This window comes from Toxoplasma gondii, chromosome XII, assembly GCF_000006565.2.
Source record: "Toxoplasma gondii ME49 chromosome XII, whole genome shotgun sequence".
NCBI lineage: Eukaryota > Apicomplexa > Conoidasida > Eucoccidiorida > Sarcocystidae > Toxoplasma > Toxoplasma gondii.
The window spans coordinates 378,156-512,802 of record NC_031480.1 but is presented as its reverse complement, the minus strand read 5'-3'; the positions used below and the strand labels follow the sequence as shown (position 1 = coordinate 512,802).

The window sequence follows — 134,647 nt, the reverse complement described above, 5'->3', positions numbered from 1 at the left end:
GAACGGGGGGCTACACCTCGCGCTCCGCACGGAACGCAGGCGCGTCTGCAGCCGTGTCTGCGGAAGGTGCAGGCGATTTCTGCGTTGCATTTTAGAGGCAATGCAAAGGATCTGACGTATTTTACCGAGTGTGTTTCGTCCTACCCCACTTCTCAGTATAACTGCGTGACATACGTATCAGTGCGTGGATCAACTAGAAAGGATCAAAGTGGAAAGGAGTGCTGCTGCGGCGGTGCCTGGCACAGGAAGAGGCAGACAGGTGGGCGCGTTTGGTGCTCGGAACGAGTGTGAGGATTTGGCGAAATATAAAACGGGCTCAAGGAAAAAGCCGAAGTTTTATAAAGGAAATAACCCAAAGAAAACTGTGTTAACGGATTGAAGCTCGTTCAAGAAGGTCCTCCTGGAGCTGCGCGGAACCTCGCCAGTTTGCCGGCCTTCTCATCATCAACTGGATCGCCTCCAGCTGTTTCGCACACGGTATCCTTTTGAAGGGGTCTTCCTATTCGGAGACGCTAGACTAAGATGTGCTCGCCTGGCCCAGATCCACTACCCTCCGTTGTGCATTTTTAGTCAGGAGTTACTCACACTAAGCCGTTTGTCGCATGCCAGCGCGGGTATAGGGCCTCTTTCGATTTCCGAGTATTTGGTGCTCTCCACCTGGGAGATGGTTTCATTTCAGCGACGAACCAAGCTGGCGCGGAATTCAGGCTGTTTAACGTTTTCCTTGCAGCCATTCTTCATTTAAACCATACAGTGTTTAGTTCGTGTCGAGTCTGTGCGGCAAGATCCGGGAGAAAAGCCACAAAAACCTTACAAGGGTGACAAGCGGCACTTGCTGAGCGTCTTTCGATACGCGTCGCACTCCCGGACCCAGGCCCCCCCCCCTCGTGCTTGGGTGGACCAGGAGTTCCTGGCGACACAGCGCACCACTTAGGATTTATCTGAGAAAAGCTTACTTTTTCAGTAACGCTTCGTGTGAAGATTCAGGTTTCCACGGAACTTGGCCATTTGACTTGTTTCTGTTCGAGACTTCACGAGGGAGCTTGCTTTTTTGACGAGATGCAGCTGTGGCGGCGCAGAGCAGCAGGTCCCGCGAGCCTGGGGAGGCAGTCTTTGCCGCTCGGGTGTTTTTTCGCGGCTTTTGGTTTGTGTGTGTTGTCTGCGATCTTGGGAACCGGAGAGCGCGGACTGTTCGTCGCCGCAGGGAACTCGAGAAGAAAGATAACCTATTTTGGCACGCTCACTCAGAAGGCTCCGAACTGGTACCGCTGCTCCTCAACGAGGGCGAAAGAAGAGGTCGTAGGACATGTGACGCTGAACAAAGAGCACCCTGATATGACAATTGAATGCGTCGACGACGGCTTGGGCGGAGAGTTTTTGCCGCTCGAAGGCGCGAGGTCGTCGTACCCACGAGTATGTCACATTGATGCCAAGGACCAGGACGACTGCGAGCGCAACAGGGGCTTTCTGACCGACTACATACCGGGCGCGAAGCAGTACTGGTACAAGATAGAAAAGGTGGAGCAGAACGGCGAGCAATCCGTTCTGTACAAATTCACTGTTCCTTGGATCCTCCTTCCGCCCGCCAAGCAGCGATACAAGGTTGGATGCCGATACCCGAACCACGAGTACTGCTTTGTTGAGGTCACCGTCGAACCCACGCCGCCAATGGTCGAAGGCAAGAGAGTGACCTGCGGGTACTCCGAGTCCGGCCCCGTGAATCTCGAGGTGGACTTGTCAAAGAACGCGAACTTTATCGAGATTCGGTGCGGCGAACAGCACCACCCGCAGCCGTCGACCTACACGCTGCAGTACTGCTCAGGTGACTCGGTGGACCCGCAGAAGTGTTCCCCGCAGTCCCTGACGAACATTTTTTATGACTACAGCTCTTCGTGGTGGAAGGGGAAACTGAACGGGCCTGACGGGGCAACTCTCACCATTCCACCCGGCGGGTTCCCCGAAGAAGACAAATCTTTTCTTGTCGGGTGTTCACTCACTGTGGACGGGCCGCCCTTCTGCAACGTCAAAGTGAGAGTTGCTGGGAACCCCAGAAAGTGGGAGAGGGGCGGAGGCGGCCATCCAGGAAGCGGAGGATTGCAGCCAGGAACTGACGGGGAAACTCAAGCTGGAACAGGAAGTTCAGCCGGCGCGAGTTCGCGAATGGCTTCCGTTGCCCTGGCGTTCCTTCTCGGTCTCCTTGTGCATGTGGCTGCCTAAATGTCTTGTCTAACAACGCGCGTCGCTCGTAGCGCTGCTAGAGGTGTATCTTCGGATTCCGCGCTGCGGAACGCCACAGCGCCTGTCATTCGAAACGCGAGATCGTGCCGAACTGTGTTTTCCGGAGAAAAGTTTCGTTCGTCGCAGCCACGCGGTGGCGTCCCTTTTAGAGCGGAGCGAGTGGCTCCGAGGAGCTTAGGAATGTTTGCGCGAGTTTCATTTGTGTGAGGAACTGTGTGAACTGTGACGGTAGTTGGTTCCGCGGCAAGTCGATGCGGTGTGGAACCGCGTCGCAGCAAAGAAGTGGCCGCGACAGCTTGAGGGATCCACCTGTGGACGGCTTGAGTGTGTGAAGTGTTTTCGAAGTTATTGTCAAACGCTGGATGTTCGACGACGGGCGACCGAAGTGAAGTCCGGGTGCGCCGTCGCACTTGCGGCAGGAAGCCTGAACGCGTGGAATGCTCGTTCGTTAGAGTGGCAAAGAACAGAAGAAATCTTGGCACACCGGAGTGGTGCTCACGCTGTGTGTCAGCATTCTTCAGGAATCAACGCCTGGTCAAAGGCAACTATGGCACACACTGTCTCCGTCATTCACTCTTCACGAATCCAGTGCAGTTTCCGCTGCCCATTCAGTCTGGGTGGGACCTGGGCGCGTGGCGGAACAAAACAGCCTCCGATACACACATATCGACACATACATTTATGAATCACAATTCCAGTTCAGCGCTTTGCTGCCTCGCTGTATGGGACACACGGGACACTCGGAAACTGTATCCACGCTGCTGCCTGCGAGTTGCGCCATGACACGAGCGAACAGTGCAACCTTCTCGTGACTCCAGTCACATTTCGGGGGGTGCAGCACACCAAACAGGAGCATTATTTCATGTTGGGAAGTCTCACGTGGAAAATCTTGGGGAACTTGGTTGTCTGTCCTTGTGCCTTGATGCATAGTGTTTGTCCAGGTATCATAATGTCTTTGTTGACTCGCTCTAAGTTATTCCTTCACTCGCGGCGCCTGTCTAAATGCGAATCTCGCCGTTCCAGTGGCCACGAAGATTCATATTCCTCAAAAAAGCTGGTGTTGCCCTGAACATCCCAGGGTGTCCAAATACCTTCGGGACGCGGCAAGCGTCCGTAGCGAGCATTCCATCAGAACAGTGTCGGTGTCAGAATCGGTCGGCTGCACCGTCTGCGCACTTTTTTTGTGGCTGGAAACCAGATATTTTCACACTGCTCTGTCCATCTGTGCCGTATGAGGGGCATACTATTCTTTCAAGGCTGCGGAACCCCATTTCCCCGTCTGTTTCCTGTGCCCGCCCATCCCCGCGGTGACTGTCGAACGGCTCTACCCGCCACACATCGGTCAATATTTCTTTGCGCGTGGCCACACCGTTTCTTTCGCTGTTTGCCTTGGTTTTTCTTCGCCAAGCAAAACGTGATCGTTGGCTTTCGTATCACAGGAAAACATGATCTTCAGGCAGTGGACGTTTCGTTCGTAGAACCAGGCTCGCGAGCATCTGCGCCCTCGAAGACGCGCGAGTCGTGCGAGGCTGGCAAGTCAGTCGAGCCCCCTAAACTGCCTACCCCGAGTGCTTCGCCTGAGAAAGCCGTCAGTTCATTGCCATTCTTTGCGCGCCGCAAGATGCAGGCTTTTCCGTTTTCCGCTTGAATCCATTTCCTCGGTTCTTCACTCACGGCAAACCGAAGTTCCGAGCGCGGCGAGGAGACATCCCAAAGAAGGACCCAGCACTTGTTGACGTGGACGACGACGTCAAAGTTCCGCTAGCCGCTGGGGGCGCGCTCGCCACGGGGGGGAGAGGAGCTGGCCAAACCCAAGACAGACTCAAGAGAGGCGAGGCGGGGAAGCCAGGGAACCCAGCGGCTTTCTCTCCCCGTTACTACAGCATCCATTTTTCTCACACCTTCGGCTGTTCCCGGGAGACAGCTAAAAAACGCATTCCCCCATACAACACTCTTCCCCTCTCAACTTTCCAACTTTGGACTTACGCACCGTTTGTTTCCGCCGCCCCTCAGTGCGCCGCTTTCGCGCTTCGGCGCCTGTCTTGGCGACTGAAGCAACACCAAGCACGCGCCTCAAAGGTTCTCTTTTTAATGCGAGCGGCAAACATTCGTGACCGCATCCACGAAAAAGTTTCTCGTCTGTACCACGGAGGTGCGTACCTTTTGCGAAAGAGTGAAAAATACCCTTCCAGCTTCTTAACCCCGATCTGCAGAACCTCCCGCGCTTTCACCTTCGCTTCACCGGCGCAGCAGCGGCTTCTCGTCTTTCTCTTCCTCTCTACTTTTGTCCTTCTGTACGCTTCAATCGCTTCCCCACAGTCTCGTCCGCGCCCCCTCCAGAGCCCCCGTGAGAGACTGTCCACTCGCCACCGTTGAGATGACGGCTACACTGCCGCTGCCGAAGAACTGGGCGGCGCGGGGGGGCTTAGGCGCGGCGGAGCGCGGATTTCCGCCGTCGCTGCCATCGTCGCAACTGTGCGCCGTTTCGTCCAATCTTCCCTCTCGCCTTTCGTCGCCTGCCGGTTCTCCGCCGCCTTCCTCTTGCCCCTCGCCTGCAGCTTGGTCCTCAGTCCAACGCCATGTCTCGCCCTCTCTCGCTCGCCGCACGGTCTCCCTCGCTTCCTCTCAGCTTCCCTCGTCTTCCCCTCGGCCTTCTGCACCTTCCATCTCTTTGCGGCCTGCGCGGTCCTCCTCCTTTTCTCTGCCGCCGCTCCCAGGCGCCGGCCTTCCGAGGCAGCAGCTGGAGGCTGCAGCCCCACACGAAGGCCATCCCGAGCGCGAAAAGAGGCGAGACTCGAAGGGGACTAGGTCTGAGAACTCGAAGGGGACGCCTCGAGACAGTGGCGCCCTGCAACACCTTCAGAGAGAAGACAGGCGAGAGCGAGGCGCCTGCCTCGTCTCCGCGAGTGCCTTTCGCGAAGCCGAGAGGCAACTTGAAACCGGAGAAGTTCACCAGAAGGCGAAGGCGGCGAAGGTTGTGCTTGAAGTAGAGACCCGCGAGAGAAGCCAACTGCAAAGGTCTTCCGAGGTACTTCAGGAGAAGAGGGCGAGACGAAGGGGAGACGGACAAGTCTCCGCCTTCTCGTCGAGCGACGGCCTTCCACTCAACGAAGAAGTGAAGCTGCAGTTTCTCAAACTCACAGAAGGCTACGCGAGTTCACACACGCGTTTGGTGCCGAAGACATCCGAGGTTAACGCACTCGCTCCCGGCAAGGCAACGAAGGCCCTCGAGCCTTCGCCGTTTGCGTCTCCATTCTCCGCGCGCCTCGAGGACGATGACAAGTCCACAGGCGTCCCCTCGCCGACATTGAGTGAGCGACTGTTTTCCGTGTCTTCGGAGAAGGACGACGCGAGACACTCGCTCTCCAGTCTCCTCTCCCAAGACGGGCAAGACCCAAATCACGGGTCGCCGTCATCTGCCGGTCTCTCTTCTTTTTCGCACCCGTCTTCTTCCTCGTCTTCTTCTCTGGCGTCTTCTCCGCACCGCTGGAACGCGTCGGTCCCTCACGCTTCGTGGCGTCTTTTTGAGGCGCCTTCTTTGTGTGATCCGCCGTTCCCCGTCGACCCAGCAGCGCGGGAGGAGGCGTCGTCGCCTTCGATGGAGCGCGTCGTTTCTTCACCTCGTTCCCTGTCTCCCTCGGAGCTCTCTCGTCACGAGTCTGCGGCGTGGAGGCGCGGAGAGAGGGTCTCACACGGTGCCTCTTCGCTGGCATGCGCGTCCGCGACTGCTTCCGGCGCCTCGGCGAGTCACTTGGCGGCACCGGCGAACTTTGTGGGGCTTGCGCGGACAGGGCAGACTCTGCAGGCGCGGCTGCTGCTGAATTTGCAGAAGAAGCGCGAAGACGAAGAAGAAGAGATGTTTCAGTTGACGGAGCGTCACGCGCGGGAAGCCGCTGCTCTCCGGCAGCAGGTCGCTGCGCTGAAGAAGGCGCTGAAAGAGCAGCAGAGCCAAGAGGAGTCGCGCCTGTCCTTCCTCCAAGAGAGGGAGAGACAGCTGGCGAGTGCCCTCCAGGAGAAGGAACGCGCACTCGAGCGCGAGAGACAGCGGAGGGAGGAGAAGGAGACACTCGAGGCACAACTCCGTGAGACGGAGCAGCGGCTCGGCGAGAAGGACTGGGCCGCCAAGCTCGAGAAACGAAATCTGGAGGCCACCTGGAGAAAGAAGCTCATGGAGGAGCGCCAAGCGTTCAAGAGCGAGGTCGAAAAGCTGTTACAGGCGAAGCGCGAACTCGAGACCTCAAGGAGACGCCTCTCCAGTCACGTCAAGTCTCTCACACACTTCGGATGGGCTCCGTCGGTGTCGGAAAAGATGAAAGACAAAGAAGAGAAACGAAAGAAGAAGGAGACGGGGAATGTGGAGAAGCAGACAGCGGAGCAGCCGCCTTCGAGTGCGAGAGCTGAGGACTCCTCGCAGACCCTTGGATCTGGAGAGCTGAAGCAGACGTCCACCTTCGAGGAATTCGAAAAACGGAGCGTCAGCTCTTCTTCGCTGCGGCGAGAGCCTGGAGAGGAGAACGCGGAGCAAGAGTCGCAGAAGCAAGAGGAGGAGACAGGCTTGAAAGACGGCGAAGAAAACGCGAAACGGCCTTTTTCTTCCGAGGCCACTGCGATGTGGGCGAAGCCTCCCTCGCACAAGGAAGGCGGAGAGAGGGAAGATCAGCGAGGCGCGGCGAACGCGAGAGAAGGTGAAAGCGAACTGACACACTTCAGTTTCGCGTCCGTCGAAGGCAAGAATCCGTTTCGTCTTGGCGCGCAGTTGGGAGAGTCGATCGTGTCGCCTGCATGCGCAAGCGGGCGTGTATCGCTCGCGAAAGCAACTGAAGACTGCCTTGCGCATTCGTCTGAAAGCTGGCAGGGACAACTCCCGAGTCCCGAGCAGGGAGGTCCTGCAGAGTCCAAACACCGCAGCCGAGAGAATATCGCAGAGACAGAGGGGGGGAAGGCGGAGAGGAAGCAGCTTGCAGAAGAGGGAGCCGCTCTCGAGGGGAGAGGTCGAGCCATGAACTGCAACTTCGTTGAGTCGGTGGCTTGCGACAGAACCTTGAGCGAGGGAGATGCCCGCGGCGTCGCAGGCCAGGTCAAGCTGAGACCAGCGATGTCTCTCGCAGATGAAGTCTTTCTCGCGGAGTTGGCGGCGCAGAAGGGTGTGGCTGAGGAAGCCGAGAAGAACTCCGAAGAGGAACTTGCAGGGCAAGGAGGAGAGAGCGCCAAAGAGAAATGGGGAGAGAACTCCTGTGGGAAGACCTCCTCTGGAGAGGACAGCCAAGAGAAGAGCGAAGAGGTCTCAGGGTCCAGAGCGAGCGCCCTCGAAGCGGAAAGCGAATCGTTTTCGCCGTTTGTGTCTGCGTCTGTCTGCAAGTGCTCAGACGAAGGGTGTGTGGCGACTGAGACGGACCTCCCTGAGAGGAAAGACAAGCGAGCCTCGCCGGGCGGCGGACTCCTCGAGGAGGTTCTGACGGAAGGCACGACGTGTGTGCCGACGGGCAACGAGGAAAAAGAAGGCCTTCTGGAGTCCGCGTTTCCTCTGACAGTGGCTGTCTCTGTTTTTCAAGAGGGGAGAGATCCTTTCGTCGACCTCGAGGCGCGAGACAGCGAGAGAGAGAACTCGGAGACGGTTGAAGAGGCGCCGAGCGACGTCGAGAAAGTGGAAGCAGGTGCTGGTGCAGACCCAGCCGCGTCGTCGCTTTCTTGTCCCCATCGCATTCGATCCCTCATGGCTTTCGCGAGGCTACCGTTCGCCTGGCTCTGCCCGCGAAGAAGGCGAGCGAAGGAAGACGCAGACGTCGGCGGGGCGCGCTCCAGCGGACATGCTCCCCAGGTGACCTTGCAGCCAGACGCGGACGCACTTGGTCTCCGAGAAGAAGAAGAAATCGACGAAACCACGTGTCTCGTTCCCTGTCGGACGGAAACGGTTGCTCTCAAGCATCTTGCAGACTGGGTGTAGACAGATCAAAAGGGAGAGGAAGCGAAGGGGAGAGAGAAGGGCCGATCTGACGAGAAAGAGGCGGAGGCGAGACACTCCAACAGAGAAGGGGAAACAGGGTGGAGAAAGCGGTGGCGAGCGAGGAAGAGAGACTGAACTGTGTTTTGAATGGACCTGTGCAAGCGCCTCGAGAGTCCAGAGTGCGTCCCCTGTTGATGCGTGGAGAGGCTGTGTGTCTCCTGTACAAGCAGAGACGCGAGGGAAAGAAGGCACAGAGAGAGGAAGGCTTTCCTGTGGAGTGACGCGTAAGACTGGGGGAAACTCCTCAAAACGCGCGCATGACTCTTGCGCATGCTAACGCCTGTGAATATCGCATTCCCCTCGTCTCAAGGAAGGCCGCCTTCAGACAGACGCAAGCAAAACCAGGTGTGCCGCCTGGCAGTCTTCAGCAGGATTCGAGAAAAAAAAACAGTGCGCCGTCCCTCCGACAGCCGCAGTCGCAAACACACACCAAGATGGACACTTGCAAAAATACATACACATGAATGCATTTAGATGTGTGAAAATACCCCTGAATATTAAATATATATATATATATATATATATATATATATATATATGTATATATTTGTATATGTATATACTTGAAAAGTGTGGCTGCTAGGGTGCCAGGAGTAAAACGCTTTTATCTGTCGACATGCAGATATTATACACGTTTCATGGAGAGCAACTTGGCATTCCAGTTTGGTGTGGCTTGCATCCACGGAGTGATAGGTTGGACTTTAACGGGAGAAACGGGCAAAGATGGAGTTTCCCCACTAAACGCGAGTGCGTGAGAAAAGAAATGCTGGGGCGACGTTGAAACCGACAAGGAAGCGCGTCCTGTCTTGTGACATTACATGAACTTCGGAGATGGCTCCGTGTTCTCGATACGAGTTCGTCTCTCATCTGTGAAGTAGACGGCGCCCAAGGGGAAAGTACATCCACGCATATATGCACATATGCTACGAATACATTCACACTTAGACATGCCTCCACATATATACGTATATATATATATATATGTTTTCCTGTCTTGGAACTCTGTTTTTCGTTCCTGTCGCACGCCGAATTTAAATTTCTAATGTAACTTTCTAAACGGACGGTCTCAGCCTATGCGCCGGTCTCCAGTCTTTTTTCAAGCCACTGACGGTCGAAAAGCAGACCTTTTCAGACTGGACACGCACCCGCCCCCGTTTGTAGAAGTTGTTCGTCTTTGATGAAAGAGAGACAGACCGGGAACACTGTCGCCTTTTCACTTGCGCCAGCGAGAAGCACAGATCCTGAACTCGAGCACCAAAGGCCTCTGCCTCACTCGACAGGAAAAAGTCAAAAACCATTTTGGGATGTTGTGCATCAATTTCTGTACATTCGCATCCTTCTATGAATGAAAAAAATATATGTACACATTTACGAAGGCGTACAGAAATTTGCATGTGGATGCATGCCAAAGCACTCTATATATATATATATATATACACGTATGTATATGTATATGTACATATGTTCTGTTTTTTAAGGTCTGTTTTTTCTTCGACATCATTGCTGTTTCCTAGGGAAAGACCTTGATCGTAAGGGATGAGTTTTCCCCTCAGTGCATGCGTCGTGCGACAGCAGAGAAGAGAGATTTCATTCTCCAAAGAACGAGTTGAAAAAATTACAAAAACGTGGATTTCTGTGTTCCAAAACGACGTCTTCTATTTCGTCGGTCTCGTTTCTGTCTGTTTCTGCCTCAGAACATCGAACTATTCTTGATCTACCACTTGTCGCCGTATCAAGCAGCTTTTTCTCTGGGATCGAGTCCGGAATCACAGAGCTCTTGGGGGTACCACGCAAATCGATTCGTCTTGAGAGTCTTCGGAGAACTTTGTGAAGCAATTGTCGAGCGTGAACGTCGGGTCACGTTCGAATTGATTTTTAACTTTCTTTTTCAAGAAAAGCGAGCCAACTCCCCAAAGTGTGTGCCGTGTCGCCTGCGCACCGCCATTCCCTCCAGAGGTCTGCATTAGGGTGTACATACACCTGGATCCCACAGACATGAAAATATGTGTAAAAGCGTCGACTGCATGCGGAGGCAAGCGCGCCGCCGCGATTCCGTCGTTCTTGCTCCTGATTTCGGCTACGCGCCGTTGCTTCCTCGTCGCAGTTCGAAGTAGAGACGACCAACTGCTCACCTCCGACCCGTCAAAGCAGACGAGGCGCGTGACAGAGATGAGACTGCATGCAGAAAGTCTCGGTCAACCGACTAAAAGCGAAAGCAGAACGAGCCGACTCTCCCCTCCTGTCTTTTTCTTCACCACTCCATCGTGGTGATCCGAAAGACAGAGCCGTAAAACAACGTCAGGACAGTTCCCGACAGCGCTATGACGTTAAATGGCATACCTGCAAAAAAAGAGAGAAAATACAAGGAAAATTAGAAAAGAAGCACAAGCAGCTTTGGACGAGACAGGTCCACTCTCTGTCGAAAGAGGGAGTCGGGGGTGCGGTCCATCTTCGCCTCTTCACTATATCTTTCTTTTCTGGCGGGGCTCCAGTGGCACATTCGGCTCTAGGAGATCCTTTTTTTCTGAGCAACAGAGACGACGAATCGACACACTCAGCTTTCTTCGCCTGCCCGACTTTCAGCAAACACACAGCACCTATCCTTCTAAATATCAAAGGAAAAGCAAAAAACATCAAGCCCAGAGATGCATGAAATCTACAGAACCAGTCTACACAGTCTCTCTCTGTTTGCAGTCTCGCATATTCCGCTAGAGGCCTGAAATTCGCATGTGTGGTTGATAGTGGCGAGTTTTTATTTCGAGAAAGCTCCGAAAATACGCACAGCAACAGCCGAACTCTCCCGACCTCAGCACCTGCATGCACCGCTGCCGCGACTGCATGGGGACCGCCGTCGGAAATTGTTGACTTACTGAAATCCGGAAGAGGCAGGTGAACGATCATGCCTTCGGTGATTTGCCAGTTCCAAGAGTCCCTCTGACCGCGCGCATAGAGACCCTCGGCAGCGAGGTCCAGGGAGAGCGGCTCTTCATTTCGCGCCGTTTCCTGTTTTTCGCTCTCTCTCGCGTTCTCTCTTGGACTCGCCACCAGAGGCAACGCCGCGCATGCAGAATCCACGCTGCAGGACAGCGGCGCCTCCAACACCGCGCGCGGAGGCGGCCAGAAGAAACTGGACGCTGGCTGCGCAGGGGAAAGGAAGGGAGTGAGGAATGTATCGCGAATTGAAGCAAACGGAGAAACGCCGAGAAGGACGGACAGAAAAGAGCAAAAGGGAAGGACGCCAGCAAGCGCAGGGAGAGAAGACTACAGGAAAGGCGCATGAAATGTAACGAGGTGCAAACACGGACGCAGGGCGACAATACGCGCGAGGTTGGGGCGACATGGGAGGGACTGCCGCAGAGATGTCGCGTTTGGGAGACGAAAAAACATCGCCTGGAACTGAAGAGAATTCGGGGGAAACGCGCCACGATAAGAAACATATGCACCCTGGAGGAGTCGAAGGAAAACTGTGGGAAGAAAAGGCGACAGAGCCTCTAGAGAAAACCGAAGAGAGCTGCGAGACGTTTTTTTGAGCGCATGCACGTGTGCCAAGTATCTCTGAGTCTAACGTCCACATGAGAAACGATTTTGACAACGGCTCTTGAGCCATGCATCGTTTCCTGCCAACTAGACACACCTACTTTCGTTCTCTTCTCCTGTCCATATACATCTATATATATGTGCTGGTATACATGCATGCACTTACAAATTCAAATAGATAAATACAGGTATGCAGATGCACCTACTTATGCGTAAAGTACGGACATAAATCTCTATGAAGAGACAAGCGCTCACGTCTCCGTACGTACTAATGGGTATGCATAGATCTCTGTACAAAAACAGAAATTCATCCTGCCTCTGTAGGTAGGCAGAAGTGTGATTGCATGGATACAGGCCGGAGGCTACATAGGAGAGCGCATGGACAGGTCTGAGTACAAAATGTGGAAATGCAGTCGTCACGCGCGAGAGTAGAAAGCGAAGTGAGTGTTTCTGTTTACCATGTCGAGGACAATTGCACCGGGAACGTCGGAGCCTTTGTCCGGGGAGAAGGAGAAGCGACCTGCCGCCCAGTGGCGTTTCTCGACGCCAACGCTGAACTCGATTTGACACCGCGGCGGCAGCGAGAAGGCGAGAGAAACGAAGGTGGGGGCGAAGGAAGAAGAAGACGCGAGCAGCCGCAAATTCAACGCACGCGCCGCCTCTGCACCAGTCAACTGCAGCTGCTTCGAAACAGGAGAAAAGGCCTGGGGAAATTGAGAGAAATAGGAGAAAATACAAAAAAATGGGGGGAAATATGAAAAAAAACGAGAAAACTATGGAAAATTTAGAGGGAAACGGACCCACAGGAGAAGGGTCGAAAGAAGCGTGTGAGGGAGATGGACAGAAGATTCGAGTCCTTTTTCCAGGATGCAACAAAATATTCCTGGGACTTGGGGATAACGGATGGAGCACCACATTGAAGAGCCCTCAACACAGTGTCAGTTTAACGTGTCTGTTTCAGTTGAATTCTCCGTTGAAATTCCTGAAGAACGGGGGCGGTTCGTGGAGGAGAAAGGCACAGGCTTTGAGAAGAAGGAGCTGCGTTTTCTCGGCCTCCCCTCAGCGGATGCAAAGACGAGAAGACGTCTGTGGCCAGGAAAAGAAAATAAACAGTTGGAAGCAGATCGAGAGACGCTCGGAAGTTCTTCTTCGACCGAGTGCGACTCCATGAAAGAAAGCGAGTGCAGCATAGGACGCGCCTTTCTTTGTGGGCGAACGATGTCGACGAGGACGCAACTCGAGGACGGAGGTCAGAAGAGGATGAACCAGAGCAGGAGAAAACGCGACGAGAAGAAGCACAACAGACTAAACCGCTTCAGGTGGCAGACAGTGTCTCTTATTCTTCGTCTTCTTCTCGCCTTCTCTTTTGAAGTGGGCGATCACACGAAGTCTTGGTGAAACGACTTGGGAACGCCCCCCAAAGCAGCTAGATTTACACGGCATGCGCGCTTCTTCAACTGCTTCGCCTCCTTTCTTCTTTCGCTTCGCCTTCTGTGAGAGCCTACCCGATGGCAGAGGGTCGCCCCGCCAGCCTCGGCGCCTCCGGCTTCCTGCGAAAGCGGAGAAAGCGGCTTCCGTGGAAGAGGTTTCCAGGAAACGCGCGCGGTGTGGAAGAGAGGAAACAGAAAGGGGGGAAAGTTGTCAAAGTAGCGCACCGAACGGTGGCCGAACGCACCGCGATTTCGGAACACCATAAGCCACGAACCTGACAAGACAAACGAACGGCCGAAGAGAGAAAAGAGAGTGTGAGCGACTGACAGGGAGATAAGAGACACTGAAAAGGGGAGACACGAGAGACAAACGCGAAGAGACAGAGGCGAGAAAAGCGAAAGAAGAGAGACTCAAGATGAAAAGGCGAAAGGAAACGTTGAAGGGAAAAGATGAGGAAAAGGCTATGAGAACTAAACGAGAGGGAAGAGAGAAGTGACAGGTACGAGAGAGAAGAAAAAGAAGAAGAAGAGCGAGACAAGAGTATGAGGGCGGAAGCATCAGACGCTGGACACTTGCGAAAGAGAGAAGAGACGAAGACGGCACACAAGGAGAAAGACGAGAGAGCGCGCAACAGAAGACAACCGGAGGCGAAAGGCCGAATAAAGCAAAACGAAGAAAAATCCTTTCTTTCAAAAGAGAAACGTACCTTCCATTCGCTCGAGCTTGGAACTCGCAGTGCCACGACCTGTTTGCTGGCGCTCGACGTCCAGGCGCCCCGAGAGGCCTTCGGCGTCGGGGAGAGGAAGCAAGACTTCTTTCGCTGGAAGAATGTTTTCTCTCGTTTTATTTCTTTCCTCTCTCACGGGGAAAGCGTCGAAAACAACCAAGTCGGAGGAAGCATCCACGCTGAAAGAAAAGGAAAAATCGTGAAAAGCAACAGGAAACGAGTGGAGCAGAAAAAGTGGAAACCCAACAGACCCAGACGGAGCCTCTACAACTCACATGTCTGTCGTCTCTCCGCCATTCGCCTCTCTCTGTTTCCCTCTCCTTTTACCTCTCGGTTTCTTTCTCTCTCTTCTCTGTTGTCGGCTCTCTCTCCTCTCGCTCTGTCTGTTCTTCTCGTTTTTTTGCTGCTTCTGTCTGTCTCTTCCTCTCTTTCATCGCCTCTTTGATCTGTCGCTCTTCCCTCAGTTCTCGTTTTTCTCAGTGTTTTTTCTTACCTGTAAAAGGTGAACTTCGATGCACCGGTTGAGGCCACTGCTTTGCTTGCGGCGGCAAGTCTCGCGCGCTCTGTACCGCCTCGACTCTCGATTTCTTCTTTTCCTGCTTCGCCTTTCCTCTGACTCCTCTTCGCGTCTCGGTCCGGACGTTTGTCTTGTTCGCTTTCTCCTCCCTCTGCTGGAAGCTCGCCTCCGGGAGGGAGAAGCTTCCGGAGCCGCAGCAGTATGCGAGAAGACGAAGCGACGCAGGGGCGGCCCAGCGGTGAAGCGACACCAGGCTGCCCGCTGTGGTGGAACAAGTCTGGAAGCGTGAAAGGCGCTGGAAAAAGAAAGAAACCAGCAAAAGGGATGAAAGAAACGACAGAAGAGAAGAAGCGAAAAGAGAGAAGACAGAGGAAGACGGCAGGGAGAGGAAAGAAACAATGCAAAAACGAATAATGAAATGGAGTCGAGAAGGACGACACGAATGAGAAGCAGCTCTTGTTTGAAGGTAAAGGCGGGGACGGAAAGGCGTCGGGGGCAGGAAGCACCAAAGAATGACAGAAAAGGCAATGGAGAAGGGCATCCCTCTGAAAAATAGAAAAAACGAAAGTGCCAACGAGAGTCATAAATCAATCGCACTGAACCCCAGCTTTTCGTTTCGCTTTGATCCTTTCTCTTCTTCCACTGGCCTTCACTCTGTGGAGCTTGACGTCGCTTCCTGTTCTCTTCTGCTCGTCGCAGCTGCTAAGTGGCGACTGCACGGACTCGAAAAACCTTTCGTACAAGCTGCTCTCGACTCGACGGCACTTCTCAGTTCGTCAAGCAAAGAGCGCGAAAAGAAGGACATGCTCGACGGCCTGGAATTCCGAGGTTGCTCAGCGAGAGCTCGCCGACTCCATCCTAACCTCAGTGTCTTGACCTCCTGGGTGCAGGCGTCTCGATGGGAGCTCGTGCAGCAGGACATCCTACGTTTTGTATGCGCGGTTTTCTCAGCTGGTGTTTACCTACCTTCTCCATCTTGGGGAACTGGGAGAACGACGGTGAGTTGTGCCCGAAGTTCGGCGCGGAGGAGAGGGTACGAGTTCGCAGACTCCGTTTCAGTCTCGGAGAAGGCGAGAAACCTCAGACTCTTGAAGGGGGAAGACGCAAATGCCAGCGGATGCAGCAGAGATAGCAGGCCTGCCTGCGCGACAAAGCAGGTGGAGAAGTCCGAGAAAAAAATGAGAAGAAATCGCGAAAAACACAGGACCGAGAGGGCAGAAGAGAGCGGACGAGTGCAGGCAAAAGACAAGACACACCAGTGGCCACGACGGAAAACGAAAAAACGCGGGAAGTATGAAACAAGTGGAAGACATGCGGTTTTGAAATGCCCTCATGCAAACGAGTCAAATCCAAATGTAATTGATATACACATATGTAAAGGTGTATATCTTCAGTTACACAAACGTTCACACACATACATGCACGTACGCGAGAAAACATTCACAAAAAGCAATTATCTGATGAACGAAACGCGGATATGCATATATATATATATATATGAAAGTACAGACAAGTATTCAGCCAGGCAGATATTCGTGTACGTATAAAAGCATATATATGTATATATATGTATATATATATATATGTTTGTATGTAAAAGTATACATACATATCATATATATGTATATATGTATATATGTATCTATATGTTTGTTCACTGACGGCGAGTGTGGAATCGTGCTTGGTGCAGTCAACGGTGGGCGCCGCTTCGTGTCAATGCCAGAAGGATATTTTTTCAAGTCGTTAGAACCTGACCTCGCCGCGGCACGGCAGAAGTTTCTGCAGCGAATTTAGGTTTTCGGTGCATGCGACCTCTACGGGCGAAGTGGCGACGCGCAGCGTCCATGGTTGCTCTGCGTCTTGCCTGCCTTCGAGATCATGCGAAAACGAGGCCGGAGAAAAGGTGTACGCCATCTCCTCGTTCTTCAACATGGAAAATCCCGAGCAGATGATCCCCCCCAACGCATGCGTCAACAGCGACCAGGTTCTGAAAAGAACAAAAAACCGCAGATGTACCTATGCGTGGTTGACGGGAGCCATGCTAGCACAACGCGAATTCACGAACAGGCGGTCGACACAGAGAGAGACAGATACACAGAGTTAAATGAATACAGGCAGAGAGACGAACAGAGATAGATACAGAGAGAAATCGAGAGACAACTATAGTAAACAGGCATAGACAGATACAGATAAATGCAGAGACAGATAGACAGATACTAAGAGATGGATATAGATAGATATACATAGATACAGATATAGACAGATAGATAGGGATAGACCGTACAGAGAAATCGACGACAGTGCAACTCCTAGAAACATATATATATATATATATGTAAATATATAGAGAGAAAAAAGGAGATGCATTGCTGTACAGAGATAGAAACAGTGAGAACTAGATCTCTACGGCGCGAGGAGTGTAAGTGTTGAATGCATCTCGGTCGACACTCAGAGAAAAGATCGAGGTAAAAATACTTCTCCGACTGCTTTACCCGACAAGTTGATGGACGTTTCAAGAACGCCTGGACATCTGTACACCTCAATAAATCAAACGCTGCATAGGCTGAAACAGTTTTTTCAATGGCCTCTATTTCAGGTTTCGAAGCACGCGCAAACGCGAGTAAAAAGTCGAAAAACTCTAACGTTTCAATGTTTCTGACCTCTGAGAGTCGTAGACAGGACTAGAGGAAAGCGCAGCTCTCAACACCGCCCCGGGAGGCCTGACGGAGACAGGCGCGGCGCCCCAGATAGCTTCTGGCCACCGGCCTTGCGTAAGAGAAGCATCGAAGAAGAGAAGAGGCGGAGAAGATGGAGAAGAAGGAGAAGAGGGAGAAGAAGGAGAAGAGGGAGAAGAGGTTTGCTGTAGATGCAGCGTTAGCAACTTCCCAATCTCTTTTGGAAAGATGTCATAGTGCTGGTGACTTGTAGACCCCCGCTCCTCCGCAGAGAGAGCTAAAACACAGTCAAAAGAAAAAAACTAACTCTCGAGTGTAGTAACGAGTTCGCAACAGCTGCTGTCACACCGGGGAGACGTAGAGGTCTCTCTTTGTTCCTCAATAAAATTCAGATAGGAGACAGAGCAGTGACTGCGGCCAGTGCGGTGAAAAAAGAAAGACAGAGACACTCCAGGCAGCGAAAACAAGGAAGCACCGCCTCGCCTTCCTGCGAAATAAATTGGGGCGCAGCTGTACAGACACTGGATAACGCACGCACCGGTACGTGTAAGCCTCAAGACAGGAAGATAAAAGAAACATGCTTGACGAACTCTATCACTGGACGTATTTGCATATACTGTTACTCGGCCGTGTATCTACATACGAATGCACTTATGCATGTATGTATCTATCATCTATACACATATATATTCCTGTATTTGTGTAAACCAGCTTGATGAAAACACCCACACTAGTACACGTATACATGTACATATTTATATATACAAACATATATATATATATATATACATATAAATATATATATATATATATACATACATATAAATATAGATATATATCTATATGAAGAGGAGTTTTTTCGTTGTAAGTGCACAGTACAGTTTTTTCTGCATCCGTTGAAGACATCTGCGGAGGCGTGGACCACAGGAGTTTGTGGAGATCCACGTTTGCTCGCGTCTTACGAATTAGAGTTTTCAGGCGGAAGTCAAAGTGGGCGACGAAGAGGCCCGGCCTCTTCAGCGCCTGGAGGTAGACACTCTCGGTGAAGCTGTCGAAGGCGTCCTCCTCCGATCGAGGGTCTGTCGGCGCGCCCAGAGCGGGGAGCAGCGCGACGAAGACAAAGAGAGCGACGAACGAGAGATAAGTGGACTTCGCGGAAAAGAGACGCATGCAGCGGCCAGCGGAAAACGAAACAGAGACCTGTGGGGACCCCACCTCGGGGGCCGCGGGCGCAGCAGCCATGGTGACGGAAGGCGAGAGAGGAAAAGAGAGAAGAGAGGGATAAGAGAGACAAGACAGCAGAGAGAAGAGAGAGAAGAGAGGGATAAGAGAGACAACACAGCAGAGAGAAGAGAGAGAAGAGAGAGAAGACAGCAGAGAGAAGAGGGAGAGAAGAGAACAGAGAGGAGAGAGAGAGAAGACAGCAGAGAGAAGAGGGAGAGAAGAGAACAGAGAGTCGGTTTTCCAAGACAAAGGGAAGGACTGCCAGTTCCAGCAGTCTCTCAGGGACCCTGGGAGTAGGACCTCTCTCCACGGGTATCGCTTCCAGTGTATGTACACCGCATCGTACGCAGGCAAGTATTCACATACTCCGCAACTACGCTGTCACATGGTCACACCGTTGCATGCATTCCGGTGAAAAGGATGGACGAACTGGTGGAGAGAATCTCAAGGCAGAGGGAAGTCCAGCCGCTGCAGGCGCGTGTACAGAGGAGACGGCGGGAGGACGAATGTGAAAGCGACCCGAGTGTTCATTGGCAGTCTTCAAAGTTATTTGGCAACCGCAAAAATGCCCATGGCGGCGACCCTCCTCAAGCTGGAGCCGAAAGTCCGCGGCGCGTGTACATACACCGCGAGACACACAGGCGCGCGTGTCTGTCTCGCTTGGGTTTCCCGGAGGGCTCAAGACCGGGAGTGTGAAAAGACGAGATGCACAGTCCTGAGAAACGACGCCTTTTAGCGTCGAGAAGCCTCTTTCTCGGGGTTGACCTTGTCTGATTTCGAGGGAAATTTCGAGGGAAGAAAACGACGCGAAAAGGCGTCCTTGGCCACCAGATGCAGGGCAGAAGCGGCGGAAGTCGACCGCAGGGTCTCTGTGGTGGAGATCGAAAGCCTCTGGGCATTTCCGGCCGCGCGAGATCCCCCAGTCTTTGCAGGATTCCTCTCCCTGAAGAAAAGAAACTCGCCTCGAAAGCCGTCGGTGTCTTGCAGCGAGAACCCCCCGTTGCTTTTTCCGGAATCGCGCGTCGCCCCGGTCGCGCCACCACGGACCTCTGCCGCCGATGTGTTCGTACACCCGACGCCCGCGGAGGCCGGAGGAAACGGAGAGTTCGAGCTGCGAAATGGTCAGTTCTCTGCGCGCGGCGTCGCCTCGAGAACGCAGCAGAAATCCGGAAGCGAACGCCGTCCTCACGCTCCTGCGCGGCCAGCGTGCTCTCGGGCGTCCATATATACACACGAGAGACATGCATGCGTCGAAGCGCTGCGTCTTTCCGCGCCATTTCACTGGACTGAAAAAGAAAGCAGAGAGACAGGAACTTGGGAGAGCGTTCCTCGTCGCTTGTATCTCTTTTGAGTTGAACGCAACAGGCTTTCTTTGGGCAGGTGGACAGCCGAAGTCGACATATCCGGCGCGCCGGCCGCGTCCGCCGAGAGAGAACGCGCAACGAAAAGCTGTCAAGGGAACAACCACTGCGTCGATGAATTTGTCGGCTGCACCTGGACCATCATCTTGCATTTCTTCTTTTTTGGTGTCGCTCTCGGTGTCTCTTGGTCCAAGCGGGGAGAGACAGACAGAGCGCCGACTCCACACATTGTTTCCTGCCGCGAATTCTCCAACTTTGAAAAAGTGAGACCTCTGGAAGACCCCTGGCTTCCCCTCCGTCCGCCTCCTCCTGCCTTTCTCGTCCGCCGTTGTTCAGGGCGTTGTTCGCCTTTCTCTCCTTTCTCCCGGTCTCTGCGCTTGCCTCTCTTCGTTGCGTCTACCTCTGAGCGCCTCGCCCTTTCTCTCTGCTCTGTGTCTGTCTCCCTGCGTCTTCCAGGGACCTCAGTTCCTCTGCTTCGCTGTGCGTAGTTCCTCCGGAGTGGCGAGGAGCTTCTGCGCGGTCTCCGGCATCTCCACTCCAAGACCTCTGCGCGCAGGGAGGAGGAAGCGAAGACGCATGTTCGCGCCTGGACGTCCAGCAGAGAAAGACAACACCGAGGACGGTCCACAGCCAGGAGACGCGAAGTTGCCGACAGAGGATAGCAGAAGCAACGCTCGGCGAGGCAACAGAAGGAGGAAGTAGTGGAAGAGAAGAAGAGAAAGTCGAAGAAAAGAGAAGGACGAAGAGGAAGAAGGGAAGACGAGGGAGAAGAGAAGAAGAGAAAGACGAAGAATGGAAATGTTCGTCAGAAACCAGGCACCATGGGAGCTGGCTGGTCTGATTCAAACAACCTCTACATTTGGGTCAACAAGCCCGCTTACGCTCCAGGTAAGTGAGCACGGTTTAGCCGTTTCTGAACTCAATTTGCATGGCGAAACCGCATGAGACTTCCAGAGCTCGTCGCCAGGACATTGATATCCTCGGGTGCACAGCTGTCGGCCCCTGTGTCTCGTTAGTTTTTTCTCTCGAATTCTGTTCATCTCCATCCTTCGCCTTCGCGTTATGTGCTTCCAGATCTACGGCCACCACACAGACTGGCATACGACTAGCTAGTTTATAAACTTCTTTCATTCCTCTCAGACTCCTCTCCTTCTTCCTCTTCTTCTCCCTCTTCTCTTCTTTCTTTTCTTTCACCTTATCTCTCCCTTCTTCTCCTCTTCTTCTCGTTCTCTTCATCTCGTTCTTCTGTCTCTTTCTCTTTCTCCTTCTTTTTCTTTTCTTTCACCTTATCTCTCTGTTCGTCTTGTTTCTGATTTGCCTCTTCTTCTTTTTCACTGTGTCGGTGGACGCGTGAGGTGTTCGTGTCTCCTGGACCTCCGTTCTTCTTCGTTTTTTTCTGTTTCTCTTTTTCACTTTTTCACGGAACGTCCTCGAACTTTCCTTGCAGGCGAGCAGGTGAATGGAGAAGTCTTCTTGAACGTCGTGGAGGAAATCCACGCGACGCGCCTCGCCTTGTATCTCGACGGCGAGGAAGACGTGAGCTACGTCGATTCCGAGTACGTCTTCCTCTTCCAAAGCGTTTCCACAGCTCGCCAGCAGCTCCGCAAATTAGATCCCCCTACTCACCCAAGTCCCGATGGAGGCCTATGTCGTGTACCTGTTCGCGGACTCCTCACTGTCTTCCTGTGTGTGTCGACCGACTAAGATGTCTGCGCGCCTGTCGCTGCGTCGATGTGAACGTATTTCCTGCGAAGTTCAGATCCCTTCCCCTTTCGTTTCGCGCGCTCTTCTCATCCCTCGCTAGCCGTAGGTAGATCTGCATGCTTTCAAGCGTCGCTTGCCTGGCCGGTGTACACCGCAGTCGCAGCTGTCTCTCTCTCTCTCTCCGCAGTCCTCCATGTCTGCATGTGAGGAACTCTGTCCGCGTTTTCTGAACTGCTGGAGCAGCGAGTCGAGGTCGACTTTCGTCGCCGAGAAGATGATGTACTTCTCGGAATCACATGCGCTCCTGGTCATGAACGGAACGCTCGCGACAGGCAGGTATCGCTTTCCTTTCTGCTTCACTCTTCCGGCGTCCGTCGCACCGGACTGCAGCGTTACTGGCGAAGCTGCTTCCGGAGCTACGCAGGCACCGTAAGTCGGTTTGTCTGTTGCCTCGCCTTTTCCAGCGCTCTTCCTGGCCGCTGCCTTTCCCTCTGTGGAGTTGGAAAACAGTGGCTGCTGCTCTCTGTCTTCTCCGCCGCTCTTTGGGGTGGGGGGCGACATTGTCTTTCGAGTTCATTCCACCTTGAACGATGTCTCGCGACCTCCCAGCCTGGAGACGACAGCCGAGGTGCTCTCCAGGCCGCATCCCAAGAGGCACAGGCGTCTTCGCGCATGTGCATGTGATGCGTCTGTCCGCCTCCATGGGGGTTTGTTTTTTCCGCCGAAATGCATGTCTCGTGTGTCGCTTTCACGCAGAGAGAGTGCATTTGTCGCGTTTTTTGGCCAGGTTCGCAGGACGCGTGAGGTACAAAGTCCGAGCGCAAATTGAGGAGGAAGAGAAGGGGGAGCCGAGCTTGAAGAAGGCTTCTCTGTCGCGCGCGGCGAGTGTGGCGGCGCTTGCCGAAGACAGAGGGAAAGAGACTTGCGCTGCTTCGCATGCGACGGACAACTTCGAAGTCGTTGAGGTATCTGCGGAGACGCCGGAGCAGCTCGCAGACCTGATGAAAGCCATGCCGCCCCACGGATTTCTGAGGAGGAAACTGTCGAAAGCTGCAGAAGCGAAACCTCTGGGAGACCTCTTTCAAGAAATCGAACTGGTGCGGCGGCAAGGAGAAGAAACAGAAGGACGAACCGAAGAGGGAAGCGGGGGAAGACAGAGGAAGGACGAACCGAAGAAGAAACAGACGAAAAGAGAAGAAACGAGGAAGTAGCGGGGAAGAAGGAGGGAGCAACGCGAGAAGAAGAGAGACGATGAGAGAACAGAGAGACGGACTGATTCTCGGCTCTCTTTCTATTTTAAAAAGGACTTAACGTTCTGAGAGAGCGAGAAAGCAGCAAACGCTTCTGCATGCAGATTTCCTATAGAATCCCCAGGTCCTAAACCCACAATCGGTTTCGCTACAGTATCACGGGTGACTCGAAACCGACTCTTCTCGGGGAATCTCGTCCTTACATCCACATACTCGATTCATCGAACAACACATATGTTCTTTCACATATTCTTCCACGATATGCGCAATCACCTACACGCAACTGGACAAACGCATGCATGCAAATATATCCATTCATATATATATATATATATATATATATATATGCATATCAATTTGTATGTATGCATATGTATTTGCATGTATGCATATGTATTTGCATGTATGCATATGTATTTGCATGTATGCATATCTCTTTGTATATGGGTCTATCTGGAGAGACGCGAGTGTACACGCATGTGTGGCTAGGGGCACCCGAGTACGGCAGATAGCGAGCGAAACAGTTTACCTGGAGAGGTAGGGAGAGAAGCAGAGAGAGAGAGAAATATAGACAAGCGTGCATGTAGGCAGGTGGATGTACAGAGGTGGAGAAATGGAGGTGGGTCGGTGAAGATGGAGAGCGCGACGTACATCTACGTGAGCCTTTTCGCGGCCAAAGGCTGCACAAAAAGCAGAGTCGAGTATATGGGGATTTTCTGCGTCAGGCGATTGTCGTACCTGCGGAGGAACCGGAAGTGACGCTGTGTGAGTTCATCGAGCATTTCAAGTTGCTGCGGTGCGTCCCTCTCGGCACCCTGCGGGCGAAAGTCACCGCTGACAGGCTGTCCTGCTTCCCTGGAGATTGTAAGAAAAAAAGTGAAGACACATTTGAGAGTCGGCCGCAAAAACAAACGCCTCTCGCGCCATCACCTGGACATGCAGATATATATATTATATATATATATATATACATATATATATATATATATATAATTATTTATACGCTGCTGTGTGGTCGGTCCAGATAGATTCTGGTATAGGAGGTACTCATCAATCCAAATATAGATTCAGGTGTGGCGAGGGAATCGTGTCTAAGTATTTATGTCTGTACGTATCTAAAGATTCCGATGTGAAGTAATGTCCCCCTGTATATGCAACCAGTCATCTGAAGACGTAGGACCAAATATTGGTTAGCGCAGCTTCGTATCTCTACATTCATTTACAGATATATATATATATATATATATATACCCATACATATATATGTATATATATAGGTTACGGCTCTACGCGTCGACATACGCACATGTGCACATAAATATGATTGCATAAATGCGCACCGAAATTGGTGCATGTAAATGCGATTTGTTCGGAAATGTGCATGCATGTGTCTGTGCTTGTTTTTCGTTTTAGGTGTGACGGTGACTGTGGAGGTCGAAAATACGACGAACAAGCATATTCAGCGGGTTGTGGTGTCGCTCGTTCGAGAAGTGGTGAGTCGAGTCTTTTTTCTCGATTTTTTTTTGTGTTTTTCTGAATTTTAGAGGGCGCTCGCCTGTCAGATTGCATGCAGCTCTCACACGCGTTCTCTCCACATATTCGCCAGACGCTGGCGCAAGTCACGAATGACATCTGACGTTACCCAAATATATGGGTCGCAGCTGGTCTGTGTTTTTCAAAAGTGGATTTCTGCAGACGAACTTCTCAACGCTTGAGTGTACGTTGCTCTTCTCTCGCATCTCTGTCTCTCTCTCTCTCTCTGCGCTTCCTTTTTCGTTCTTTCGAGAGCCTCTCATCTCGTTCGGTGCATGCCGGATGTTTGGAGAGAGTCGTCGTGAAACGGTGTTCGTGTCGGTTCTTCTTGGAGTTTTGGCGCGTCGTTTCGTTTGCCTTTCGCTGTTTCGCAGATATTCTCGGTGGACGGCCGAGAGAAATTCTCGGTGCGCGAAGTCGTTGCTTCGGAAACAATCCCAGGACCACCGAGAGAAAAAGATTTCAGAGCCTTCGGCCCTCAAAAAGTCAAAGTCAACGTCCCCACTGAATCGCAGGTAAACGAACGACATTCTGTCTCCCCGTGTGTATTTCAGTACGTGGACATTTGGCTGTACAGATGTGAGCGCATGTTGTACAGGCGCGTCTGTCGCTCTCTACATGCATCTGCATGCATACACAAATATGTGAATGTATGTATTGTGGTCCACGAACGAAGAGATATATTGATGTCTGCAGGTCTCTGCAGCACACAGATGTCTACGCTTATGTACACTTTGTGTATGCATTTCTGGATCGCACTGTAAAAGCATTACATCTTGCTAACAAGGACATACATTCGGGTTATTTACATCTATGTTTTTTTAAAACGATCTGTCTTTTATTTTAGTTCTAATAAAGTTTCAAGTTCCCTGCATGTTTCGAGGGAGAGCGAAAACGTCTCGGAATGCGCTATGTGTGGCGAGACGGCTGAAGTTCACCTGACCAGACCGTCCGGTGCTGCGCGACCGTCGCCTCCTCCTGCAGCAGGCGCGCATGCATTTCTTTGTTTTGTATAGCCGTCGATGACAAGCTCTTTGATGCGGCTGCGGTACAAGCTGGAGACCTTCTTTCTGCTGGGCCAGAAGCCGTACAGGTTCTTTCTGGATTGTTCAGTGTTGAAGAAGACGCCGACCGTGAAAGAGCACCTGACGAAGCTACACGCTCCCAAGGACTGGCACAAAGTTCCTCTTTTGCCCGAAACGGATCTTGCCGTGATTCAGGTCAGGTCTTACAAAACGAAACGTCTGCACTGCCCGAGAACTTAAGAGAGAGAGCAGAAGGAATCGTTTTTGATGGAAGAAGAGGTCAAGCGAGACAGAACAAGGAAACGTTTTTCGGAAGAAAGAGAGATCAAGGAAGAGCGAAGAAGGAAGCGTTTTTGATGGAAGGAGGGATCAACAGAGATCCGGATGAACATCTAGATGGAGAGGAAGAGGAGAGGGACGAGAGGGAAATCTGGAGATTTCGATGCGGCAGCGGACGCCGCATGGACAAACGATTTTGCATGAGTGGCTTTGGTTTTTCTTGTGGTGTTGCGTCTCAGCTCCGAGGCGCTCGCCCTCCAGTTCGCGGCGACTACATCGACATTGGGAGTATTATTTGTTGAAAAATGCAGTTTTATGTATAAAGTGTAGAAGTAGAAGTGCACAGAAGTGCGACTCTCTAGATGTGTAAATATAAACATACATGAGCATCTAAATGCAGATTTAAAACCCCATGCACATGCATTGACACAGTGCAACGCATCTGGACTGGGAGTGGGCGGTGAATTGGAGCGGCGAATTAATTTTGGGGCTTGTTGGTTTTCTCGGTCCAGAAGTTGACAACTGTGAAAGCTCTTTCCGGAATTTTCCAGGTTTCTTTGGTTGCGCGCATTGATGGATGTTATCACGTTTTTTTTGTAAGTACGAGAAGGCGCAGCAGGTGGGCAATGACTTCAGGTGTCTAGGCAGTTCGAAAGACAGAAATGTACTTTCAGGACGTCTCTGGATTCACAGTCGTGGACGCATATGTGTGTGTGGCGATACAAAAGGATGTACATCGGTGTGTCTACGGACATAAAGGTGCAATGACCTGTGTCAACTTATCCGTGAGAATACATAGGAAAGGATCTGCATGTCGCTGCGTAGTGGAACCGTTACATGTATGCATTGGTATCTAAATGGAGGCGCAGCTGGCCTTCACCGTGCATATCTTTCAATGAGAAGGTGTATATGGATACAAAGATACATGTAAGATGGTGATTTTTTCGATGAGTCTGCAAGGAAAAATGCTTCGATTAGGTAAGGGTGTTCAGTTCCACCGGAAATACGTCTCAGGGAAGGCGCGATGCTAAACGCTAAACAGAGACCACCGGAAGGTTGAGTGCCGACTTCATCTTCCGCGCGTCCCCGCATGCGCCGGTGAACATTCACCGCAAGAGGCGCCGGGGCTCCGCGCTGTCGGCTGCCTGCAAGCAGAAACTCTTTTCTCAGCGTTCTGCACAAACCGCCGAAGAAGAGGGGGAAGGGTGAAAAACAACGCGTTCCTTCAGAAAGGCCCATCAGAACTTTTCAATTCAGACACAGACACAAAAGACGAAGTCATTACACCGCTTCTCTCCACTCATATATGTCTCCAGTGCCATATACACCTATATAAATGCATATGTGTGCATACATACATACATACATATATATATATATATATATATATATATATATATATATATATGAATGCTTGTGTCTATCTATATATGTATGTATGTATGCTTACACATTTGTATATATATGGATAATTCTGTAAATGTATATGAGTACACGAGTGCTCTTTCAAAGGAGTATTTCAGGAGCACGGAAGCCTCTCGACGGTCCAAAAGCGGCCCGGTCTGTGTATCACGAAGGTCGAGGAAAAGTAGAGTGCATTTTCTTCCAGATGAGGTTTCCTCTGCGTTCGGAAGACCGGACAGTTCGAGAGAGCGAGACAGACAGCGACTAGTTAGTTTCTTCGAAAGATGAAATTCTCAGTTTCTGCAGAAATGTTTGTCCAGACGCCTGCCCCCCTCTCAGGAGAGCACTTCTGATTTCCTGAGATCTGCAAGGGGAGAAACCTCTTCTTACAGCAAGTGTATTGGCAGGTAGTTGAATCAATTCTTGTCAGCATGTGACAAGCTAAATCGATTCCAGGACGAACTTCGTCTGGTGGAGAGACAGGCGCAGACAACAGAACCCCCTTGCTGAGCGCATGTTTAACCGCAACTCGCACAGGCTTTTTCTACTACTTTTCCTGCATCCATACCTGCAGTCGAAGCAGCTTCTTTCTTCACGATTACCGTCTTAGCACCCTCCGAGAAAACGCAATAAAGGTGCAAATCGCGCTAAAAAGATGCATGCAGCGGCGGAGACAAAATGGGTCTAGCTCATAGGTGAGAACGGGGGGGGGGGGGGGACCGGTGGCATGTACGCGGCATTGTTCGGAGAATGTTTACAATATTAGTTAAGCGATCCGGTCGGTGTCTTCTGCACAGACTGGCCTGAGGAAGGAGACTTCCAAAGGCAGGAGTGTGTGCGCAGCTTGTATACAAAAATACTCTGTGGCTCCTGCCACTTTGAGATTTCACTGACGGCGAGAAAAAATTCTCAAAAAAAGATGTTTGACCGCGAGCCAGTAAATAGTCGGCTTTCTGTAAACTCCCGTTTCCTGGGGAGTACATACGACGAGCTGGACGACAGGTTTGAATCGTGAAGATCTGTGCTTATTGAAGCGACCTTTGTTTTTCCATTCTGATTTGTTGTGGCGCCGAGGGATCGCTGCTCAAGGTTGAAACCGACTTCCAGTTTTCTTGATTTCTCATTTTTCACATCCGAAGAAAAACGCTGTGATCTCGATACGCAAAGTCCCGCCGATAAAGCCTTATCAAGAAGACAATTTATGTTTGTTCCTTCTTGCATACGAGCACTATATGTATTTATATTGAACGACGAAACGCAGATACAGATACAGACATATGTCTACATACAGATGAGAATATATATATATATATATATTCATGAAGGTGCACCGTAGGATCTGGGAGAGAGAAAAACCTTATGCCTGTTTGTGTATCCCCCAAGAAAAAGCGAAGAAATGTCTCATTTTAGGCACGTGACGGTTGCGTCTTGTTTTGTCAGAGGCACCTCGAGAATTTACTCTGTGTGACCGCGTGGAAGACGCTGAAATTCCCGAAAAACTTGAAGGAACCCCAGCAAATGAGGAACAAAGTTGAGCGAGAAAATGGGCAGTGAAAAGGCGCGCCTCAGCGAGAAAGGAAAAACGTTGAAAGAATGTTGCTGTCTGAAGGTGAAACTGGACGTTTCCGGAAAAACAGCAATTGGCATGATCACCGGAGCCTGTGCACACTCTTCACAGGAGTGTACAGCCACCAAATCGTAAAAAAATCGAGAGAGACCCAAGGGGACGCTTCATATACAGCGCTAGGTAGAGAGAGAGACGTACACTGATCGACTGCGAGGCAACGCTAAAACCAAAGATGAAAATGAAGCGATGCGTACACAGGCGCATTCGCACACTTGCCGCCAAAGGCGACAAAAATGTTCAGAGAGAAATCTCTACAGAGATGTGCATCCACTCTCTAAACATGTTCACATTCTTTTGCGTATGCGTAAACCTAAAAGGCTTACAGAGATATACAAAATTGTTTTGATAGGCAAATATACTGAACGAGGCAGACAGGGGGTGTTTAGTTTACATGAGTAAAGGCATAGAGGTATGGAGAGAGTTGGACGTGACGATAAGCAGTGACAGATACAGCGAGGGAGATAAAGACAGATGGACAGATATACAAACAACCACAGTAACGCACATGCAAGTATAAACGCAGAAATAAACATACGCAAATATGATATATATATATATATATATTTATAGGCAGCCCCTGCACAGATAGTCGTGGAGAAAGCGTAGACACAAACAGGCACAGATCTAGAGATAGAGGCACTGCTGCATAGTGAAAGGCGGCTGGATACAGCAGGCATTGACAAAAGTAAACAGAAAGAAAAACGCATATAGATATATATGAACGCAGGTAATGTACAGAGGTATTACAGATATCCCTATAGACGAAGCATCCGGTGCAGACTGAAAAGTGATTTCTTCAAGAGAGGCTAGAGTTTGAGGAGTTGGAGGAATGCTTCTGCAGGGACTCGGACGTTCGAAATACTTCTGAGTTTTTTCTTCCTCTCCTTTTCTTTCTCCAAAAGCTTCATTTTCCGGGTCATATCTCCTCCGTAGCACTTGGCCAAAACGTCTTTCTTCGCCGCTCTCACCGTCTCTCGCGCAATCACTTTGCCGTTCAACACGCACTGAATCGCAACATCAAACTGATGCGGCGGAATGAGTTTCGCGAGACGCTGGGTGTAAGCAATTCCCTGCAGAAAAACAATCATAACGGCCAGACGAAGTGACCCGCAGACAACACTCGAAAAAAAGCAGAAAACGCGCAACAGTCGGAGTAGGCAATGAAGATGACCGTGCGCCAAGCCCTCATCGCATGCACAGACGGCGCCGTCGCCGCCTCGAGGTGTCTCGACAGCAGACTGTCTCAGTGCGCATGGCTTCAAGCTTCGTAAAGAAAGACACGCAGAAAGACCAGCGACGAAAATCCCTCAGAGGTGAAAATCGGAAAAAAAGCAGAGCATCCCCTCGCGCTCAGATCCACAGAGAAGCAGACGCAAAAAATGGGTGTACGCCCCTCACCTCCCCTGACCAGTTCTATCTGCAGTTGAGCTGCCTTCACACACAGAAAGACTCACAAGCGTGCATTCAAATACATATGTATATACATATAAATATATATATATATGTCAATATATATATATATACGCGTGTGCCTATATATATATATATATATATATATATATGTGTAGGCCGATGCATGACTCGGTTGTGAGTTTCTGTGTCTCTTGTACTGGCAGTAGTCTCTCCTTCCTGTTTGTTTTGATTTCTTTTTCCGTTCCGCCTCTCTTCGTTTCCGACCTTTCCGGGGTCGCGCGTTCAACTCTGAAGTGGACTCACTTGCTCTCTCGCTCTGCTCCTCTGCGCCAGGAAGCTGAGGGCATCGACGCGCTCGCCGTTGAATAGAAATCCAACTTTAACGATGTCTGCAGGGGCCAGTCCTGAAAGGGAAAGGTGGAAGAGGAGACACTTTGAATCTGCATGCCGCGCTCCGGGTGTACATACCGACGCATGCACACAGACACTGGAGAAGCTTTTGAGACTCTTTCAGACAGCTTCTGAGGCAGACCGTCGAGCTGTATGTCGATGGGTCCGTTCATGTTAGTGATCAACGGTAAAAAACGAGCACTGCACATCCAGAGTCACGTCGCAGCAAAGACGTAGACGTTTTGTGAGCAGTCCTCCACAGAGGACAGAGAGGAGGCAGCGAAGCATGCAGCTGAAGGGAGAGAGCAACGCGTACGCATCAGCTTGGTCCGGATGACTTGTGAAGAAGTCGTACAGAAAGGGAGCCAGATGCATGTAGACGTGTGAATGCTTGTTTTTAAGAGAGCTCCAGAAAGACGAAAAACACACAGATGCAGACAAAAGACAGACACCAAGCTCTGTGAAGGGACATGGGGGGAAAGAAGGATACAGAGATGTACGAAGAGATAGATCAGACGAACAACTGCTTTCAACATGGCACTGCAGAACACACATAACCAGAGCATGAATATATTTGTAGCTCGACGAATATGTGGAAGAAGCCCTCCTAGAAACATAGACTGTTAGAGACAGAAAAACACTCTGCCTTGTACGTCGTTTTACCGGCATCTATGTAATCGAAAGAGACAAGACCGCTTGTGACAGCCTGTAGACGATCGAAGAAGTCAAGAATGACTTCCGCAAGAGGAATGCGGTAGACAAGGAGGACGCTGTCTTGTTGAGGATTTGAATCGTTTGAGCTTGTGTGCATCGGCATGCACTCGTATCTCAGTTCTTCACCTCGACGCTCCATGCAGAGTTGCTGGATTGCCGGAACAGATTTCAGCGGGACGACAAGTGTCGCCTCGACCTAAAAATGTGGAAGAAAAGTAAACGCCGCTACACAAGATAAGCCTTGCAAATGCATGCACACAAAACCAACGTAGCATTTGTCTATACGAACACAAAAATACACCTCCATAAATATTTAGAAACACAGAGACAGGTGCAGATAGACGCGGGTGCAGCTAGAGCCACCAATAGATAGAAACAGACGTACGTAGAGATAGACAGTAAAAGAGTGGTGGATACGCAAGGATCGACCTGATGAAATGCATATACAGACCCATACATACAGATATACAGAGAGAGACTGATTCAGACAGATACACAGATACAGATAGACATGTCGAGAGAGATAGATGTGCAGATGTAGATACTTTCGAGGAAATGAAGCGGTGGCATCGTCGAGGTCCCGAGAGAGACGGACCAACTGTAGCGCCTGCATCAGGGATCTGTCGACGTTCTGTTTTCAAAGTTTGAGTCTCAGACGAGGTGCGAGGTAAGTGATCAAGAGCTGAGACACCTTCTGACAACTGGTTCAGGTTGGATCCACCGAATGCGATCCACGCAGGAGTTGACAGGAAAGAACGACGTTCAGCAAAGATAAAAGAAGAAAGGCATTTGTCTTCCGTCCTATCGCAGGCAGAAAGATGCACCTGAAGGAAAGGAAGTGAACAGGTGGTTTTTCTGCTTTGACAGAACTAGAGCGTTTTAGAGGCTACACGACAGCATGGAGGTCACTTCGTCTCTGGTGCACGAAAACAAAACCTCGAGAGGCTCGAGGATAAAAAACAGGGAAGCAAGTGCAGACTAAGGGTGGCTTGCTAACCATCGGTTCCTCGACTTGTTCGAAGAAGTCTGGAAAGTCCGACGCAGAGCAGACAACGCGTTTCGGCTGTCCCTTCTTCTTCGGAGTCACGTGGTAAGGCACAGTTGGCGACGTGACCAAGACACTCACGCCGTGTTCGGTTTTTAATCTGAAAAAGAAAACCAAAGCAGAGTCAAAAATGCAAAGAGTCTGCCTCGCGGTCCCACAAACACACCAGCGAACAAGCATTCAGGAAACCGAGCAAAAATAACGTCGACATCTGCAACAGGCACTCGGCAGAAGGCGGCAGACGGCCCAGAGCGAGTGCCTGCACCGTCGCTCCCACGCGCAACCTTGAGGTTGGGGAACCGTAACAATCGATGACTTTTTTTCAAGGAAACGGACTGAGAGAATCGATGTCGAGTACGCTTCACGTCGTAGGATGCTGAAGCCCGGCAGCACACGTTCAGCTGTCTCCTACTTGTTTATTATCTAGATGGGCGTATGTTTGAATCATACTTTTCCAGATTGCAAGTCCAGAACCGAAGAACTGATATAGACACTCAATGAATTCAAGGACTTTTTCTATGTCCACTTGTGCAGCTCAGTCGAGGCTCGGCTATCGAAGCAGTCCAGTGGAGCGGTGCACTGTCCAGTGCGCCTGAACAGCTTGGCTGGTGTCTGTGCGGTCCCCATAACTGAATGGGGAACCCCGAACATCCTAGGTCCTCTAGCGTCAGAAGTCATAGGGGATCTTGGCGCTTTGGCCTCGGGAACTGGAGGCGTATTCAGCAAATCCCGCGGCGCCCTCGCATGAACGACCTTAAACGTCGAATCTGCATGCAATTCTTCGTCCAGAGGCGTCTGCGTCTTCCGCTGGTCCGAACCTACCTTTCCTTGAAGACATCCAGGTGAAGAATTCCGAGAAATCCACACCGAAATCCCTGACCGAGAGCTGCACTCACTTCGGCCTTCGCCTCCACTGCAGGGTCGGTGAGGAGCAGCCTTCCTACCGCCACCTGCAACTTCTCGTAGTCCGCCGCCTGCTCGGGATAGACGCCTGACGCGTGGAAGAAACGAGATGCGGGGCGTTCGAGAGTTTCTCACTTTCGCCGTAGCCATTACGAGCACAAACACACAGCCCGCGAGCTTCTGACGAGCCACTCCACTCAGTGAGAGAACGGGGACATCCACGTGGAAGAGGCACAACGGTGTGAAGCGAGAACGGAAGAAAGAGAACAAGCTGGGACATACGCTGGAAGCGGCTCCATACATGTCGACTCGCGCAGACATGTCTGTGCTGGCCTACGTGTATCTCGATTTGTAGGGGCAGTGTGGAATGTTTGTGCGAAAGCTGGACCGACGCGCGTTGTCTGAGTCTTTGCAACCCTTGAACGCTTGGACGCGTTCGCGCCGAGGCTCCGCGAACGGAACCTCCTCAGGTTTATGTAACAAGTCCTTTGTTACAGCTTGCAACCTCAGACACAGGAGCATACGGCTACATTCCAATAGCTTCGCTGCTCGTACTGGTGTACAAACTCAAATCAAGTAGAGGCAAACATCACAGTACCTAGGATGCTGCATACTCTCCACATTCCCAAGAGCGACAAAGACGAACGGCCTACTGCGGCCTGCGCCCTTTGCACTACAGACGGAAAAACAAACGCTGCTTTGGCGCATGGCGGTCTTTCTGCCGACCTGCGTATACAGTGCACTTTGGGGGTCCGAAGCACGGCAGAGGCTCTCCGATCTGGTTCTGCGGGAAAACCGTGTCGCCAACGCATGCGTCCTGCGTTCGCTTTATATTCGAGCAAATGTAGCCAACCTGGTGAACAAAAGAAATACATCCTCCTTGTCTGGACGGGAGAAGATGCACCATGCTCGAGAGTCGGCCTTCGGCCGCCACAAATCCAGAAAAACGAATGAAATGCCGGTCTACAATTCAACCTTGATGGTGTGTGTTATTCTTCTTCCGTCTCTCCGAGATATCCGTTACTTTCTTCTTCTCCACTATTCTCTCATTCTTCCACGTCTTCTTGTTCTCCTCAAGCTTCTTGTTCTCTCCACTTCTCAGGTAATTCCCTATTCTCGAGTTCTCCCGTGCCTCTTGTTCTCCCATGTCTTCTTGGTCTCCGCCTTACCTGGCCAGCCTTCAGCGCTTTCGTTGGAGTCATGAACGGGTGGAGGATGCCGACTTCCTTAACTTGAATGGCTTTGCGTGCATGGGCCGCGACCAGCGTCATGCGAGGCTTCAAGACGCCCTCCTGAAAACGACAAGGATCGAACGAAACTCAGGAAGAATGCAGAAAGGAAAGTCAAGGCAGCCAGTCTGAGGAACAATGCAGAACGAGGCGAACGAAACGCGCAAATCCTCTCCAAGAACGTTTCCCTCTCTCTGCCTCTGTGGAGTCACGACTTGCCGCAGCCCCTCAGCGTAGGCGAAGAACGCAACTGCACAAGGTGCGTCTGAAGCAGAGGGAAGCGGTGAAAGATGCCCGTAGTTATTCGGAGGAGAAGCGGCACTGCAACTCCAAAACTAAAGGCTTCCCAGGGAAAGTGAACTTGAACCTTCACTTTGAAGTGCACTTCATGAAACAGACACGAAGTCGAAGAAGCCTGGGATCAACAACAGCCTAGATTGCATGAGATCGAGGCAACAGATCGCGCGAAGGCCTGTCCAAGAGCATTTGACGCGTTCCCCATGTGCCTCGGGACGGAGGAGACGAACAGGGCCGCGATTCGCAACTCGCGTTTGTGCTCTGCCTTTCTGAAAACTGCTTTTTCTGCCTGCTGACGAACAATGAGGACGAGCCTCCCACCTTGAGAGCGACGAGTTGGACAATGCCCTTCTTGGCATCGAACCAGCTGTCGAAAATGAGGCCCTTCACAGGCGCATTTTCTTTTCCTTCGGGAGGAGGGATTCGCTCCACAATCGCCTGCAACAGGTCGTCGATTCCTGATACGAAACACAAGGTGTTTCACGCTCAAACACGATGGGTTTGAAAAAGCGACAGAGAGTCGGCGACTGCTGAAAAACTCACAAATATGCCTTTCCTGAAATCACCAAAGGTAGGCTGAGAAATGCAGGACAGGATCGCCTTGCAGACATGTGACGTCTTCCACGCAGTTCGCGCGCGACATGTTTACTGAATCGATACCCGGTGTTCAACAGGTTCTACCTCTGCCCTAACACAACGTTACTCTGTCTGATCAGTTACGCTTGGACAATGCTGTTGAAGTTCAACGAAAAACGAAAACCGATGAAAGGAATACGTCCAAACGCAGCGGCGCGCTCGAGCTCGCGGTCTTGGACGAAAAGGACGCTGACGGTCACACTGGAAAGTGGGTCTCGCTTTGGCGGAAACGATGTGAAGTCAAACGCTTTTCAACTTGTGCCGCATCAACACCGACACGAGAGGACTGCACAAACTGCGTTCATCCTCGAGACGAAAGAGGAGAAATAAACGCGCAAACAGTGGCAAACAGAGGGAAACATCGATGCTTAGGGGGACACAGAGAGAGAAAACACACGGCAGAAAATATCAGGAAAAAGGGAGAAGAAAGAACGTTCACGTCAGTTCTTCGAGGCAACCACGGCAAAAATACATCACTACATATAAGCATTTATGTACATATATGTGTATATGTTTGTGCATTCATGTATATGTATACAGATGTACAGGCGCATATGCATGGGTACCTTGGCCAGTCTTAGCAGAGACAGCAAGAACATCTTCTTCTTTCTCGCCTGTCAACGCCGCAATCGATGCCTTCACACTTGGAATCTGCTCTGGGACAGCAGGGAGATCCACCTGTATACCATACAAATAAATATATATATATATATATGCATATTTTCAAGATGTATATAAATATATATGTATATATATATATATATATAATTATATGCAGTTATACGTGCACTTGAATATGTACATATATATATACATATAGGTAGTTTTGTGAATATCGATATATATAGTTACAACTAAGTACAGATATATAGAGCACCGCCCGGGGGTCGAATCCGTTGCACCTTCTCCCGCCTTCATCATGCCGCCGGTTTTGAGGAGATATTCTCAGGACTTCGCGTACCTTGTTTATCGCCACAAGAAGACGCTCCAGATTCTGCCGGCGGGTCCTACCAAAGTGAGAGATGGTCTGAGCCTGAATTCCTTGTAGCCCGTCGACCAGCAGAACCGCTCCTTGGCACACGGTGAGGCCTCGCGTGACTTCATGAGAAAAATCGCTGTGGCCTGAGCAAAGACAATAACGAAAAAAAGAGACGTCCGTCTTGCGTAACGCCAGAAGAGAAGCGCTGTAGTCGAAACTGGAAGAAACGATCCAGCCAAAGAAACAGAGAAACCGAGAACAAAGAGACACGACGAGCTCCGGGAACACGAGCGCAGAAGTAGGCCTCATGACACCACGCAGCGGAACCTGGCGGAACAAGACACCTACCGTCGACCCAAAAATACACCGAAGGGAAGCAAGCGGTTCCTGCATCGCTGCGGCGCCTTTTACTAATCTAACAGTGGAGAGAGAAATCTCCAACCTAGATACGCATGCACGCATATATCTATATATATCTATATCCATATATCCATATATATATATATATATATATATATATGGTCCCCCACCCATTGACCGACTCATGGACTGTTGATGGATTGGCATTTAATGCTCAAAGCTCGAGTTAAGTCTGTTTTTCGTGGGTCAGCGTTCTTCTACTCTCTGACGAAAGAGGCCGCTCTATCGCGCACAACATGCCGCGAAGCAAAGGCGTTCTCAAGAGGACTCGCAGCGTTCAGGCTTAACATGTGATTCCGAAATCGGCCGGAAGAGAGGAGCTTGTTGACCTGCGCCACCCACACGCTTCCTTCTATGCACCGAGAGGGGTGTGAACGAAGACGCGCAAGCGCGGAGCGAAATAAATGGTCCCTTGAAGGCGCTCATGGTGGCGTCACGTAAAGGAAATACAGACCGCGAAATTCGCTCTTCGTACCAGGTGTGTCAATCAGATTCAGAAGGTAGTCGACGCCCGTCTTCGGGTGTCTGTACAGCAGAGAGCACGTCTGCGCCTTGACGGTGATTCCGCGCGTTGTCTCGACTTCTGCACCAGAAATAAAGCAATCGTGCGGGAGTTGCCCGAGCTTTTCCTCTCGTCTTCACTAGGGTCACGCATCACAGAAGCGTCTGTCGATTCACAAAGAACGGACGCAAAGCTCCGCCACAGACCCGCAGAAAATTCGCTTCGAAGTCGATCTCCGAGCGTCTTTGTGGACATCGCCGACAGTTGCCAAGGTTCTTTCATCGCTCCAAAGGGTGAATAAAACAAGCAGGAAAGCCGGAAAGAATGGTCGCGCGTGGTGCCCACCTGCTTCGCCTTCCTGGAAAGAGAAAACGCTTGCTCTTTGAGGTCGTATTTTCGCATTTTCATACACAGTGTCTACTTCGGCGCCTTGACACCTCCCGGTGGCCGTGCATCTTTTGTGTGAACGACACTGCAAGGAACCGCCTGTTTTCCTGAAACGATTTGCAACACCGCACTCGTGCCGAGATCCTTTTTTCGATCACGAAGGAAGTAGTTCGGTGTGTATGCCCACCTAGAGAGTCGAGGAACTGCGCCTTCGCGCCTTGGCTGATTGTTCCAGTGAGCTCGAGAAGCCGGTCACTTAAAGTGCTTTTTCCGTGGTCGATGTGTGCAATAATTGAGAAGTTTCTCACACAGCTCGCACCTCCGTCGAGCACAGCTTGCAGGCGAAGACGGCGTTCTTCACTGTTTCCTTTTTCTGTGCCGACGACCTGCGCCTTGGTTGAGAAGAGACGAAACAGCCGACACGGCCATTCGCGAAGCCCCGTGAAGAGAGACAGATTTCGAGAGTCTACTGATGAGTGCCTAGGATTTTTTGGATGAAACCCGGGAAGAATGGGGAAGGCACAGACCTGGGGCTTAACTGGAGAGTCGATGGCCACTCCAGAACACAAAAAGTCCCGACTTCCATCCGGGGAAGAAAGCTGCAAAAGGCGGAAGGAACTCTGAAGAGGTCCGTTCAGGGAGACCTGCCTTCGTAGAGGCCTCGGCGTGTGTCTTTTTACGGATGAGATCGGTTGTTTCTGTGCATTCTTCAGCGGCTTTAGAGAACGGGAGACTTCTCTCCAGCGTGCTGCGTCAACAAGAAGTCCCGGCGACCTCCTGGGCAGCTCTGGGGCTTGAGAGCCCCTCAGAGAAACGCAGGCAGGCCGGAAAGGAACTTTAATAGGAAGTTGTGTGCTTCTCAGGTCCGAAAAAGGCGGTGACCGCAGGCGAAGGAAAAACTCTCGACACATGCTCGCGCTCAGGGCGAGAAAATGGAGAACGGCGATCTGCCAGCATATATGCCTGCATGCGCGGGAAATCCAAAGAAACAGGAGTCGGCACTCAACAGACAGAGCTTCGGATACCTGAAAAAAAGAGATTTGCTGATGTCGCGAAGGATTCAGCGAGTTCTTCGGGCACAGACTATTCAGGGACAAAGCAACAGAATACTCTATCGACGGAACTCACGCCAAGAAAAACAAACTGCATGCGCAGAAGGCGTGGCGCTCGCGCTAGTCAATAAGCATGTTGTTCTAACGAAGCAACGCCCGTGGTCGACGCGGCCGGATTTGTATTCGAGGCAAGTGGTTAGGATATAAATGTTTCTCTTCTTTGACTCGCCCACGCTTTCCAGTACGCGGTGAGCTTCAGAGATCCCAGGAAGTTGGCAAATGTTAATAGATTTGTGTAGACGACCCGAGAGCATAGCCGCAGCTCCCAAGCTGGTATGAAAACTGGTACGATACTGAGATCTAACACTTTCGCTGGTCTTACACGGTCCACTTGGGAGGTGGTGTGGCGCGTGGAATTCCAGTCTTAATTAAGTTGCGTGTACGCGCCTTTCCATTAAAGAATGAACAAAAACTCGACCTCGATGATGGTTCGAGATCCTGAGGCTCATCGTCGCTTCATTCGAGGACCTCTTCTTCCTAGTATATCAGCGCTTTTCTCACACCAATCTCTTCCATTGTGCGTGGCTCTTCGCTGCCACCTATTCGGCGCCGGTTTGCCGTTTATGCATTGGCGTCGAAGAGAGGAAACACACGTTGCGGCTGGTGCTGAGTTACATGCTGTCAATGGACTTGAAGACGACACAGGAGAGTCACAGAAGGCAAAGAAGGGCGTTACAAGGGCGAGAACAATGGCGCTTGATGGCGCTTCTGGGACTCGTATCACCGATGCGCGCAACCGACCTCGGTAGCGGAACCGGTCTTCTATCTGTCCCAAAGAATTCTTGGCATTTAAAGCGTGGAACAGCTGCTGAAAACGATAGCCACATTGCGGATCGCAAGGCAAGAGGAGACTCAGCAAGGAAATAGGAAACAAGAGATATCATCAAAGTGTTGTTTTTTGTTGTTTCTGGCAGCCGCCACCAGACAGTGAGATGCTTGCTGGTTGGCGTTGATGCCCACCTAAAATCTGAAACTTGGCCTTTATTTATTTATATATATATATGCAAAGCTGGTGTACGGACAAGGTTATCGGCTATCCCAAGCAGCGCTTCCTCTATTTCAGCGAACCCACAGACCTTGCGCTCTGGATACCTCTGCACCAGTACAGCGTTGTTGTTGTCTATATGGAACAGATTATGGTTCGGTGTCCGTCGAAACTTGCTCTCGAAGGACCTCTCGCGGGTGTTTACCATACCCATGCTCTGTAGTGTTTTGCCGTGGTTTCGAGAACCTCAGTATAGCTATGTGTCTCTTTCGGGCACATGGTGAGTTTATCCGTGTGCTCGACATCTGAGTTCATCTTATCATGTTAGTTTCTTAGTAGCTATGACATTTTGACTCAAAATAATTAGAGTCAACTGTGGGGGAGTGTGAGTGTTGCAGTACTCTGTAAATATATCTGCAGTTTCGAGTGGAAGATAGGGAACGAACTGTCTTCAGAAAAATTCAATCCAGCTCGATTACAAGGAAGTGATGGCCTTTACACTAGCATCTGCAGCTTTGGCAAAACGCCCGTCGTACCCAGAATCAACTCTCGAAACAGAGACGCTGCGGCGTGACTCTACTGATGCTGTAGCGTCGATCATACGTGCGAATTTCACGTTTCAAAAGACGACGCTTGGTAGTACTGCCGTAACATAGAGTGTACAGTCCAACCAGTCACTACCAGCTGCCGGCGCGCAAGTGGTGCATTTCAGTGCAGCCACAGGATAGTTATCAAAAACCACACTGACATGCACTGCTGAAAGTGGAAGATCTCAAAACGAAGAAGCAAAAAGACGTCGACCTCTGATCCACTTTCTCTAGTGGGTCCGTCCATATTTCTGTCTCAGGGGGTTAGGAAAAGTGCGCATGCTCGGCAATTCCTGAAATCCAACGCCTTCTCTATAGGCAGTCCAGTGGGGGCGGTGTACAGTCACAAAGAACATGGTTACCCTTTCCATTCAGAGATCTGCCATTGCGCGTGGGATATCCCTAAATCCAAAATGCATTGTCGCCAATGCTTGTGTGGGGTGGAAGTGCCGGGACGGACCGGCCTAGGCTAACGAAGAAGGTGCTACACGGCGTATTGTGAATCTCGCAGCAACTGTAATGATAACATCATATGTAACGCCGCTGATGAACGTCAGAACAGCATTCACTGACTGCATTGACGAAGCGTAAGACTGACGCTACCTGAAAGCTAGAGTGCTGGTTCAACTGCAAGTTCCACAGCTGCCCGCGATTCGCGCAGAAAGGATTTTACTGCCGCAGAAAGTTGTTTCTTCGGGACAGTCATGAAAAATGAATGCACGAGGCCTGCTCTCGTGGAACCACCGCAATGCCAGCAGGACTTCGCTTGAGCTTTCGCGTTATAAATAGTCTTAGCTCGTAGATGCTCACTCCCCGTACGATGACACTGATCCTCCCGGCATCTGAGCAGTACTGGCGAGAAACGACTATGGCCGAGATAATTACCGTACTATAATTACCGTACCAGCACTTAGCGTGATCCTGAGACAGTTCGAAGACCAAAATCACTGGGGAGTAAATACTATTCGTTGGACCCGTGGTTTAAATCTTGACTGTCATTGTTTACCATTTTCGAGCTCTAGTGTGTTTTTCGTGATCATGGTGGAGGGGTGGACGCCGGGTCGAAATCTTGAATGATTTATTTCCTCCAGGGAAGGCGATACACACAACACGTTTCCGGTTCTCATGCATGGAACTAGAAGATGTAAGCGGAGTAGAGTCAGTTTTCCTTCCTTCTGCGCCACTATTTTTACACACTCCTCTCACCAATCATAAAACACTTCCGCGTTTCCGCGGCAGAAAATGCTTTCAAGGATGCACACACGCCAAAATGCGCTTGCGCCGAACCCAGTCTCGCGCAACGCCATAAGGGTCGGTAGGAACGATTCAGAGAAACGGTTCCTTCTGCGTCCTTGCTCTGGCCATTAGATAGATGCGGTAACCTACGCAATTCCCAGACACACTTCAGTCTTTTCCGCTCGTTTTTCGTAGTTTCGTTTTTCATCTGCCCGGCCCCGCAACGAAAAACCGCCCTATGTCCGCTAAACGCAGGGGGCATTCCAGGCGAATCACGTGCATGCCATACACCTGTGGTCCTGAACCATCTGAATAAACGAACTAGCAGAACTCGGACGCCTCTTCCTACTTTTCTAGCGGAACCGTTTGCCGCTTCCTATCTTTCTCGCTGCAGTCACTCCATCTAGCGGCTGTCTGACCAGCTGACAGTCGCCCTTCAGAGGGCTGTCTGCGACGAATTCTTAGGACCCGCGTGAATGTGCAGGCATTTCGTCTACGGCTACGGAAGTAATGCTTGCATCTGAACGGCTACGTTTAATACTTTACGCACATATGCGTTGTTTCTTTGTCATTTACGTCTCCGTCAACCCATAGCCTCCCCTCTCTTCGCACTCTTCCTTCCTGTTTTCTATCAACCCTATCCAGTAGAGTTTCTCTTCCCCTCCGCACCACTCCCGCCTCCTGTGTTCCTTCGACTCTTCTCCACTTTGCTACTGGAACCAGATATGAGAAACTTCTTCTAAGCAGTGCATACACACAGCGCCCGCGGCTTTCCGGGCGAGGCCTCTGTCGGCGCCTCCGGCGTCAGGCAGAGCGTCCGAGCAGAGCATCGAGGCACAAGAGGCACACAAAACGCGGTGCCCACAGGGCTCGAGGACACACGAGGGCGGCGCCAAGCGACAGAGCAGACAAACGCCTTCTGCACTTTTCGTCGGCCGCGTTCCACTCGAAAACCTTCCTTCCACGCCTCTCGACGACGACCCCAAACTGGCGCTATTTCCGTGTCTGCTTTGAGACGACGCGAACGGGTACACCAGAGATTCCGGCGCCAGCTCTTGCAGCAGGGTAGAAGTTGAAAATGCTTCTTCTGCGGGTCCAGTCCGTTTCGACGGAGACGACGCGGCAGATCCGACTTTATCTGCAACCGCAAAGCACGCATGGCTTAAACAGACCGCTTGAAATGACCGAAAAGGAGCCTTTCTGACTCAGTGTGCGTGACATACAACGCGTCCACTGCACGCGTTGTATGTCACGCACCGAGAAGTGATACGAAGAAACGCCGGGGGGCTTGGCTTTCGAAAGCAGAAAGGATAAATGAAAATGCACTGAAAATCGATGAGAAACATTATAAAACGCCATCTTTCAGAACGTACGCAGATGGCCTCAAGCCCCCCCAACCACCGCGAAATAGCGGAAAGTGCGTATCATTTCCTCCACGACTGTATCTTTGCGCATACACTTGTATATATGAGTGTGTGTGTATGAAGAAATATCTGAGTCACGCCCAGAATGCCAGTGGAGACATTTATTCCAATCGTATCTCCACACAAACGCGTAAACACACCAGGTGGGGTATCCCGCTGCAGACACACTGAGCTTCGCGGAAGCTTGCTTGAACTTCAAGCGACTGAGAGGACAAAAACGCGCTTCCCTGAACTCCAGGGTGGATACAGACATGTGCAGTCGAGATTTGTACCTTCCTCGTCGGCATGTTCTCTGTCGGCGCGAGCCTCTTGCCTCTCTTGGCTGTTGGCAGTTTGGAATTCGTGGCTGCCAGTGTCTCCCGCCTCATCCTCCAACACGGACTCCGCCCAGCTTAGAACGGACCGAAGGCCTTGCTCGAACTCTCCGGCGTCTTCGCCGAAGCCCGAGCTCGGCCGCTCCCTCCGATTCACCGTGGGCGTTCGTTTCTCGAGTTCTGCAGGGGTGCCCACTACCACGCGCTGCGTCTTCCCTCTGAGGTCCTGCGAGGCGCGACCGACGCCCGCGCCCGGTGCGAAGTGACTCTCTGCAGAGCCCCCTCGCATTTCAGCCAAAAAAACGGCTACCGGATCCAACTCCGCTGCAAGGAGATCGAGACTCGACGCCGCACGGGCGTCTGCGGTCGGGCCTCTGTCTGCGAGGGTCGCTGGGGAAGGCCGGAGCGCGGCGACGCTCAGGGCCTCTGTGGGGCTCGTGTCGGCCAGAGGCTCCGAGAAGAAAGCGGTGAACGCAGAGGCTGTGTTGGCGGTAACTTGTTCTGAGTTGCCTAGGCGACTCGGCCTGGAAAGTGCTCCTCTGGCTTGGATTGCATGCATGCCTGCACTCAGGTCGAGCCGCGGCGCCACCGGGGAGGGTCCGAAGCCCGGGAGCGGGCCGCGCGCAGAGGAGTCGCCCCAGGCGTCCGCTGGAGTTCGACGAGTCCCGACGTCCGCCCCGGTGCTCGGCAGGTCGGTCCCAGCCTCCTGGGAGAAACTCCTTTCGACCGCCGCGAGCATTTCTTCTCGGCCGCCTCCCACCGCCGCGGCAGCAGCAGCTGCGGCGCCCGGCATCACGGCGCTTTTGTCTCCTGCCTCGCCTCCCAAGTAGTCGAGCCACCTGGCGTTCCTTTTTTCGGAACCGCCGAGACCCGGCGGCTCCCCACAGGGACCTGCGCCGCGTCCGAGGCGCTGTGGCCCGCATGCAGCGTCCGCATCAAGACCCTCGCCGCCGGCCAAGTACAACCAGGCCTGGTCGACAGCCGTCAAGTCGTCCAGGCTCGAACGCACGCTGGGCGGCGTTGTGTGGACAAACGACCTCGTGGAGCCCCTGCTGCCAAACTCAGGCAGACCGGTGCTGGCCACCTCGCCGTCGGACGGGCCCCGAGACAGAGTCGAGTCGTGCTCCGCATGCCGAAGCAACTGTCTCTCGGACCGAGCCGCGGATCCCGCGCCCGAGCCGGAGGGTCCTCCGCGGCCCATCGGGCTCGCGAGGAACGCAGTCGAGGGAGCCGACGCAAAGGGCAGCCAGCCGCCCTCGCTACCGTACCCACTCGCATGCGATTGATGAAGCAGCGCCGCGGCAAGCAGCTCGTGAGCCGGCTTTAGGTCGTCGCAAACAGAGCCAAAAGGAAACATGCGATCCACACCTCCGCTGTCTAAGCCACTTCGATAAGTCGAGGAAGGGAAATGCTGTTCGTCGACGGCTCCCAAGCCTGAAGTTGACTTTCTGCTTGTCCCCGGAAGCCCCCCGCCGAAGCCACGGCTGCAGCCTGAGCCGACGGGCGCCAGCTCCAGGCCTTCGCGGTCGCCTTCCCGGAAGGCCCGCAGCCCTGGGCGCCCCCTGGGACCGTGGCTCTCAGAGACAGGCGCCCCCAGGTCTGCATCAGTGCCCGGTGAACCCAGCGCATGCAGCACACTCGTGTGGAGAGGCCCGAAGTCGTCGCCAATCAAGTCGGCGGGAACGTGCAGAGGGAGCGGATCGGATTTCTCGGGGTCGGTTTCGAACGCGTCGACGCCGCTCTGTTCTCGCGCGGCTTCAACGACCTTCACGGGTCGCAGGTCACTGGAATCCCTGTCATTGACTCGCGCATGAATGGAAAGCCTCTCCTCGCCTACGTCTCCTGAGACCCTTTCACCGTTCGTTTGACTCTTTCCTGTCCCGCATGCGCTCGAGGCCTGCTCCGACGCTCTCTGACTCTTCTTCTCGTGACTATCGCATGCATGCAGCGCATCTCCGCTAACCGCCGGTCCCTCTCGGTCTTCAGGGCCACAGACCCCGCGGATTTCACGGGCGGTCTTGGGGCTTCGTTCGTCTGACCCAACAGTGCAGGTTCTCTCCTTTCGACTCGCGGCTGTCCTCGCCAGCGGCTCGAGCGGGGCCTGAGGCGCGAACGAGGCCTGCGGCACTCGAGTTGTGTCCGAGGCGCCTGCACCTCCCGTCAAAGCCTTCCGGAAGTCTTTGTTCCATCGTCCTGGCGATTGCTGCGCATGCGCTGTCTCGACTGTCTCCGCAGCTGTGTCCGCCTTGGCCTTTCCGGCAGGGCCTTTCTTCTTCCGCAGCGAGGCAGCGGGCTCATTGCCCGCCCCACCGCTCCCCACGAAAGTCTCTTCACCTGCATGCGTCAAACACTGCATGCGCGAGCGTTCCTTGCCCGCCGTTCTCCCACCCTCAAAAACTGCCGCCTCTGCACTCATGTCCTTCCCCAGACTCCCCGACAGCTGACCCTGGGGCTCTGGCGCCTCAGGGGCCGACGCCCCCCTATGCACTGCGCTCCCCGACGCCTGCTCGGTCTGGAGAAACCTTTGGACGACCTTCTCAGGGACGAGGAAGACCTGTTGTTCCTGGGCGCCGTCGCCTTGCTTCACGACTTTCCAGCCGTGTCGCTCCCGGAGTTTTACAGCCTGCGCTTCGTCGAGACAATCCACGGCCCAGTCTGGGAGCTGGCACCGGCTCAAGTCATAGGAAGCGTTCAGCGCATGCAGAGCCGCCAGCAGCTTCTGCAGCTGACAAACCTGCTCCGTCTCTGCCGCAGTGGCCGCCGCAGTGTTGGGCAAGTCCGCTGAGCCGCAGCGTCCTACACCGCCGAATCCCGCCTGGCCCGCGGCCCACACCGACTGGGGCGCTCCAGCCACCGGAACTGTCTCCTCTTCGGAGGCGACCAACGTTTCCTTCAAGGTCTCGGCTTTGCACCCACCCTCCGCTTCTCCTGTTCGCTGCCTGGCCTTCTCCGCCGTCGCCTGACCAGATCGTGCTCCCTCGATCGCCGCTACATGCGTTTTCTTGCCTTCGGTGCTGAGTGAAGGTTTCTTCCGTACCGCCGTAGAACAGGCCGCTCCTGGAGCAGCTTCCTTTTTGCGAGGCCCGCCGGGCCGCGTTGACGCCCCAGAGACCCCCGCGCTCGCAGTCTGTGAACTCGCTGGTGGAGGTCGAGGCCCCTCCGGGCGCTGAGGCCCTGCTTTGCTCGACCCACTTCCTCCAGTCTTCGCCGCACATGCATCCGGAGCGCATGCACTCGCGGCGCATAAAAACGCTACACCGCTGCTCTCCAACGCTTTCGCCTTCTTCTCGGAGATTTTCTGCGCTGCCGCCTCCGCCACGAATCCACAGTCTTCCTTTGTCGCTGCAGAAGAAGACAGCTCCCTGCTTTCGCGCCGTTCAACCGCATCGCCTCCTGTGACTCCATCCGATTTCCGCTTTCGTCGCGCGCCACCCCGTCCATCCGACGACACTGCAGCAAACGGAACTGCACGCGAAGGAACTGCCTGCGACGACGCTGCATAAGAAGCTGCATGCACCTCCTTGCTCTCGGTTCCAGCGGGAGCGGCCTCGAAACTGACGTCTCCAGTTTCACCCGACTCCGTTCCTTCCCGGCTGGAGGCTCCCGACGGAACCGTGAGGGCGCGGGCTTCCTCAGAGTCCCGAGACCTCGAGTTTCCTACACGCTGCCCCACACCAGGTCCCCGGTATGCATCGCCTTCTCTCTTCAACGCCTCTCTCTCCAGCTTCGTCTCGCTTTCCCTATCCGCCGCCTGCTGTCCGAGTCCGCCGTTTGCCAGGTCGGTTTGCATGGGAAGCGGAGTCGGTCCCGAGGAGTGTTTTTCCATGTCTTCTCCCTCGTTTTCTCTCTTGTTTTCTTTTTTGTGTTCTTTCTCGTTTTCTCCCTCGTTTTCCCGCCGTTTCTCCCCCGCCGTCGCCGGCTCGGCCGCATCGCTTCTGGTCTCGGCTCCGAGCCGCCCCGGGACCGTTCCGGAGACAGGCGTTCCTTTTCCGTTCTTCGAGGCCTTCTTCGTCGGAGCCTGGCCCGCGCCGCCCTCGGGTCGGGCGCCTCCGCTCGCGCCACCGGCCTTTCTGCCCCTCCCGCTGCTTCCTTTTCCAGCTGCGGCGGCGGAACGCTGCAGCAAATTTCCCCTTTTTGCGTCTGGCGGACTTGCGCGCAGTCCGTCTTCTTCTTGCTCGAGTTGCCGCGAATACCACTCTGCGCAGCGCTCCACCCAGCACTGATACAGGAGCCAGGCGAGTGTCGACCCCACCGCTGCGACCGCGAGGCCAGCGAAGACGAGGAACCAGCTGAGTCGACGAGCCTCCTTCTTCCCGTTTGCAGACGCTGGACGATCTGGGTACGCAAATGTATCTCCTTCGCCGCTCCCGCGGCTCCGTCCCCTGCTCCGCTCCCTGCCCCGCTCAGACGCGCTGGGCCTCTGGGGGCTCGAGGCTCGCGCCTGGGGGCCTGGAGCCGCAGGGTGCGCGGGCCGGTCTTCGGGCGCTGGGTCCCGCCGAAACGGTTCGTTAGCATCAGGACTGGAGAACGGCTTTCTGCGCGGCGAAGTGACCACACCGTCTCGCAGGAGCTTCTTCGCGCCCGTCAACAAGCCGCTTCTCTGCATCGCTAAAAGGCTGAGAAGAAGCTCCTCCGAGTCCGGCTCGAGCGGCCTTGTCTCTTCGCGCTCGCCGACACCCTCGCGCTTGAGCTCCCTGACCCAGCTCCAAACCTCGCCTCCACTCTTTCCCGCGCCCTCGCCTTTCCCCGGGCCGGAACCGGGTCTCCGTTGTTTCTCTAGGATCTGCAGGACGAGCTGGCGGTAGCAGCGGAGACCTTCTCGAATTTGCTGGACTCGCACAATCTGTTCGGCGCAGTTCGGACACGGTCGGGACTCTTCGGCGGGCATTTCTGCGTCGTCGACGTCCAAAAAGGAGCACAGCGCGGCGACCATTGCCCCGACGGTCGCGGCAGCGTCCAGCGCCGCTGTTACCGGCCCGCCCGTGGAGCCCGCGCCTTTGTCGCCGGCGAACGCCGCGCCGGAGAAGCGCCGGAGGCCCATCGACCAGCGCGGCGGAGACAGCAGCGCCGTGGCCTTCTTCTGCCGGTGCAGGAGCCTGAGGGCCTCTTCGCTCCGGCCCCGCTCCCCAGCGAGGCCCGCGGACCCCTCGGGGTGGGGACGGTACAGCTGGTAGTAGTTGTACCCACTGACGACGCCAAAGTTCGTCTTGGGTGTAGGCGGCAGGTCTCTCGTGAGCGTCTCTTTCAGGAAGGGGAGGCCTGAACTGTCGTAGAATCTTTTATCTGACGAGCTTCCGGGTCCACCAAAGTTCGGCGTCTCGTCGCTCAGCCGGCGATCTGCAGTCAAGCCGTGCTGCAGGTGCCATGTCCGCACACGGTGGAGGCATCGCATCGCCTGTCTCTGACGCCGCCGACGTTTCTCCATGTCCCGCGCTAGACAGGCTCCTGAAGGGAGAGAGCAAAACGAAACGGCCTTCAACGCTTTCTCAGGGACAGGAACGAAATGCGTCAAAACAAAGACGCGCGTCCACGTAGGGATCGCGAAGTGCAGTTCACTCAAAAGAAACAGCGAAAACAACACGGACCGGACAGAGGCGCATACACAAACAGGAAAAAAAATATGCCGAGAGAGGCTGACGCGCCGTGTGGATACCACTTCTCCTCCGAAGTATCCCACACTCATACCAAGAAACTCTAACACACAGAGAAAACGACTTCCGAACCACATACAAATATATATATATATATAAACATATAATGCATACATGCATCTAGATAGATTGATAGATACGGAGAGAGATAGGCATACATCCAGATCTACGTAGAGCGACAGATGCTTAGACACACGTGGATAGCTACACCTATAAATATAGATGTGTACACGGGTGTATCAACATGCTTGCTTTGTCACTTTCAGATGGAACTGAAGACAAATGTCAATGTGCCGCGCCACTCCGCAACTCGAGTACCAAGGCGATCAAAACTTGACTGGACTTTGGAGTCCCCTCGACGTTTCTGAAGTACAGGTGCACGCTCACGTCGTGGGCCAGAAGCGCACCGTTGCATTCGATGATCTTTCGGATCCGCATCCTGCTGCGCCTTCTCTCACGGCTTGTTGAACGCACCATAGACTAAAGCCGGAAACTACCAAGCATAGGGGATCCTCCGATTCGAGCAGTCCAATGCTAGATCACTCGTAAAGTGAAAACGCACCTGTGACATCGTCGAACTCCGTGCATCCCAGACAGACAAAGGGCAGGACGCTGCGCGCGAACTCTTCTTCTGAGGCTTCCAAAGCGTCGGGCTGAAGCAGACGCACAGCCAAGCGACTACGGAACGCGTGGTAGAAACTCTCGTCGTCCACGGCGGGAAGCCCTATCTGAGAACAGACAACAAAAAAACTCATGGATTGAAGCTTGAAAACCTTCCTTACTTGAACTTGGGCCGAGTTACGATTCGACGCCTCTCAGAGTATTCCTGCGTCACTCTCCTGACTTCTTCGAATGGAGATACACAGTGGATCATCTTCGCTTCCATGGCATGTAGTAAGTTGACATGTAATCTTCTGCTTTGCTATGTTAAGACAGTTCATCGTTACGGATATCTCATTGGCATGTTGGCGACATAAATCCAAATAATAAACCACCCGTTTTGGATGGAATTCCTTTTTTCACTACATATTCTCCAGGAGTCCAACTCGTCGTATGTACTCCCCAGAAGAAGCAGAAAAATCATGCTGCCTCGCAGGTGAACACTCCCACCACGAGGGTCCTGACCACGGTAGCATCTGAGTAGTTTTCTCCCGGTGTTCCGACAAATCAGGTGAGGCCTGTATGAAACCCCGCGTAGGAGACAGCCCTGGAACACCGCACGAGTCGGCCGGCATGCACGATGACGTAAAAATATCGTTGACTTCACTCCTTATTTTAAGATAGCAGTCGGGTTTTTACAGCTTGCGCCGATCCTCCAAAGGCCATCATCCGTTAACTCGAGACTAAGAGACGAGGCAAATCCCCCACAGGGGCATTACCCGTTTATCGCCGGTCCCCTCAAACCCGTTTTCTCTCGCTGCATCTGCGACCTTCTTGCACGATTGCTTTCCTTACCTGTTTCCGGAGTTTGTTTTCCAACCGCTTCACGCAGTGACTCATGAGCTGCAGAGACAGCGGACTGCGTTCCGACCCGGCGGGGTGTCCAGCCTCGACCTCGACCTCTGTCTCCAGGTGCCATCGGCAGAGCTCATCTGCTTGTTCTTCCTCGAGCTTTTCCCGCATGCTGCCCTGGACACTCGCCGTGGGCAAAACGCGATGAGCGCTGCAGCGCCCCCCTGCGCAGACGCGTTGGCGCGCTCTTCGCGTTCGCGTCGCGTGAGGCCCCGCAGCGTCTGGCTCCCTCGCCCCAAGTGTCTCCTTTTCTTTCGGCCCCGGCGTTCTGGCCACGCAGACGCCGTCTTCCAGAGGCGACGCAGTCGTTTCTCCGGGCGCGCCTCTGGTGATCTCTGGGCCTGCAGCCTGCCGCGAGAAGCCCAACAGCTGTTCCTGAAACTGAGAGAGCTTTCGACAGGGGCCTTGTCGGTTCTCGGCGCCTTCCTGGTCTCGTCTTGAACTCGGATTTCCGTGACTGTCGGAGCCCACATCACGTCTCTCACCCTCAACAGAGAAACCAGTGCCCGCGAACTTCCCGCCTTCTCCCCCCGCTTCACTCTCTGACGTTCGCGGCGCCTGCGCACCCGCCTCAAACTCCTGCTGCTGCTCGGCTTTCCACCGTCTACACACTTCCCCGTATGTTTCGTCCTCGACGCCTTGCTCGTGGACCGCTTCAGCCACGAAGGTATTCTCCGGTACGAAGGGATAGCGATCCAGGAACGAAAGGAGATTCGCCGCCCCGTTCGCGCCCGGGGCCTGTTTGAATGATTCGCCGGCAACGTCCTGCAGCGAGAGAAGCAGCGAAGACGACGACAAGGACGCGTGGCAGAGCTCGAAGGAAGGCGGCGGCATGAAGTCGAACTCGCCGCCTTCCTCGAGATCCAAGAACTCTTCAAACAGCCTCGGGTCCTCCTCAGAGGTCCCAAACTCCCTGCGCTCGTCTGGGTATCGACTCGCCGCCTCAGAAGCCCCAGCAGCGGGCCGAGGGGCTCCTGCATTTCTCGACGCAACAGCCGATTCGGCGGTTGGGTTCGGGGACAGGCCCTGAGGGCAGACCGCGCGGCGAGGCCTGCCTGCGGTACGCACTGCGCGCAAAGCCTCGTCTGCGTGGCTACCGTGGTTCCTGTCCGCGCCGCTCAAGGCGAAGATCGCGTAGGTGAAGTCGTCCGTCACCAGCCACCAGCCAGAGATCATGGAAGAAGTCAGACTCATCAGGAGAAAAGACAGTCCGACCACGCGCAGCAAGAACCGGAAGTCGCACGAGTGATGCAGAGCTGCCCACCCTGAGAAGCGCAAAAAACAAAGTCAAACAACTCGAGGTAAAGAGAGACCCGAGAACTCCGCAACGGTCCTGTGGGGGCCAGCGTGCACACTCTCGGGAAGACAAAGAACGAGCCGCCTCCGATCTCCTCGCTTCTCTTAAACATCCAACCGCTTCGAACTACCAACATGCGGACATCTTCACCTCCTACTATAAACAGTGGAGCACACAAATCTACATACACAGACAGGATATAACTGGATACAATCTGCGAAACTTTATAGACATGCATAAAGATATATATATATATATATATATATATATATATATATATATATATATATGTATAGGATTTACATGGATGCGCTTTGCGTGTCTTTGTACAAACGTATGTCTAAGCATGTGTACATGTTCGTATATGAATGAAGTGACGGTTTAATAGATGTGTATGGAGACCTGACTCCGAAACGAAGCTTAACCCCACGAAGGACGAAATCGGATAAGCATTAGCAAAAGCGAAGAGTGTGACAGGTAGCACCATTTCTGCCGAATCGCCGAGGGCTCTCTCCGTCTCTGTTCACAAGCGACACCCTGGAAAACAAAACACAGACTGTTTCTCTCTTCCTCACTCACTCCCATCTCTCCCTCGTTCGTCCTTTCCCTCTCTCCTGTCCTCGAAAAGTCTTTGGCTTCTCTGCCGACCTCGCTGCTCTCCCTACCTGACTTGAGGACACCGGCAACGCCCGCGAGGAAGCAAACGCAGCGGCGCCGCAGCCGCGCCAGCCTCCCGATTCCCCCCTCGCCTTCCTCTGTGGGGGCTCCTCCACTGCCTCCTCCAGTGCCTCCTCGGCCTTCCCCGTGAGTCCCCGCCGCGCCGGCACAGGTCGCTGAACTGGTAGCTTTGTGGGTTCGGTTTGCGGACTGAAGCTCGGGGTGGCAAGCGCCTCGACTTCTGAGTTTCTCCTCAGCGAAACGCGAGTTGTCCGCGGAGAGCCAGGCCAGAATACGCGCACTGAGCGTCCCCACTCCGCATGCAACGCCCCAGCGCCGCAGCGGCCGCCAGAAGAAACCCAGAATGGTCGGACCTGTCTGCATACGAAAGAGAGAGGGAGGCGCCGCAGAAAAAAAGGCGTCACGAGATGCTTTTCTACACGACGGCCTCTGTTTGACTACATTTCTGAAGCTTATTCTTGCTCTCAAAAAGAGGACGGCCGAACTGGAGAGTGTGTAGTTTTTTCATGAAAAAACCGACTTCAATGAACGTTTCGGCGCGCGCGTCAGGGTTTTCCACTGGAGACAGACACCGACAAAAGAAGACGCAGGACTCGAGCGCGGAGACACTTGTCACTCAGCTCAGATGTGGCGCCAGAGATGAGTATGGTGAAAGGAGAGAAGACGCAGAGAAGGAGTGAAATTCGGAAGTCGCGCGCATGTGAAAAGGAGACAAACCAGGGGGAAACGAGATGCGAATACCGCGAGCACAAGAGCGTGTCGGACTCGAGAAACGGGGAGAAAAGAAAACTTCAAACAGCACTCGAGACACCCCGCGCAGTCGCGGACGAATGACAAACTGAGCAGGAAAGATGACACAAATCAAATGAACTGTTTCCAGCTCCTCCGCAAGCGTTCATCAAAGCTCATGTCCCGATGAAGTGACGAGAGCTGAAAACGCAACACTGAGAACAACAGGCCCTTCCTCCAGTAAAGGGCAATCTCAGGCGGGGACTGGGGACATGCACCTAGGCGAAACGCGACAGAACCTGAAACTCCCCAACCTGCATGATCTTCACGGCTTTGGATGCGGTCAATGTCTGTGTACATGCGTTGGCATGCGTTTACCTCTCCGATGCACTCGCAGACTCGTGCCACTGCGGACGGAGTCGCGGCGTAGTGGAAGAAAAGCAGAAGGAACGCGACGCGCACTGCCGACTCGCCGTAGATTTCCCTGCCAAGAGAAAACGAAATCACTTCAGCAAGAGGTACGAGAGAGCTCGAATCACAAAGTCACGCAGGCGTCCGCCGGTTGACGCAAAACATCCGGCAAAGACCCAAGGCTGCAGAGGGACCGAAAAACCTCACGAGGTGTCGTTGCATCCACTTGACTCTTTTCTCTGTACATTCTCCGTCGCAGGGTGGACAAACGTTGTCGTCACATTCTGCCGAAAACGTATGTAACTTTTCCCCTTTGAGACGCCAGCAAACGCTTCACGGAAATCCGTACTCCGGTCAGAATACAAGCGTTCTACCGAAGGAACAGGATCTGGAAACAGCGAAAATGGATCGATCCGGGAGCCCGCTCCACTACAATAACGCTGCCTTTCAGCTGGAGACCATCGTCGCTTTTCAAGTCCATCCCAGACTGTTCGTTTCGATCTATTCACTTGGGCCATTTGTCTCCATAGGAAAGAGCACCTCGGGACGCATAATAGCGGCGCCGACTCAAGTTCCTTCTCTAAATTGAACATGAAGAAGAAGGAGACTCAAAGAAACTCTTCCCTGCAACTAAGCAACCGTAAGTAGTGAGTACTTTCACCTGCCTCGAGGAGTCCACCGAAGTGGCAGTTTGCTCACTGCGTCCAACGGACCAGACCAAAAGAAAAAAGAAGCCCAAAACGGCGCTCGAAAGAGCAAAACGCAAAGGGCACAGACAGCGAGGGCCGAAGCCAAGAAGAGAAAAAACCGTTACCTCCAAGGCATGTAGAAACTCGAGGCCGGTCTGAATTATCTACAAGTACCATCGCTACTGCGGCGAAAGGTGCAGACCAAACGGTCTCCCCACAGTGGACAAATCCGAAGAGCCGCCGAGGTACATCGCGACAGGATTTTTCCTCAAGCAAAAACACCCACTGCTTTGCTTAACAACAAAGCTCCCGTCCCTGAAAGAAGCGACTGCTTTGCCTAGAGACACCGGCACTTACTCAACCAGAACGTCGTGAGTCAGATCCGAGATGACTTCTCCTAGAGAAAACGCAGTGCCCACCGCGAGGCCAGCGTAGAGCGCGAAGAGTTTTTCTCCGCATCCAGCCTGTAGCGCGAAAACATGATGAAAAAAAGCAGCTTTCTCCCAACGCTCGATTGAAACCATCCATGAAAGTAGATTCCACTGCACTTTCTTCTTGTATGTATCCTGTTTGAGGCTCTTGTACATCTATCGTTGTCTACGCGGCCACAGCAGAACGAATGGAGATCCGCCCCAGCGGCAGCAGCTTACGGAACGTTGGACCGGACAACTGCGCTACGACGGGCAAGCCATGAGGCAACATTCTTCACAAACTCTAACAGAGAGGACCTGGAGAACCTCGATCAGGGACCGCGGTTCAAAAAGCATGCGCGAGTTCTTTCTGTGCCGTCTGCATGCGTTGTACCTGTCGCACGACGAACTCGGCCAGAAAGAGGATGACCAGGAGCGCTAGTCGGAGAGCCGATTCGTCTGCCGGCTCATCTCCGAAAAGGGAGAAGAAGAAAGGAAGCAGGAGTACGCGAGCCGGAATGAAGGCCGCAATCAACACCACGACAACAGCCTTGAGAAAGGGGACGACGCAGACGTTGCGGCAGTTCAAGTAACGCGTGTATCCCTGAACCTGGGGAGCCCGCAAGAGAGAAAGGAGCCCACAGACGCGCATCTCATGAATCCAAGGAGGCGACGACCTTATGTCGCCTCCTACAAGTGTATTGTGCTCGCAAAAGACGGCGAGCACAATACACTCTCGGCTCTCCGTTCCCCATGTCTTCTCTTCGCCTCCTGAGGCAGACAGGGCCTTCTCGACGTGAGTCGCGTCGCTCTCTGCGCGCCAGCGATAAGCACCCCCAGCGTCGCTGAATGCACCGATTTTTGGATGGTCCTCCACTGCACTTTTAACCAGTGTTTATCATGAAAACACCGCCTGACCACCAGTGAGGATGCGGCGTCCAGTGAGGCAAAAAAACTGCTTGGAAAAGGGAAACGCACCTCCTTCGCCCGTTCAAACGCATGCGCGAAAACTCGCGTCACCTCGCTCTCGACGCCATGCCACAGGATCGCGACGTCCAACGGCGTGTGACCTGCATGGTTTCGATGAATCACACACCTCCACCTGCATGCAGCCACAGGCACCGAAGAAAGGGTTCTCGTAGCCGAATGGAAGAAAGGGCAACCTGCGAGTCTCGATGACACAGCGCCGACCGCGACAGAAAAACGGCTTCCCTGCACAGTGTCGAAAGGCGCGACAGAATGCATGCAGCTGCTCTACGAGTCTCTCAGGACAGCAAGTCAGTCAGTCTACTCCGAGCACATATCGAAATGGGCCGGTGCGCCCGTACGCCAACGCGTTGCCTTAGAGTTGTGTGGTGTCTGCGTTGCGGTGACCTGCGCGCTCGAATCGACTGCAAATCCTGGACGACTTCTCAGAGACACCAATGCCGGTGTTCTCTCGAAAGAAGACGCTGCACCTCACCTCTACACCCAAGAACCCCAGCCGCTCGAATACACTTCGGACAAAAGGCGAGAAAGAAAAAGGACTGTGTACGAATTGAACAGCCTGGAGAAAAAACAGCGACTCTTCCCCAATTTGCGGAGGTCAGCGACAAAATCCGAGGGGAATAGCGGAGAACCTCAGCCGCCGGTTGCCTTCTTCTCTGCTACCTCTCCGAGGCCCGTTCCTCTTTCAGCTGTCCACTCGGGCGTTTCAAGACAACGGCTCCACATCCAGACTCGGTCCAGACTCGGTCGTGTGCCGGTGCTTTTTTCATCAACCTGTCAGTGAAGTATCAACAACCAGGCAGTTCGCTTACCACGTCGTCGGGGCGACTTCGCACGCAACGACTTGCAGGACGTCAGTGCATCCAAACCGCGCAGCGAAATGCAGAACAGTCGACCCGTTCCCCAAGTCGGCCTGCCGTGGAGCACACACCCACAGATTTCAGCGTTTTCTCATTTTTAAGCAGTTCAGTGTCTCCTCTCTTCCTCGAGCAGTCAGCCTGTTATAGATATACTGGCGAGCCCGGAACTGCAACTCGCTGGTGGCAACGGCTTTGCGTGAGAGCTTCAAAAACAAAGCGCGAGGCGAACTCCTCCGAAACGGGATGTCTACTCGACATAGAGAGACACACAACGGCCCACCGCAGTGTCTCTGTCACCTCGACGGATGCCGATGAAGCCAGAACATTTTCTTGTTCCGGAAAAGAGACCCGAACTGAATTCTTCCCAGGTCGAAAGTTGAACACAAACTGTGCTTCATACACACGAAGCCACTATGTTGCACATCCTGCTGCATATTAACAAACTGCCACTTTTCCCCAGTTTCTGATCTCCGTTTAGCTCTCGGAGCTATCGTCGGAGCGCCCGTTCCTCATTGGGCTGCTCAACAACAAGGCGTAAAGAAGTCGACATAGAACGCGGGGAAGCGGATGCACAAGCGCCAGCTCGTCCAGCAGTGGCGATAAGAGAGAGAGACGTAAAACGAAACGAGATATTCAGAAACGTCCAACCGAGTAACCTGTGGCGTCGTCCACACTTACTGTTGTTACGCTCGGCTTCCCTTCTTTTTGAAAAGACATTCTATCTACAAGGTAGCGCTCTCAGTATCTGTGTCATCTCTAGGTTCATGTTGCAAGACCACAGGACAGGTTCTGTGAGGACATAGGTTCCGCCAGCCTCTAGAAAGCTCTATAACTCGATGTCAAGTGATGTTTGTCGGCTAAAAAGCGTCGTTTCCGAAGGAATCCTCCTGCATCCAAAAATCCGAATTGTCAATCTCCTCACACAGGACAGTAGATACGAGTGTCCCCACCCGATCTCCTGTTGTTCGTCTACTGACCTGAAATGCCATCTACATATCTACCTATCTCCGAGTAAAGAACCTAGAAGATCCAATCTTGAAACCCACAGCGCGAGGAAAGTAAAACGCGTTTCCATACGCAGTGGGAACGGGGTTCCGTCTCCTGTGGACCGCATTTCCTGGCCACCATCGATCGACGACCCCCCCCCCTCACGCATCCCGTCTTTCCTGCACTTTGTTCACGTCCCGGTGGAACCTACCAAAACGGAGTAACCGCGCGAAAACATCCAGGGATGCGTCAAAAGTTCGAACATCGTCTCTGTCCCCTCGCCCGCCTCGCATGCGCCTGTACCCGATCCGTGGCGTCCCCGCCAACTCGTGAAGACCGAAGCAGCAGCTTCGTCGGCGAGGAGCATCCGAACGAGAAGCGGGAAGTTTTCGCGCACGGCGACCGCGACCGGATGGGGAGAAAGCTCGTATTCCAGATGCGACGGCAGCCGGTCAGGTGCTGCAGCTGAGGCGCGGTCTTGGGCTGTCAGATGACGTTTGAAGTACGCCTGGGTTCCGCAAAGCCAGTCCCCACTCGCCTCCAGCAGGCGCCGTAGCTCGGCCTGCTGGGCCGTCGAGCAGGGCCCCTCACGCGCGGTCACGAAACGCTGGACCGCCGCCAGCAGTCGCAGACGTGCGAGGCACGCAGCCACGACGAAGGCCTGAATGAGTTGCTGAGCGTCTTCGCGCCTTCTCCGAAGATAGGCCGAAGTCACGGCGCTCCCTGAACCCGCACTGGACCCGCGTCCGCCGGCGCCTGTGTCGCTGGCAACGTCGGAGGCTGGCGGCAGAGAGAAGCGGAGCGCGTTCTTTTCGGCTCCACGATCTGCGGCGGGAACCTCAGAGGCCGCAGCGCTCCGGGATGGCCGGGCAGCGAAGGACGCCGCCGAAGGACCGGGGACGAACAAGCGAGAAGACCACAGGTCGCTGAACGCGCCTGTTGCACGCAGCGTCGACGGGGCGTCCTCGGAGCCTCCAGGGGAAGTGGGACCTTCCTTGGATCGAACCGTCTCTTCGCTAGGGAGGGATGTCCCGTTCTGCCCGTTTTGCTCAGCTGGCGGGTGACGGGCTTCCCGTTCGATCCCCGTGTCTGCCTGAGGGGAGATGCTTTGGGAGGACGGGAGCCTGTCTTTCGCGGCACTGAGAGCGAGGAAGAGGTGGACGGCAGTCCGCGCGCGGTGGAGGACTCCCAAGAGGTCACAGAAGTCCTCTACTCGCGGGCGATAGGGTCCCAGGTGGCTTCCGCCCTCTTCGCGAACCTCCTCGCTCTTGCGGAAAACGTACTCTCTTCGCCAACTGCTCGCACCCAGACCCGCAAAGGAGCCCCCCAACAAGCCAGAGACACGCGGATTTTCCTCGTCCTCGCTTCGCAGTAAAACATTCTCTTCGTCGTTCTTCTTTTCCCTGCGGAACCGGCCCCCAGGTCCCTCGCGCGCCCCGCCGCTCGCAAGCGGATCCCCCACCATCACCAGCTGCCGGCAGTAGGCTTCGTCGACCGCGGCGGCGGTCGACGGGACCCCTGTGAGGCCCAGAATGCAGTGCGCCGCATGCAGATGAACTGGCAAATGCGCGAGCCGCTGTCTCTGGTTCTGGGCGAATTTTGCGGCGGCCTCCGCTGCCGAAGGCGCCCAGGTCTGGGCTCCAGACACCACGCCGCGGCCCCCCTGCTTCCCGCCCCGCGCCCCAAGGAGCCCCGCCTGGGGACCCGACCGAACCGTGCAGACCGGGATGAACAATCCGTCGTGGCCGAGAGGCGGGCTGTTGTCTCTCCTCCGCGGCAGCAGAAGGTCGCATGTGCATCTCTGCATCGCGTTCGCGTAGTAGAAGAAACAGTGCCTGTCTTGGCTGCATGCGCATACAGAAGCGCCTGGAACCGCGCCTGAGAAGCCGGCCGAGGAACCTGCATGCGACCTAACCGTCCTGCAGGTCCCTTCGCGTGACCCAGTGAGGCTGCCAGGGTTGCCCGGCCTCTCTGAATCTGCTTCGGATGTTCCAACCTTGACAAGACTCAGAGGAAGAAAAAAACTCATGGGTGGCGGCCTCAGGTCCACGCGCAGGTTCAGCGAGCAGAATCGGCAGGCGTCGGCGAAAAGCCATTTTCCCGTCCAGAGCTGCAGGAGCCACTGTAAGATTCCGGACTTCTCCGCCGCTTCTTTTTGATCGCTAGAGGAGTGGAGCGGCTGAGGCGGCTGCAGCCCAGACGCCCGCGCGAGCTGGCGGGGCGCTGGGCCTCCTGGCGTCCCCTTTCCACTCGTCCGGCTGCCTGAACACCGTTGACGCCCTGGGTTTCCAGTCGCGCCTGTCGCGAAAGACCCGTTTCCGCCGCTAGCGCTCTGATGTGAATCTACACATCGATCGTTGACTAGGAAAACGGGGGGGACGCCGCCGGGAAGGAAACCGAGAGTGTCCTCCAGACAGCTCGACGGGCGTGTCTGCCGCCTTCTACTCATCTCTCCAGGCCCAAACTCCTCGCCCAATTTCTCCGCACATTCCGACGCGCAAAACTGCCTTTCCCTTGCGCAGCTGCACGCGGCTTTGCCGCCGCTGGAGCCCCCCCAGCCGGTCCCAGCGGCGCCAGGGACCCCTACGCGCCAGACAGATCCCGCGCCGCCGCCTGCAGCCGCGACCGCGGCGGGCCACCAGAGCGTCTGGAAGAAGGGGAGCGCTGCGAAGGAAGGGTTCCCCGTGACGGGGAAGAGCCACCCGCCGAAGACGGCAGGGAAGAGTTCAGGAGTGAAGAGCAGAGGGGCAAAGACCGGGCGTTGGTGTGGACTCTGCTGCATCAACTGCAGGAGCGGCGCGTCGTGAACCACTGCGGCACAGGAAGGGTCGTCGCAGCTGCTCACGACGAAGCCCGCCTTCTCCGCGGCATTCATCCAGCGCGCGTACTGCCAGTAGTCCTCGAGGCTGGACCTTGTGGGGCCTGTTCCAGGGGCGACGCAGCGCCCCACTCCGGGAAAGTAGCAGGGCGCCGAGTAAAAGTCAGCTTGTCTCCGGTCCGTGCGGCGCGGAATCGCGGCCACAGCTGCCGCAGGCCACCACCGCCACCAGAGGAGATAGGGAAAGAGACCTGCGGTGCCTTCTCGCAGGTCGCCTGCGGGCTTCTGCGAGCGGGAGAACCAGGCAAACGCGCGAGACGCCCGCGACGCCCGCCTGCGACAGCAGCGGGCTTCGGACTTGTTTTTTTCCGGGAACTGGTCGACGGCCCGCGCCGCGAGGTTTCTCTCGGCCCCGAAGAAGCTCTGCTCGGCCCCAGTGAAGTCTGGAGACAAGTCCAGGACTGTGCCGAGTTGGCGACACGATTGAATCCAGACAGTCAGAGCGGCAGTGAGCCGCGTCAGGGAAGAGAGCGCGTAGTCGTCGTCGAAGTCAGGCCAGAGAGAAGCTAGACTTGCCCAGAGGCCCGCGGCCGCAGAGGAGGAGAAAGGCGAGACCGTGGCGCATGCGCCGGTGGATGCGAAGTCAGGAAGTACGGGAAAGAACGTGGAATTGATAAGGTAACTCATATACTCACAGGCGCCCTCTGTGCCTGCAGACCCGACGCTCAGAGTCCAGTTCTCGTCCTGCTCCCTGGCGACTGCCAGCTTCCCGATTGCCGCAATGCCCTGCGCATGCAGCAGGTAGTCTCGACGTCGAGGACAGAACTGGAGACAAAGCAGGCGCCAGAGCGTGAGGAGACACAGACTGGCAAAACCGACGGCAGCTGCCGCACAGCTGTACACTCCGGCTAGGCACTCCCAGAGCCTTCCCAAAAACACCCCCAGAAGTTTGCCGCCGCGCGACTTGTCAGATTCCGCTGCCGACGCCTGAGGCTCGTCGAAGCCGAAAGCGCCGCCATCGCCCTTTGGTCCCAAGCTCGTGGGGCCGGAGGTGCGAGGCCAGAGCCGCGAGAGACGAAAAAGTCCCGAGAGGAACTGCCAGAAGGAAAAGGTGAGGAAGCCCGCGAACGAGGCCCAGGTGCCACCCTCTCCACCAGCGGGAGAGTCCGCTCCTGAAGTCTTCACCTCTTTCAAAACGAAGTGCGTCGAGCGGCCCTGGCCACCACCGGACGGGCCTTGGGGCTGGGAAGCTGGCCCTTGACGGGCCTGTTGCCCCCTGCCCCGCCGCATGCTGCAGAGGCGGGTCGCGGGGAGGTCTGGTAAAGAAGGGGAAGGTGAAGCATGTAGGGTGAAAGCGGGTGAAGCAAGTAAAGGCGGGTGAAGAATGGAGGGGAAGAGCCGGTGTAAGGCTGAGGGCCGCACGCGGGGAAAACGCCGTCGTCAGCTTCAACGGTAAGCAAAGATGGAACACCAATGGAGTTAAGGTGAACGCGGCCGCAGAAAAAAGCCGTGTATGGGGGCGGAAACTTGCACGGCAAGGTCGAGGCAGGGGGTGTCTATACGGTGGCGCTGAGCAGCCGTGGAAGCGAAGTAGGTGAGGTTTCGACCCCACGATCTAGCGCGGCCAAAGGCTGCGCCGTGTTTCTCCGACCTGCCTGAAAAGCAAAAACACTACGCGACAAGAGAGACGCCGGACAATCAAGCTCCGAAAGTAGCGCGCCGCCTTCCCTGGTCTCGCTGCGACGGACAACGGAGCGGGCTGAGAGGAACACGTGCATCGTCTTAAGGCCTCTGCTCCCCGACGCAGCGGATGGTGCAACCGGTTGGAACAGAGCATCTCTGAGCCGGTTCTTTGGAAAAAAAGGGAAATTCCCCGCGTTTAGTCATGATTTCCGAGAAAGACAACCAAGGACACGCGGGCGGTAACGGCGCATGCAGTCTCCAGTGGCCTCGTCCACGGAAGCCGCCCGCCTCCTACCGTCGTGGCGCGTGATCCTACCTACGAAACGACTGTCGAAAAAACTCTAGGTTGTCAGTTGCTGCAACGAAAGGGCGAGAAAAAACTGGACAAGCGGATGGACCCTAAAAACCGGTGGCGTGCCGTGCGCACTAGCTCAAGTTCAGATCTGCCTCTCCGCCGCACCGATGACACTTTCCGGGGGCCAGGAAGATGGCAAACACGCGGAGAACCGGAACTGTGTGCGCTTCGCCGTACACGAAGTGAGGACGAAAGTTCATCATGACTTGCCAGAACGAACTTTGCTGAGAAAAACATTCTTTCCAAGCGCGGTTACCCCCACGCAGTGGGTGCTGCAACCGAATGCTGCCTCTCGCAAAGATCCGTCACCGTCGCGCTGCGAAAGCTTCGCAACGGGTGTCCCCAGTCGAGGCGCGGTAACTGAACTCGAGTTCAACCGGCAGGTGGCTGCATGCGCTTTCCATCGACGACAACCCCGACAGAAGCGTGAAATCCGTGAAAACGTCCTCCCCAGTATACGCATGCTTGATACGGGAGAAAGTTTGGTTGGGACGGCACGCTGCACAAGACGGAAACACCCTCAAAACCCGACTAGGCATCACCGCAAAGCCGCCGAAAACGCGATGCGTGGTTTCGGTCTCTGGCGGTCCCAGCCCTCCAGCTGTCGTTAAAACAAGGAAACAGCCTCGATTGACAGTCGCTGCTATCGGAATGAGGTGATTGCCACAAACGGAAAGATTCAGCACGGCCGCAGTGGTGAGACACCTCCGCGGGCGGGAAAAGTGTAAGACCGAACATGCCCGCTGAGGCGACCACCAACAACGTGCCTACCTCAACCGCTTCTGGGCACCCAAAGACGGTTGCATGACAGCGAACCGTCAACACAGAGTTACGTCAGTGATTTCACAGGTTGCGTGTGCTTGGAGCATCACTGTTGCTCGAGTGTGCTTGTCGCATAACTCTATCCATGCAAAAAGGAGACACACACGAATGGCGTCCCCCGAAAGTATCTAAGCCTGTCGATTTTCGAAGGATGCTTGCAGAGTACCCCAAGAAAATAGGGCCCCTGACAGTGTCTGAAAAGAAGCGAGAACGCGTCCGAAAAGTGCAAAGCCCGCGGCTGCGATCGAAAGTGGAGTGGACTGTGTCAGCAGACACCAGGTGATCAAATGCGGGAACGAACATATTACCAACGATGTGGAGGCGTCCAAACCAGAAACTCGCGACCGATGGGCTGATACGTAAATCGTGAAGTGAATGAGATCATCAGCGGGCAGAATCAAGAGAGATCTTTTAATGCGTTTCAAGTGAACCCGCTCGCCTACCGGTAGCTCCAGCTCCAGTTACATCGCATATTACATAATAGACGCACGAAATGATTTGCAAATGACCTCTCAGCGTCATGTCCCAGCCCTGTACCTCACGCTGTTGTAGCAACAATTTCAAGCACAAACACAAAGCACAGCGTGCATATTTGGCTGTTCGTGGAGGAATCGGTCGACGAACACGAAAATCTTAAACAAATTTTGATAGCGACAGCGACCAACTCAAAAATGCTCTGAAACGATTCGTGGGAAAAGCTTCGATGAGTCTGAGTGGCAAAACGCAGCAACCACAACGAGGGGCTGTATGCCCCATATTATCTTCTCATCTTATTCCCAGACACCATTCACTTGATTGCTGTGAACGTACCATGCTGTGCCATGTAACGCGTTTGAACAAACTGGTCCGGACAGGGACTCAAATTACTCTCTCGCTACCATGAGCAAACGAGTGCTCGTCAGGTTTTGATGCTATCGTTTGGATGCCGAAAAACCCGTGCAGCCTTTGTTTCTTACGAAGGATGACCGAGAGGGGTCAAGAGAGGACCGGCAGAGCACTGTTGTGCCCCTGCTCATCCATAAAAGGCCTAATTTTAGCGGAAAATTCATTCAGCAGCGATATCCAAGCCCCCGGTACACGAACTGACAGACGGGTGTTGCAAGCAGAGCAGTGACACAGCTAGGCAGAGCACCATTGGTGACCCCGTAACCAGCATAACGATGTTTACCGCGGAGTGTTCGTTTTTCTCTCGGGGTGGTCGTTCGAAGGGTGGATTCTGTCAGGAGGAGCAAGCGAACTTGCAGAGTTTTCAACGCAAACTTTCGACCACGCTGCCACACTGAGGCATGCAGGGCCTGTCCGACGTTCATCGCGGCGATCCGCCGCCGCACGGATGCACATGCAAAAGTCATCCTGCTCCGCTCCACCCGCCTTGGGTCCGCGTGCGTCTGCTTGCGCGTCGTCCCATGTGCAGTTAAACGAGACTTCGATGCCACAAAAAAGCGTCTCCATGTTACTTTTTCGCGCTCCTTACTACTCAGGGGGAAGCATCAGAGGAAACCCGCTTGAATCCCAACTCGCAAAGTCGAGGAAGGTACTTGACTGTTGTCAGCTGCACGCAGCTGTCCTGCCACTGTGACCGTATGTGTATCTGAGTGTCAGCACTCGGCACCTACACTCTATCGCGACATTTTTCGGTTTTTACCAAGCCCATTTCAGAGAGACACAATGTCGTGCGACGTCGGTGTTTACGGCCTTGCGGTGATGGGTCTGAACCTGTCCCTGAATATGGCCAGCAAGGGATTCAAGGTGTGCGTTTGCAACAGGACACCGAGCAAAATCACTGTTGCCGTCCAAAAGGCCCAGGAGCAAAAACTCAAGAACTACATAGGAATTGAGGCAACAAGTGAATTCGTAAGCTGCGAATGCGCTTGCCAGCCTGTGACAGTTGCTGATTTGTGCGAGATGGCGACTCCAGCTCGCTAGGCTGCTTGCTTGTCTAATATGGACAACTTGAGCTCCGCCTCTGATGTCCGTGTCGTTTTTCTTCTGGCGCTATTATGTCACTTCACAGCGCAACTAAGGACGATATGTGCAACCTTAGACAATCGGTTCGCCCGTGTACGCGGAACCTGATCTACGCACTACGGATGCCGCTGTTCGGAACCACCGTCGCCGCTGCTTTGAGATAGAGTTGGCGAACCGGAAGTCAAAATCAAAACGCATTTCATCGAAAACGTTCTACACAAAAACACTGCATCGGCTTACAGCGACACCTATTCGTTTAATCTGCGTGCAAGTCGAGCGTTCTTGGTCGGTGTCCACTTGGGGCACATAGTTCTTATCGCAATCGCACCGTCGTTATCACTTCTTCGTTTCCGTAGGTAGCTGCGCTGAAACGGCCCCGGAGAATCGTGATGATGGTTCAGGTAAGTTCGAAGGAACTGAAGATGCTAAAGGCTATCCGGCCAGGAACGTTCCGTACTTTGCGAGTCCTCATTGTCGCATTCACTGACCGCGGTTTTCCCGTGAAACGCGGTCGGATGCCGCCGCTTCTGTCCGGCTTGATCTTATCACTGGTCTGTTCGTTATCCTCTGCTCTGCCCCGGCCGAACGGGCTTACCGTTGAGAGCCGATCATTTCCTCGCTCGTGCACATGGTTGCACTGCTCTAATTCCATGTTCTGGCTTGTGGCTTCTCAGTGCGGCGCACCGGTGGATGCGCTTATTGAACACTTTCTGCCTCTACTCGACAAGGGCGATTGTTTAGTCGACGGCGGAAATGAATTTTTCGAGAACACAGAGCGCCGTGGAAGACTGTGTGCGGCGAAAGGCATCTTGTGAGTGGTGAAAAATCACGTCAGATGGCTGGCAGTCTGCGAGCCGCTCCGTTTTTACGCGTCTTCCTCGCTTTCGAAGGCTTCATTTTCTGCGCGGCAACGCCGTCCATAGACGACGGTCACGCGTCTCCAAGTTGTAGCGTAGCCATCAAGCAGTGTAGTCTCCAGGTTGCCGTTGTGTCTGGAAGACGTTAGATCCCGATTATTCCGTCCGCCCCGTGGAAGGAATCTTATGTAATGGATCTTGGGTTGCATGCATATCCGAGTTTCCGCTTCACACAAGCTGACTGTCAATCAGCGTGCTGTCCCCTCGTGTATGTCTGATCAGATACATGGGGCTTGGCGTCAGCGGTGGCGAGGAGGGGGCTCGCTACGGGCCGTCCTTAATGCCGGGCGGGAGTCCCGAGGTGTGGGAACTGATGAAGCCCATTCTGGTGCAAATCGCCGCGAAAGTCGACCCGAACGGAGCTGTCCCTGCCCCGGGAGCTACGACTTTTACACAAGCAGAACTGGAGAATGCCTGCGTCACGCACATTGGTCCAGGTGGCTCAGGGAATTACGTTAAGATGGTCCACAACGGCATTGAGTACGGCGACATGCAACTCATTGCAGAGGTCCGTGATGCCAAGACTCTGTCAAGGGAACCAGGCAGAGCGTCGAGGTGCTGGAGGCTGCAGTCGTGCCTGGAAGCAGCACGAGTGTTTTTTATCACCATTCCTGTCTGTCGAAGTTGCGGTCGGCAGTGCGGGTCGTTTTAGGATAGGTGTCACCGTGAAAAAAGACGACGGTAGCCACTTCGAGGAGCGCAATCGCGTTTAGTCTCCTCTGCGGAAAAGTAATTCAGCGATGTTTTTCGTGTCGGTCTGTTTTTTTGCTCCCACCTTGGTGCTGCTCGTCTCCTGTGCACTCGACTCTCCGCTTGAGGGGATCCAGTTGCTGCAGAGCGAGCGCTGTTTCCATACTGTCTCTTCTATGCAGGCCTATTACTTGTTGAAGTATGTGTGCGGCCAGTCCAACGATCAGATGGAAAAAACATTGGCGCAGTGGAATAAAGGCCCTCTCAATTCGTACCTCATCGAGCTGACAAGCAAAATTCTCGCCAAGAAAGACTCTCTCACCGACGGTAAGCCTGCGTTACCTCTTCCTGTGCGGACAGCTCTGTTTTCTCGAGCGTTCCGCCTCCGCATTGGCAGCCTGCCGCCAAGTCTGCCTCTCGACCGGCGCGTTGCCAACAGACCCTTTTTTGGATCTGCACAAATCGCGGAAGAGCCACCACGAGGTGACGTCAGCACAGATCCGCAGCTTCTTCAACGCCTAACGGCCCGCTTCGCTTCTGTTCGCAGCCTACCTTCTGGACAAAATCCTTGACGCAGCTGGATCGAAGGGAACCGGCAAATGGACAGTTCAGCAAGCAGCTGAAGCGGGCGTTGCAGTGCCGACAATCGCTGCTGGCTTGGACATGCGATACATCAGCGACAACATCGAGCTCCGCCAGAACATGGCAGCCGTCTACGCAAAGTCGTGGCCAGCGGGTTCTTCGCTCCGTTCTGGCAACGAAACCCTCTGCGGTACGTGTCAAGGATTCATGTTTGCCACGAGAGAACGGTCTGCCTCGTATTCCTCCTGAACGAATGTCTATATGGTCTGACAGTGACGTGGCTTGATTTGTACTGGTAATGCCACCCTTCATGTTGTGTTTTTTTCAGGGGACATAGAGAAGGCACTGCTATGCGGGAAGATTTGCTGCTACGCACAGGGCATGCAGCTTCTTTCTGTCGTGTCCGAACGCAAGGGGTGGAACCTAAACCTCGCGGAGATTTCCCGGATCTGGAAAGGTATTTCGCCAGTTCTGCCCTTTTCCGGAGAGGGGCTTGAAGCCATGCCGTGCTTCGGTTCTATGTAGGGATGGAATCAGTGCAGCTGACTTTTTACGACATGATGGTACCCAGGTTCTTCTTGGAAATCCCAAACTCGAGGCAGGCGAGAGTCGTCGAAAAGTTGCCAGTTTCACTTCGTCGGCGTGCTGAAAAAATGGCAGGCATCCGGCGAAAGGAAGGGCTCTTGTCTTCTGTTGCTTTTCCGGCTCCTAGGCGGCTGCATCATTCGAGCAGCTTTCCTCGACACCATGCGGAAGGCCTTTTTCGCGAGTCCATCACTCAAAAACCTCCTCATGGACCCACAGTGAGTTGCGCCTCAGGCCGCTGTTGTATGTGGTATCTCTTGTGGTGAAGCAAATGGGAAGGTCATGTGGCAGTCAGAGTTAGAAGGGCCCGAATGTCTATAGAGCGCGATCCAAAAACCGAGACGCGAGGTTCTTCCACAGGCTTCCTAGAAGGGAAATACCGTGTTGTCTACTTTGTTCCGTGCCTACGAATATACGAATATTCGTGGATGTTAATTCGTTTTTCGTCAACTCCATATTGGGAGAAAACTATCTACGTTAACGTTCCCCGATGAGGCGCACCGTGATCTCCCATTGTGGGTTGGCGCGCAGCCCGTCACTCGAGGTGTCCTTGTATCGCACGCGGAGCGCGTTTTCTGACATGTTCGTCCTATAGCTGTCGGGTTTTTCTTTTTCTTCTGCGTTTTCAACTGGGTTTTTTCTTTACGTCGTCTCCTTCCAGCAACGCTGCTCTTAGCTAGACTTGACTTCGTCGATCCGGCACATTCCTGTACATGTTGTGAAGGGAGAGTTCGTCCCTTTGTGAGGCATTTCTTGGTGCGCTTCTCTGTTCACCTCCTCTGACTGCCGGTGGATACTTGAGCACCGTGGAAGGGGCGGTGTTACGAATTTTCTTCCGAGCAGTGATGCGTGTGTTGGCGTCAGGATCGCAGAGATTATGTTAGCGAATATTCCGTCTCTCCAGCGGGTGGTCGCCACCTCTCTCAGCACCGCGTTTCCGTTTGGAGAGCAGTCCTTTCCAATCCATCTGTCAGTTCCGTGTCACTCTGCAAGTTATTTTTACCTCGCCGCAAACGCTAGTGACCGACTGCCTCTGAATTTGGTTCAAGCTCAACGAGATGCTTTCGGTTCACACACATTCAAGCGCATCGATAGGGATGGTGTTTTTCACGAGGAGAACTGGACCACTGGTGTCTGACGAAGTTGTGAAGGGGCTTCCGAAGAAACGTCGGACGCTAAATCTGTGTCGGAAGTGCGCCTTTGTTATCCTTGTGTCGGGAAACATAGGCCGGGGTGCTAACGTAGTCAACCACGCGGCGGTAGCCGTGGAGAGAGACAGCAGCGAGGTGGGTGGGCGCAACTCTCAGGTGATGTTTGTGTTTCGACGAAGGTCGCGGCATGGGATCTCCTATGGTTACACAGTCGAATGACTGTTCCATTAACAGTCGAGTTCATACCGCTTGTTCAAACGAACCTCACAGTGGGCAACACTGACTTTGGTTAGTATGCCGTCATAAGGCTGCCTGTGCGTTATTTCCTGGGTGTTTCCCGTGGACGAAGTACAGTGTTGTATTATACTACTTCGGTGTAAGTCGCTCTTCATCATGGCTTGCCCGCAGGTGCTTATTTGTCTACAACCAAACTCTTTTGATTCATTGCTGCTACCACGAGGCATGTGTAGGCATATATTTCAGGCATAACACCACGTATAGTGCGTCAAACGAGAGTCCGAAGCCGTCGAAAGTATAGAGTCAGCTAGCACTGATCGCGCCAGATCCGGCAAAAGGATGTAGGGAACTCGAAAATTTGGAGAGCCCTGCTGTCCCGCTACTTAGTTACATCCCGCAGCCGGTGAGGGTTGCCAATGCGCTGGCTGTTAGCGGGAATCCAAAGCGTGTTGAGTAAGAACCGAATGGTGTTGCTTCGTTGAACCCTTTGTTTTGTGCCCCTTGTTCCACGAGATTCGCAGCCGGGTACAAGTGTAACGATAGCATGTGGTGGGCTCCCTAAAGCGTCTAGGTCTAAAAATGCTGCACATTGCCTCCTGCCTGCACACATTACATTTGGCTGTGAAAGACCTCTTGGAGCAGACTCCTTCAGGAGGAACTAATCGGTGTCGTGGCAGCCATTCCAGGTGATGCGGTCACGCCTGAACGAGATGCTATCTGACGATGAGCAGCCACCTGGCTCACCACCGCAAGTCCTGCTGCTCTCAAAAATCGTGGAAATTCTTGACGACCAAACGGATCCATCTGCCAATTTTGCCACTAGCTCTTGACCTGATGAAGATTGTCCCATCTGCCGATGTGGTGACAGTTTTTGGTATCTCTTGCTTCTCCTGAAATACTACGTCAATGTCGTAGTGTGATAGTGCCTCAGTTGCAATTCTCAGTCATCCATTGAGTCCCGGCCCGTTAACAGCAGGCGTTTTTAAAGCAAAGGACAGGTTCGATTCTAGTCGAGTCCCGCAGTACACTCTGTTTAACTCGCCATGGTAGCTTCTGTTATCGTCTAATCTTCACTTTATTGTTATTCTACATATATACGGATCGTTCTGCCGTAGTCCATATTTATTGTTGCTTCATGGTGCCAAACTAGACCGGTAAGTCGCAGCCATAGCCTGGCGTCGGACACCTGCTTGTGCAATGTCGATTTTCAGTCCTTCATTCAGTTAGAGGTCTAGGGCAGGCTCGGAGGTGGGAAACGCTTTCCTTAAACAGCTGTATGCCGTTAAAGGAAACAATAGGTACTTTTGATGCTTGACGAGCAAGTAGCTTGGCGGCTGAACCAGTCGTTAGCAGCGTCCCTCCACTTCAGTTCTGCGTACCACCACACCACAAACTGAGTTATTATTTATCTCGGCAGCAATGGAGAACTACTATATCTCAACAAAAACTCAGAATAAGCGGGCATCTACAATCACGCACAGTCGTCCTCAACACTCACTCAATTCCGGTTGTAGTTGGCATATATTTGCCTTTCTGATTAACGACGCTCTCTCTATTCGTGATCTTCGTGAGTGGTCACAATAGTCTAAACATATCCGGTGTCTCACTTGTGGTTCGTCTCAGGTTTCCTTCCAGGTTCTCATCATTGAGCGAATATGGCGTGCCTTGCACTGTTCCTCTCTCACCCACTGCGTGTGGTACCTCCCTTCTTCTTTCCCACCACACGGCGGTCCCAGCCGCCAGCAGACATCACGACCTAAAACTCATCTTCGATTCAAGGCGCCGTTTGTCTATTTTTCAATATGTTAGCTTGGACCCCCTTATATGCCCTATTCACCCTAGGAGTAAACGTCTGGGCTCTGCTCAGATCCCTGGTGAAATTCCTAAATAGTCAACTGTGCCAGAATCGGGCGTGGATATAGTTCAGTTGCTTTCGATTCTTAGACTGCAACGTAATATTTAGCGGTCCTAATCCTTTTTCTGATTTCGTTTGTTCTTTACGGTATGCTGCGAGATCTACCTTGAATAGAACACCGACTTGACACCAGCACAGTTCTGCTGAGCAGTACCAGACTACCTTAGCAGGCGGCTGCTTTTTACCTGAGTGGAAACAGTGAAATAACAACTGAACTGCCAACTCGAGAGGAATGTAGAATTGATTCCGGAACTCTCCCCCACCACACGTACATGCATACGCACATGACTGCCTTCCGCCCCGCATGCAACATCATCTTGATGCACCCCCACAACTAAGTGAAGGTTAAACAAAAACGTCTCGCCAAGCCCCGTCCTTAATTTTTTGATCTGGTGAAATAGCGAAGACGGCGGGTTATTTACACCTGTCGTCTGAGTATACGCCAACTGGTGTGTGGTCAAGTACGCTGTGGCTGCGAATCGTTCCAGCTTCGGAGAATCATTCGCAACACTAGCCGAGATCGGCCTCTGGCAGCGGCACCGTGCTCGCTTTCAAACAGTCCTTCCGCTGCCCTAACACTACACTCAATAATTCGTCAGTCGTGATCTAGGCACCGATGTATGACTCGTCAAGTTCGTCAAACTTGTTGCTTTCAACCCACAACTGAAACTGTCCCAGACAAAGTCGAGCATTATTTCGTCCGTTTCCAGAACTCTCGTCACGTCGCAGTCATCTTTGATAGCCCGATCTGTCACGACCCTCGACCGGAGGTGTCTCAGTTCTACAAGCGAGGTGTTTCAATAAGGGAAAGATGGCGTATGCTGGTCAATCAACGAGGTCAAAGCTCGCGGTTTTGAGCGAGCGGATACACGGCTTCGAAAAGCAGATGGAATGCGAAGCAAAACAACGCAGAGAAGGGGAGGAAGGTCGTTTATTGGCAATCAGGGAGGCGATAACGAAACTCGAGAAAACACTGAATGCGGAAATCAAGAGACGAGTCGAGGCAAACAAAGCTCTCCAAGCTGTAAGAATCCTATCGCTACTGCTAGACCAGAGATGATGCAATGATCTGAAAAGGTTAGAACAGCCGTTGATATTCTCAGCGAGGGCTTGCCGGTAGCATACTACTACACAAGGTGCGTGGGACTGCGGGCAGACCACTCTTGGCTATGGTATATGTGGTGACGGTGGCACACAGACTGCGAAAACACGATTGCTTGTGATCAAGCTCGTGGCGTTCGCTTGTGTCTGTTTGTCGGTCATGAGACGCACCGATGACGGTCCCAGTCCAGGCATCTGAAAACGAGAATGACAACGAAGATCTGCCTTTACCATTGAACTTTTTTGTTCGATTGCAATCGGTTCCGCAGATGTTCGAGAGTCAACTCCTTGGAGTGCAAGACAAGTTGTCATCCGTTTTTGTCGAGAAGTTTGAACAACTGCAGTGCGCCCTCGATGCACTTAACGACAGACTTGCCGTGGTTGAAAGAGAGTTTACCGTCGAACGCGAGAAGCAGACCAAGGAGTGGGAGGAAAAAACCGAATTGCTAGGGAGGGACATGGCGGCGATACAGGTAGGCAGCAGCTTATCTGGTCAGTTCAACACCCGATGTCACGAGTATCCTGTCTGCAGTTGCTGACCAAGGGTGTCATCAATTCGAAGGCTGTCATTCCGCGTATATTGTATCGCAAACCGCACGCCGCTATTTTAGGTCACGCAATAAATCAAAATTGAGACTGTGTGCGTCTTGCATGTTCTTGTGGTGCACGTGTGAAAACAGCAAGCCCTTGAGAGTGACAAGCAAACCAGGTCAGAGAGAGAGGTGCACATCGCGAAACGGCTTGGGGAACTGGAGTACAGAACGGAAGGCAAATTTGAAGCTGAAAAGGTATGCCAGCCTTTTGGGTGCTCTCCAGCTTAAGTCCTGTTGTGGAGACTTGCATCGACTAGAGCCTCACGAGATTCTTTCAGCTGTGAGCATTCTACTTGTACTGGACACACAACTCGTGTGCGCGCAGAATGCTCGGGAACAGAAGTATGACCAAGTCAGGGAAGAACTGGAGGAAGCTAAGCGCGTGCGCGAGCGAGGAGAAGAGAAGTTCCAAACCTTCGTCCTCGAGGAAGTTGCGGCGCTTAAAAATGGCCTCATTCTCGAGTCTCAGGTGGGCTACCGGTGTAGCAGGAACTCTTCTCCAATTGCGACGTTCTGAGACTATTCACCCCAACACGTAACAAATCGGTTGCCCCTCGGATTATCCGAGCGAATAAAGGTGCAACTTGGTAAGAACAGTATTCGCCGCCTTGTCCCCACAGTGTAGTGCCGCTTTTTCTGCTGTGATTCTCGAACGCGACCCGCTGAGCAGGCCAGGGAAGGAGCTGACGATGACATTGTTCAGGCAGTCAACCACTACACTACAGCCCTTCAAGACGCTTTGCGCCTGGTCACAACAGTGTAATCGAAGCCAGCTGCTGATTGCTGAGACTCTTTAGACCCCTTCTCTGGAATTCTGGTGCTTGAACCCTCCTGGAGATCATCTGTCGCAGAGGCCGCCAATTTTGTTCCTTCTGAAGATGTAATGAAGTTCTTTTTTCCGCCACAACCGGCTAAGGGGACTGCAATGCCTTCCACGAGGCTAATTCACTGGGTTTTGATTAAGCCCTCTAATATGAGCTATGGATGACTGCCGGTGCATTCGATCTGAGTGGCGGCGTAGCTCGATTCTCGGGGCGGCCATTCTCTCTTGCGGTGTGCGCACACAACTCATTTTCGGGGTTGCTTATGAACCTCTCCCAAAGGGCGTTCGTCTTCGGGGGGGGGTCCCTGGTATAGTCTTTTGCCCTTCAGAAGAAGGAAGCTAAGGGCTGCAGTTTGTCTTACAAAATCTGCCTAATACTCTTAGCCTTCAGCTCACTGTTGCTGCCAGAGCCGATTTCGTTTAGCCTTATTACCCTAATATAGATCAGTTATTAAAAGTTGCAGTTCTCCTCCACTTACCTTTTACGGTGTGTTGTCTTCGGCAGTGTGCTGAGAAAATTTCAGTGGCTTGCCTCACAGTTACAGTTCCTTCTGAACGTAATTCTCTCTTCCTTAGCAGCACGGAAACCTTCGTAATTGTCCTTACCACTCTTCGTCTTCACACCATGAAGTCAACTTTTGAGATTTGGGTGTGGCTACAGCCGAAGGAGGCCAAGTAGTGTGCTTGATTCTTCATGATTCGAAGAGGATGGTTTGGGTCTGTGTCCGTCAGGGCGACGGCGCACTCGTTTTAGAGACACATCCCGCCTCTGCCCCCACGGTTCACATTCGTTTCGATATTTACCGTGATAGTTCATGAGAACACTGTGTCACTCAATACAACACCAGGGGATGCCTGTAGATGTTCTGGTGGCAACCTGTTCTGGAAACACATATTTCGTCTCCATCACTTCTTGGCTGTGACTCACCGAGTGCACGTTGAACTAGTGACGGGAGGTCCGTCGCAATGAGTGCATGACCAGAGTAGTTTCTATGCTATTCGACCAATAGGTTCCTTCACAGGTTGACAGAATGTGCGAAACGACACCACCGCAACCACAAGCCCTTCTCCACTCGCTTGAAGCACATCGGAAACTGATAGAGAAGTATGGACAACCAGGCACGAAGATGCCTCGATGTGAAGCACTCTGAGGGGAGACTTAACCCCCTTTTACATTGGTGACACTTCTTGTTCCTGGACCGGGATAGATACCGTGCATTATATCTGGACGCATGTAATGGGTGGGGAGAGTGTGGCGCAGACAAGATCTGGGCACCCCTGAGCTCTGCACAAACTGCGTATGCGTGTTTCCTTATTTCGATGTATACCGAAGCGTATGCTGTCATCGGCAAATTGCTTCTTGTGAGTCTGCAGCGTGGCAGTTCCTCCCGAGGCATCCGACCATCGAGCGGACATGGCCCAGGCACGAAGCAACGACCTGCTGCCTTGCAGACACCTCTCTCCATCACCAGTGAAAATGAAACGGCTATCAGTGGCAGTCCAAATCCCATGGGTTAAGATATTCTCGCTGACGCGCTTTGCCCTCTCCAGTTACTTTCGCGTCGAGGTTGACTTTGTCCGTTGAAAGGAATCACCGTTCTCTGTATGTGTTGGCAGGTCCCCCACTCCTGGAAGTATACAGCTGTTAAAGGTCAGGGATGTTCATCCATCACAGACCCCTTTCCCACAGCACATAGTTGCTTCAGAGCTTATCGTGTGAAGGAAGAAGCGATGTTCTACTTGAGTTTTTCAAGAGATAAACCAGTAGTCCAACTCATAGTAGAGACTTCCCGAAAACAACCCTACGTCGACTATCAACTTGGGGGCACAGATGGATATAATCAATCCTTGTACGTTTGTACCTACTTGACTTCTCAATTTAAGCCGAGTTCTCTGTGCTGTGCACACACTCATGGTCACCGCGGTGAGATACGTCAACGCTCAACACACAGCGCACACGGTCACGAAGGACCACCTTGTATTGAATGGTGTCATTACAAATTTAACTCTATTCAGATAAGCTTGCGAGTGTGGCAAGTTTAGGCTGGAAAAGGTGTGTCGCCTCGCTTCTTTGCTGCTGACCCGTACAACCGCTTCGGAAGGATTGCGATAAGTCGTGCTGGGTATCACAACGGATGTCTATTTTTTATAGAGATTTACTTGACGGAATCTCGGCTTCTGATCGACGTTCATCACATTCTAATGATGTTGTTCGCATTCTAACTGTGCCAAACCTTCTGCGTCCAGTTCGACTCGGAACTCATTCGACGCTGTGATCAGCTTAAACCTGTGTGGACGCAAGCAGCACGGCTTTACTCAAAGCGTTGTTTCGTCTCACCCTTCGCCGCTGTCTTGTCTCCGTACATCACTTGTGATTTCTGCCCCCTTTCGGACGTTTTCCCTTTTCTTCTTCACTGCCGAAGTTTTAGCAAACCAAGGATTGTCTGTTGTTCCCTGTTTCTGCGGCATCATGGTAGAAATGTACCTCCCGCGGTGCCAGGGCAAGATGGTGTCCCTCGGGTTTCGTGGTATTGACGAGCTCCCGGAAGATGTTCGCCTGTTAAAAGACGCAGAAAAGGAGTTGGAAAATTCAATCTTCCATTTGGGTAAGCGAGCATTCCGTTCGTCTCTGTTTTCAGTCCTGTTCAGAGAGTTTGCGGTGTTTCTAATGGCCGTGACAATCGACGACGCTGGTGGTCGCGCAGAGACGCACACCCAGCAGATACTGCCGATGTGTATGTTGTACATCACACCCGTCGGCCACATGATAAAGGACAACTGCCATGGACTGTAGACGTGAAACAGTGTGGGTAAGTATAGATTACACTGTTTGTTTTATTTCTGAGAGAGTATTTCACGCTCATCAACGCAAAATTTTGGGGTGCTCCGACAATGCGTTCAGCATTTCGTCGACACCATAACCGCTACCAGTTCGCCCGTTGGCATCATCTTGGTGTGGTCTTAAGGCGCCTACTGTCACTTGCATGTCTTGCAGAATGCTGTTTTCAGTGGCACTTGCTTTGTTGTTCTTGAATGCTGAAACGCCTGCGGGCCTGTGGGACACGCGTTTGTCTTGCACACTGTCGTGCGCGTGTGCTCTTTAACTGCAGAAAGGTCCAATAATGAACTGATGGAGGAAGATCCGGTAAGCTGCATATTTCTCTCTCTGATGTCATCGTTGTCGAGGCATGAAAAGCAGCATCCGTTGGGCACTGTCACATGGGATTGGTGGCAGCGAGACAGAGTCACAGTCGCAGTTTCGCGTCTTGAACCTATAGGGGTAGAGCCATTAGTCACGGAAACGATCTATATTCATACGTGCGTAGTCACATACAAATATGCGTTTGCACTTCCCCGCAAATACGCCCATAGGTTATGTGTTGCCACTGTCGGAAGCTGATCAAACGCTTTTATCCTGTTTGTTTGTCCTGAAGGCCACAAACTAGCAGCTACAGTGGTGATGTAACTCTAATGCCTTCAGCTGATAAATATCAAACATCCCAGATAACAGTTCGACACGGGGACACGCGCTATGTTTGGGAGAACAAGAGCAACGCCTCTTGTGGGAAGTGAGGTGGTCGCCAGCAGTGGTCGCGCAGACGAAACTGCTCTTGCGCTTGCATGCCTCCGCTGTCGATACACTGGTGACTGCATGTGCGCGAATGGTGTCGGCAGCTGGTCTTTGTGTGCTGTGTTCACGTCGCAGAATGATTCCGTGTATTCGGAAGCAATCAAAGAGAACGAAGTGGCGCTGGAGGTGAAGCACACCCGCCTGCGGCATGTTCAGCGGAAAATTGCTGAGTTGATGTCACACACGCAAACTGGTACCTGCTGCTGTGGACATTCTGTGCCAGCTGGTAGTTCCGCAGCTGTGCTGCCGGCTTCTGCTTCCTACCCTCCGGTCACCTCCGAGACGCTGCGTGACCATGCCCACAGTGCATTTGCCATGGTGGGTGAACAGCGTCCTTCTGTAGACTACAGCATGCACGAAGGGGTAGCTTGTATGGCGGCCGAGCATGCAGGCGAACAGGAGCCACCTCGTCTTTGTGACGAGTTACGATCTGTGCACACTGAGGCTGACAGGGGGCAAGTTGTGAGCGTGAGTGATCATGTGAATGAAGACGACGACGAGCAAAACGGAGAGCAAAGCATAAGCTGGCATGCAAGTGACGCCGCCGCAGGCATCTTCCTCTGAGCCGGGAAAGTGCCCGTGTTTGTAAGACGCGGAGCAGGGATGACTTTAGTGAACAGTGCGATTGGATTCATCGCCTGACAGCGTGCGAAAAGGAGGGCATCAGGTTACGGGAATTCGTCAAGAAACAGGAGCACGTGCAGACCGCTTCGCACGAACCCAGCCGTCAGTGGGTTGGGATCGTTCTGTGTGGTCCGCACTGTGAGGTGCATGTGCGAGAACCTGTAAAATAGGTGCACGGTGGGTAGAGATGCCGCTGACTATCGCTAGCGACCGCGATTGTCAGATGTGCTGCCTAACCATTCGAACGCCTCCTGGAGGGACGTTTGTGCCAGTGAGGTCCACATCAGATTTTGGTTGCCGGGTGAGCGTATTCAAGAGCGTTCTTCTGCGGCTTCGAGAAGAAGGTGTATATGATCCACTGTGGCGACTTGTACATGCTGTCTATATTTTTACGTATTTGGCAATGCACACGCAAGTGCGTGTTTGGCGTGTGTGTGTGAGTGTGAGCGCCTGCCTTCCCTTCGAACGGAAATTCAGCTTTCGTCATCGAATAACAGGGTTCCGGGTCCCTTTTCCTTTCTGAAAATGCAAAAACCCGCGCAATGGCGGGTGCTATTCAGACCGAGGACACCGAGTAGCAGGAATGCCCAGTTGTCGTGGCGGTTCCTTTGCTTGTGTATGTTTGTGGCACGGGTTCGGAGACGATTTCTCGACTACCTGCCGAAAAGAGACCACATGTGTAAAGTAACAAGTGCGTACTGCGTAAGCATATTGACCCTCTGTGCTGGCGCGGTGTTCGTTTTGGTAAAGGCAGTTTCCGTCTTTAGTTGAACACGACGAGTGGCGCATGCCAGTACAAGGACGTTCAAGTTGAATGCAGAAGGCTGCAGGGACCGCGATGTTGTCTTATTTTTTAGGCATCGGGCCAGTCTTGTATCCACTGATGTTCGTGTTTGCTATGTTACGCGGTCTAGAGATTGCCTATTTTTATGAGTGGTGGGCGACCCTTTTACGCACTGCAATTTTATTCGGTTTTGCTCGAGAAACAGAGCAACAGCCTCAACGGAGTTTTCCCGTATCACATCATGTTTCCTTCGATCATCAAAGCATTCGTGTTGAAGGTGACACTGCAGGGTCGGTCACGGGGGCAGCATCACAGGCTGGGTGGCATGTGGTGTCAACGGAGAAACTCGTGAGCCGTGAAGGAATTTGTCGATTTTTCCGTGAACACGCGGTTCGGTCATGGCACTAACAAGCCGGAATATCCCGTGGTCAAAAACGAGAAGCGTGGAGCCCAAGCGCAGAGTAAGGGTCCAGGTTGTCATGCTTTACTGAGACACACTCGGGACTTCGCGCCGACTGTGTACTTGTAGCGCCACCTTTTCTCTTTTAATGCACTCAGTTAATTAGTATTAGGTTTGATATTCTGTACCAACCGAGTTAAAATTGTGATTTACGGTGGAAGAAATGGCGCTGGAATTAGCGCCGCAAGGCACAAACTGTACTGCCGGAGCATCGACAATTTGGCACAATGTCTGGATTGGTTGCATGAAAGCGTCCACAACGGACTTTTGATTACTCCTCGTATGCCTGGCAATGAACGTTACCTAGAAATATGTCTAATTGCGAGGTGTGCGGCACAGCCTTCACTTCGCACCAGTGCTTGAGACCAGTTATAAAAGAGCAGCTCTTAAAAATTCATCAAGCTTACACCGAGTGATGGTACAGATGCGCTCAGCTTGCGCTGGTGCCCAGTAAAGATAATGAAAGTGTTTGAAGAATGCGTATGATTGCTCTGCTGTACACAAAAAACATCGCAAGTCGGTCAAGTGGAATGCACCGTGGTCTGTGTCCAGAAAATTTGATTTCGACAGTTATGTCACCGTTATATCTAATGACTGAAAGCCAGAAGCGTGTCGCACTGCAGACCTGTTCGCTTCCGAGCGCACAGCACCACTCATAGGCCCGCTGTGTTCCAAGCGGCGGTGGAATAAACCCAAACCGAATCTCTAAACACCCTCCCGTTGCACCCGCAGTTTTCGTCCCTCCGGTTCTGCGTCGGTTAACTTACTCGCGTGGGCTTCGCAAACACTACAGACATACCGCTTCAAGCTGCCCGCGCTCGAGGGAGCTGTCGGCACTCCTTACTGACGCAGAATATGGTATAAAATACAATTCACGTCCGATAGGACGCACTGTTACGAACTAGTTGACTGCCTTTGGCTGCGGGTACGACTCCTCCGTACAACATTCTCTGAGAAGACGTTTCTTCGCTTCTTCCCGGGCATTGGTGAAACGTCGTTAGTCATCCGTGTGGGCCTGGCCGACCTGTTCGCCCACGCGGGCGGCGTTCAGCTTGGCCTGGAAAGAGACGACGACAGCAAGCGAGTACACGATCAGACACAGAAGCGCCACCACCGCAAGGCACAGCATAACGCCCAAAAGAACGACTGTGGCCTTGGATCGTTCCTGCGGCTCGGCGGCGCTTGCCCGCAATTCAAATGCCTCTTTGTTCGCAATTTCTGTTTCTTCCGCCACGTGTTGAACGGTTTTGAGCGCCTCCGAGGTCAAGTCGTTCATCAGTGTCTGCTCGGCACTTCGCGACGTCCGCATGCTCGCTCGCACGCGTGCGTCCAGCTGCTCCCGGATTTCCTCAGAATCCGCTTGAGACTGTTTGTCCCCAGCCACAAACCGGTCACTCGTCATCAGGCGTCCAGCGCCCGCGAGGTGGCCCAGGCGCCGCAGAAGCAGGGAGGCCATTTCTTCGCTCTGCTTTGTCCTCGCTGTGACTGTCGCTCGCGTCGCGTTCTCCGCCGCTGCCGCCAGGTCTTGCATGTTGTAGACGGCCGCGCGGATCGCAGCGACGTCGTCTGTGGTTGCAGCCTCCGTTTCGCCTTCTCCAGCCTCCCCGTCATTCAGCTGCGCCTTCGCGAGCTTCAGCAACGTTGCAAACGCCGCACTCTGGCTGGCCGACAGCGCCTCCATCAGGGCGTGGGCGCTCTCTGCCCGTCTCGCAGCCGCACTCAACAGCACAAAGAGTGTGTTGTACGCGTCTGTCGCGGTCCGCAAGCGCTCCGCGAGTTCTGATTCGGTCGGCGCTTCGCTCTTGAGTCCCACTGCTAGGAGCTCCCGAGCCCGCGCGTACTTCTGCAGAATTTCCATCACCTGCGAATGATCCGCGAGGTACTCCTCTCGCGCTGCCTCGAGTCGAGACACCGTCTCCTGCAGGCCATCTGCAGCGGTCTGCAAAGCAGCAGCAATTTCTTTCCGGTCGGCTCTCTCTGCGAACTTCGCAGTCAGGTCCGACACGCCGCTGAGAACGCGGCTCTCCGCCTCCTCCAGTTCCGCTGGTGCATGCACAGGCGCTTCAGAAATACCACCCAGCTCTGTCCTTCCGTCGAGAGAAGCTTGCGCAGATTTGCTGGCCGGGGGTAACGCGCTGAAATAGTCTTCAGTGTGCTCCCTGTCAGCAAAAGGCTCTCGCTCCGCAAAGTCGTCGAATTCTCCCTCGAGCGAGCCTGGAGCGAAAACGGACACCAGAGGAACGGAATTCTTCGGAGATCGCATGCGTTTGGTGTCTGCGGCAAGCCACAGAGCCTTCGCACCCCGCAAGACGGACAGCTGTTCCCTGTTGTATTTTTGAACCTGTTCATCCCATCGATGCCGTAATGACGGAAACTGTTTCTTGCAGCAAGTGGAGATGTGCTGAAGTACCCTTGCAAGACCCTTGACCGAGAAAACACGGAAACTGAATGTTTTCAGGCACAAGAGCAACAGGAAAATGTTTCGACAGCCAGTGGTGACAAACAAACTGAGCATATTGCCGAAGCAGCCAAACCAGCACCCAGAAGTGTGCCGCACCACAAACAACTGCAGAGCAACCTGCGATCACCTCCGACCTACGACCCCCCGTACAAGTCGAGAAATCAGAAGCCAAGCAACAGAGTGAAACGATAAAGAGCTACCTAGTCGAAAACATGTGTCTTTCAAGGAACGGCAAACTGTCTACAGTCGCACTGAATCATGTCCTTGTTTACCCCCTAAAGTTTCCACTATGGCATGTGCCTTTGCAGGTGGGCTCCTGCGTGTGTCACTCTGATAACGGAGTTCGAGGACGAGCCCGATCGTGCAGGCAGATCGAAGGCTTCTGCTGACAAGAAGCCCCAATTGACGACCTGGGAACCCCAGATAGGTTTGTGTGAGGAAGAGAGACGACTTACCGTTGCATGCAAGGGAGGCAAAGAGCGGAAAAATAAAGATCAGAAAGGCAACAGAACGCTTCCGCCCCGCCATCTTGCTCCTCAACTGTCAACAGAACAGAAGGCGGTGAAGAGTCCACAGACCGGCTGGTCCATGAAAAAAGCAGACGTACATGCAGTTGATGTACACTGTATGCACAGACACGCAAAGGTACGATTTCGTGAACACGTCCACAGCAATCGAGGTGGGCGTGTACACTGGATCGAATCCAGCGAGAAACTTGGTCGGTTGGCAGCTCTGTTTGGCGACCCTGGCCACCCCAACTGTGTAGTTCTCTCCGGAACCTTTGAATTTATTCACGCGCAACAAAAACACGCGTTGACACACAACAGAAAAACCAATCTCACAATCAAGAGGAAGGCTTATGTGCGCTATGTCCGGCAGCAGCGTCGTGGATAAAGGTAACCTCTAACACAGGCCAATGCGCTGCCGGAAGAAGCACGGAAGGGAAGTGGATATACAGTAGGAGGGAAGAACCCTCGGATGCGCGGAACTGTACATCAGATTCCGAGGAGCCATCGAGAGGACCGCCCCAGCGGTCAAGGCTCCACGCCTCGCATGCAGAATACGAAAGAAACGACAATACAGCAGAGCCGCAGTTACCAGCTCACTGTGTAGGTGCGAAGAAATAAGGTGAAAACGATTCCGGCAGCACGGAAAAAGCGGTTATCGAGTAGACAAAGTTATGAAACTGTTAGCGGAGAAGAGAAAAAGAGCGTCTGAAATATCCTTCACATATGTGTTGCGGAACGTATTGGAAAGAGGGGGCGTAGCAAGGCTTTCACGCTCGGTGTACTCGCGATGTAGAGGCAAGTTTGGAGTCCTTCTTGTTCATTCTCGGTGTCTCCTTCCCTCAAATCACGCCTGCCCCCTCAACTATCTTTCTCTGCTGAAATTCAGATTTTTCTTCGAGACTACACGCAAGGCAGACGTCCGAAAATGAAGACAGAGGGACAGCCCGGCCTGGTGCAGAATTCTTGCACCTCACAGAGCGAGTATTCCGTTGAAAAGGCTGTTAGAAAAGCCTTTTGGAAGCAGTGCAAGTATGTGAAGGCTGCTCAAGCGACCACTAATGAAACCAACAAGAGAAAGACGAGGGAAAGACGTTCGAACAATGACAGGCGAAAACACGTGGCCCACCCGACACAGCTAGGACTGCATTCACCTTGTGGCCCTTCGTTGGGGAAAAAAAGAGTCCGGATGGGCCACACGATTATAAACAAGGAGATTCCAGTGGTAAAAAGTAGCTACAGCTCGACTTCCCGTTGGACAAAAGCCGCCGCTCCTACTGGCGCTGGCTCTGGCGCCACCTAGGAAATCCCCGATAGGAAAAAAGGTCGACAAAAGGCACGGCAAGAGTTGAAAGCCGCTGTCGGCGCAAACACGCCCGAAATAACCGTTTCAGTGCAGTGGGAAGAGATGAAATTTCGAAAGGGAAAGGACGACCACGCTTTTGAAACTGTCGCTTATCTGGAGGGGTGCTCAGACGGAGTTCCGGAAGCAATGGACAGTAGAGAACGGGGAGGCGCCTGCGAGTTTCCTGCAGCGCCGACTGATCCACGAGAAAACAACAGAGAAATCCAGTCTGTTTGAAGGGGGTGAACGCTCTCCGTTTCCCTTTCTTGTGATGACAGTAAACAAAACCAGCGTTTACTTTTCGTGCATGCAGTTGAGAGAACACGCCTAAGGTGGACTTCGTCGCGCCCGCGCAGGCGCGAAACCGACAGTGTGGTGTGCTGGCAAGCTTGTGTTCCGTTTGTTGGGAAAAGGAAAGGTCATTTCATATCCAAAAACACCCAAGATCCTGCAAGTTCCTTTACGGATCGGTCAAGTATGCTCAAGGATCCTTTCCGCAGCAATTGTTGCAACAAGTCGCGTGCTTTTCTGCAGCTTCAAGCAGGAGTTTCACCTCCATTTGCAAGTAACGACAACAGGGGAAAATTGAAACGTGAAACGAAAGGAGGCGCGTGGTTACACAAGCTTCCATCAGTGGCAAAAACACTTGACCAAAGCAAAGCAGAATCAGGTCAAGAATGTCCCAGATCTCCTTGATATTCTTTATTATATTAATACCTGGTGTTTTCCTGGTGTAGCACGTGCAGTACCCCTATATGGAAGCTACCATACTATCTGGAACTGTACATCATGATGACGTACTACAAAAAGTAGAGCGTCTGTCGTACATCAGAACTAGACACTGCTAATGCCACTGTGCAGTGAATGTACATAATCCCTGCCCGGTGCTCTAACGTGTAAGCGGCCGTATTATGATGGCTCCCAGAATGCAACAATCCAAATGATTGAATGAGGTGAAGAACCTGTGTTCACATGGTACGGATTTAGAGCACCTCCGATTATGTCCTTTAGAGAAGGTGAAACCACGTCGGTCGAAAGGTAAGATGGTTCCTTACCGTACCGCGCAGTAACCAGGGTTCAGGTTCGTCTTTTGCTGTGCCTGTTTTGGTGCAGTCACCAGAAGACACCAAGTCTTAAACATGTCTACACGTTCGATACTAATATCAGAAGTAACAGGTCATAACAGGTTTCTCTAGAATACAGCAAATAGAGCTCACCGCAGCGACAGAAACGAATCACCAACAAGAAACGAGAAACCCGGTGCGAACAACATCTTGTGATTACACGAAGGCACAGCCGCTCTGGACAAAGGGTTTGCCGCTAAAAAGAAACCTTGATCTGACATACGCGTTCCCTACGCGGGTAGAAGAATAACTGCTACCATTCCCGAGTAGCGCAGCATGGATATGCCCAACAGCAACATAAAGAGTTTAGGCTTTCCATGAATTCTGTTTGCCAGAACAGGCATGACAGTGCCACCGTGAGTGCATACTATACAGTCACGCCACTATCAGTTAAAGTATAAGCAGGCTTGTTCACTGTTCGCGGCACCTCAGATACAAACGCGGGAAGCAGCCGACACTCCACGTAACTGCGTAAGGAAGCTGATGGTGTTGGACCTCAATATCCTAACGGCATTCGTGTTTGCTTGAAGCCTGTTGTCGTTAACGATGTTGATTCAGTGTCAGCCTCCGACCTTGGTCACACAACTCTAGAGGACAACGACACGCTGTGTCAGAACAGCCCTATCACACACTTAACTCGGAATGCGAGAGGACCTTGGTATGCGATGGAAGGTGCCACTAAATACGAAATGAAGTGGGACGGACTGGTGACGCAAAGCAAGAATCTTCGAGCTTCACAAAAGTTGCGTGTGGGAGGATGTTCAAGCACACATTGTGTCCGATTCACCGAGATGCTTGTCTCGTGCCAAATCGCTGCGTGCCAAGTGGTGCATGATCATTAGCGTGCATGAGGTTGAACTTCCTCCTTTCAGCTGGATACGCTGACGTCAGTCCCGAGAAACTCTAACTCCGAGTCCATTGTCGCGTTTAAGTCTCTCAAACATCATGGACTCAACGTGTACCGCCGCATCTGAATGGTACTTGTGTTGGTGAGTGTTGAACTTGGGGGACCGAGTTTAATCCTCTCAAGCATTATGTAGCGACGCATTTGCCTGTCGTTGTGCCTCGCAGTTCTTCCCAACCCGCAGTTGAGATATGGACTTTATCATCTCTCGTTCACCGCCCTGACCCTGCTACGCTTCAAAGAGAGCGCCCGAAGTGCAGGCAGAGACACCCGAGAGCAGCGGTTGTCAGCGCGCTTCTTGTTTCGTGACAAAGCATCTCCAAAAAGGCTCTGAGTAAACAAGGGTCCGAAAACTCTGCGTTACCCCGTTCCTGTCTCTGCCGCTTAACTCGAGCGAGGCAGCCGACTCACTAGCGCGCGGTATGCTCCTGTCGCGTGTCAGCTGGACAGCCCAGAAAAAACACGTCGCGTACTCCTGTTTTAATACCTCCAGGTGATCTGGTACGCCTTTGAAGAGCGGTTAGCATCCGCGAATTGCTCTAGATTGCAAGTACTGTGGTCGAAGGAAAAAAATCAGCAGAACCGTTAACGGCAGAGGCGCCGCCGGCGCGGTTTGTCTCGTCGGGGACGGCTCAGGGCAGCGGATGACACTTCCGGGGTCAGTTCGCGGTGAATATCCGTTCTTTTTTCTCAGATGCCAACGCATCGACTCACCGAAATCTGGTAAGCCCCGAAACCCAAAAGTGCCTTTCTGGTCGCTCTCAAAGGAGTGTTTTTCCGTCGCGAACCCCGAGCTGCGATTCTTTCCCATTCCCTTGAGCTACGGCGAGAGAAACGGTTCCGTGGCGCGCGTAACGCTGCTGTCTCTTCGCATGTTTCTCGCGCTTTTCTCCCAGAGTTAGGAGACCACCGATTCGGCGGTTTTTCGGAGAACCGGTTGTCGCTGTCACAGACTTGCTTTGCGACGACAGTGCTCCACTTTCTGTTGTTCAGTTTGAGAATTGGGATTCCCCCCGTCCCCGCACAAGTATCCCCGCACCCACGAACTGGCAGATGCTACTGGGTTGTCGGCCCGGAAAATTCCTGCCTGGATTTTTTTTCACTCTGGGGATTCAGACGCTACGAGAGAATACAGCAGGATAGCGCTGGGATACAGGCGATGTACGTTTACACCCCAGGGCTCGAAATGAGTGGGATCTCTTGGGCGGTCTCGTCTCGTGTTAAAAGAAGAAAGTAGATCTAAACCTGCCCTCTCCGTCGCTCTCTCTGTCGTCACACTTTGCAATTTTCAAGCGGACTTCCTCATTCCGAACCCTCTAACGGTCAACACTCCCGTTAATACGCATCGGTGTGTCGCGGCTCGTATGTGCATGTCACACTATTCTCTCTTCTCTATATCTCATCTCTCTTCAAATTATTTTTTCTGTTCCTCTTTTCCCGTGTTCTTCGTTTCTCCCGAACTTTCAGGCAAAGACGCCACAACCACGTCCACAGCTTCATCCTTCTTCCCCACTTTCCTGGCTGCAGAGAGGCGAACTTCTTTCTCTGTATTTTTCTTCTCTCCCCCTCCACAGGCGAACTTGACCGAAGCGGACTTTCTTGAGGCTCCGTGGCTCCGAGAGCAGAACGACATTCCAAGGAAACTTTCGCGCGACTCTTAGTGGTCGTCCCCCAGGCGTTCCAGTCTTCGAGGTCTTCTGGACCTTTCCCCGAGCAGGTCGTGTCCCAAAGCGCGTGCGGCCGCGTTTCTAAAAAACACCTTTCTCGAACTTCCCTTTCCACTTACTCGAGAAAATGTGGTCCATCTTTGCTCCGGAGGCTCTGACCTCGACGTCGGAACCGGCGACGAAACCGGCCGGTGGTGCCACGCGGATGTCGCCCGACAGCAGCAGCGGCAGCGTCGATTCTGCCGTCAAGCCTGGAGAACCGGCGAGCGGCGAGTCGGCGCCCACGGGGCATGTGAAGAAGGCGAACGGCGTGGGATCCAGAGGCACTTCTGTGGCGTCAGGAACCTCTGGAAACGCACAAGGCGCCGCTGCTTCCAAGCAGAAACCGCGGCGGAACCAGCCGCAGTCGCGAGAGGAGGACGCTGACGCTGGCAGAGACGAAGAAGAAGATGACTGGGTCGAGGCGCAGAGCAAGCGACTGGGAAAGAGTCAAAAGACTGCTAAGGTGCGTAGCGCTCGGAGCTCGAGTGTGTGTACACCCCAACTTTGGGGGTGGCGAGCGGGAGGTTAGATTATCGGGGTATCGTTCGCCGTACTCGCAGGACAATGGTGCTGAGTAGTAGCAAGGGAAAGTTGCTGCTCAGGTGCTAGCAAGATCAAGACATCGAACTGGCAGAATCGTTTTTCAAAAATGCACTCGATCTCCTGGAGCAGGAGGAACGTCACACTGTGCTGTTCACACAGTTGGCAAAAGGACGAGTGTCGCGGAACTGCAGATACGTACTCGAGGAACTTCATAAAGCGTTCCAGTACCAAATGAAATTGTGAACGTCTAGTCTGTTTTGCATGACCACCATGTTGAAGGTGAACGTGTGGCTTAGATCTTGGATGTGTTTCCGGGATTCAAGTTTCACTGACCATCGTGTTGGACTCCGAGTATTGGTCTAGATCTTGAAACTGTATTTCCCGGAGACAAGTTAATCTTGTGCTTTTCATGAAGAGAACAGATGGGGTATCTTATTCTCCTGCGAGTCCGAGACAATGTGAGAAGCTCAAGACTTTGTCGAGACTTCCTCTCCCCACCAATGACCATGTTATCTGCGCTCCAAACGGGCCGGGTAGCGACAGTGTTTCACGCATGAGGCATCGGAGTGTTGAAGTCGTTCTTCCCAGCTGTTTCATTTGTTGAAGCTATCGAAAGGAGCTAGGGTATTGATTGTATGTTTTTAATATTTTCGGTGTATGTGTCGAATGAATCATGTTTGTGTACATCAGAGGCAAGGACAGAAGCAGAAAGACGCAGTCGACGAGGCTCAGCGAATCCTCTCGGCTATTTGGGCTCTGACGCTGGTAGGCCGACCAACTTCGTTCAGGAGAGAATACATCTTACGAGGCGGACTACGGGTGTAGACTTTGAAGGTCTCTGTTTACCGGATTCAAGTCGCGTGGAGGAATTCGGAAAAACTTTCACGCGGCTATCTCGATCGTCATATTCAGATATAGCTCTTGTGTGGCGTGCAAGACGTTCTGTACTAGTATTGGCAAATGACTGCTGGGTAGTGCTGTATATGGATAAGAATTCCCAGAGAACCAAGTAACGAGTCATCGACCCCTCGCGGAAGCGCCGGACAGAAAATGTGGGCCGGAGAGTCTCGACTTGGCAGGTTTCCTTCAATCAAATAGAAAAATCTACTGGCAAGCTCTCGACAGAAGGCGTTTCATTTTTTCTACTTGGCTTCTTTTGTTTCGACCGTGATCAAAGAAGTTGCGATCCAAGCGTCCATGGAGTTGTTTCACTGGAGCCTTAATGCGGACCTGTGTAGGGCGCGATCTCCTCAGTTAACAAGATGCTTCTGAAGTGTGTCTATAAAGGCTACAGTGATGCATGTTATTATTCGGATTATAGAGGTCATTGCAACGAATAAACCAAAAGTGTCACATGATTTTCGGTGTAGAAACATGTCGAGTCCCTCCCGCATACAATGAGCATCGTTCCTGAGTTGTCCTTTGCCAGGTCGAAAACAAGTCTGAACCCTGCAGGCGAATGCCAATCAACACAAGGGTCGTGCGCCGTGTGATTGTCGGTTCAAATTGAAGTCCCGTAGTTACCACAGACAAAGTCGAGGTTGACATGTGGTTTGGTTTAAATTGATAGTGTGCGTGGATGAGTTGCTAGTGGAAACGTGTAACGCTGCAAGTGATCAAGCGACGTACCCGCCGTCCACTCCATCACGTCTGTCTGCTCTTATCAGGCGCATCCTTCCGCTGTACCTACAGCTGAACTGACTGCGCTTTTCCCTCCCAGTTCTCCACTTCTTGTGGTTGGAGACAAAGAGTCTAAGGAGTTAGCGTCGAAGAAGAACAACACACGAGCGTCGGCGCAGGAGGCTCGCGATGCCCGAGCGCCTCAGCCGGGGTAAGCGAACGCCTTGATGAGCTGCAGAACACGGCGGTTTCGTGGGGTGGGAAGCAAGTGATTTACCTGAGAAATCGATTCTCATCCCTAAAAGATGGTCATTTTTTTCGGAAATAAAACTTTGTTTCCTCACAAATATAGAAGCACCGGTGAAACCGTGAGGAATTCTTGAGCGTGGGTCACCGATTTAGCGAAAACGTATTCTGAATGCTGTATCATCTAAAGGTAAGTCCAATATTTCAACGAAAACTAAATACTTTCAGACGGTCCGAGCCTGCAAAATCGTAGTCTATGGTATTCTTCATGTGTGACTTAACCTTCGTGGACTAGGTTCACCTTAACAAGCCCAGGATGGCTGAGAACTCGGTTTCCGTCCACGTTTTTTCATCGCTTTCCGTCGCCTTGTGCTCTGGGATAGCCTAGGGTTCCGCTGAAACTGCGAAGTCACACATAAATCAGCCGTGCAGTGGGCACATGTATCTGTGTGCATATCGAAAACCACCTCACATTTTTTATACGAATCCGCGAAGTAGAAATCGTTTATTAAAGATTTGGTGATACTTAATCATGGACTTATACGCTGACTTCCCCGCGAACGATTCCCATCCACTGTCCAGAAAGTGTGGAAGAAGCGAACAGCAACTCCATTGTGAGAGTATGGTATCAACAAGAACTGGGCAAGACAGGCTTGCCGCGCACACTTGCGGCTTAATCCTCTGTGTTACTACGTCAAAAACGTTTGGTCGTTTTTGATCGTTCATGTTACGTACGTTGGTGACACGAAAATACTAGCAAACTCCCGGTGATGGCATTCGTTTCACTGCCGCTCACCTTTTCGCAGGTGTAGCCCCGAGGTCTCTTCCAGCCCCTCCGCCGCACACGAAGTTTCTCATGGGGGAAGCGCGAATGCATGCAACAGCCGCCGCGGCAACGGCACTCAGCGAAAGCTGGGAGGCTCTGGGAGGGGCGGAGGCAGCTCGGGATCTGTTCGAATCGCTTATGTGCAAAAAGGCCAAGACGCCAATGCGCCAGAGAGCGCTGCTGAGACTGCACCCCCTCGGGACGTTGGCAGTCGGTCCGACGAGTTTGACCGATCGAAGGGCGCTTCCAGAGGGAACACCAAGCCCAACAAGGTCCCGGTTGCTGGCCGAGATGCAGGTGTTGGTAAGTTCACAATCTGATCGATACATATATACGCCGTGTTGAATGAGCCCTAAATTTTGTACAATTATTAGCTTAGTTGTGCTCTGTTCCCCTGATTACCTTTGTTCTGTATTCATGTGTGGTATTCGGCTGCGTCTATATGTACATTGATTGCCGCCTTTAGGCTGCGTTGTGTACTCTGTTATGTATCAAACAAGGTGTTGAAATTTGTTTTCTTTCTAAAGTAGTTGTCATCGTAATTGTTGCCTGTTAACACAGTGGTGGGTGAGACTCAAGCGAAAACCAATGGGGGCAGAGAATGTGGCAGGCATAAAGTGACACACAGACCATCAGAGAATGGGATCCTGCGGTAGACAGGTGCTTGCAGATTGCAGAATTTGCAAAGAATAAGCAGGTGTACGGCTAGACAGAGGTAAAAGGGTGTGAGAGCCAAACGCAAACGGAGGCAAACAGCGACTTCTAAGAATTTTTTGTGGAGGCGCTAAACGAGTGGGGTAGACGCTACAACTGTGCATCGACGATTCGACCGCAGCGCGGGTGCAGGAGCTGGTGAAGCCGACACACGCAGCTGAGAAAAGCGTCCCTCGGTGAAACATAGTCCAGGGCTACATGGGTATATTTTCTGGAGTACCTCTCTTCCGGAATATCTCCTTCCATCGAACCCCCTGCATATGTCTGCCTAAAACGCCGTTCCATGCAACGGATTGGAATTATTCGCTTTTTGCATTTAGGCAAGGTGTCCTCTCAGCATGGGAAGCAGCAGAACAACAAGCGGGGACCTGGGTCGAAACAAGGGCAATACGACACGGTCATTCGCAACGACAAGCGAGGCGAGGCTCGTCTGCGGCAACAGCCTCCACCCCAGCAGGTTTCTGCCAATGGCGAAGATGAAGATATGATTGGAGACATGGTTCGAAGGAAGCTGCGAGAGGCAATGACTGTTGAGGAGTTGCAGGCTGCTGTTCACGAGGTACGAGGGCGAGAGTCTGTGTCATGTATAGTGGAGATGCAAAAAGGACACAGGTGTTTCGCCTTGTATTCATTTGCCGCCGTCGACAGTGGCGTATCCGTTGTTGTCTTTTGGGTGCTGCGGGTTCGTTTGGTGAGTTCTCTCCCGTTCGAGTATTCTTGTGATGACAGCAACTGTACCTAGGGTGATTTCGAGTGCACAGTTTTCTCGTATCTGCAACGGCTCGATCGTAAAGCCGAGATGACGGAGCGCAACCCCGGAGCAACAGGCGACTGTGTTTGTGCGTCATTGTTCTACTCGAAGCATTTAGTAAAGACCACTGAGTTCTTCCTTGCAGTGGATGGTTCGGAGCTGGTTCTTTTCAATCTCTTGCATCTTCCTTTAGGCTCGCAAGGCTGGCCTGGTTTTCGAGGCACAGCTGGGGGAGAAGAAGTTGATGAAGATGACTGGAGGCGGCTTCCATGGCTGTGGTTTCTAGTCGAGCGACTCGCGCGCTCTGCAGTTAGCAGCCGTTGGGAATTGGTGAAATCTGCAGGTACAGCTGTTGCAGAATCGAGAGTCTGTTGAGAACGAGAATCCAGTTCCATGGACGGTTCGGTGCTCCCTCGTGGGAGCTACCGTGAAGGAAGGCACTGCTTCGTAAATCCTTTCACGAGACATTAAGCTGCGTCGCTATGCTGGCGCAGACGTGGCCGCCTCTTCTTTTCTGGTGTGTTCTCTGAAATCCGCGCGAGTCTTCTGCGTACAGCCGTTTTCCGTCAGTCGCTTGATGATGGGTGTGGCGACATCGTCTCTCTGCTCCACGGCCCGCGCTCGGAGCTGCCACATGCTTCTAGACTGTGGATGTATACACATGTATATGTGCGCATATGTGTGCAGAGGGCTTGTGTTAATGTGGCTTCAACAAAGAAGGCGTACGGAAATTTGGCTGCTTCGTGAAATAGTGGAACGCTCTAGTGTCTTTTTAGCGAAGAGGCGTATCACATGAAGAGGGGTATCACAGCGAAATATAATTCAGTGGTCCGATAGTAACATACGTCGAAAATGTTCTGTCGCAAGCCATCAAGGAAGTCAAACGTTTGACCGCCAGTGATCCTGCTCAATTTTGCCTGCAAATGTGTCTTTCTCTTTTCACGCGGTTGCGCGAGAACTTTTGCTGGACCGCCACTGCCTAGTGCACCTTCAGTTGCTTGCTAAGGTGAGAGCTTCGTTAGATCATTTGGAGTAATGCGAAAAACACCGTTCCATATCGGACCAGGTCGACGGGGACTCACGAACAGTGGGCTGCGCACCGGATGCGACGGCGGCACTGACTAGTTTCATTATGTTCGCGTTTCCACAAACACACACGGCGTCTTTTCGAGAGCTTATGCATAGGCAGCACTGTCTTGAATAGCTTAACTAGCTGACAGTCAGTACAGGAAAAGGACACTGTTGGCGCTCCACCAAGTGGGGCTTTCGGCAGAACCTCAAATGCTTACCGGTCAGTGCGTGGTCAGAAATCATGTTTCTGCATATGTGCTTCCCAAGGCTGACAATTCCTTGTACTCAAATGAGTCGCATTACGATACCTGACGGCGTCGCCTTGTAAGTTGACCGACGAACTAACAATCAACTAAACTGCCTCTTGAGGCGGCATCACATGGGTCGTTTCTCGTGAGGACACCGAACGGTGGGTGCTTGTTAGTCCACACCTAGTATTCGGAGATCATGCGCGAGACACAGTAGTGGTGAACACTCAATTTCACCATTTGTTCCTTCGCTCTTGGTCGAAAGACCATAACCACTTTCTGGTGCGCCTTTGACGCGACGTGTGGACTCACTGAGTGCAGGCGGAAGAAATATTACAAAAACAACGGCAAAGCCTCATTTCTTGCGCAGCACCTATGGGCTGGCGTGCCGTAATTCAAGTGATAGATCGACGGGGAAAAGTAGAACAGACACGATAGTACGGCCATTCGGATCTCTGCCTGAAATTGATCCTCTCAGGAACCCTAATGTTTGTCGAGAGCCATGTCCACAAATGCACCCAATGATCTGGGTCATGTAACAGTGAACGAAGTTCACGCTATGAATCGAAATCTGTGTGTCCTTTTTACTCGTGGAAAACGACCCAGCCTGCTTCTCTGCATAGCTTACATCCCTGCGACTGTGTGGTGTGTCTGGCGCGTGCGAGAAAGGTCACCGGTACAGAGACAGCCTGTCACCATTTTCTTTGTCCTCGAACCTCAAAGCTCGCTCTCCGAAAAGACTTTCTTTAAAAATCTTTCCGTATGTTATCAAAAAATTCATTCGGATAAGAAGAAAAATAGGACGTTTCCGAAACTCTCTTCGTCCTCTGCGGTCGCCTGCTGCGTAAGAACCCATAGCTCCGGATTTACACGCGCTTCCGGTCGAAGGGGAATCTCCTCCTGATTCCCCCCAAATGTGTAAAACTTGAAACCAACCAACCCTCAAAAGCGTGAAACAAAGTGTAAGAAAAGTGGGAGGTCTCGTGGCACTTTCCGGAACCCTGGTCTGTGCCAAGACGGCTTGCAAACGGAGCCGCGAGGAAGGCGTTGGATGCAATCTCGAAGCAGCGACTGACACACAAGCAACAGTGTACGGTACCGACAAGGCGTAAAGGGAAGACGCTGTGCATCTAAGGCGTCATGCTTGTCTCATCTCTCCGGAGAATACGCAAACTTCTGTCAGCCGTCGAAAGGGCGTGGAAGCCCACTTGCGGGTGCATCTTGGCTACGATGGAAGAGACATCATTTGCAGGAAAAAACAACTAAGTTGTAGTACTGGTCAAGCGGGATTACATCGCTTCGTCGGCTCGTACAGCCTCGCACTGTCTCCACGGCGACCGGAGTTTGCTGGAATCGGGTTCCTTTCCACCCTGCAGTTTGTGTCCGAGTCTTTCCCGTTGAAGCTCATCAAGACTGCTTCCCTCTGGGCAGTCATGTGACATTGGCGACAATCGTAAATACTGAAAATCCGCGACGGTGGGGGCGCGTGGTACGAATTTGTCTCCCAAAGGCGATGCAGCAGTCTCCAGAAAGTGGCAAGGGTTGAGGAGTGTCGCATTTTTAAGTTCTGGCATTCTCGACTCTGCAAATCCCAAATTTTACGTTTCCTCATGAGATTCTCTCCAGGGGTTTTGCGACACTTCAAGCAGGCGACGGTGTAACGTGGACAGTGCCGTGGCGCCCATGGCAAGTGGTTTTGCAGAAAACCGAGTCGTCGGCCGTAAAAGCGCTTCGCTATCGATAAAAAGTTAAAGTCGCCTCGTATTGACAATTTTTAAAATGGAACTATGAACCATACTGTTGCGAGACTCTCGCAACCCTGTGTCTGCGGTGGTCCAAGCGTGTCCGTTTTTTCATGTGGCTTCGGAGTGGGCTCACCAGAGTTCACCTGTGTCACACCATAGAGCAAACCTTGGAGGTTCAGTTTTCTAGCCGGAAAACAATAAGGATGAAGTCTTTTATGTGGAGGTGATACCGATGGTGCTGCCGTTGCTAGATATCCATTCGCAACGTGAAATTCTGCAGTGTGGACCGGCCGTCGCCTGCAAGCATGTTGTGCTGTCCCGTGTATGTCACTTTTTCCATTTTTTCGAGGGCGAAGAAAATCATGTGAGCTTGGCCTATTCTCTGGTCACACTTTGTCTATTTTACCTACGGTCAGAGACCGGGTCCACCGCAAACAGGGCGACGCCCCTAACCGTCGTTTGCGGTATATGCGATCCCGGTCACTCGTCTGTTTCCTTCACAATTCAGCAGCGCAGACGACGGGAAAAACGTTTTCGTCAGAACTACCGAGACAACGAGAGCACGGAAATTATCGACAGGAAAGGCTGGAACTGTTTGTCCGCAAGAAATCTGAACTGCATGTATCTTCATCGTGCACAGTCCAGCACTTGATGCTGTTGAGACATGTAAAAAAGCCGTGTTATATCATTCACTGCCCTTTCCTCAGAAGGGCCGCTGTTCTCGATAAGTAGCTCTTCATATTTGTTCACAGCGGCGGGAATGCCCTGTTGGGTCCCATAATTCTGGTCCTCTTCTGTGGCGGTGTAGCCAACACAGCCCTCCTGTCACCTCTCTATACGTATGCAGCTTTGTGATTGCAAACCTTCCCTGTCCAGAGGGTTCATTGTTGAAAATGGCACACGGGGATTTCGAGGCTGGCGTCGATGATTTTGCACATGCAGGGCATGATCGAGAGAATGCGCCTTCTCGGTACACTCGCTCTTCCGTGAGGCCAAACGGCTCTGGATATTCTTCGCCAATCTGTCCGGACTGCGTTGCGTGTTCGGTGACAGCAGTGGCTTCGAGCCAAACTTACGGCGCTTTCCTCTCGGGGGGGACTGTTAGGTCAGCAGAGAGAAGTCGTTACAATACCAGTCGTCTGCTCGACTCCAAGGCTGCCACCAGAGACGGGCGGTGGCCGTTGCTTTCTGACTGCGCAGGCGTCGACCCTTCAGACACCCGCGAGCAGCACCCGTACCACAACTGTTATTTCGAAGCCACTGAGTCAGCGAGACCCTTCGCCCCGCAGTTCGTTTCCTGGAGTTTTAGGGGTTGGGTTAGGCGCGCGCTGTGGAAGCAGCTCTTCTGGTGGTTTCTGACGCCGCTGCTCTTTCTGTTTTTGTGGCTTGTCTGGTCCGCGGCAACGTCGTTCTATTTCTCAGAACAGGGGTTGCTAGACTATGGGATCGTGATCGACGCGGGGTCGCATGGCTCTCGCGTCACAGTTTTCTCGTGGAAAGCGCGCCGCTTCGATCCTCGACATCCCCTGACGGGACCGGTCACGATTCCCCAGCCCGTTTGTGGGGGCAACTCCGCGCCTGCGCTGAGCAGCTTCGCCGACGACTTCCCAGGCGCTAGGAAGGCGTTCAAGTCGATGCTGGATGAGTGCCAGGTGTGCTTGGCTCGACGAGGTGTGCCGACGTCTGTCTGGGGAGAAATTCCGCTTTTCGTGAAGGCTACAGGCGGGATGCGAAATCTAAGTCAAGGGACGCGAGATGCCCTCATGGCGAGTCTGCGAACGGCCCTGGAAGACCCCTCGGTGAATCCCTTCAAGTTCGACCCGTCTTGGGCCCGCGTTATCTCTGGCGAAGAAGAGGGATTCTACGGCTGGCTAGCCGTCAACAGTGCCTGCGGAAGCCTCTCGGACGACCCCGAGAAAACTGTGGGGGCGCTGGACATGGGAGGCGCGTCTATGCAGATAACCTTTTCTCCGCTGCACACGTCGGTTCTGGAGGACTTCATTGGCGTCCATCTTGGCAACAAATCGATTCGCCTTTACTCGCACTCCTTCCTCGGCTACGGGTGGTCTGATGCCTTGAATCGCGTCAGCACCATGCTGGGTGTCGAGGCCTTAGTCGAACGCCTTCGAGAAGACCCAGATTTCATAGAGAAAGCGGCATCGAAACCTATCATCCTTTCCCGCCGGACTTCCTTGTATCCGTCGCTGGACTCTGAGCAGCAACGCAGCGGCGAGGTCCATGCCGGTACGAGGGGAGCTAACCGTCCGGAGATTCGGGGAAAGAAGCAAGGCCAACGGAGACTCTCCGAAAAGGAAAATGGGGAGAGAACAGAAATCACGCTGGCGTCTGTGCATCCCTGTCTGCCCCGGGGCAGTGTGCGGTCGTTTCAAATGCCGTCTTTGGCCTACCCAGAGCGCCGGTTTTATGCCGACATAGACACCGATAAAATCACAACTTTCATGAAAGCTGCGGCCTACGCAAAAAATGACATTCTCAAAACGATCAAGTCAATGGCGCCTTACGGTGTCAAAATGCGTCATAGCCTACAGGATATGCAGCCGCTTTCGAACGGCTCTTCCGACACAGCTCTCCTTGATTTCAATGTAAATGTGCCTGATTCTGGAACAGCTACGGGCGAACACTTAGATCAGAAGGTCGCGTTGACTTCAGACGATGTGCCACGTGACCGAGAACGTGAAACTGGCGGGGAAGCTTTAGCGTCGCCTGCTCCAGGAGACAAGGCGGGAGCGGACGGAAGCAAGGGCAGCAGGTCCAGTAGGCACAGTCGGGGGAATGACCAGGAAGACGAAAATGAGAGGAAGAAAGAGCGAGGGAAATCTAAGGGAGGTGCCGAAGGGCCCATTGACGAAGAAGAACAGAACACGCCGAACGATGGTTTTGGCACAGGAAAGCAGGGCGGCGTCGAAGTCACTTTGGATGTAAAGCCGAAGGCGACAGTCGTGGTCCGATTTGTCGGAAGTGGCAATTTCAAAGCTTGCCGAGAAAGAGCGTACAAGTAAGTCGTCGAAGCAGTCTGATTCCATTGCCGCAATTTTTGTATGTCAGTATAGGAACCGCAATGCCATACGATGCTGGAGATCAATATGGCGGCTGACACATATTCTGCTGAGGCATCACACAAGAAGTTTGATGTGTCGTAATGCGTTCTGTCCTGCCCTTGTGGCAGCTGCTTTGGCGCTTAACTGTCTCATATCATCAATCTAACACGTCTGTCGATTCCTTCGTGTGTGTACGTATTCTTGCCCTTGTGGTCTGACCTTGAATCCACCGCTAGACATAGCACTCAAGCTTAACCCTGAGTGACTCCTGGTACAACGACCAAGTTGTCTTTGAGAACCTCCTTAGGGTTTCTGAATTTTTTTAGTGTCGTCCTCAATGTGACAACACTGCACTGACGGAGCGTTTGTGAACGTGATAAATATGCGTGGCGCCTCTGGATACCCGTATTCCTGCCGCTCCACTGACTTGGCGATGTCGTGCCACAGGCTTTTTCACAACTCCCTCTGCTTCATCAACAGTTGCTCTTTCAACGGTGTGTACCAACCCCGACTTGAAGACAGCAAGTAGGTCGCCGCCGACGTAAGACCTCGATTCGAGGGCGAACATCAACTAAGTAGTATTCCACAGTGTCTCTCGCTTCGTAACATTTTGATCGCGGCTTGAGAGATTCACCATATCAAAAGGGAAATTCCGCAGCATCCCGAAAGTAAGCTATGGAAAACCTCGAAACTCACATTTTTGAAGAGAGACAAGAAGGAGCAGAACACCACAATCACGAGTGTAATGGTCACAGTGTTACTGGCTGTTCAAATTTTTTTCCTCTCTGTTAGGTTCATCGCATTCGGACAGTTTAGCAAGGTTCACGCTGCGCTCGGATTGGTCAACCCGACGTCCCTCTCTGAGTTCCTCACAGCAACCACGGCTGTTTGCGGTCTCCGACTGAAACGTCTTAAGGGGATGAGGAGACGTGGTTTCTTTCGCGCGTTTGCCGATGTTAGTACCGAAAAAATGAGCTGGAAGGACACTAGGTGATTGACTTGTCGACAATTTGACGCGTCGTAATTCTTCGCACACGCAAAGCAGATGCGTGTGCCTCAGCTGCCCTACCTTGCACCCAAAGTAACGCGGCATGTGTCGCATGCCTTAGGCTGGCACTTTCGTCTCGGATCTAATCTCACAAGCGGTATTCCCTTTCTAACGACGTGTGTTTTTCCCCGTATTGCTGCGGGCACGATAAGCCGACGTTGAGTCGAATCATACCGTTGCGGCCTTCCCTCTGTTTATTGCTGCGTCTTTTCCTTCTAGTAGCTGTTTTTGGTGCTACTCCTGTTCTATCCAGATTCCCCGGTGCGAAGCCACTGCGGCCCTGGGTGTGGATGGAAGACGTATAGGTACCTTTCCGGCCGATCGTTCCTGTCTACAATGTTCTCAAGCGATGCGCCTGCTGTATTCCTCTGCAGATTTCTCTTCAAAAGTTGTGCTGGAAGGCTATCTGGAGTTTTGCTGTTCTTCGGCAAGGTTTCGGCTTTCCCCTCGAGTCCTCTCAGATATCGTTCGCCTCAGTCAACAGCGCGAGCAGCGAGAGTAGCTGTGTAGCCCCTGGATGGACACTAGGTTCTATGATAAGCGAAGTGAACTTCTTCCCTTGGCAGGCTCCCGTTGAGTAAGTCACTCTCATTGTTGTCACTTTATTTCCCTCGGAGCATAAGTGCATATGTGTAAACAAACAAAACGGGAAGGAACAAACTGACCCGAGGCGATAGCGTTATCTGTGGTCACACTGCTTTATAGACGTGGCTTTTGTAACTAGCGACTCAGCGCCTTTGACCCAGTCAGCATGGGGTGTTCGCACACCACATGATACGGATGACGTGGTGCTCAATCAGCATATTTGTGCGAGGCCTTTTCAGCTGTAGTCCTAGTCGATTGTCATTTTCTTGAAAACCGCGACTTCATGTGTTTTTCCTGATCACGAATTACTGTGATGTGCAGGCAATATCACGGTCTCTTCCTTTTGGCAGCAGCTTTTCTCCTCATGTGTATCATCTTGGCTATGGTTCTTTACCACGAGGTGTCATTTCTTCGCAAGCGTCTTGAACACGCTGAGAGGGCGGCAGTGCACGACTCGGTTATCGGCACACCATGCCCACCCACCTCTGTATCGTGCCCGATGCACCTCGCTGAATCTGCACCCGCCTGAAATGCAGTTACTTCTAGAGGGGTCCATATCCTCCTTACTTGCAGCTGAGGTACTGTTCATGATGCGCCATATATAAAGAGGGTTTCCTGACGGTCGGATTGATCAACTGAACACCAGGAGGAGTTATCGTGCGCAACACGGTGGCGCAACAACGCAACTCGATACAATGTAGTGTCAGAGAAAAGTAAATGGAAGTGCCAGTCACAAGAAACTCGTGCTGTCGTCTCAAAAAAGCATGTCTGGGCGTCGTGTTTTGGGGAGTACACTTTATTCGGCTAAGCTTTCGGATTAGCTCCATCCGATGCCCCTAGTATCAGGGGGAACGCAGCGTAATGTATCTCATTCTATCGGAAATTCGAGTCATCGTGTTCTTCCGCGGCATATGTGATTACATATCTCTACACGCATGTACGCACGCTTTTGACAATGTGACACCTGAACTGTATTTATGATGCTTTGTTGGTGGAGGACCTGCTTCCGGGTACTCCCCTTGTGCGGTTGTGAAGCATTGGTGATGTTCCTTGAGAGCCATCTTCATGCTAGTGTCCCTCAGGGAGACATTTTCGATGCCGAAATGTGGAAAGTGTATCAGTGCATATTTTTGCGTGTAGAAGTGTCTACGCTGATATGCGTAATCATCCATTTTGTCCAGGGAGCAGTTTACACACGACTGCGGAGTGAATTCGTCTCAAGCTGAGCACTACATTTTCCGTCAACTGGCAGAGATTCGCTTATTCCTCAAGTGTATGGTAGATCAGTAGCTTTCAAAAATAAAAGATACTTTAAGTATAAAGCACCACGGTATACGATTTGTACTGCAAAAGACTTTGTCGTCGGCGACGTGATTAGTAGTCATTTTGGGTGACAAAGCCGAAGCTTCCACAATGACTGTGTCGATCATTCCGATGGGAGCTTCTAAGATGGTGCACATTCGAGAGACATGCTTTTCTTGTCTCTGAGGGCGTTGTGCTGCGGTGCCAGAGAGTGCTATCTGCTAAAGATGGCAACGACATTGCACCCGCGGTCATCTAGCGACAGGGACGAACGATTCAGCGGAACGACCTTTTCAGTCAGCCTGTAGTAGTAGCAGTTACATTAACACGTTTATGGTAATGAGTAAACGCAGGCGGGAGTGGAGTCCGCCGAATAGACGAAAACGACTGCGGTTAGTCCGGACCCAGCTGCGGGTCTGGTACAGCGCAGGTCAAGGGAGGACCGGCCTCAGGATGACTAGAGGAGCGAACAGCTCATGCTTATATCACTCCATTAGACTCCCGCTGGAGACGAAACCTTCGTGCAGACCTGCCTGGGCCAATTCCTCATCCCAACCGTATTCGCCCACGTCCTGCATGGCTATCGCTTTCAACATTACCCTCAATTGGACCTAGAGAATCTGCTTTTGTAGTAGATACACGGTTACAAACACGAGCTTGTGCTGCAGCAATGTGTGGTCGTGATGCGCTCTTCATCCTCAAACATCCAAAACAAAGGTAGCCTGCCGACAACCTAACTCAACCCGTAGTACGGTAGATAACGAAACTAGTGATTGAACCACTCCTTTTTTGTTGACAAGTTCTCAGTGTGTACTATGAGGAAGACGAATGTCCGGCAGAGTGCAACATTCATCACGCGCACTTGCAACAAACTTCGTACGTCGGCCAGCAGGATGCCATAACATTTTATCACATTGCCGCATATCTTTACACCTACCGCCTCTTTCGAAAGAGACTTTCTACTCAGGCCTGAGGGCCAGTCTATTCTAGTGGTAATGATTAGATCCAAGGACAGTGATGGCGGCATTTAACGGATTATTTGGACTCACTACGACCAGCTCATTTGTCGCAGAAGTTTCTCGCGCAAATGCAATACACGCCGATGTTCTGCAGGGAACAACTGAACGTTGCGGGTCACAGGGAAAAGTGTGTTTCGTGAGATGCTCATGAGGCGGAGGCGGTGAGTCTAGCATGACGAGAATCATCAGAAAACCAATGCGCCTGCATGCACCATGTCCAAAAACAACAAGGAAGCGCAACAGGTGATGTCCAATCTCAAATCAGACATAGGGCATATGTCACGTGGGAGGATGTGATGGCTCACTGTTTACAAGTCACCTGTGTGACTACACCACCGGGCTCAAAGAAAGACTGCCATAAAGCTTTTATTTTGTCGTTCGGATTCTGAGTGCGCTCGGCACACTCTCGTATTAAACGGTGTGCTTGCGGGCCCAGAGTTGTTACTACATTACTATGTGACGGGACTGTGCTCTCGAACGATACGTGACTTGGAAGTACCATAATTGGTTTTATCGCTTTGTTTGAACAGGAGCGCGTATAAGAGGCGAAACTATAGAGAAGCCCGACTGTCAGTGTGTGGAACCAGGCTGTTGCTGCGAGGTTCATGTAGCGCTACCTTTCCTTCTCTCAACTACAGGGCATGCACGCGCCGCTGCATGTGCAGAAAGCCCGACTGTTGCTGGTGCTTACAATAATTTGCTGAGGGTCATGTTTGAGCTTCATTACGTAATCATCTACAGTCTTGCTTCAATTTTTTCCCGGCTGTTCTGGGCCAATTGCACGGGAGAACGCAGCGGCGAGCGTCATCTTGAAGGGGGATGGCTCGTTTCCCATCGCATGTGCCGGTAATTTCCTGGTAGAATATTGATTCTTGTCTGTGAATATGTTGTCGTTTCTTGCCAGCGCATAACCTGGCAGTAGACCTGTTTTGCACTATAGGATATGTGTATGCGTTTGCAATGAGTGGAAACCGTCTGTTCTCGCTCAGCGGTGCAAAAAAGTCACTGCAGGAGAGATGCCAAAGCACGAAGAAGATCGCAACTGCCGCTGCGAGACTCTGTCTACGGCACTTGAGGGATCCGTTTTCTCAGGCACCTCTCCGTGTGACGGTTAAACAAGGCCCGAACTGTATGATCAATCGTTTTCCCAACCTAACGGAGTTGTTAAATGGGGGGGCATTCGCAAACGCTAAAGATGCTCCGGCGTTCAGGTTCCGCGGTGACAAATACGCCCACTGCTACGGAGCGCCCAGTCGTGCTGAGAAATCCACTGCAACTAGAAAAGGGGTTTTCTTCACTGTTCTTGCGGTTTTTGTTCTTTCTCTTTTTGGAAGCCCAGTGTGGTTCATTTTTTTTTACAACAAGCACAAGGCGAAGTACGAGAAACTTGCTCGAGGTGACGAAGATTGGTGATACACAAATATGGCGTCGCTCCTTGCCAACGCGACCTTCTTTGTGCCTTCGCAGAGTGTTTCGTTCCCTGGTCTCAACGAGCTAGAGATGCCAGTCCCTTCTAAATGCGATTTGTTGTATGCACTACTGATATAAAATCCCACAATCAAATAACTCGGCGTCTTGCGTGCGCGTGAAAGACAGGTTCTATACACGGTTGATAATAACATTTAATGTGGAACGCGAGTATCCTGAAGATTCTAGCAGAGTAGCCACGGAAATAACAGCAGACCCAATCTTCAAAGTAGTAGGGGGGAACCTCCTGCAGGGCCGGGGGTTTCTACGCAAGGTAAGGGGGGACCCGCGATGGAGGTGGCGCACAAACGCGTGCCTTGTTGGAGAGTTCTCTGGTGTCACTTTCGGCTGTGCATGGTGTGGCCCCTAATTTTCCGGTTGCCAGATTGTTCCCTCGCTGAGGGAAGCTGGTGGCGATGCCATCGTCTATCGGTTCCGCAGTGCACGGGGGCGTAAGAACTGGCTGGGGAGCTGACAGCATTAAAATCGAGCCTTTGTTATGCAGTTTTATCAGGTTGTCGGGGAGAAGACATTTTTGAGGGAATCGAGCGGGCTCTCATAGCAGAAAGTGCTTCTCTGGCGGTGTCCAAAAACGCGGAACCTTTTTGACTGTTAAGAGGTCGCACGGCCCCTGTGAAGGTGTACAACGCCTGAAGCGTCTGAAGGAGCGAGTCAAGCTCGTCCACATCTTCGTCCGTGAGAGGATTGTCTTTTTTCTCGATCACAGCCTCATTTTGACTCTCCTTTTCAGGCCTGCGCCGTGCTAGCTTCCGGACTGTGTCTGAGTCTTTCTTGAAACTATGTGCATCCTTATCAATAATTTCTTGAGCCCTGAGCCAACGCACAAAAGTGGGTGCATATGTACCACAAAGGATTTCTGGTAAATCGTTACAGAAGGCAGCCTTGCCGCGTGGTCTCCCGGCTCTGTGTACCTGGAGAAAACTGTCACTTCTATGACATAGTTGGGCCAGTGCCAATCACTGGGCGTGTCCTTTCGCCAAGAAACTTCTGCACGACATCCAGCGGAAGATACGATTCGCGTGCACCGTGAGATAGTCTCGAGGGATGTAACCAGTACACAGCGAAAGAACGTCAGATGAGATACTCGGCATTCGAAGGTGTAGGCTGTCTGATCTGCAGACGATGCCATGAGGCGCACATGGGGTAGATGTCGCTCGAGCGGCTCCCATTCAGACTTCTAGAACCCAGCAGCTTGCTTGGTTTATGCTCTCTTTTAATCTTTCTTGCTGTGACTTTCTTTCGCTACTTCTCTTCCAGTCACTCTCTCGACTGCACGAGGAACAGGCAGTGTTACAGGGACTGTCTTGACGTACCTGTGCATAGCTGTGGCGGCTGTATGTTGGTTGCGCAGCCTCTGCATCAGGCAACTGTCAAAGAACCACATTTGGATTTCATGGCATTCTTCCAGTAGTTGCTGTAATTCCTCTTTTCGAATCTCCTTCTGTGTCTCCTCCTGCAATATCTCTGTCACCTTCGAGGCAACGTCTCGTCGTTTCCGCTGAACACTACGGAGAAACTCTCGTTGCTCTGCAACCGGGTCCCAGTTCGTCAACACGCCTCTCTCCTCTTGTGCATGGAACATTTTTCGCGTGGATATGCGGTCAATAGACTCTCTCAGAGCCGCCAGTTTCTCTTGAACTTTGTATTGTAGTTCACTTCGTGCATCAGTGGCCTTGGATGCAGCTGCGAATGTTCGTTGTTCCCCTGTTAACCCCAATTGAATCATCCTGAACACTCCGGGTACAGTAACGGCCCTTTCGCGGAGTCTCCCACCTATCTTGCTGAGGAACTGAGATATCTTCAAATTTCGATGTCGCGTTGTTGTGAGCGGTTGACGGAGCGTCACACAGCTGTATGCAGTATTGGACTCCTTTTGTGCTTCTGAGTAAAAATGTTGTTGGCTTTCTCTTTTCTGATCGTCACCTTTGGATAGTTTGCTTGCGGGTGACTTTTGTGCTGCTCCTGGTCGTTTGGTATCTCGCTCGGCCCCACCGGACTTTGACTTCTTCTCGCAATTTCCTCCCTTTGTGGTTCTCGCCTGACGATTGCTCGCCGTCCTCTCCTCAAAATCCTTCCGTGCACTCCGCATGGCCGCGCCGCTTTGAAGTGACATGAGAAACAGGGCACTTTTCACTGTGCCAGTTCTTGTCGGGTCTAGCTCGCAAAAAAAGAATTCCTGGAGCTCCGTTTCGGTTGCCTCGGTTGCATCTTGAAGCAGCTGGCACTGTGCAAAAGCTGCGGCAGATATATCTTCCGAAAGAATGGGCTCTGGTGAAAAACAGTCATCAGTTGGCTCGGGTGGACATGCTCCGCGAGCAAGCAGGCAAAGAAGCTGAACCTCCGTCATCTCCAGCTTCCACAGCACCGTCTGCCGGAACGCAGCGAGTGAGTGAAGTGCTTCGGGCGGGTCGATCAGATCGGACAAGACAAAGTCTCTCTGTTTCATTTTTCTGGCCATAAACGCCATTCGAGATCTCCTGGCTCGCTCCGCCCGGCTCGAGTCCCTTTCATTCCAGAAAGAGAGTAACTGGTTGTCGAAGGCAGCTCGACACACATCCTGGGCAACTTCTATTTCTCCTGTAGCGACGACATCCAAGCGCCAGGAGCCGCCGTCAAGCGGTGCTGCCATTCGAAGTCGTTCTGCCGACGCTGTTTCCGCCAGGTGAATCAACTCCACATTGTTGCTCTGTGAAGCAAATTTTTTGTCAACCACTCCGCTTTGTTCGTCTTGTTCAGCAGGCCAGCACTCTTCATTTGACCAACTTGGCATAGAGGAGTTGATGTCCGACGGACAAGTGAAACGGGTGCCATCCCATTCATCCCCAGGACGTGGAGCGCACTGGGAACTGGGTACTGCCGCATTCTGCTGTGTTACAGGTCTGTACTTTCGTGCAACGACTTGGATAACATATGTGGAGCGAGGATTCAGCTGGATGTGGGGAAAAATGACAGTGTCTCTTCCGACAGACTCTGTGAGCGTTTCTTCCAGAGGTGGTGTAGGATACCTGCCTGGTGTCGGAGCACAGGACGATCGACTCATTGCACTGAGACTGTTTTCGCTCATGATGGAGCCGTTCTTTCCACTTGTTTGCTGGCTGAACCCTGGGCTTAGCAGTTCCTCGTTGGCGACTGGCACCCGAGGTTGAGAACCTGACAGATATGGCGAAGCATTGCTGTGCGCTCTCGATTGCTGGTGTTGCTGCCGAGGCGTTACGGGATTGAGCCCGCTGCCAGTGGTTGTCTGCACGAAATTGTTTGGAGCCCTTTCTTGAAGTTGCTGCTGGGATGATCCTTGTGGCTCAATCTCGAGAATACTTCCGTAAAGGACAATACCCTCGAGTTTCTCTGTTGTAACTCTCAGTGACGCACTTACTGTAGTGGAGGTCTTGGGGATGATGCGCTCTCTGAGGACGATGTTCCCTCCATTCGTCTGTGTTTGGTCAGTCCAAGACGATCGGAATGCGATGTTGTCCACTCTAATGCGCAGTGTCGAAGCGAGAGCCGACTGCGGTGGCTTGCCATAGTTCGCAACAGGCTTTCGTTGTCTGTCGCCTTTTCTTGCCAGTCCATTGACTTCCAAACCCCGGGCACCGATCCCTACGGAAAAGGTGACGCGAGGCATGGGGCTGGGAAGCGCTGACTCAAGTAAGAGCAAGTAAGACTGTGAGCGTTCAGTAACTTGTTCGTGGCTGGCTCTGCAGCCATCATCACTCCCTGCCTGATCCTGCCAGTCAGTCTTGCGTGTGGTCAATTCATGTAGATCGATGCGGAGCATCGGACAAATAGGGAGTTCTCTGAGCTCTGATTCGAGAGCGACAGCGCCAGTCCTTTCTCCCGTCGCTGGCATGTCACCTTCCGCAGGAAGGACACAGAAATCAGAAGAGTTTCCTTCACGGCCGAACTTCCCGCCCGCGGGATTTTCTAATTTCCCCGGGAGTCGAGTGCGCATTTGACCAATTGACATGCGAAGGTAAGGTGCCAGCCCTCCGTGCGGAAGGTTTAGAGTCACAAATATAGCTGGGAGGTCAGGGTCAGCTTCCAGGGGTTCGTTTGCTTTAGCAGTTGAGTCATTACCGCCAACTGGGGAGGGGTCCCTGCACTTGAGTCTTGAATGAATCTCAAGCACGGCTTTGAACCAAACCGTGTAGTTGGGACCCGAAAGCGTACTCTCTGGCGCCGTTACGAGGAATTCGTCAATATGGACGTTGTAGAAAGTTTCCAAGAATTCTTCCACAGAAAAGATATGGCACGATGTACTGTCAAACGGTTCAGTTGTGTCCGTGTCTTTGGAAAACGTCCCAATGTCGCCTGTTTGCTTCTTTATTGATTTCGCACTTGTGCCTCCTGCCGGCGTGTGCGGAGGCGGCTCCGGAGGGGTGCTATTCTTCTCGCGTTTATCGGGTAGCCAGTGCATACGGAAAGCGCTGCTTCCAGCTGGTGAATCCAGCCAGAAAAAAAACGCGTGCCGTCCCTGGCAGAGATTCAGCTGCGTTACCGCGCGGCACGACGCGTCAAGCGTAAGGAACCTTGGTCCGGCACACATTTCCAGTGCATGGCCTTTCGTTGGGTAGGTGGGGAACGACGAGAAAGCGAGATGGCAGTCGGCGTCTTTGGTGTATAGTTCCCCTGTCTTTCCGGTTAAGGAACCCGCCGCTGTCTCCCGCCCCCCAATGAGGCTGCGTTCCCGAGCGCGCCAAAGCTCGACGCCTTGTGCCACAGCATTCCGCATTTCTGGTCCAAGAAGCGGCGCGAAGACGTCGATACTCTGGCAGGCCAGCCTCTCCCACCCTTCCACCTGAGGACTGAGGTTCTTTCCTTCAGGAAGGAAGAAATGCGCGCTCTGGACAAGGCATGAGCCCCCCAGATGGGTTGGCATGGTATCCGCTTGAGCGTCTCTGTGGCCCTGATAGAAATGTGGTTGTCCTCCGGTTCCTTTCGGTAAACGGAGATATGGTGCGGGTGCCATCTGCTCCGCTGGATGCACCGGCTGTATATTAGCGTCGTCGGCTTGGGGGATGGGTGGATGGGCGTCAAATTCAAGAAGAACTGGAAACGGTGAGAACTGAGGTCGTACGACGATGTTGTTGGATGTGCAGCGCCGCCGAGGTCTACCTCCCCGACAACAGTCACCCTCGGTGTGCTTTTCTGTTAAGGCTCCGCTGCATGCGTCATCTTCCTTCTCAGCCGCCGAGTCCCCCAGATGTGGTATGTTTATGTAACAGACTGCTGCGCGCAGGGGAAACTGGCGAGGGAGCACGGATTGCTCGTAGTCGAAAAAGTCACTAGTCGAAACTGTTTCGAAAAGAGTTGATGGGACGTACACAAACAACTGTTCCGATCGGCAGACTTCGGTCAACGTCTTCCACGAGACCCACACAGTTCCGTCGTATGTGATACCCGCTGCTTCAACTGGATCGGTCACGTTCTCCACAGGCCATGGCATTTGCCATCTCTGGATTATATCTGCCAGCACCTGGCCAGGGGGCTTCGCCTGAACACCCAAACACGGCAACAGTGTGTTTGGCAAGACATCGCGCTTCTTGATCGTTTCACTGAATCTGATGACGGGGTATGTTTTATCAATGCTTTGTCGCCCCTGTGGGTTTTGCATAAGCGTTTCACAGGTGAAATAATGTTTGGCTCTCGGAAACAGCCCATTTGTGAAAGAAGGCCGTACTCTGGTCATCATGATCTAAAAACTCGCCCACGTGGAGATGGTAGTACAATCAGAACGGAGCGCGAGTTTTTAGCCCCAAAAGAAAGGCAAACTCCCCAACCAGCTATCACCCATTCCGGGATATTATGAGAATAAGACATCATTATCTGACGCCGTCTACGCCTCTGTTCGTCCGCATACGCTGTCTGCGAGGCAGGTCGTCTCCCGTATTTTCCGTGCAGTCTCAGCTGAGGGGGAGTGTCGTTTCTCTGTTGATTACCTTGCCAGAGGGGCCTCCAAATACGTCATTTTGCCTGTTAATCTTGGTGGCGTGGGCGTCTTGGAGGCTCCCAACTCCGTTGGGCGGTCTAAATGTGCCTTCGGTGTCTGTCTGCCTCAATGTGTTCGGTCTGCTCTCTTCGGCAAGAAAGTCGTGCAAGGTAGCGTCAGGCAGAGGATGCGGTAAGGCGTCTCCAAGTAAATGTTTTAGTAGCTTTCCCCATGGCTTGCATATGATGATGCGCCCGCGATCGTCCTTTCGAAGTTCCTTCGCCTTCCGCTTTGATTCTTCCTTGGCTCTCTGAGTCATAAGTTCCGTTCTGTTTTCTGGATGGTCCGAGCTGACAACAGAGAACAAACCGCCGTACTCCTCTTCGGATTCTCCCTCCTCCTCCGGAAAAAAAAAGTCGGTCGAGCTTAGCCCACCGGGCACGACCCGTTTCGCTGTAGGTTGGGACTCACGAAATCGCTGTTGAACGACATTACTACTTTTGTGTAGCTGAAGATAATCTCGTTTTAAAGAGAACGCTCCGCTCCGCAGACAGACTTGCTGGGTTGTCGAGTTTTCAGGACTCAAATTGCAAACCAGAAATGTGACACTCGCATCTTCATGGCTATCAGTCGATCCCTGGCTAGTTTCTGTTTCGTGTCGCCGATCGAAAGTCTGAGCCTCTGTGGGTCGTATCTTGACGCTAGCCCAAAAGCCTTTATTCAAAAAGTGCCGTATGACTCCAGCTGTCAGAGGAAAAGCGACTTCTTTTCTTCCACTTAGGGCCTCGAGTATCGGAATTTCCGACATGCCGAGCGCGATTTCTCCCTGGAATGCTTTCCAGATCGCCTTAGTAAGCAGCAACGGCCAAAGCTCGTGTTTGCCTTGAGAGGACAGAGGTGCTAGAGGCCTGTGGGCTGGGTCGCAGGGTATGAGGTCGTCGATCTCCACCAAGCACCACCGCGAGCGTAAGAAGAGTTTAACATAATACAAGCCTTGAGGGTTGTACAACGGCCAGCCAGATTCAGACTGTGGGTAGATTAATTCCCAGAGAAACGTGCCCTTGGGAAGGAGGACAGCGTTGTCGGCGATCACGCTAAATGCAGAAGCTATCCCAGCAACGCATAGAGGCGCACCTGGTGGTGTCACGATGCTCCCCACATCGCGGCTGAGAAAGGCGTCTAGGTCTACAACCACTGGCTGATTACCGCGTCGTCCTTCTACAAGCAAGGCCTCCAGGTCCACATAAGCCAACAGGCGGTCGTCCATCAGTAGCTTTAGAGACGTTTCCGAAAGTCCACCATTTGCCTTCCCCGCAGCCTTTTCTGACGTCGCAGACCCGGTTGCATTGGAATCCGCCTTGCCTATATCAGCGTAATACAGTTTCTTGCCGCCTCCGGTGGGAGCTTGCGAGGTATTTCCGATGTGGCTGTCGGCAAAACGGTTTAATCCTCCCTTTCTCTGCAGCGAGACAGGTGCCGGGTCGTTGTCGCGCGTTTCTGGAGCTTCAGTTTTTGTACGATTGCTACCCGACCGTCCAACGCGTTGCTTTTGTTTGCTGCCAGAATCGCTCGGCAGTTCGGGCAATGTGCCAGACGCCCCAGGGGAAAAGCTAAGATCGACAGCGGGGTACTCCTCGAGTGAAGTCGAAGGGTCCCAGCAGCTTGGTGCCCTCTTCCAGCCAGCTGTCCGTTCCCTTATCTTCGCCGGCACTGCACTGCGAAGAAATTTTGCGTCGACGAAACATTTGGGTGCTTCTCCACTCCCAGGGGGACCGATGGGATCCCATGGGAGGGCAGGCGATCGGAATTCCCAAATGCTTTTCGAGGTTTCGGGGACCACAAGATCGGGAATCATGCAGGGCAATTGTGGCCATTTGTCTGGGCGTGCCCCTTGCTGGAGGGGAGCACGACGAGATGCCGCCGAAGACAGCCTTTCTCCGTCGCCAGACGTTTCCATCCCCATCTCTGGTTACACAAAAAACACTTGGCACGGAACGGCGAGTGATACTTCCTGCAGGCTGAGAGGAGAAGGACCTTCTTGGCATCCAGCTTGCGACGACCTCTTCTGCTACATATGCAGAGGCACAAATATCGAAGAACAACGCTGAAGATACATCAAGTATCTGGTCAGGTGTCTCCGCCGTCTTCTCATTAATTCCATGCACAGGAACTGCTCTCGGCCCCATGTCCAAGTTATCGTTTCACAGTCAAGGCCTCAAATGAACCGCCAACATGACGCGTCATAAAGCGAATTCGCTGGTGCTGCCTTAGTCACGTAAAAAGGTGCATTGCCAACTGAGCGTAAGATCCTCCCAACCTGCCTGGCAGAGATATACCTGTCTTGCTCAAGCAGTGCGGCATCGGTTTGTCCAGAGCACTCTTTTTTCTGTGCTAAGAGGACAGGAGGGAACTAGCATCTTCCGTGCGGCGCTCTGGATCAGAAGCTTGGGGCGAGCAGAAACTCAACTGTTCTCTACCAAAAAAATTGGTACAGTTCCCGAGACTTCAACCGCCGCGAAAGACCGATCCGTGCCAGCACAGAAACAAGAGCGGACTGTCAGGCAAGGACATTAAAGCCAGCTTGCTTCAAATAGGGAAGCGCCACGTGTCCACGTGCGAGTGTTTAACGGCGAATACTTGAATGCACAAACTAACCGCATGCACATTAACAGTTATAAATCGAACAACACTCTTGCAAGGCGACGGGTATAGTCAGATTACGTTGGAAAGAGATCCTGGGAGAAGTTGAACTTCTTCACTTGCCTAAGCGCATTTTGTCTGTTACTTCCCACCCTTGTATTTATATTGAAAACGCCGTTACCATTTCCCACAGTGCCTGCCAACCAGCATTTCTCCGATATTTTGCGGATGCTACGACAAACAGTAGCTGTGTGCAAGAAACGTCCGCTTCCGGCGTTTTGCTGGCAGTTCATATGCGATAAGCATGATATTTGAGCGTACACCAGCACTCGTTAGGAGGAAATGTGGCCACCAGTTGGCAGTTGCTACTACATTTGTCGCTAGCTTCGTTTCTGAGTAGTATCGGATGATCTAGAATACGTCTTCACTCAGCATTGAGTGGCGTCTCCGCTACAATTCCAGTCGTCCTCAGTGATATCATCTTCCAGCAGATATTGTTCCGCGCGTAGAAAGGATGCTTTAACTATATTCCTAAATAGAGCTGCTATCCCTGGTGCGGGGCCTGGGAGAAGTCACACTGAGGCATATGCTGTGACGGTCCCACACAAAATCGAAGACTTTTCGCTTGGCAACGGGGAACTGTTGACGGAGCTACAACATATCCTCTCGATCCTTCCCTTAAAAGCGTTAAAGACGTTTGAAAGTTCTTGCTTCTGTCCCTCTACGAGCACACTGTCCCTCCACTGCAGCGGCTATCCAGCTTGTTCGATGCTCGCCCCGCGGAACACAAAAAGCGTATCTTGCTGAAGATGTATTCGGTAAGCATACCAGAGAAGCTCTCTACAAGGCTCGCCCTGCTTGCTGAAATTCTCTTCGTGAGTTGCTTACCATTCGATACTACCTGGGTGTCTCGACATATGCAGGAGACAGAAGCAAAAATACTAGAACTTCGATTCCCGTTGTGCATTGTTATGCGCGGCAATCAGCAACGCTGAGTGTCCGGTGCATGCATGCTGGCGCGCTTTTCCTCGAGTCACTTGGAGACGGACGGATTAGCTACGTTTTTCTACCGTGTTCTCCTCTTTTCTCGTCGATTCTCCGCAATTGGCCTCCCTCCATTTTCTATATCTCTTCGATGGCTTTGGAACGGGAAACCCGTAAAACCTCGCGCTCTTCGTTCCCTCTTCGCCTTCTGATGCAACGGCATTTTCTTTGTTCCATGGCACTCGGCGTGTGCAGATTTTTTCGATGAGCCATTGCAAGGCGACATTGAGACATTATCACTCCATACTCGAAAACAAGCGGGTCTATTTATATGTAACTACTGCACGTACACATATGTGACCAAGAGTTTGAGACAAGCTCAGACAGAGACGAGTATGTTTGCCAGGTTTTTACGGCAGAAATGCGAGGATCACTACGAGGATCGACATCCAAATACGGATGTTTGCATTTCAGCGGGATCTAATTGTGTACCGACACCCCTTCTGAGGGATGGAAGCGGCATCGTTGCAGCCTAAGATCTTTTCGTGGACCGAACAGCAAAGACAAAGGTGGAAGACACAAGAGCACGTCTCGGAGCTGAGTGTGCGGATTCAGACAGAGTCTCAGTCGCTTCTGCTGCCTGTTTGCTCAAACAGCGGAATCTTCTTTCCAACAGAGTCTCTTTCGTCCCATGCGCAGAGTAATAGTCCTGTAGACACCGCGAGGGTTTCCCGTCTTTCTCTCTCTGAATCTCGTAACGGCTTTTCGGCTGGGCGCTTCGGATCTTTCGGCACTCGTAGCTGACGAAACGAGTTCCACCCGGTTGTCCGTAGACAGTCGCAGGTGTATCCTTCGGATACTTTCGGACGGCGGCGTTTGCTGCATCGAGTTGTTCTGCTGCGAAGTGCACGGCACTCTGTTCTATAAGAAGCGCCGATGGTCCTCAACGTGTATCTTCTGATTCGAATCCCTCTCACGCCTTTACGGGATTCTCCCCGTTATGCAACACTCGAAACGGCCCTGGGCAGATCTGGATGACCCATGTGTACTGTAGAGTCGATGTGCTGGAGTTCTGGTCGGTTTTTTCCGTTCACAAGATCGGAGAAGCGTTCTTCTCCAGTCTAATGCAGCCTTCCGAAGACGGTGCCTCGGGCCTGCTTAGCCGTTGCGTGTGTCCAGTGCGAGAGCAGTGTGATCCCCGGGCTTCCATGGCTTGCTCCCAGAGTGCGGCAGGAGTCGTCGACCCCGACGCCTCGTTCTGGAAAAGCAGAGACATGTTGTTCTCGGAAATCTCTCGTCCCCACTCCTTCGCCTGCCCCCGCCGCGATGACCGATGTCTCCATCACTGCAGCTGCCGTAACTGCCCTTGCACCTCGTCCGTCTGCGACGAAAACAGCGTTCACGCAGCCGCCGAGGCGTCGGCGCCGGATGAGACGCAACAGCTAAAGGGGGACTGGACAGGCTGCAACGAACCGGCATGCGTCTCCTCTCTCGCCAGCAATCCGCGTCTCTTTTCCCCTCTTGCAGCGGGGCGCGGCGAAGGGTTTGGTGACAAAGGGTCTGGGGACGAAGGATTTGGGGCGAGCAGGCCCCAGGGTTGCCGGAAAGGACCCTCTGCGTTTGTGAACCATCGTCGCTGCCATTGCAGCTGCGGCACCGGTATGAGACCGTGTCAGTTGGACCAACTGCGACAATGCAAGGCAGCTAGGCAGCGGCCTAACTCGAATAACCTCGAAGCCACGCCGAGCGACGCACCCAACCCGCCTGACCCGGGCGCGCCAGTTAGGTCGGAGCGATTACTCGCCGCCGCCCTCCCACTGAGCCTGCCTGGCAGCTCACGCCGGGGGCCTGGAAGCTATTCGTGGAATTTTTGCCGCCCTTGTAGATGCCGTTATTGCGGAGAGCGGTCGCTGCCGCGCAGACGCTCTTCCGCGTCTGAGCCGCGCCAGCCTTCCTCCGTTTCGGCCGCTCCTGCCCAGCGGCCGTCGCGGAGTCGCAGGAGCCTCTCACCAGCTTTTGTGTTGTATCCGCCGCATCACCCGCCGTGCCTCACGACAGCCTCGGCGGCGCGGCTGCTCGAGCTTGTGAGGAATGGGGGCCCGAGTGACCGGTGCGCTGTGGACATTGGCGGCACTCTCGCGAAAGTCGTTTTTGTCACGAAGTCTGGGGCCACGGGTGACTCCTGCGCCTCAGATCGATATCAGACGCCAAAGATAACGTCCAAGTGTTGGCGGCATGCAGAGCAACTGTCGCCCACCCTTGGGGCCCAGAGACGTGAGCTAAACTCACTCGCAACCGGAACGACGGATGTCCCCCAAACGCCAGCGGGCGATACGCAGGACTCCGGGACGGGTTTCAGTGCGAAGAGGCAGTTTCGTGGTCGAAGCGATTCCGACATTGACACTGTAGACCATCACGAGGGATCGTCCGCGACTTCTGCTTCAAAAAAACCACACGCGAATGAGGCCTGTTGTGAAGATCGCGAAAGCCCCAGGACTCGGGCACCTTCTTCTGCGATTCAAGAGAGCGCACCGGTACCGGCGTGTGCGAGAGCCAATGAACCCGGAGGCTCGCTTGACCAGTCTGAAGTCGCAGCTTCATTCGTGCAACGTTCTTTAGGAAAGACTGCGGATTTCCTCTGTCAGCGAACGCCGTGCACAGTTGCGGCCCCGCGTTTGTCAACAGCTTCACCTGACCCTGCGCTTCACAGTTTTCCGGGTGATTCGGCCGCAGACGAAGGCCACAGAATGCCGCTGCATGCCGAGCTTGAACCTCCCGTCTCTGAAAATGTGCCGGGACACACTCCGGACTTGACTGGCGGCCGGAGGCGTCAGTGTGTCCGGTGCCACTGTCGAAGCGATCGAAAAGCACGAGCGTCTCTGACAATCAGAGGTGAGGGCATTTGGGGGTGAAAGCTGGGTTTAGGTGAAGCTGTCTTGTCTTCTACAATGTACTCTCGCTTTCACAGTGCATCCATCAGCAGGGGGGGACAAGACGACTTCCCGCGCGATTGGGAAGCCTGCGGGCTACTCTGTTGTGTTCCCTCAACCGGACAACCGCGTGAAGTCGAAGTATAGTCAGTTTTTGTTCTACTGTATATAATGAATTGCATCTGTGTCCTACAGTTTCTGGTTGACGGCCACGACCGGTTGCAAAGTGTCAAAGATGTGAAACTCCAGAAAGGCTACGTGTTTGCTCACTGTATTTTTGATTGCAGCAACTCCGGAGCATGTCATCAGGTTCACGTACTTCCACACGAAGGACGTTTCATCGCTCTTGCATTTTCTAAAAGGTAAGTCTGGGTCAGCTAGTGTGTCTGCGAGGCGGTTGCGAAGTGGAGCTAGACAGGGATGACTCGGGGATTAAAAGTGTTGTCCATGAGGGAAGACTCGCGCGTCCGACAGTATGTCTCGCGGTCTTTCCGTTTTTGCGTGTCTCCGTTTTTTAAACAACCCTGGTGTTCCTTGCAGATCTGCCTGAGCAAAATGGTGGTGGGTTGTCTTAAATGTCATCGACTTGTGTTTTGCGTTTTTTTCGGATTCCTGCGGGGCTGCAGCAAACGGATTCGCACAGCCTGGAGTTGTGTTGAGAGCGACAGGTGGTGGCGCACACAAGTTCAGTGCGCTCTTTCTGGAGAGACTTGGTGTACAGTTGAAGAAGCTCGATGAAATGGAAAGCATCATGAAAGGGCTGGTCTGCTTAGCCTCCTCGACCGATTCAGTGTTCCGTTTCGACTTGCAGAAGAAGCAACGAATTCATGTGCACGTGGTACGCACAGAACTGGGGAGAGGAAACACCACTCATGGGTATATCGTCACATGCGCCCAGGCGTCCGCAGATACCAGTGCGTGTTGAAGTATATATTGTGTCAATGCTGTCTACATCTGTTCGATAACTCGCATACATCTGCGTGAAAAGCACTAGAGATGTTGGGGAGAGAATTGTCATACACGGTCAGGAGGGATAGTCTTGAAAGAGGGTGCCAGTGCGCTCTCTCAGGGAAAGCCATCTGCCAGGCGCATCCGGCGACTGTTTGTGTGCGACTCAACACGACGCAGAGGATGCAACGAATCCCACGATAGCCCTGACAACAATATGACTGAAATGTATTCGTGTAGGTATACATACACCGTTACCAAATCCTTTGTCGTTAACTTAGATAGATAGACGTAAGTATTCATTTCAGACACATTTCGGGAAGGTGACTGCCAAAATGTACATATGTACGCAAGACGGGAGGGGGTCCACGTCTTCGACGAACGTTTTCTCGGAGGTGTTCCTGTGTTACCTGGAACTTAAAGCGGTTTGGGAGAGTGAAAATGAACAAAGGACGGGTTGTACAAGGAATAGTCCAAGCCTGCCGTTGTATTTAGTAAATAGTCTCTTCTATCTTGAAGATCGGTCACACATTTACTGGCTCGAGCTTTCAAATTTTGGAGATGTGCTAACCACCGTCTCTTCGCCTTGCGACGCAAATGCCTGTTTCCGCATTTACTGAATTCGTGATCGATTTGTTATTTTCAAGCCGCGAACGCGACCTTCAGGAATATGCTTCCGTAAGCACCCGCCACATAGGAGAGCTCAGTGCGATTTTGTGTCTCCATTCATGGTGTTGGTCGTAAAGTTTGTGGTGTGTGTTTTGCTGTGATTTCAGACAACGCCCCTTTATCCCTTTCTCGTTGTCAATATTGGCTCTGGCGTCTCGATTTTGAAGGTGAGAACTTTTTACCCTGCTACCGTTCTAGTTGCAGGTGACCAGGAGGTTAAGAGCTTTTGTCCCTTGGCGCCAAATTTGGGTTCACTGGAAAATGTTTAGCACATGCAAACTAATTGTAACCCCGCGCTTGTCTCGTAACAAAACGCCATCACTTGTGTAGGTTGGTACACATTAGGAAGCCTCATTTAGATCTGTAACCGAACAGGATATACGCGACGACGTATAGCAGCTGAACTACCGACTAGTGCACCTATATATTTCCAACATGCGTATTGGCAAGTATTCCGCCTGGGCAGCCCGTCCCATACGCGTCAGACTCTTGTCGCCTGAGCAAAATAGTGAGCCAAATATGCAATTTGCAATGTGCAAATCCGTAGAATTCGCTAGCGTGCTTACAGTTAACTTTCTCCGTGCGCTCGTGTGTCAACTGTATGTTTAGTCTTCCGCATATATCTCCCTCACTTCAGTCGGTCGTTTATGTGTATTTTTTGGCGTGCTGGCAACCAGCAAGCAACGGAGTATCCTATATGCAGTGTGACAAACACTCTTGGAGGACTTAAGCGCCCGTAGCACATGGAGCAGTTCGGTACCCTTGGCACTTGCTTCAGAAGTGCTGTCTACGTGCGATGAACGCACACGAAAAAGCCAGACCGTTTGCCGGGTGTCAAGGCCGAAGGCACCTGTCATGCCCCAATTGTTACTTTGTCTGGCTCACGCCGCAGGCGACCAGTCCGTCTTCGTTCGTCCGTGTCACTGGCACGTGCATCGGTGGTGGCACGGTTTTGGGTCTGGCGAGGCTCCTGTTTCACGCGAAGACCTTCAAGCAAGTTGTGAAGCTGTCCCAGAGAGGTAAGCGCCATAATCCGGGAAGGCAGCTAGTTGAGCGATGCGAAGCCGACGAATTTGGTTTCCCGGGAGAATAGGAGCGCAAAGGAGAGCGACATTGGAAATACTGGAGAAGCTGGGGGGGAGCGAGGAAGAATGAAGGAATTTTAATGCTAGAATCCGAGCAACAAGTGGGTGTGCACCTAGGTAGGTCGATCCCTCCAGTACAAACGACTGTCTCCCAGCCGTGCAACATCACTTCGTACATTTTCGCGACTCCAAGTTTGTTCGGAAGCTGCTGACCACGTCTGCGTGTTTTTATTACAGTCTCATCCTTACACTTTCCGTGTTGATCCGTCCCTTGTACGTGAGTGACATCTCTTTGATAAAGGTCTCCGTATATTGTGTGAGCTGTCTATTCTCAGGGACGGATTTGCTGGACCTCAAAGTTGGCGATTTGTTCGGAGACGCTGCAGGCAGTCGGTGTCTGCCCGCGGACACCCTTGCAAGCAGGTGGGTGTTTTTGCTAATGCTGTGTTTCCAGCCATATAAGATAGAATGGCTTTCGTTTACCTTGTGAAACGCCGACCGTAGGATATCCGCTACTAAACTATATCAAGAGGGGTTTGGGGGTGTCGTCGTCGTTCACTAATATTGATTCCTTCAACGACGTTGCCACATCCGCAGTAGAAAGCTGGACCCGTGTCTCTGAAAGTTCTTTCAATCCCCGTGAATGGAGTTATATGTTATATTATCTTTTTGCCCTATACTTTGCTGTCTTGAGCAGTCCAGAAGGGTGATGGTCCACAGCATTCACATAGAATTTTGTTCACAGTGTACGGTTCTAATGTAATACAGCGATGCATGGCTAAGCCCTTATCAGACGGTGGTTCCGGAATCAGCAGACAGCCCGAAAAGCTATTCACGGACGGCAGTGACTTTTGCCTACTTCACTGTGGACGTGGCGGCGCAGAGGCGCGCTACCTGGTTCCCCTCTTTTGTTACAAGGGAAATTTTGGAGTTTTTCTGTCGCCACCGACAAGCGACCACGCGTTGTCTTCATGTGTGCAGAGCACGCACATCCAACCGGCATGTGTACGAAAACGTAGTTTACGCCGATCCGACGGGAATGGTTCATAGATCTACCAAAGTGTAGAACGCTCGGTCGTTATATGCTCACTCCTGGTCTGTCCTGTCCGTCAGTCAGCGCGTGTCGCAGCTTCAGGGCAGACTCGTCTTTTTCGATTACAAACGCACTCATATTTTTATTATCAGCGCAGTCGTGCTGCTTTTGTATGCACTAGGAGACTTTCGTCCTAAGAGGCATTGAAGACAGGCTTGGTTCTGAAATGGATGTTGTTTCGATTGCAGTACACCTGTAAGGCTGGCCGTGGCAAGAGCGGGGCTTTTCAGGTACTGGGTATTAATTGCATGATAACTCACTCAAGCCACGACTATTGGAGGGGACATACTAGTTTGCCCATTTCCAAAAGGAAGCATGAATCCACTATCAGACCTTTTTGTTGATGCCCTGCTTTTCTATCAATCAGCTTCGGGCGTCTGTATCTCATGACATCCCAGGAAGACGGAAATCTTCTGAGAAAGAATTTGAGGTACGCTCTCCTACCAAAGTATCCGCTTTCGACTGTGCGGACACACTAGTACTTTACGAGTCATCTACCTGGCGAATTCTCGGCTTTCTCTTAACCGACGTTGACCCGTGTTCGGTCATCAGCACCAAACGTGTGCCTTTGTTGTGTACTTCTTCGGACTGCTTCATTCCATTCATGGTAAACCGGACGACTTCCACTTTGTTAAATACTGTATTTTCCATTGTGGTCCATCGATGCGTAACTGCAAAAAACATTATTCTTCTGAGTAGCCCCTGCCCCCGTCGGTGGTTGTTAGATCATGCCCCTTTGATACAGTCACTTCTTCTGCTGATGCTCAGCCAACCTCTCTGCACTTCTGGCGCGACCCTGTTGAAATGGCGAGCTTCACTATGCACTGTTAGGCATTTTTCTTTCTCATGTTTTGCCTCATGAATAGTCCACGGGCTTTCACAAATTCTACCACGCTGTGCCATGGTCAAGCGTCACGTGGCATATATGTCTCCACCTGTTTGGTGGGTCCGTAGTTGCTCCCACTACCGTTCTTCTTAAATTTCTCATGTCTCGTGTTTTCCGCATTATCTGTGTAGCGAGTGAGTTGGACGCTCTCTAGGAAGCGTGCGTTGTATTCGATTTTGCCATTTGGTATATGGCTGCAGGAAAGAGGACGTTGCCAGGAGCTTGATCCACATGGTTAGCTACAATCTTGGCTACCTTGCGTACCTTGTTGGGACTGCCCATGGTGTTCGAAGGTAGGATACAGATGAGCTTTTCTCGTAGAGATTTTGAAAGTCCTCACGTGCGAATAGTTTTCCCTATTCAAGTCGAATTCTGTAAATCGACGCGTTGGCCAGGTGTCGGTCCGTGACTTTGAATTGGGCATCCCTCAGTACAAGGGATTCATGGCACTCGCAGTTGAACAAGGTGAAGTTCGCGGGCAGCCTGGCGACGTGGACTATTGAACGTATGTGTTCTGTTCAGTTTCTAAATCGTTCGGGGTCGTGTGTACACCCACGTTCGAACGAAAGGTTTCAGAACTGGGATGTTTGTATTCATCGTCCATTACAGACGGGAGTGCATGGAATTGGTAGCTCTATTTGTCGGTGGTTAGTGTTTGTGTTACCGTATTTGGGCGCATTTTTGATAGTGTGAAGCAGCGGGAAAACGAAGGGGCGACTTCCACAGTAAACGTCGAGTCGCCGTGTGGTGAAGGAAACACATGGGGACGGTCGGAACTGCCATGATCAAGTGATAGATCATTCAAGACTTTCTTCTAGTACAGACGTTTGGCGCCTTTTCCAGATTCGAAATCTCTCGCAATGAAAGCAGTAGACGCGAACGTGTTGTGAGATGTACAACAAAACAAAGAAGGAACGTTCCGGCCTGTCAAGGAACGGGTAGTTAAACAACTGGAGAAATGATGCGTTTTAACATGTTGCTGGCCATTGCGGGGTTGTGTCTGGCATCGGTTCAGTAAGCAACCCGCAGTCCACTGGTTTTATCCTTTCCACTTCAGTTCGTGTCACTGTCGTTCTCCTGTATCATATAAATATTCCCGAGTAGTTGTGTCAGACGACGGCGTATTTGCGTCCGTGGAAGAACGTCGTTCGAACTACGTTTGCCGCGTGATCTGATCCGTTTTTTCTGTTGTACTTGTCCTAGGTGTCTCTGAAGCAGAGCAAATTGCCGTATCCAGCGATTTGTTCGTTAACAAAGGGAAGCTACAAATACCTGGCTAAGGCCTGTGGCCGACATTCAATCTACAAATTAGAGGGAATTGAAAGCAGATGGTGGTGGTGTGGTACCCTCCTTGAAGTTGTGTTACCTTTCCTGTCTTGCCCAACAGAATTTTCTTCGCCGGCAAATACATCAACAATCACGAGTTCACGATGGAGTCCATCACACACGGCGTCAACTTCTACATGCGTCAGTACGATGCAGCGGCGCAGTCCGTGTCTATTCCGGCGTCTCTTCAGCCGGTCGATCCTTCCTGCTCTCGCAACTTATCGTCAGTCTTATCGTGTTCCTCGCCATGTGGGACAGCTGTCCCAGTGACAAATCATGAGTTTCAGAAGGAAACCGAGGAAATTGGCCGCGCGCCTGTTGAGAGTGGGCGGGATGGACACCTGTCAGCGCCTCGGCTTCTGCTCAGCTGGGTACAGGCAACAGAAACGGAAAATAAAATATTTTGCTGCTCCAGATATGCGCGCAGGATTCACAAGAAGGGTGCCAGAAGTAAATCGGCGCCACCAGCGTTGGGCACAGGACGCAGTGCCGGTGGCGGTCAACCACATGCAGTTCCTGATGTTTGTGTCCTGGGTGATAACAATCGCCTCCCCTCATTTCCACCAGATGCTGACTTCAGGCGACAAGAGTCGGAGTCACATTCACCTCTCGGCTGTGGGCATTCTTTGTGCAACCATTCTCACTGGCAACCGCCGTACGAAAAGGTTTTCACAGGAGTGGATAAAAGCCACGAAACAACCTGTATGCTGGAGCCTGAACGAGGCAGTCCTGGAGAGAGAGCCGGAAAGGGGTGTATCGCAAGGTCACAGGCGCATGTGCTGGCAAGACGCGGGGGAGCGAGCAGCACACAAACTAGGCAGTCTGCCAACCAAAGGTTGTCCATATCGTCCCAGGAAAATACCCTGCCATATTCTCCCTTCTTTTCAAGCGGGCAATCCACCCACGAAGCCCAAGAGCAAGATTCTAACATCAACTCAGAGCCTTCAGCAGCAGCGGAGGCGAGCGCGGGAAGTGCGGCCACTCGACAGGGGCCAGTGACACGAAACGACCGAACGACACAGCGTGTGTTGCCGACAGGCTCAAAGGCCTGGCCTCAGCCACCACCGTTTGAGGTGCGTCCTGTATTTGTGCACTTTTAGACGTATTCGTAGCACAGCGGCTCACCATATAGATTTCATCTGTATGGGACAGTGGCAAATCGCGACTAGCAAGTCCAAACCTTATCCATGTTTTCTGTGTTTCTTGCTCTCATGTCTACGTGCAGGTATTGTTTCTTCGACATGATGGCTACTTGGGGGCGCTTGGAGCTCTGGTTGCTGCCGACGAATGCCCCGTGGAAACATCCCGCTGCTAGACAAGGGGAAGTTGCGTCGTTTGCCATCATTCGAGTTCATTCGAGACCCTTGTCTCACGTTCTCGTCTGCAGTGCTAACCCAGAGGCAAACGTAGTAGCAAATAGCAATTGCGACAGGCGCCTCGCGCAGTTTGTGGTGTGATGTAGACTTGGAGCGCCATGCCATAAGCCACATGATGGGCATCTGTCCGGCCGTTGTCTTTAGCCGCATTGTATCCATCGAGGTTTTGATCAGTTTTTTGACTTAATCAGTCTTCGGATATTCCAAGCAAAAAGTACTGTACGATCAAGCTATTGCTAGTTATATTCAGTCACATGTCTGCTTCTCCTTCATAGTCATCGGCGCCCTTCGTCTCATTACGTTTGTAAGGGGTACAGCAATGTACTTGCAGCCGAGTTTACTGCCCGCGTGACCACTGCATAATTTTGTCGTTGAACGGTGAAGCCACTCGCGTCGAATAAGCCTACAAATGGTTTTGAAGATTGCCGTTAGGATATATTGCAGCCAATTCATCGTTCTTACAGGGATGTCGTCACAGTCCTGGCCTCATCGGGATCGAGACAAATGCGTAGTCAGTTTGCTCTCAGTGGAACTCAAAGACTTTATCCGATCGGTGAGGAGGTGGCGTTATTGTCATTCGGACAGACAACGCGTTTCGTGTCGGATGGATGTATGACACAATTCTGTGTACTTTGGTTTGCTTTTGAGGATGCAAGAAGCTCCAGGTTGTTTCAAGGTTACTGTCGCATCGCGTGCCATTGCGCGGGCTGTGTGGGAGATGTCTCGCAGTCTGGACGGCACACTGTCTTTTCCTAGTTCTCCCGAGGTGTCGTCATCGTTTGTCGAACTTGTTTGTTGGACGATTCCGATGTGAGCCGTTCATTCCCGTGGCAGGGAACTCCTGCTGCGGTCGTGTACCCTTGTTCCTTGTTGTGACCCCTCCGTTCTGTGTACTCTCCGTCGAGCTTCGTTGATGAGAAGGCCTGTCGCAGTCGTCCGCCTCAGAATTAAAGGTCTGGCGTTGCTAAAGGGGCAGTTCTGTTCTGTCGGATCATGAATTGTCCGGGCTACTCCATGTTTACGTCTAACTCGTAATATGCTATGTTTCGTCGAAATGCGGTCGCAGATGCTGTACGTGGGTGAGCAGCACACTGGATCCGGTTTCTTCGTATGAAGGGAGAGGAACATCGCTGTCATGCTCACGCCATGTACTTGAATTAAATGACTTTGTTATCGAGATCCTCCGGTTTCTAGATCTTCTCACTTGTTACTAGGACAGACTCACAGGTAGGAGGTGCAAGGTTGCCGCACTGGCAGTGCGAACCGGTTGTTCGATGTTCGTAACACGGTGAGCAGTCCTGTGTGTATGTCGACAACGAGGCTGTAGTCACAGCGTCCTGCATCAGCTGCCAGTGCTTCGACAGTGATATAAAAAAATAGTGTTGATATGTTAACATATGCAAGGCTTATTCAATTGTACCTATACGCCCACCCCATACCATCAAGACATGGAATCACACGTACAAGAAGCAGCCCATGTGCTTCTCTTCGAGACGTATGGGGTAGTAGAAATGCACATGCCTGGATCCGGCATACATAAGGATATCGAGCTTCGGTGTTAGGGGCTGACATGAGAATGATTAGCAAACACATACCAATAGCAAACGTACAACGTCTCTGAGATTACATTATCGCGCTGCCGTTAGCGTACCTTTCGCAAGCGCACCTTAAATCGGGTCATCGTCGGTTTTACCTGGAACTCCTGGTGGCGATCAGCTCTGACGAACCAATCCACAGTCTCGGATAGTCCAGTCTCTGACCCGTGAGGCATTACCGGAAAAAACTCTGTCTAGGATATGTCTGTGAATATCAAACGGAACTGAGCGTTTAGCAACACCGCGTACCATTTGTCTCTTTTGAGGCTACCTTTTGTGCTTCCACCTCACTTGTCACGAAGAGTGATCTTGCTCCCCGCCTGTAGCGGACGCGTAAATGGGATTAGCGATGTCAGAGGAGGTTTGAGGCTCGGGGTGCTCGTACACAAAGAACGACCAGCGGTAAGTCCCATGCTCAAGAATATCAGCATTCTATGGATGCAATCAGTGCTAGAGCCGTAGGTCTTAACTGACTTATGTTAACGCTACCATTGAGGTCACCGTGTTTTGCTATGATGCATCTGCACATTATTTTTAAATTGTTGACGGGTCTTGTGGCCTGTTGTAGCTTACACATCGGAAAATAGAGGGACCCTCATAGTGACTTTCGTGTGTTAAAGGGCGCTTTGCTGCAGACTGACGTTGAGTATACAACTGAGGTGGCGGGCTAAATCGTGCGAGTGTTACACTCGCCGTCCGCCTCTTACCGCGTATCTGCGAACATACAGTGTTGTCGTAAACCAAAACTCAGAAGTCCTTGCTTCAAAAGCGTCGACTTGCCAGACAACACTGCTTAGGATTACATCACCCATGCGGTCCGCTGCCGTCGGGAGCTTGAGTGCCGTAATTCTGGGCTGCTTATTTCAACTACAGATACACGCTATGCCGACCGCCAGTACCTCTCCAATTTGAGCCTCTTCTGTGGAATTCGATGTGGCGATTATTCGATGGAAGCGGACAGTTCGTACCTCCTACAGATTCCGGTTGTGACAAATTGTCTGCATCTTCCCGGCCCCAGGCAGTTAGTTTGAACTCTGAAGGTACACGCTGAGAATCCGATTACCAAGGCACCCACAGAGTTGTGGCAGGTTGACATCCGTCAAGGCCCTGTTTTTTCCATTGTTCCTCTGCATCTTCTGTCTTGGATATATCACTACTTCCCTCATTCAAGCCAGTTGGAGTGTCGCTGTCTTGGTCTCGCGCCTGCTGATCTGGATCAATTTGAGCCTCCGCGCCGCCGATGCACGACTAACTCCCCCCTCATCGAACGCGAACTGCCGCACCGTTTCGGCCGTCGGGTTGATACAAAATTCACGAATTGCTACACGAGTGGCCGACGTGGAATGGAGCAGGCGCACATCCGCTCGCAAATTGCAGACAAATTCGCAAGGCAGTTGCCTCAAGGCTCTCGACTTCAATGCGTGGATGTCGAGCTACAAACTCGTATGTGTTATCCAAATGAACGGGCAAGTCTGAGAGGTGGCAGATGTCTTTGGTCGCAGAGGCGGCGTTTAGCATGCCCACAACGATCTTGCGCAAGGCATAAAACGTAAATAGTTCGTGGTGAGTGAGCGTCGGCTTCCTTTCTTACGAGTTTTGAAACAGAGATTGTTTCTGAATCTGCTGTCTAAAATTTCGCGATGTGTAGCACGTTCGGCGGTGGCTGTCCTCCTTTTTAAAAGGTGTATTGTCGGTTCGCTGAGCGAGCTACGTCCTCTCGACAGGGTTTCTGGACTAACGCGCGTCTCGGTCATATGCACTCCATAGTTCACTTCTTTCATCGGTTTCTCTGATTCAGTAGCTTCATGTAGTCGCGCGAAAATTCTGTATCTCACAACGGAAAACCATTCGACGCACTCCGGTGTCAAGGCGTCCAGTCACTTCTTCCTCGATGGCGCATGTCCATGATGCGAACGATCTGGTGCCGACTGACGTTCAACAGAACGTTTCCAGCCAGCAGAAACCAGGTGTTGGTGAACACACGACCCGTGTGTCATCAGCGATGATACATGATTCTAGTAGCTCTTTTTGTCGTTCTGATGACGGTCAAATCCATGAAAAATATGAGACGTTCTTATGTTCAGCAAGCGACGTTTCCGCCTCTGTTGTCTCATCGTCTCCTCCTCTTCAACCAGGCACACTGAGGAAAAACGCTGATAGGGCAGAGAGAAAGAAGAGCGTTCAAGCTGCTATCTCAGGAGATTACTTTAGTCAGTTTGTGAATGACATACGAAGTATTTTCTTCGACAAATGCGTTGCTGCTGCTTGTACTCTTCCTATGGGAAGCGGTCCAGTTTCCAAAGTCAGGGATCCGTGTGTCACGTTGGATCTATCCCAGGCCGGGAAAGAGAAGCCCCTCATAGAGTCCTGCGTCCGCAGCCTGGGATGGAAGACAAACAATTCCCTTTTTCCAACCGGTATGTTCGTAACGGTGAATGCAGAAGCTACCGCAAGATGCCATCTCTCAGCCGCGATGTCTCATTTTATAGCTGAAGCCGTTGGAGAAGCCTCCCCTGCAGTCATGTCAGCACGGATGTTAAATTTCCGTCCTTTCAGCTTACATCGTTTTATGCTGAGAGGTATTGCTCATTCATCTGCATCGGTAAACCGGCTTCTCCCCTGAGCCCATTCGACACCACGATAAGCGCACCATCTTTTTTGCACAGTCGAAGGAAGATCCGCGTCATATCTGTGTTCATTGGAGTCTGCTGCTTTCATTCAGGAGACATCGCGTGGTTAGGCTTCGCCTTGACTGACGGAGAACATCTGGACTATGCTTCAGTAGCCAATGTAGTCAACCGCTTCCCAGGGCTTCACGAGTTTGCGAAGAAGCGTTGGCTGGCCCGGATTATCTCGTCCATGGCACTTTTCGACTCGGAAAGTTTCTCCTTCTTTCCGAAAACGTGGCTCCTCCCAGAAGATCGCGAGGCAGTGGAGACAGCCCTCCGCGTTCCATCTGATTGCTCGCACGTGCTCGGTCGAACGAAACGTGAAGGACGAGGAACTGCTGAGTCCTCCTGTCGTCGCCGACGGAGCTTCCTGTCTTCATTTTGTTTCTGCGGATCTCGTGGAGGCGGTCTAAAGCCGTTTCCACCACAGCAAGTCAAGGCAGTTACAGCGCATATTAGCGCGCCTCTCAAACCAGAGAACGTATATATTATTAAGCCGGATGCAGGAACTCAAGGGGCTGGCCTTAAGCTCGTTTCCAATCTTGACCAGATCCCAAAGGAGATTCTTGAGGGCCAAGATGGGTACATCGTTCAGCAGTACATCTGCAACCCGTTTCTCCTTCATAATCGAAAATTCGACTTCCGCGTCTACGTTCTGCTCACCGCTGTGACGCCGAAGCTTAACGTACGTGATGGGAACAATCGCAGTTTCTTTTCTCATTTCGACTAAGTGCAAGCTTGGCATCTCTACTACAGGAGGTACAGCACCATGAATTATCACAGTGCCCGGGTGGAGGCAGGTAACTGAAGCACAGAGCTATGAAGAATGTTCTTTTTTGTTGTGCACTTTATGGACACCGACGATATGCTCTCAGGAGTGTGACAAAAATGGGCATCTGTATTTGTTTTCTTTGCCTACATTTGCGTGTGAAGGTCTTTGTGTCTCGGCGAAGCCTAGTGCGCTTCTGTACGGAGGACTACGAGTCACCACGACCCGGTAACATGACAAATGAGTTCATGCATTTAACAAACTACGCCATCAACAAGGACCATCATGGGTTTGTCAGGTCTTCCAACGTCCATGACCGATCGAGCAGCAAACGGCTGTTGGATGATGTTCTCGAGGATCTCCGACAGCAGGGTGAGTTACCCTGCAGGCACTTTCCTCTTCATTGATCGCCAGTGCATGAAGTAGTTGTCTAACTAGTTGTCTATTTTGTAGATACCTTTCAATACTTTGGAACTCTTAATAGCCACGGTGGGGCACATGGCGGTTCAGACACGAATGGTGGCTTTTTTACGAGCGCATCGGGGCGGTATGACTGGCTCCTGGTAGCAATGTCTTCACATGTAAATTCCCGGTATCATCGCGTGTGTTACGAAATCAACAACGCAAGCCCGTAAACATGGTTTGTGCCAGCATGGTTCTTCATGTGGGAAGCTGTGTCCTCTGACGTCCCCGAAGGTGAATGTCTGTTGGTGTTCGGAGTTTTGTTCGTGGATAATAGCCTGGGACCCGTGTCGCCGGACAGCAGGAGCAAAGAAGGATATCATCATTCCGTGATCCTGAGTTATAAGAAGTGTGCATAATCCCTTGCATTTTGCGTGTCACGTGCAGACGTAGATGTCGAGTATGTTTGGCAGCAGATCGTATTCATGGTTGAGAAAGTCATGACGGCCTTCAAACCCCTGCTAGCGTTGAAGTATGACAGCATCTATCGACAGACAACTCCGCGTTCCCGGTGTTTCCAAATCATCGGGCTCGATATTTTGCTTGACTCAAACTGCAAAGCGTGGCTCCTGGAAGTGAACGGTAATCCGTCACTTCGGTCAGGTAGGCTTGCCAAATTCAGTCTTCTGCATTCATTTATAGGAAGACACGTTTCGTATCCGCCTTTTTGTGACCAGCAGGTAGCAGCATTGACGGTTCCCATTTGCTGGGGCAACATATAAGGGTTGAAGGTCTAGCGTTTGCATTTTCATATCAGCTGCTGCACGCTCGATTCAGAACTACTTTCCTGAAAAATGACATCGACAGCCGAAGTTCTGTTTTTTACACCAGCTGCGATCCCAGTCACGCTTGTTGGAAATCTGACATCGTATACGAAGTCATCGATCCGTGTCGCTGTTCCTTTGAAGGTCTTCCCTCAGAGATATAGATTTACCTCATCTTCTGTGCCTCCCCTCCATTTCCCATTGGCCCCCCCCCTCCGTCCACCTAGTCAGTTGTGTTTTTTTTGTTTTTTCTCCTTGACTCAGATTACGAGTATCAGACGACAGCCGGTTTCATTTCAACTGCTGAAAGCCTTTTAGATCGGCGGATCAAGGAACCTCTTATCTCCGAGGCCCTCGTTATTGTTTACTTTTCTCTCCTAGGAACTCCATCTCAGGTGTCATCCTGTGTCAACGAAGAGAATGGCTCGACAACCCGCAGTGATGGTTCGACTATTCCTCCTGAGCAAGCGCTTCGCTCATCCGTGTGCTCACGTCATCGTGCTGGTGATGCATTGACGAGGCGCCAGCTGCATATTCCCAGAAATGCCGTCTCTCCTGCAGCGCATGATCTCGGTGAGATGACTTGTTTGTGGTGTCATTCCCGAGCGCAACGTGTGGGGGCAGAAACATAAATGCGGCCAAAACGCTCACATATTCGTGGCCTTTTTTCATTAAGGGAAGCGGATTCCTTCGTTGAGGAATTTCCACTCTTCAGTAGACGCGGTAGCCTGAGGATACCATTGACGGACAGAGGCATGTGCATCTTTTGAACCAACTATTACCCTAATTGTTGTCTTCCATTGGATATTTGCAGAGCCTCTGTCACAGTCAAGAAGGACACAACCATTTTCGCTGGGACGCCAAAGCAGCAAAAGGATACCGCGGCCAGTGCCACGTTGCCGGGTGCGACCTCCACTTCTCGTTCCGGGTGTTACTCAAGAACCGCCGTCACTCCTGCCCCCTGCAGCATGTGTTATGTCACCAGAATATATCAACACCATTTCAAATGAGGAGCGAGGAGTACATCCGAGCCGACAGCCCTTGTCAAAGGATGAAGACGAACAAGCTTCTGGAACTGTAGTCCCGACGACTGCTACAACAACCGACACCACAAGGGCCAACTTGAGTAATCCTATTAGAACAGCATCTGTTAGGTGTCAGCGCACATTATCATACGCCGTCCTACCCAAGTCTGATCCCTGCCCTACATACAACTATTCCGCCAGCCTGGCATCGGGGACTCTAAGGCCTGAAGCATCTGCTCCACTGACGCCCCGACTATCCAGGTCACAAGCGGCAAGCATTATGAGTGTCAGAGTGTCTGATGAACGTGTTCTTCGCGTTCCAGCGAAACGAGAAGCCTCTCAAGGTTTCGGAGGAAGCTACAATGAATCTGGCTTACGCAGACACAGTGATCATTTTACTGGTGTGCCATTTCAGGCCCATCATGGAGACGGAAAAACTTCAGATGGTAGAACTGACGTGCGACTGTTGGAATTCGACAGGGAGGGAAGAGCATCATATTCAGGTAGTACCGCGAGTGGTCGCACCCCTTCCGGTGGCGAAACTCAGGAGCTGTCGCTTCGAGAACCACAGCAGTGGATCCATAAAACCCAGCACCTTGCCGGGAGGGACACATCCGGGGCCAAAAATGATACCGATGTTGTCTCGCATCACTGCTGCTTGTGGATCCCCGTTGAGACATCGATGAGAAATTCCTCACTGCTGCCGCCTCCATCATCTCTACTGGATATGTGCAAGATTTTATTCACCAAGGTCACACGATTTCCGTGCAGCCTCACAATTCAGCTGAAACACTGGGTGGCACTAATTTCTCGGGGTTGCCTAAAAGAAGCCATCCAACAGTTATGGGTGCCAGTCTACGTAGCCTCCCAGAAATCGCAGCACTTCTCTCTGCGGAATCCGCGGCACTCATCTAGACGTACATGTCGTCGGTTTGCCCAGCGCCCCCTGGCCAGGCGGGACCTCATCTTCCTCTACATGCAACAGCTGAAACTGACTACGACAGCAGCCGGCCAGTCGCCGGAGCCGCAAGGATTGCCTTTTTGGTCTTTCTGGGAGATAATTTGTCTTTTTTCTAGCCTTACACGGTTGTTCCTCGGAAGCAGAGAACGGCCTTCGGCAGCACAATGCGTCCTGACCAAGCCGACTTCTGCAGAGTCCGACAGGCCTGCCTCTCAGATCGCTGACCGGGACCCCCGTCAGGGCCGTGTTCTCCTTCGCATGTCAAGCGACAGTCAAGCAGATGCGTGTCAAACGTCGTGCAGCTCGTTAACATTCACCGCAAACAAGGCTTTGTCTGAACCTGTCTGGGAAATTGTTGACTCCTATCCCTGCGGACGTCGACTGAGGGGATGTAACTGTCACGAGGCGCCTCGCGAAACGAGACGCCCATGGACTCCGGCTCCGTTTTCCGACACTCCACACACCTGCGTGATGGAAGACTCTTGTTTTCCGTCCTCGCGGATGACGCTTAATAGAGATTTCAAAACACCTTCCCGTGATGGTTCCATATTTGTTCCTTGGTGGCCTGATCTCCACAGGGCTTTCAACTCGTTGCGACCGTCTGAGAGGACGGCCGCGGTGAGCTCCCTCTTAACTCTCTTGCTCGTGGAATTTGACGACGTGTGAAGGTTCACGTTGTGCCGTGACCTAATGATAGCGTTACCGACCGTGTCTCCGGAAAGACATTCTGTAGTTGTTCTGAGTCCCTGACGAAAAGCACTCCCCAACTCGTCTGCCAGTCGTCCCAGATAATATGGAACTGCGCCGAAGTCCTGCTTTTGGCTTGAGGTAGAAAGAAACATGTCAAACCATCAATGAAACAGGACGAAAACATTAAACCACGTGTAAGCTCAGTAAGTAGTTCCTTGTGAACTTGCTCGCAATCTGGCCTTGTTTCCACGCAGGTGCTGAACTGAGCACCTCAATCTATCAAACAGTGGTACTCTCTGGATCGACATGGTCATCTGAGTACGCTAAAAGTGCCAGAATACTGTATTTTAAGAGCGGGAATCTCGACTATGATTCAGCATCAGACAACACCCGAGGGTGTTGTAAATTTAGCCTTAGACCATGGAAGTAAAATTGCCTCACATACGTATACGCGGTATTCATCGAATAGCACACGCCGATGGTACCAGCAGTGTGATGTTTCCTTACGTGATGCCTCCTTGATTCTGGTGTATGTCCCAAATTCACCCTCGAAGCGTGGCCTTAGACAGTCTGCTTATGACAGCCTGAGGAGGTGCTCAGAAGCGTTAATATTATTTTTGATAAGAGTATTGCTAGACCGCACTCAAACCAAGTACAGAAAGTCCAGCGGAATGATCCATTCTCTGCGAGAGGCAGGGGGACGCAATAAAGAAATGGCCGGAAACACGGTGGCCCCAGCAAGAGAGGCGGGCATACTCTCCGGACAACCATGTTGATAGACAAGGACACAATAGCGAAAGTAAAAAAACCTGGCGGAAATACGAAATGAAGACAAAAAGTGATGGAAAGCGTAGTTTAGTACACTGCCAACGGAGTGAGTCACGAGTTGGTTGTTATGGCAATGGGGAGCCGGAGGCCCCGTTCATCAAGGACAAGAAAATAGTTCAAACTCAAGCGCAAAACTGTGTCTCTCAAAGCGCAGTGACATTTGATCTGTGACTTGACCGTGACCCACATCATAATATTCTTTAAAACGCAGAAATGCTAAACAGTATGAACGTCACCAATTCACGTCCACACCGCTTTTCTTGGAGAATCGCCACATGCGCATACTGCTTTTCAGTGAGTTTAAAACTTGTTCTTTTGCTTGCTGAACCGGCCCCCTGCATGCTTGTCCCCTGCACGAGTGTTTATGAATTTGTCTTATACTGGTCTGCACAGTGTTATTTTTCGCCCTATCATCATCGATATACCCAAAGATAAGCGAACGGCTACAGCCGCGTTGTAGAGCCCACCTTATTTCCGGTAAGACCAAACAATTTATCGTGTTCCGCAGAGATCGTCACGGGGGATAGGAAATTGCCAGGCAGTGCAGGTGTTCCCGCGACAATTACTTATCATTTCCTTCTTCTGTGGCCCGGGAGAACTGGTATACCCGTTAAGTCTTCTCCCAATACCTAGCATTTATTCAAGACATCTCGGGTGTCTCTTACGTTACCTCAGCCCCAGCCACTAAGATTACATGGCAAATGCCAATATAAGTATAAACGGTAAGTTATGCTTGTTCAACGACCGCCAGCCACCGATGGCCTGCCCCCATAACGCTAGTATCCATGAATCTGCACTCCTCTGATGCGGACTACCTGACCCTTTGGAGAAAGTTCCTCTTCATGGGCTGAGACAGAACAAAGTATATCTTTGGCAGGCCGTGAAGCACTTCAGCCTTCTTTTTTGCAGCGTGTGTCTTGGGTCGCCATTTCCGAGCGGAAGTCACGCGGGCTTGCGTGTTGGCGACATCAAAAACAGAACCCGCATGCTGATGGCTGTGTCTCACAGTACAACATATCATTTGGCATTGTTCATCTAAGCCAGTAAAGTGTGTTATCAACAAATGTGTCACGAACAGTGTTTGTAGTTCTGCCCCTGCCTCCCAAAAAAAGAGAGGTCTCTGCGGATGGCGGGAAGATGCATGCAGTTGAACAATTGGGCAGCCAAAGTCCCTGAACGTTGAGTATTTCTCGGTATTCACTGTCGTAATGAAATTCACAAAAGAAGCTGCCGCTGATTTCAGCCGGTAACAGCGAAGATGTTCATCAAGTTTTCCTCTTTGCCGCGTCCCCGGCTTGCACAGTTTATTCCTCTATTCAAGTACCGGGTTCCCTGATGTATTCTAGTGTCCCCTCCACGTTCTATTTGCACCGTCGTAGTCCAATCTATGGGAAGGCTGTTAGTTCGCCACAGGAGAACGTTCAGGACTGGCGGAAAATTAATGGTGCCTTGTTCTGGATGCGTCTTTCAAGAGAGTCACCTTCCTGGTACAGTTACCGGGTCGAGAAAGTTGCGAACGGTAGTGCCAGCAACGGATCTCTCGTTCACCGTCCAAGCAGACAAGTCATTGCCCTCACACAGATCATGAGTTACCCTTCTATCTAAATCTCTTTTTTGTAACCCGCACCGCTTAGGACTAACATCCTCA

The 134,647-nt window shown here is 52.3% G+C and overlaps 18 protein-coding genes across 18 annotated transcripts in view; 11 read left to right on the top strand and 7 right to left on the bottom strand.

Annotated features, from left to right (window-relative positions):
• The window catches only part of TGME49_308030 (hypothetical protein), an 11,725-nt gene extending 10,608 nt beyond the window's left edge, over nt 1-1,117 (bottom strand). The window contains exon 1 of the mRNA XM_018782538.1: nt 1-1,117. This exon is cut by the window's left edge and continues 2,949 nt beyond it. The gene's annotated coding sequence lies outside the window, so the exon portion shown is untranslated.
• Nucleotides 473-4,257, top strand: SRS57 (SAG-related sequence SRS57). Its single transcript, XM_002371878.2, has one exon. It carries the CDS (start codon nt 1,060-1,062, stop codon nt 2,215-2,217), a length of 1,158 nt encoding a protein of 385 aa, XP_002371919.1. The 5' UTR covers nt 473-1,059; the 3' UTR covers nt 2,218-4,257.
• On the top strand, nt 3,185-8,733 carry TGME49_308010 (hypothetical protein). Its single transcript, XM_002371877.2, has one exon. The coding sequence runs from the start codon at nt 4,616-4,618 to the stop codon at nt 8,180-8,182; it is 3,567 nt and encodes a 1,188-aa protein (XP_002371918.1). The 5' UTR covers nt 3,185-4,615; the 3' UTR covers nt 8,183-8,733.
• A 67-nt stretch (nt 8,734-8,800) lies between these two features.
• TGME49_308000 (Gpi16 subunit, GPI transamidase component protein) lies at nt 8,801-19,592 on the bottom strand. The gene is made up of 10 exons (XM_002371876.2): nt 18,092-19,592; nt 17,115-17,406; nt 16,210-16,441; nt 15,421-15,595; nt 14,431-14,749; nt 13,917-14,116; nt 13,285-13,484; nt 12,238-12,483; nt 11,113-11,380; nt 8,801-10,582 (listed from the first exon to the last, which is right to left on the bottom strand). Exons 1-10 carry the CDS (start codon nt 18,369-18,371, stop codon nt 10,494-10,496), a joined length of 2,301 nt encoding a protein of 766 aa, XP_002371917.1. The 5' UTR covers nt 18,372-19,592; the 3' UTR covers nt 8,801-10,493.
• A 62-nt stretch (nt 19,593-19,654) lies between these two features.
• On the top strand, nt 19,655-26,658 carry TGME49_307990 (arrestin (or s-antigen), n-terminal domain-containing protein). Its single transcript, XM_002371875.2, has 9 exons — nt 19,655-20,602; nt 21,162-21,270; nt 21,662-21,847; nt 22,206-22,515; nt 23,394-23,532; nt 24,082-24,161; nt 24,576-24,716; nt 25,218-25,421; nt 25,745-26,658. The coding sequence occupies exons 1-9, from the start codon at nt 20,536-20,538 to the stop codon at nt 25,805-25,807; spliced, it is 1,299 nt and encodes a 432-aa protein (XP_002371916.1). The 5' UTR covers nt 19,655-20,535; the 3' UTR covers nt 25,808-26,658.
• A 1,762-nt stretch (nt 26,659-28,420) lies between these two features.
• TGME49_307980 (GTP-binding protein lepA, putative) lies at nt 28,421-38,487 on the bottom strand. Its single transcript, XM_002371874.2, has 12 exons — nt 37,639-38,487; nt 37,038-37,145; nt 36,125-36,285; nt 35,730-35,841; nt 34,849-34,985; nt 34,171-34,293; nt 33,728-33,854; nt 32,921-33,089; nt 32,051-32,198; nt 31,003-31,249; nt 30,253-30,353; nt 28,421-29,606 (listed from the first exon to the last, which is right to left on the bottom strand). Exons 1-12 carry the CDS (start codon nt 38,360-38,362, stop codon nt 29,343-29,345), a joined length of 2,421 nt encoding a protein of 806 aa, XP_002371915.2. The 5' UTR covers nt 38,363-38,487; the 3' UTR covers nt 28,421-29,342.
• Nucleotides 38,488-41,190: 2,703 nt separating this feature from the next.
• On the bottom strand, nt 41,191-62,406 carry TGME49_307860 (hypothetical protein). Its single transcript, XM_018782537.1, has 11 exons — nt 57,532-62,406; nt 56,286-56,386; nt 55,465-55,588; nt 54,881-55,096; nt 54,434-54,540; nt 53,355-53,460; nt 52,235-52,604; nt 50,216-51,537; nt 49,323-49,488; nt 43,068-48,554; nt 41,191-42,509 (listed from the first exon to the last, which is right to left on the bottom strand). The coding sequence occupies exons 1-11, from the start codon at nt 61,426-61,428 to the stop codon at nt 42,082-42,084; spliced, it is 12,324 nt and encodes a 4,107-aa protein (XP_018634774.1). The 5' UTR covers nt 61,429-62,406; the 3' UTR covers nt 41,191-42,081.
• A 2,012-nt stretch (nt 62,407-64,418) lies between these two features.
• On the top strand, nt 64,419-69,804 carry TGME49_307850 (6-phosphogluconate dehydrogenase). The gene is made up of 9 exons (XM_002371871.2): nt 64,419-64,852; nt 65,323-65,367; nt 65,641-65,777; nt 66,106-66,391; nt 66,756-66,900; nt 67,121-67,345; nt 67,484-67,612; nt 67,868-67,958; nt 68,605-69,804. Exons 1-9 carry the CDS (start codon nt 64,667-64,669, stop codon nt 68,876-68,878), a joined length of 1,518 nt encoding a protein of 505 aa, XP_002371912.1. The 5' UTR covers nt 64,419-64,666; the 3' UTR covers nt 68,879-69,804.
• Nucleotides 69,805-71,638: 1,834 nt separating this feature from the next.
• Nucleotides 71,639-73,254, top strand: TGME49_307840 (SF-assemblin/beta giardin protein; the record flags this gene model as incomplete). The annotated part of the gene is made up of 3 exons (XM_018782536.1): nt 71,639-72,067; nt 72,414-72,617; nt 73,063-73,254. The coding sequence occupies exons 1-3, from the start codon at nt 71,855-71,857 to the stop codon at nt 73,252-73,254; spliced, it is 609 nt and encodes a 202-aa protein (XP_018634773.1). The 5' UTR covers nt 71,639-71,854.
• A 2,315-nt stretch (nt 73,255-75,569) lies between these two features.
• Nucleotides 75,570-79,472, top strand: TGME49_307830 (hypothetical protein). The gene is made up of 3 exons (XM_002371869.2): nt 75,570-76,166; nt 76,671-76,705; nt 77,267-79,472. The coding sequence occupies exons 1-3, from the start codon at nt 76,031-76,033 to the stop codon at nt 77,753-77,755; spliced, it is 660 nt and encodes a 219-aa protein (XP_002371910.1). The 5' UTR covers nt 75,570-76,030; the 3' UTR covers nt 77,756-79,472.
• A 25-nt stretch (nt 79,473-79,497) lies between these two features.
• On the bottom strand, nt 79,498-83,626 carry TGME49_307820 (hypothetical protein). The gene is made up of 2 exons (XM_002371868.2): nt 81,976-83,626; nt 79,498-81,273 (listed from the first exon to the last, which is right to left on the bottom strand). Exons 1-2 carry the CDS (start codon nt 82,046-82,048, stop codon nt 80,057-80,059), a joined length of 1,290 nt encoding a protein of 429 aa, XP_002371909.1. The 5' UTR covers nt 82,049-83,626; the 3' UTR covers nt 79,498-80,056.
• TGME49_307815 (hypothetical protein) lies at nt 82,109-83,626 on the top strand (the record flags this gene model as incomplete). The annotated part of the gene is made up of 2 exons (XM_018782535.1): nt 82,109-82,165; nt 82,916-83,626. The coding sequence occupies 2 exons, from the start codon at nt 82,109-82,111 to the stop codon at nt 83,327-83,329; spliced, it is 471 nt and encodes a 156-aa protein (XP_018634772.1). The 3' UTR covers nt 83,330-83,626.
• A 2,459-nt stretch (nt 83,627-86,085) lies between these two features.
• Nucleotides 86,086-92,914, top strand: TGME49_307810 (hypothetical protein). The gene is made up of 7 exons (XM_018782534.1): nt 86,086-86,560; nt 86,974-87,571; nt 88,342-88,416; nt 89,319-89,482; nt 90,324-90,646; nt 91,378-91,616; nt 92,002-92,914. Exons 2-7 carry the CDS (start codon nt 87,194-87,196, stop codon nt 92,092-92,094), a joined length of 1,272 nt encoding a protein of 423 aa, XP_018634771.1. The 5' UTR covers nt 86,086-86,560; nt 86,974-87,193; the 3' UTR covers nt 92,095-92,914.
• A 1,308-nt stretch (nt 92,915-94,222) lies between these two features.
• Nucleotides 94,223-100,819, top strand: TGME49_307800 (GDA1/CD39 (nucleoside phosphatase) family protein). Its single transcript, XM_018782533.1, has 5 exons — nt 94,223-97,888; nt 98,379-98,456; nt 98,724-98,886; nt 99,354-99,556; nt 99,886-100,819. The coding sequence occupies exons 1-5, from the start codon at nt 95,766-95,768 to the stop codon at nt 100,091-100,093; spliced, it is 2,775 nt and encodes a 924-aa protein (XP_018634770.1). The 5' UTR covers nt 94,223-95,765; the 3' UTR covers nt 100,094-100,819.
• A 3,030-nt stretch (nt 100,820-103,849) lies between these two features.
• TGME49_307790 (hypothetical protein) lies at nt 103,850-109,059 on the bottom strand (the record flags this gene model as incomplete). The annotated part of the gene is made up of 2 exons (XM_002371865.2): nt 103,850-104,183; nt 104,687-109,059. 2 exons carry the CDS (start codon nt 109,057-109,059, stop codon nt 103,850-103,852), a joined length of 4,707 nt encoding a protein of 1,568 aa, XP_002371906.1.
• Nucleotides 109,060-109,273: 214 nt separating this feature from the next.
• TGME49_307780 (hypothetical protein) lies at nt 109,274-111,262 on the bottom strand (the record flags this gene model as incomplete). Its single annotated transcript, XM_002371864.1, has 1 exon — nt 109,274-111,262. The coding sequence occupies one exon, from the start codon at nt 111,260-111,262 to the stop codon at nt 109,274-109,276; it is 1,989 nt and encodes a 662-aa protein (XP_002371905.1).
• Nucleotides 111,263-113,082: 1,820 nt separating this feature from the next.
• On the top strand, nt 113,083-124,359 carry TGME49_307770 (fumble protein). Its single transcript, XM_018782532.1, has 10 exons — nt 113,083-115,815; nt 116,141-116,215; nt 116,480-116,691; nt 117,578-117,637; nt 118,363-118,489; nt 118,891-118,978; nt 120,016-120,078; nt 120,735-120,827; nt 121,922-122,933; nt 123,086-124,359. Exons 1-10 carry the CDS (start codon nt 113,958-113,960, stop codon nt 123,173-123,175), a joined length of 3,678 nt encoding a protein of 1,225 aa, XP_018634769.1. The 5' UTR covers nt 113,083-113,957; the 3' UTR covers nt 123,176-124,359.
• Nucleotides 124,360-126,205: 1,846 nt separating this feature from the next.
• On the top strand, nt 126,206-132,373 carry TGME49_307760 (Tubulin-tyrosine ligase family protein). The gene is made up of 6 exons (XM_002371862.2): nt 126,206-127,248; nt 127,554-128,185; nt 128,434-128,641; nt 129,119-129,334; nt 129,760-130,068; nt 130,310-132,373. Exons 1-6 carry the CDS (start codon nt 126,723-126,725, stop codon nt 132,145-132,147), a joined length of 3,729 nt encoding a protein of 1,242 aa, XP_002371903.1. The 5' UTR covers nt 126,206-126,722; the 3' UTR covers nt 132,148-132,373.
• Nucleotides 132,374-134,647: the final 2,274 nt, after the last annotated feature.

What these genes read in the sequence shown, in the direction of transcription:
- SRS57 (XM_002371878.2), top strand. Translation starts at nt 1,060, where the DNA reads ATGCAGCTGTGGCGGCGCAGAGCAGCAGGTCCCGCGAGCCTGGGGAGG.
- TGME49_308010 (XM_002371877.2), top strand. Translation starts at nt 4,616, where the DNA reads ATGACGGCTACACTGCCGCTGCCGAAGAACTGGGCGGCGCGGGGGGGC.
- TGME49_308000 (XM_002371876.2), bottom strand. Translation starts at nt 18,371, where the DNA reads ATGGCTGCTGCGCCCGCGGCCCCCGAGGTGGGGTCCCCACAGGTCTCT. An exon ending in TCGAAGTTCACCTTTTACAG is followed by an intron (nt 14,117 to 14,430) that starts GTAAGAAAAAAC and finishes CTTTTCTTTCAG; the next exon opens with CGTGGATGCTTCCTCCGACT. An exon ending in GGGCGACCCTCTGCCATCGG is followed by an intron (nt 12,484 to 13,284) that starts GTAGGCTCTCAC and finishes CAATTTCCCCAG; the next exon opens with GCCTTTTCTCCTGTTTCGAA.
- TGME49_307990 (XM_002371875.2), top strand. Translation starts at nt 20,536, where the DNA reads ATGGGAGCTGGCTGGTCTGATTCAAACAACCTCTACATTTGGGTCAAC. An exon ending in ACGTCCCCACTGAATCGCAG is followed by an intron (nt 24,717 to 25,217) that starts GTAAACGAACGA and finishes TGTTTTGTATAG; the next exon opens with CCGTCGATGACAAGCTCTTT. An exon ending in CGGATCTTGCCGTGATTCAG is followed by an intron (nt 25,422 to 25,744) that starts GTCAGGTCTTAC and finishes GTTGCGTCTCAG; the next exon opens with CTCCGAGGCGCTCGCCCTCC.
- TGME49_307980 (XM_002371874.2), bottom strand. Translation starts at nt 38,362, where the DNA reads ATGTGTCGAGAGTTTTTCCTTCGCCTGCGGTCACCGCCTTTTTCGGAC. An exon ending in GCAGTTCCTCGACTCTCTAG is followed by an intron (nt 37,146 to 37,638) that starts GTGGGCATACAC and finishes TTTCTGGTGCAG; the next exon opens with AAGTCGAGACAACGCGCGGA. An exon ending in TCCAACTCGTCGCTCTCAAG is followed by an intron (nt 34,294 to 34,848) that starts GTGGGAGGCTCG and finishes TGTCGTTTTCAG; the next exon opens with GAGGGCGTCTTGAAGCCTCG.
- TGME49_307860 (XM_018782537.1), bottom strand. Translation starts at nt 61,428, where the DNA reads ATGCGGCGGGGCAGGGGGCAACAGGCCCGTCAAGGGCCAGCTTCCCAG. An exon ending in CGCGCGGTTACTCCGTTTTG is followed by an intron (nt 56,387 to 57,531) that starts GTAGGTTCCACC and finishes GCTCCACGGCAG; the next exon opens with GCCGACTTGGGGAACGGGTC. An exon ending in CCGAGTTCGTCGTGCGACAG is followed by an intron (nt 54,541 to 54,880) that starts GTACAACGCATG and finishes TTCGCGCTACAG; the next exon opens with GCTGGATGCGGAGAAAAACT.
- TGME49_307850 (XM_002371871.2), top strand. Translation starts at nt 64,667, where the DNA reads ATGTCGTGCGACGTCGGTGTTTACGGCCTTGCGGTGATGGGTCTGAAC. An exon ending in TTGAGGCAACAAGTGAATTC is followed by an intron (nt 64,853 to 65,322) that starts GTAAGCTGCGAA and finishes TCGTTTCCGTAG; the next exon opens with GTAGCTGCGCTGAAACGGCC. An exon ending in AACCTCCTCATGGACCCACA is followed by an intron (nt 67,959 to 68,604) that starts GTGAGTTGCGCC and finishes TGTTGGCGTCAG; the next exon opens with GATCGCAGAGATTATGTTAG.
- TGME49_307830 (XM_002371869.2), top strand. Translation starts at nt 76,031, where the DNA reads ATGGTAGAAATGTACCTCCCGCGGTGCCAGGGCAAGATGGTGTCCCTC. An exon ending in AAATTCAATCTTCCATTTGG is followed by an intron (nt 76,167 to 76,670) that starts GTAAGCGAGCAT and finishes CTTTAACTGCAG; the next exon opens with AAAGGTCCAATAATGAACTG. An exon ending in AACTGATGGAGGAAGATCCG is followed by an intron (nt 76,706 to 77,266) that starts GTAAGCTGCATA and finishes TTCACGTCGCAG; the next exon opens with AATGATTCCGTGTATTCGGA.
- TGME49_307820 (XM_002371868.2), bottom strand. Translation starts at nt 82,048, where the DNA reads ATGGCGGGGCGGAAGCGTTCTGTTGCCTTTCTGATCTTTATTTTTCCG. An exon ending in TGCCTCCCTTGCATGCAACG is followed by an intron (nt 81,274 to 81,975) that starts GTAAGTCGTCTC and finishes TTTTCGCTCCAG; the next exon opens with GCTCGCTCGAGGGAGAATTC.
- TGME49_307810 (XM_018782534.1), top strand. Translation starts at nt 87,194, where the DNA reads ATGTGGTCCATCTTTGCTCCGGAGGCTCTGACCTCGACGTCGGAACCG. An exon ending in GCCCGAGCGCCTCAGCCGGG is followed by an intron (nt 89,483 to 90,323) that starts GTAAGCGAACGC and finishes ACCTTTTCGCAG; the next exon opens with GTGTAGCCCCGAGGTCTCTT. An exon ending in TGCAGGCTGCTGTTCACGAG is followed by an intron (nt 91,617 to 92,001) that starts GTACGAGGGCGA and finishes ATCTTCCTTTAG; the next exon opens with GCTCGCAAGGCTGGCCTGGT.
- TGME49_307800 (XM_018782533.1), top strand. Translation starts at nt 95,766, where the DNA reads ATGGCACACGGGGATTTCGAGGCTGGCGTCGATGATTTTGCACATGCA. An exon ending in TGCCGAGAAAGAGCGTACAA is followed by an intron (nt 97,889 to 98,378) that starts GTAAGTCGTCGA and finishes GTCGTGCCACAG; the next exon opens with GCTTTTTCACAACTCCCTCT. An exon ending in TCTTTCGCGCGTTTGCCGAT is followed by an intron (nt 98,887 to 99,353) that starts GTTAGTACCGAA and finishes ATTCCTCTGCAG; the next exon opens with ATTTCTCTTCAAAAGTTGTG.
- TGME49_307770 (XM_018782532.1), top strand. Translation starts at nt 113,958, where the DNA reads ATGACCCATGTGTACTGTAGAGTCGATGTGCTGGAGTTCTGGTCGGTT. An exon ending in TGTGAAGCTGTCCCAGAGAG is followed by an intron (nt 118,490 to 118,890) that starts GTAAGCGCCATA and finishes GTCTATTCTCAG; the next exon opens with GGACGGATTTGCTGGACCTC. An exon ending in CTTCTGAGAAAGAATTTGAG is followed by an intron (nt 120,079 to 120,734) that starts GTACGCTCTCCT and finishes ATATGGCTGCAG; the next exon opens with GAAAGAGGACGTTGCCAGGA.
- TGME49_307760 (XM_002371862.2), top strand. Translation starts at nt 126,723, where the DNA reads ATGGCGCATGTCCATGATGCGAACGATCTGGTGCCGACTGACGTTCAA. An exon ending in CTGTGACGCCGAAGCTTAAC is followed by an intron (nt 128,186 to 128,433) that starts GTACGTGATGGG and finishes TTGCGTGTGAAG; the next exon opens with GTCTTTGTGTCTCGGCGAAG. An exon ending in CGAGGATCTCCGACAGCAGG is followed by an intron (nt 128,642 to 129,118) that starts GTGAGTTACCCT and finishes TGTCACGTGCAG; the next exon opens with ACGTAGATGTCGAGTATGTT.